The sequence below is a fragment of the Nelumbo nucifera genome, chromosome 3 (genome assembly GCF_055504915.1).
Source record: "Nelumbo nucifera cultivar China Antique chromosome 3, China Antique-T2T, whole genome shotgun sequence".
NCBI lineage: Eukaryota > Viridiplantae > Streptophyta > Magnoliopsida > Proteales > Nelumbonaceae > Nelumbo > Nelumbo nucifera.
In genome coordinates this window covers 69,911,701-70,055,879 of record NC_142651.1, presented here as the reverse complement: position 1 = coordinate 70,055,879, position 144,179 = coordinate 69,911,701, and the positions used below count along the sequence as shown (strand labels likewise).

At 40.5% G+C, this 144,179-nt stretch overlaps 1 protein-coding gene across 2 annotated transcripts; it reads right to left on the bottom strand.

The window, feature by feature from the left end:
- Nucleotides 1-27,182: 27,182 nt before the first annotated feature.
- PDR2 (phosphate deficiency response 2) lies at nucleotides 27,183-101,558 on the bottom strand. Of its 2 annotated transcripts, none has more exons than XM_010247394.3 (22): nucleotides 101,276-101,558; nucleotides 100,888-101,147; nucleotides 95,817-95,909; nucleotides 94,919-95,124; nucleotides 91,468-91,540; nucleotides 91,171-91,343; nucleotides 90,916-91,087; nucleotides 85,733-85,837; nucleotides 85,498-85,608; nucleotides 85,324-85,410; nucleotides 77,540-77,722; nucleotides 75,646-75,696; nucleotides 75,436-75,561; nucleotides 55,427-55,506; nucleotides 54,510-54,618; nucleotides 53,255-53,383; nucleotides 46,003-46,068; nucleotides 45,119-45,190; nucleotides 39,031-39,182; nucleotides 38,675-38,786; nucleotides 38,476-38,592; nucleotides 27,183-28,700 (listed from the first exon to the last, which is right to left on the bottom strand). In XM_010247394.3, exons 2-22 carry the CDS (start codon nucleotides 101,134-101,136, stop codon nucleotides 27,600-27,602), a joined length of 3,567 nt encoding a protein of 1,188 aa, XP_010245696.1. In that variant the 5' UTR covers nucleotides 101,137-101,147; nucleotides 101,276-101,558; the 3' UTR covers nucleotides 27,183-27,599. The 2 variants fall into 2 exon arrangements, with proteins under 2 accessions (XP_010245696.1, XP_010245697.1); XM_010247395.3 differs by having other exon boundaries at nucleotides 100,888-101,154; nucleotides 101,276-101,555.
- Nucleotides 101,559-144,179: the final 42,621 nt, after the last annotated feature.

Below are 144,179 nucleotides of genomic sequence, written 5' to 3'. Positions count from 1 at the left end.
AGTGCCAAAAAGCCAAGGAGGACTATGCCACCATTGCCTTCCACCAAGGCTTCAAGCTAGGTCGCCTCCTTGTCTCCTTGGTTTTCCTAGAGCTTAAAACGATGAAGGCCAAGAGCTCGGATGTTACAAAGGAGATGATCGAGCAGGCTAAGAGGGAGTTTGACTTTAAAGGGAAAGTTGAGGGCGACGACATCGAGGGTGAAGAGATGTAGTTTAACGAGGACAAGCTGTCGGCCGGCTAGGACTAATGATTTTGCCTCTTTTCTTAGACCTCCCATACATATGATGTATTTCGAGCCTCCATGCTCGTTTTTTTTTGCTTTTGTTGTTTTACCTTCTTTTTCTTTTTTTTTGTAGTAGTGATGTACTTTTTTCTTGTTTGCTAGGTAATGAAATTTTGCTTTTTCTGCTCAACGTGCTGAAGTGTCTTTCCTTTCTTGCACCTTTAATTTTTCTATGTTTGGAAAACGTTTCACAAATTTGGCTAAGTAAAAACAATGCTGAGGTGCTTGCACATCGACATGCCTATGAGAGGTCAACTTTAGGATTTGCGGGTCAATGTGCTTAGAGTGGATCAACATTCGCTTCTAATGAACTGAAGTGCATAAAGCGGGCCGGTTGGACCAAATCACGTGAGCAGGTAGTCGCATAGGTTAGAGCTCAGGATCGCTGAGCTGTTGCTTACAACACTCAATGAAAAATCCCAAGTTTTAAGTTAGGAGCTCGGAACTTCAAATATAATACCTTCTTAGGTTGTCGACATTCCATGTATGGGGGACCTGCCTCCCCTCGAGAGTTTCAAGCTCATAAGTCCTTGGTCCTAGTACCTTAGTCACCTTGTAGGGACCTTCCTAGTTAGGGTTGAGCTTTCCCGAGCTCGGATCAAGTACCATGACCTTGCTCAACATGAGGTTTCCAAGTCCGGAGCAACACCTTTTGACTTTGGCATTGTGGTATCGATTTACCCTTTGTTGGTAGGCGGTTGTTTGGATCTGAGACAAGTTGTGTACTTGTTCAATTAAGTCGAGGTTAGTCCTCAGCTCGTCGTCATTCTCCTTCTCATTGTACACCTCTAATCGTAAGGTCGACACCTCAATCTCGGTAGGGATAACAACCTTAGTTCCAAATGTCAAGTTGAACATTGTTTCACACATTGCCATTTTATTCATTGTTTGATACACCCATAAGACACTAGGGAGCTTGTCGACTCACAAACCCTTGGCTTGGGCTAACCAGACTTTTAGGGCTCGCAAGATGGCTCTATTCGTGACCTCGGCTAGTCGGCTTGCCCGCTCACCTAGGGGTGAGCGACCGACGTGAAGTGTTGTTTGATACCCAGTTTGACACACTAGTCTTGGAACTTGATATCTTTGAATTGCTTTCTATTGTTTGAATTGCTTTCTATTGTTTGAGATCAATACATGAGGCATCCTATATCAACAAACTATACATTTCTAAAAGTTATGTACGTTTCGGGATGTGATGGTCGCTAGTGGTTCAACCTCAACCCACTTAGTAAAATAATACATATCCATGACCAAAACCCTCCTCTACGTGGTTGCCAATGGGACAAGGATATCTATCTCCCATTGGGCAAAAGGCCATGGGTTGGTGAGGTACTGTAGGTCGGCGGCCGACTACTGGGGTATGTTGGCATGGCGCTAGCACTGATTACAATGTTGCATGAACTAGACTGTGTTGGCCTTCATTGTCGACCAGTATTATCCATGTCAGAGGGCCTTTTGAGCAAGCGCTTTGCCCCCCTCCCCCCCCACAAGTGTTCACCATAGAGTCCTTCATGGATCTCGTGGGGACATACTCGGCCTCGCAAGGTTGGAGACATCGCAAGTAAGGAAGGGTGAACGTCTTCTTGTACAACTATCAGCCAATTATGGCATAGTGAACTAAATTGTGTTCAATCCTCTAAGCTGCATTTCGATTCGAGGGCAACACCCCGTAGCATAGGTACTTGAAAAGCAAATCCATCCAGCTTGGTTCTATGACCTACATGAGAGCAACATCCTCTTCTGCCGCCTTCTCTATGCTAGGGCACGACATGTCTTCTATATAGACCATTCTCCTAGTGTTGTTCGTAGAGCCGACCAGCTTTAAAAGAACGTTGGCCTGGGCATTCTCGGACCTCAGTATTTGATGATTAGAAAAGGAGTCGAATGATCTAATTAGCTCATGCACTTTTTCCAAGTATTTAATCATCGTAGTCACAAAAATTCATAGTGTTCATTCACCTGGTTCACTGTGAGCTGGGAGTCACTGCATGCCTCTACGTTCCTTGCACCGACCTCCTTGGTTGGATGAGCCATCCACATGGTGGATCCATGGCTCTTTATCCTAGCGGGGGGGATGGTTTTGTGTTGGTAGATGCCTCTAAGGTGGATGTTGTCTCATCCATTGCCAAGTTTGGAAAGCTAAAGGTGCAATTTTTCACGAAGTTTGCCAAGACTTGTGCCTTGATCGCTAGGCTGGGCTCAAACCGGATGTCTTATTTGCTGAGTTCGCTGGCCCACTTTGTTAATCTTCTCGAGACCTTTGGCTTCTGCAACACTTGGTAAAGGGGTCTATAGGTGATATGATGAGTGCAAAGGTGGGCTTCTCTATGTCCGGGTATCTAGTCTTGGCTACATGTAAGACCTTGCTTATGTAGTAAACAGGTTGTTGCACTTTGTCTACGTTCTGGACTAGTACCAAGCTGACTACTTTGTTGCTCGCAGAGAGGTACAATTAGAGTTCGTGTTAGACAGTGTATGCCCTTAGCTCCAATCAGAATGACGCACATTATGACATTTAATGTAAATGAATAAAGTACATATTTGATTCATGTTATTATGGTTTGTTTCTGTGTAATACCCTTAAACTGGACACATATGAGACTCATGTTAGTTTAGAATCTTCATAGTTGTTGGATAGATCTGGGGAGATTTATCCTGCCAAGGCTGACATTGATGTGCCGCCAAGTTGGTTGGGGTGTCTTGTCTCAGCTGCCAGGGTGAGACCTAAGGTACATGCAGTGTGGGTTTTTCTTGAAACCCTGAACCAGACCAGAATTTCAGTATTGCCCTGGACCTTGGAGATAGATGGGCAAAACTGGAATGTTACACTTGACCCCTAGACTCGATTATGATACTACACTAGGTGTCGAATTGGGCTGTCTTTGATATGCCAATCAGTGAGATCCTTAGAGGGGGTCAAAACCTAGCTATGTTGGGATAGTCCGATAATTCATCCAAGTGGGTGATCATAGTGACAGGATCAGCCCCTTTGTCGAACAAAGTGAATGATCGGGGATGGACTCTCTCTGATGGAAACCAAAATTGACGGCAGTCGATTTCAACCGTTGAAATTTGTTTTGCAAAATATATTTATATAGAGATATACATATATATATATATATGTATATATATATTATGGTTTCAAAATGTTTGCAAAAGGTTTTAATTCCCGGGATCCAGGTGAGTAGAGAGTGCAACACTGTACCTTGCAGCCGAGGGAGAGGTCTTCTCTTGTCGGGCAGTGTTTGATCATTATGGGCTGAGATGTTAAGTGTAAGACCATTGAGGGTAATACCTGATGGGCTAATTTTGCATCTGCCCACAGTCCTTGGGTTTTTATAAGGTGGCTTGGCGTAGGGACCATTTAGTGTAAATGTTGGGCCCATTAAGAGCCCATGGTGATGGACTTAGGGGTTCACTGTCTCCTATAGTGAATTCAGCCAGGCCTTGTAACAAAGGTTGGGCTGAACCCATGTGGCTGATGTGTATATTAATGTTTGGGTCCCACGCCATACAAGGATATCCAACTGGGCAACAGTTTGGAGGGTAAGTGAGTAGATGGACTTAATGGGCCTAAAGCCCAATTCGAACTAGCTTAATGAGATTAATTAGAAGAGGCGGTTCTGGGATTTAGATCAGCAGATAAGATAAGGGGTTGTCCCTATCCACTCAGAGAGTCCAGATCCAAATAAAGAATTGGATAAGGAAACTCCTAATTTGATTGGGAAGGCTGATCTTTATCTGCAGATAAGATAAGAGATTATCCTAATTTCTTAAAGAGAGTCCAGATCCAAATAAAAGATTTGGATTAGGGAATTCCTAATGGGATTAGGAGATGCTCTCTTTAAAGGCTATAAATAGAGGAGCAGGGAGAACCTCCAATTTCACAATTCTCAGTTCAGATATTACAAAGAGAGAAGAACCTACAGTTCGACTGCTCCTATCTTCTGCTCTTTCCTACTCCTGCCGCTATACCAGTTTGATCTCCTCCTGTGGGAGCGATAAAGAAGTGTTCTTGATATTACCTTTTTGTAGAAAAGGTAATCAGAAGTTGTGCTCACTAGCCCTCCATCAGATCCTTGTTAAAGAATCAGGTTCTTGCTGAAGTGCCATCCTGCTGATTCTGCTTCATCCTACACTGTGTCATTTTCGGTGGAAGTAGTCTTTAGATCTTTCCTTGGACGTGAAAACCTTCATTGGATGTTATTGTTACTTCGTATCAGGTATAGCCCTCCACTCCCTTTTGGTTTCAGATCTGGTCTGGTTTAGGTTCAAGATTGATCCTTTAAAATGTAGTTTTTTAAAATAGGGAATGTGATTCCCACGTGGGAGAGAGAGAAATTTTTGAAATTTCGCCCAACCTTCCTGCAGGGTTCGGCCATCCATATGATGGATCTCTCATCCCTTTAGTTCGTCCCTAGGCTTTGGCCTTGTCAATAATGGTGGTGAGCTAAGGTACTGTTTGAGCTCGTTGAAAGCGAGCTGACACTCCTTGGTCCACTCAAAATCCTTAGCCTTTTTTATGGCTTGGAAAAATGGAACGCACCACCCTACCGATGTTGACATGAAACGACTGAGGGTAGTGATTTGGCCTGCTAGCCTTTGGACTCTTTTAAATTAACGATAGGAGAATTAGAATTTTTACTTTTTGCAACGATATCATCTACATAAACTTCTACTTTATTTCCAATTAAGTCTAAAGACAATTCTATTCACAAGACACTAGTAGGCCACCTCAACATTCTTTAGGTAAAAAGGCATGACCTTATAACAATACAACCCAGTTTTAGTTACAAAAGTTGTTTTCTCTTGGTCTACTAGATCCATCAGGATCTGATTGTAACCGGAATAGGCATCCATGAAGCTCAGCAGCTTGAACCTCGGTGTGACATCTACCAGTTTGCCTATCCTTAGGAGTGGGAAGCTATCTTTCAGGCAGGCTCGGTTTAGGTTGGTATAGTTGATGCACATACACCACTTCTTGTATGTCTTTTTGACGAGCACCACATTCGCTATCCAGCTCGGGTACTCTACTTCTCTAATGAAGTCGACACTAAGGATCTTCCCAACCTCCTCGTCAATGGTCATCCACTGCTCTGGGACAAAGTTCCTATCCTCTGCTTTATAGGTCTAACCAAGGGATCTACATTAAAGTCTATGATTAATAACAGAGGGGTCTATGTAGGGCATATTGACAACCTGATACGACCAAGCAAATACATCTATATTTGAACGTAAAAATCTTACCAGTTTAGAGCGTTGAGGTTCTTTGAGTCGAGATCTGATTTGGACCATTTTCTCGAGCTCAATGTTTGAGATCAACACCAGGATGACATTTTCCACTAGGCGAGCTCTGTCCTCGTTGGGAGCGATTCCAGGTTGATCGCTAGTGACTATTTTGTCTTGCCTATCAAGACCACTACGTAAAACTTCCAGGACTCTAACTGGTCCTTGTGCACTACCTCAATTCCGTTCTCAGTGGGGGTATTTTCATGGTTAAGTGGTCCGTGGATACCGTGGCTTGGAGTGCGTGCAAGATGGGGCAACCAATAATGGCATTGTAAGGTGATGGTGTATCAATGACCAAAGAATGTAATCCTATTCAATGCGGTCCCCGCTGTAACCGATAGGCTAATCCTTCCTAGAGGTCAGATGACCTCATGTTGAAACCGATTAGTGGTAAGTCAGTAGGGACAAGGTCCTTCCTCTGCAATTGCATATTCTCGAAGGCCTCCACAAAAAGAATATCCATTGAGCTGCTACTATCAATCAATATGCGCTTTACCTCATATTTGTGAATGATCAACTTAACCACGAGGGCGTCATCATAGGGGTAGTGTACCCCTCGCATATCATCTTTGGTAAAATAAATCACCGCCTTTGTTTTCGACCTCTTGGGGGGGTTCTCCTTGTCAGTGCTCAGGTCATGCATCGATGCCTTTCTAGCGAACGACCTACAACTTACTGTTATCGATCCACTGGTGATCATATTGATCACCCTAGTGAGTGGCTGTTCATTTTTCTAGTGCTAGTCTCCCAGTGGTTTGACAACTCAGTCTTCCTTCTTGATAAACTTATTCAGGTACCCTCACCAGATGAGCTACTCGATCTCGTCGATCAGGTTCTAGTAGTTCTCAGCGTCATGCTCCTTCTCTTTTTGGAAGTAGAAGTGTTGATCCTAGATTTTGAAGGCTGGATTTCCCTTTAGGAGAGGTGGCCAGTTCAGGTAGTTAGCCGACTTGATCTCCATCAAGATCTCTCCCCTCCTCGTGTTCAACAGAGTATAGTTCTTGTACTTTACAAGGGGAGTCCTGGAGCATCATGCCGATGACCTAGATCGACGGTTCGATGACCTATTGTTTCTCTGGCTGCGCTTCCTACTACTCTTTTCTTAATTGTCGTCACTCTTTTCTCTTTCTAGCTTCGACGAGCTCCTTGTATGAGTGAAGCGTCTCATTGACGTTCATATAATATTGGGCCCGCTTGAGGAACTTCGCCATGTCCTCTAGTGGGTTCTTCGCAAGTGACCTTTTTAGGAAGGGGTCTTGGACGTCGTGGATCACTACGATCATCTATAGTGTAGGGTCGAGGTTTTGGATTTGGGTGACGTTTGCTAGTGGTGAAGTGGGTTGTGAAGAGGTTGATGAATTGGTCCCAGGTTTGGTAGAGCCCGGGGCCAAGCCCAAGTACTACATCTGAGAAGCTTGGTGGAATGTTGTCGGGAAGGCAGGCTTGCCTCGTTTGGTTTGTGTAGCTAAATCATGACCTAGAAGAATTTGACATGGTCGATTGTGTCTGTCATTTGATCATAGATATCTAGGTTTGGGGCCTTAAAGTCCTTGGGTCGGGGCTCAAAAAGGATGTCGTCTGATAAGGGCAAAGCCTAGGTGAATTGGGGTGCGATTGAAGTATTTGACCAGCTGGCCTCTTGGTCTTTAGTCAGAATCGTTTGACAATCCTCCACTTTGGGACTGAGCTGGCTCTTAATAGGCTCACGCCTGGGGTGCCTCCTACGCTTGTTCCTCCTAGACCTCGATGCTGAAGCTTTGTTGTTTGACCTGACTGAGGTGGTCACCTTGCTAGTCTCCTTGTCAGGGACGTAAGTGGTGTCCCAGGCTTTAGAGGTTCAGGTCCTCGTGGGGTTCTTCGAGATGTCGAGAGGTCGACGCTTGTCCTCTGGTGGGGTCACTGACATGTTGACATTTTGGTTTGGATTCTAGTTCTAAAGCAGCGATTGTGTCTACAGCACCTGCGGCGGCACTGGCCCGAGAGCAACAAAGCGTTGTTCCCAGGACTGCATGCGCAAGTCCATGCTCTAGGCATACTGCATCAGCTCCTGGAACTGGCGATGGTTCACTCTGGTAGAAACCACTGAGGGCTCAACTCCCTGTGTTTTCCCCCTAGTAGAGGTTCCCTTCGTTTTGATTGTTCCTTAGGGGTGGTGAAGACATCTTGAAATTGTTAGACAATTTATGCCCTTAGGTCCAATCAGATTGATGTATTAATACATTTATCGTAAATGAGTAAATGTACATAATTGTTTCATGTTATGATTGGTGTGTTTCTATGTAATTACCCCTTAAACTGTACACTTATGAGACTCGTGTTAGTTTAGAATATTCTCAGCCATTGGATAGACTTGGGGAGTTTATCTTGCCAAGGCTGGCACTAATGTGCTACCAAAAAGGTTGGGGTAGCCTGTCTCAACTGGTAGGGTTAGACTTGAAGCACATGTAGTGTGTGTTTGTTTAAAACACTGAACCCAGACCAATTTTCCAGTTATGCTTTGGACCTTGGAGACTGGTGGGCAGAACTAGAAAGTTACACATAACCCCAAGATTCAATTATGGTACTGCACTGAGTGCCGGATCAGGCTCTCTTTGATATGCCAATCAGTAAGATGTTTTGGGAGTCAAAACCTGGGTATGTTGGGGCAGTCTGAGAATTCACTTGAGTGGGTGATCATAGTGACATGATCAACCCCTTTGTCGGACAAAGTGAATGATTGGGACTGCACTCTCATTGATGGAAATCAAAACTGCCGGTAGTCGATTTCAACCGTGCTTGAGATTTGTTTTGCAAAATATATTTATATGGTAATATATATTATGTTTTTAAGAAAAAGGTTTGCAAAAGGTTTTAATTCCTAGGACCCATCTGAGAAGAGAGTGCAACACTTGCAGCCAGGGGAGAGGTCCTTCCCTGTCGGGCAATGTTTGATCATTATGGGCTGAGAGATTGAGTGTAAGAGACCATTGAGGGCTGTTTACCTGATTGGCTATATCTTACTTAAGTCCATTGCCCTTGGGCCTTCATAGGATGGCTGGACTCAAAGATCATTTAATGTAAATGTTGGGCCCATTAAGAGCCCATACTGATGGTCTCAGGGGTTCAGTGTGCTGGATAGTGAATTCGGCTAGGCTTTTTCACAGAGACTGGGCCAAACCCATGTGGGCTTATGTAAGGTCATTGTTGGAGTACCACGCCATACAAAAATGAACCTAAATGGGCCAAAAACTACCTAGGGACGTGAGCCACTTGCTTAATGGGCCTAAAGCCCATGATTAATTGGATTAATCAGAGTGTCACATGATAGCTTAAGCAATCATGTGACTTGGGCGAATCTCGGTTTGGATATGGGTATGGAGCACCCATTAGGATAAGAAGATAAATCTTATCCACTTAGAGAGTTCAAATCCAAATAATGATTTGGATTAAGAACCTCCTAATTTTATTAGGAGTGGTGCTCCTTAAGGCTTATAAAAAGGGAGGAGGCGAATTGATCTAGATCATCTTTTGCTTTCATTTCTCCCTCTCCCGCTCTTGTCGCCCTAGAAACCCTAGTTCAATCACCATCTTGTGGCTGATCTTGATCAGTCTTGATCTCCGATTTTTGCAAAAAAACATCAGAATAATTTCATGCTCACCTCCCTTGTACGATCCAAGGTGTTGGATTGCAGTTTTGCTAAAAACTATGTTGCTGAACTGGCTTCATTCTAAGCTGCGCCATCTTCAGTGGAAGTTGGTTTTGGGATTCAGTTTGGGCATGAACTGCCACTTTGGGAGCTACATTTGTAAAATTCGTATCTGGTATACTTCTCATTTCCTTTGGTTACAGAATTGGTCCGGTTTCGGTGCAAGAACGATCCTTGAAAAAGGCAGTTTTTCTAAAATTGGGAATACGATTCCCGAAAGGTTGCAAGAAAATTTTTGAAATTTCGCTTGACTATCTAGCATGGTTCATCCATCCATATGATAGATCTCGCATTCCTTAAAAAATCTGAGAGAAAGTAGTGAGAGTCTGAACTGGCCTTTCGTTCAGGTTGCCATAGATGACAACAATTGTTGTAGCACGATCCCACCCTAAATCCCTGTTGGGGAACAACTCGGGCGATAGGATATTGAGGTCGGCAAATCAGATCTATGAAACAACAAATGATTAGTGTACCGAGGGTTTTGACCCGGGCTGAGCACTTCGAGCTTAAGTTAGCTTAGATGTGTGGGGTAGCTAAGAGAACAGAGAGCAAAGAAAGAGAGTGAGAGCAAGAGAGCTGGTTTCGTAATTAATCGCACGTGAAGGCGTGGAGGTGCCCTTTTATAGGCCTTGGGGTCCAAGAGCCGTGTTCGAGATATTTGGGAGTGATAGGCCTTATTGACCCGTGATCAGGGCACGTTCTACATGTATTGGCGATGATCCACATTCAATCCCTCCAAAGCATATGGGGATCAGGGTCATCCCTACTAGGTAGGCGACATGCCGCTGTTCGATTCAGAACCAATCGGCGTGCTAAGAGGATGACGACAACCTACCACATAGGTCGGTACCCCAGAGGTTGGTTAGTTACTCAAGTCGTTGGCTGCCCAGGTTGAGGAGGTCAAGTTGGCATATGAAGTCATTGACTTGTTCTCTTGAAGTCATATGCTCCGCTTTGTCATGGAGCGACCCGCTAGTCTTGTTTCGGTCAAGATGTAGGTCAAGCTAATCGGTTTAGGCCGTCTTGGCCGAGTGTGATCTGTGTGGCCCCGAGGTGTCATTAGACAGTTTGGATTCACCACGTGTCTCTTCATGATTGGTCAGCAAAATTACCCCCATCAATTTTTTGATAATATAATTTTAATAAACAATGACAATAAAATGGTAAATTTTTTATATGCTGATTAAACAACATTTTAACCAAAATTATCTTATATAATATCTATAAAATTTATCATTTTAGACAAAAGATAAAAAAAATACAGAAAACCCCTATATATTATAAACTATATAATCAGTTTGGAACAACAACCACCGCTCCTAGCCCAATTATTAATTAGTCAGAACACAAACTACAAAACTAAAACCAACATAATAATCAATAATCAATTAGCTTAGTTCGATTCTGTCCAGGGTTGTAATGGGTCGGTTTTATCTGACAGTCCAAACCTAACCGAACCCATTATATTGATTTTGGTTGTTATTTTGTCCCAATTAATAATTGCTCAGTTTTGATTCTTGCTTGTTTGGAACCTGCTATTTTGTCCCAGTTAATAATTGCTTAGTTCTGATTCTTGCTTGTTTCGAACCGACTTGAACCAATTATTTTGTTCTAGTTTTTTTTTGTATTTTTTATTATATTTTATGCTTAAAATGGTAAATTTGATAAACTATATATAAGATAATTTTGATTAAAAACACTTCATTTATTAATATAATAATTTATTATTGGGCAAAGACTTAAACCTCCCTTGAGTTTTCATATAAATACTGAAACCTCCACTCTCTTTACAAATGGACTAAAACCTCCCCTGTTAGTTGATGTCATTGGTGCGCAATCTGGCCGGTCCTATCTGTCAACGACCTTGCCTCTGATTGGAGCAACAGGGGGGGCCTAAAACGGAGAAGAAAGTGGGGAATCTCCGGGGAGGAACCCGACGAGATCACTCCGAAGCTCAAGTTAGTATTCTCTCAAAGGCAAGATAAAACCAGATGGCGCAAAGTTCACATACCTTGTCCTCGGGGGGTAGAGAGCCTTTTTATAACCACCTCGCGCACTCACTCCAAGGCCTCTGTCAGGTCGGGTATGATTATTTCTGTGCTTCTGCCAGTTCGGGTGTCATCACCTCTGCTGGGACAGAACCGCCACTGTTCCTTGTCGGAGTAGTCTCTGTAACTGGAGATGGCGGTGGCAGGTGGCCATTGGAATGTGGCTGTCAAGCGTTAGATCCCAAGTCAGTTAGGTGTGCCGCCCCTGGATACGGACTCCTTCGGTGTTAGGTACGGTTTGTTCAGTTCGGTGTCCCGGGGGCGAAGTGCTGGAGTGGTGTGCGAGGTGAAGTCTTGAGTTCGGATAGTGGTGTGGCCCGAACTACCGTGGGGCAGGCCAGTTCGGGTTGTTGCCCTTTGTGTTCGTAAGGCTCGGGGCCTAAGGGAGAGCTCGGGCTCCTTGCGGGGAGTTTGGACCACTGGTTCCTCCTTTCGGAGCTCGCGCCTTGGCGAGCTGTTATGCCGAACTGTTGCCTTTGCCACGTGTTGAGTGGTTACGAGGTCGGGCCAAATCTTCCTTCATCAATTGCTCCCCACTCCTCGTGCTAAGGGTCTTGCCCTGGCACGGGGAGTTCACGAGGTGGCGAGTGGATTTGTCTCGTACTTCGGCTTGGTTGACTGATAGTGCGAGGTGCATCGTCAGGATTTTTTGGGTTTCTCGAGCGCCCAAAAGACGGGAAACGCGCCGATCTGCCTACAAATGCTGAGAGGCGTGACAGCGCGTGCCTTATTTCAAAATTCAAAAAGCGCGCCCCTGGGAGACGTGACAGTGCGCACTTTATTTCAATATTCAAAAAAGCGCGCAGCTGGGAGATGCGACAGCGGCCGTCTTTTCAAATTTGAAAACGTGCTACTGCCGCCTTTAATGTGAGGAGACGTGTGGCCAGTCACGTCTTGGTCTCAGGAGACGTGCGGTCAGCGCGACTGCGGGCTGTCGGATTGGCTTTGATCTGAGCCGTTGATTCTTGGTTACTGTGGGTATAAATAGTGGGGGACCCTAGTTGCTTTTGTCACTTCTGCGCTTTGCTTCTTGAGCTCGCGTCCAAGCCTTTAGTTCGCCTTCAAGGTCTTTTGCTCGTGTTCAAGTTCCCGTAGTCCGTTCAAGCATTTTTCCGGGTGAGTACTTTCCTGGAATCCATCTTCTCTCCCCGATGTTTAGCTCGGATAGCTCAGATGGTTCTTCAATGGGGTCAGATGCAGGTTCTACGAACCGAGTTGCATCCCCTGATGGTCCTAGAGAACCGGAGGTAGAGCTCGAGGAAGAGTTCGAACTTGTAGGCCGAGTCGCCTCGGGTAGCTTGGCATCCACCTCTCGTTGAGGTCGGACGTTAGACAAGCTCGTTCCCTCGACCATGACGCCTAAGGGGTTCCTATCCCTTATTACCTATTACAACTTGCCTAGGGAGTACGCCTACTTCATACCTGTGGGTAGCTTTCCTTGGGAACACGGTCCTGAAGAGATTGTGATATTCCAGGAGCAGCTCGCTGTGGGGCTGCGACTGCCTTTCCATCCCCTCTTTGTCGAGGTCATGAACCACTTCGGCGTTACTGTCGGCCAACTTCACCCGAACTCCATTTGTAACTTGGTGGGGACAATCTCCCAATTTTGCGAACAAGGCTTTCCTTTAGACTTGGAGATCTTCTCTTCCATCCTAATGCTTAAGAAGCAATCCCCTTCCCGGGCGTAGGCGGGCGTATTACCTGTCTCCCCGCCCGGGTTTTAAGCTTTTACATGAACTTCCCAACAAGGTCCCGGCGTGGAAGCGGGACTACTTCGGGGTGCAAAGTGTATTGGGGTGGCCGTTTCAAACCGGGTCGGGAATGGCCGCCCCTGACTCCGGTGTTATGCTTGATAAAGAGACGGTGAAGGGCCTCCGACAATGGGCACGGCTTGGGCTAAAATGTCATCTTTATCTGTCGGAGGCCAAGCTCATTGAGGCCGGTTTGAGTTCGGGTAGGTTCCTTACTCAGGTTTGTCTTTTGTTTTGCTTTGTTCTTTCGCTTTTTCCTGATGCCGAACTCATTTTGCAGGTGTGATGGACTTAGAGAGGACTCGCGGTGGGCACTTGTTTCACGACATGAAGAGGAGGAAGTGGGTCGCCAAACGAACTCGTGCCGAGGTGCCCTGAGACGCGGAGCCCGAAGTACCAGACTACCCGTCTGTGGATCCGCCTAGGGAGCCCGAGATGGCCCCTCCAGTCCATGAGGCGGCAGGGGCTCCTTATACCGAAGCTACTTATACGGGGGCTCCTGCTTACTCTGAATCCGCTTACACGTGAGCTGGGCCCTCAGGCTCGGGGGCCCAAGGCGAGTTCAGGAGCGTGTTTTCACCGAACCACGCTCTGCAGAAGAGTAGGGAGGCCATCTATCCTGAGGAGGTCGCGGCATGGTCCAAGCTTCCTTTGAACCAGGTAGCTTGTCGTGCTGCCACTCATGCCATGGTGGTAAGTCAGATTTCTTGTCTGGCTCTTTGCTTTTATCCTTCTGTCGTTCCTTTGATCATTTGGTTCTTCCCCTTTTGAAGGTGAATTCTTCAATCCATGCCTTGGCGGCCCAGGTGGAAAGGAGCTCGAGGCATGCGCGAGCTGCCGAAGAGGCCTTCCGTGCTGCCGAGGCGGCTTCCCAAGCTTCTAAGGCGGCTGCTCGCGCTGCACAGGCCAAGCAGGCAAGGTCTCAGAGAGATGCTAAGGCCATGGGAGTTGTGGTGAAGCATATGGCGGACCTGAGGCTGGACTTGCAGCATCAGGTTGAATATCTTCAAGAGGATATCAAGGAGAGGACGCAGATTTTTTCCCAAGGCATTGAGGACGCCAAGAAAAAGGCTGTTGATGAGTACATCGCTTCGCCGTGCTCTGATGACCTGATGGTGGACTCGTACAGAAAGGGCTTTAAACTAAGCCGGTGGATGATCCGGAATACATACCCCGAGCTTGATATTAGTGCGATATCCACCTCGCGCATTACTCAGGAGATGGCCGACGCTGCTGATGGTGAGCCGGATTCCGAGGGCGAGGCAGGACCTTCGGGTGTTGTCGAAGTGCCTTCTGATGAAGAATAAGCACCTCCAGGCCTGTGAGCTCGATATGTATTATTATTATTTTTTTTTGTTCGAAATGTACACTCCCTTATTTTGGAATGGAATCTCTTTTGGTTAAGTGTTGGTTGTTTTTCTCACGAACTGACCGTATTTGCCGAACTGACCATATGCCTGATCTGTTTCTTGCCCGGGTTACTGCACACGCGCGACCTGTTTTGGTGTTAATACTTAGTCTCTGAGATGCTGATGTCCCTATTAGTTCGTTGTCACCACTTTGTTAGCTCGGCATCCTAGCCCTTAGGCTCTGATAGCGATTTTGTCCACTTCGCTTGGTGGTTATAGGTAGTATCGCCTTAAGTTGACGATGTTCCATGCTCGGGGTACTTGTTTGCCCTCTAAGTTTTTGAGCTCGTATGCCCCCCCGAGCGCTCTCTTTACTCTGTATGGCCCTTCCTAATTTGGTCCAAGTTTGCCCACACCGGGTTCGGGTACCATGATCTTACGGAGAACCAGGTCGCCGACGCGGAAGCTTCGCTTCTTTACTCTGGCATTGTAGTACCGAGCTACTTTTTGCTGGTAAGCTGCTGTCCGGATGTGCGCAAGGTCTCTTACCTCATCCAGTAGGTTGAGGTTGGTACGTAACTCGTCTCCATTTGTCTGATCGTCATATGCTTCTAGTCGCAGTGTAGGTATTTCGATCTCCGCCGGGATTACCACTTCAGTGCCATAGGTGAGGTTAAAGGGGGTCTCTCCCGTAGCGGTTTTTTCCATAGTTCGGTGAGCCCATAGAACACTTGGTAGCTCGTTCGCCCACAACCCTTTAACTCGGTCTAGTCGTGCTTTTAGTCCGCGGAGGATGGCTCTGTTCATTACTTCTGTCTGACCGTTTGCCTACGGGTGTGCGACCGATGTGAAGTTCTGACGAATTCCCATATCTTGGCACCATTCTTGGAACTTGATATCCTCAAACTGCTTGCCGTTGTCGGAGATCAGTACCCGAGGTAGACCAAAGCGACATACTATGTTCTTCCAAAATAAGTTCTGTATGTTTCAGGCTGTAACTGTTGCCAGAGGTTCAGCTTCTATCCACTTTGTAAAGTAATCTACCGCCGCCACCACTAAAAATTTCCTCCCACCTGTTGTTGGCGGGAATGGCCCCAGGAGGTCGATGCCCCATTGCGCAAAGGGCCATGGACTGGTGAGGTACTTGAGGTCGGCAGCAGGCTGATGGTGGATGTTGGCATGCTTCTGACACTTGTCGCATTTTCTGACGAGCTCGATGGCCTCTGCCTTCATCGTTGGCCAGTAGTATCCTTGTCGAAGTGCCTTTTGAGCGAGGGCTCTGCCTCCCAAGTGTCCGCCGCACAGACCTTCATGAGTGTCACAGAGCACGAGCTCGGCTTCGGTAGGTCGCAAGCAACGCAGGTAGGGCAGCGTGTAGGACCGTCGGTACAGCCGTTCGTCTATTATGATGTATTTGGCTGCCTGGTGCTGCACCCTCTTGGCTGCATTGCGGTCCGCAGAGAGGGTTCCATCTAGCAAGAAGCTCGCGAGTGGGTCGATCTAGCTCGGCTCTACTTCAAGGATGGAAGTCACCTCCTCTGCCCCACCGAGAATGCTAGACCGAGGTAAGTCCTCTATGTACACGGTTCTCATGGTGTTGTGACTCGTGCTGGCTAACCGGGATAGGGCGTCAGCCTCAGTGTTCTCTGACCTCGGTATTTGCCTGATGAAGTGTGACTGGAAGTTGAGTAGAGCCTCCTTTACTTTTGCCAAGTAGGCGATCATAGTCAGCTCGCGTGCTTTGTATTCGCCCGTAACTTGGTTGACTACAAGCTGGGAATCGCTACAGATAACTATGTGTTTTGTCCTTACTCTTTGCGCTATGTTCAGTCCGGCTATCAGTGCCTCGTACTCCGCCTCGTTGTTGGATGCCGCGAACTCAAAGCGTAGTGCGTATTCCAGTTTCGTGCCACCTGGGCCGCATAGTACTATTCCAGCCCCACTGCCCTGTTGGTTCGAGGAGCTATCTACGTGAAGGATCCAGGGCTCCTCATCCCAGTTCGCGTTTGTCCTAACTAGGAGAGATGCCACACTAGCTGCTACTTCACTGGGTTCAGACTCTGTTGGCTTGGGAGCTCCGTGCTCACCCGAACTGGGGATCTCGGGCTTGACCGGCCTGGGGACTTCGAGGCTGAACATGCATTCGGCGATAAAATCTGCTAAGGCTTGGGCCTTAATAGCAATTCGTGGCTTGTACTGGAGGTCGTACTCGCTGAGTTCGATGGCCCATTTCGTCAGTCGACCGGAAACCTCGGGCTTGAGTCAGACTTGCCTCAGAGGTTTGTCAGTCAAGACGATGACAGTGTGAGCCTGGAAGTATGGGCGGAGTTTCCGAGCTGCTATCACCAGTGCGTATGCTAGCTTTTCTATCTGCGGGTACCTTGTCTCTGCTCCCTGCAAAATTTTACTAACATAATAGATGGGTCATTGGACCCGATCTACTTTTATTAGTACCGAACTGACCACCTCGTCGCTTTCCGAGAGGTACAGTTCCAAGACCTCGCCCTCCTCAGGCCGGGCTAAGGTCAGCACACTAGCGAGGTAGTTTTTTAGCTCGTCGAACGCGAGTTGGCAGTCTCGGGTCCACTCGAACCCTTTTCCTTTGATTGCTTTGAAGAAAGGCAGGCAGCGGTCTGCTGATTTGGACATGAAGCGGCTCAGAGCGGCTATGCGGCCGTTTAGCCTTTGAACCTCTTTTACTTTTCGGGGTGGTCTCATATCTAGGATGGCCTTTATCTTGTCCAGGTTGGCCTCAATACCGCGCCGGTTGACAATGTACCCTAGGAACTTACCCGAGGTGACACCGAAGACACACTTGTTAGGGTTCAGTTTCATGCTAAATTGACGCAGAATTTGGAAGACAGAATCTAAGTCTTGTATTAATTCCTGTGAAAACTGCGTCTTGACGACCATGTCGTCTACATAACATTCTATTTTCGTGCCAATTAAGGGCCGAAACAGCCTATTTTCAAGTCTTTGGAAGGTCGCCCTAGCATTTTTTAATCCGAAGGGCATGACCATGTAGCAATACAGGCCGAACTCGGTTATGAAGCTGGTTTTTTCCTCATCGGATTGGTCCGTCCTGATTTGGTTGTAGCCCGAGTAGGCGTCCAAGAAGCTTAGCAACTCATGTCCCGAGGTCGCATCCACTAGGCGGTCAATTCTGGGGAGGGGGAAGCAATCTTTCGGGCAAGCTCGGTTTAGGTCGGTGTAGTCGACGCATATGCGCCACTTGCCGTTTGCCTTTTTCACCAGCACTGGGTTGGCTACCCAGCTCGGGTAATGAACTTCCCTTATGAAGTCTGCTGCGAGGAGCATTTCGACCTCCTCGTCGACCGCCCTCCAGCGCTCTGGGGCTAAGTTGCGTTTCTTCTGTCTAACGGGTCTGACTACAGGGTCAGTATTAAGTTTGTGAGTTATAAGGCTGGGGTCAATACCGGGCATGTCTGCCGCTGACCAGGCAAAAATATCTAAATTTTGAAGTAAAAAACTCTCCAGTTCAGATCGTAGTGGTTCCTTGACGGAAGCGCCGATCTGTAGCATGCGAGCTGGGTCTGTAGCCGAAGTCGGGATTGCGACCGTTTCCTTTGTGAGCGAAGCTCGTTCCTCGCCTTGCTCCGTAGGCCGCTCCAGTTCATGGTCATCAGCCGCCTTGGTTTTTCCCTTCAGGGCGGCAACATAACACTTGCGGAACTCAAGCTGGTCGCCCCGCGCTACCCCCACACCGAAGTCTGTAGGGAACTTCATTGCCAAATAATATGTGGAGACCACTGCCCGTAGGATATGCGTAATTGGCCGCCCTATTATGGCATTGTATGGAGAGGGGGTCGCGACCACCAGGAAATCGTGGTTGAGTCTGACTGCACAAGGCCATGTGCCGACTTCCACAGGAACTGTTATTTTTTCGAGGGGCCTGACTTCCTCTCCGCTAAAGCCCACCAAAGGAGTGTTTGCGGGCTTCATCTCGCTCTTCTGCAACTGTAGTTGGTCAAATGCTGACTTGAAGAGGATGTCCGCTGAGCTGCCCGAATCCACGAGTACGCGCCTGACCTCGAAGTCGCTGATCCTCAGTTTTATGACAAGCGTGTCATTGTGGGGGTAGTGGACCCCTCGCGCATCGTCTTCCGTGAAGAAGATCGGTTCTTCAGTCTTCGGTCTCTTTCAAGGGTTCTGTTCCTCTCGGGCTGCTTCGCAAACTAACGTCTGGGCCGCTGCCAAAGTACACCCTGCTACCACCGAACCTCCCACTATTACATGGATGGTTCCCCGAACTGGCCTCTCTTCCGGAGGAGGTCGCTGCAACGGTTCGGCTGGCCTGCTGCTGGATTCGGGGGCATCCTTTCCGTGCTCCCCTTGCCGACCTGCCTTATTGTTATTATTATTATCATGTTGTACAAAATTCCTCAAGTATCCGTGACGGATGAGTCCCTCTATCTTGTCCCGGAGATTATTACACTGTTCGGTACTATGACCATGGTCTCTATGGAAACTACAGTACAAATTTTTATTTCTCTCGTTTGGATTCCCCTTTAGGCGAGGTGGCCACTTTACGTATGGGACGTCTTTGATCGTCATCAAGATCTCGGTCCGCCTCGTGTTTAATGGTGTGTAATCCGTCCGAACTGCTAAGGGAGATCGAAACGGCTGGTTAGGCTTCGGCTCCCGGGCCGGGTTTTTTCTGTCGACTGGGTTGGAGGGCTCGCCTTTCCTCTTTCTTTTCTCGTTCCCGCTTTCGGTCTGTTGGTTGATTTCTTCCTCTGTTCTCATGAACTTATCCGCGAGCTTGAGAAATTCGGCCACGGTTGCGGGCTGGTTAGCTACCATGTGCCATTTGAACTCTTTGTGCGTTACTCCTCTCTTGGCCGCCGCGAGCTGCACCGCGGGTCTAATCGCGGTATCTGCAAGCACGCTTCACTGAACCGCTTGATGTAGCCCCGGATGGATTCTCCTTCTCTCTGGACTACTCCGAAGATGCTTTCCTTGGTTCTGGGGCACCACTTGCTGATGACAAAGTGTGCGGTGAAGACCTGCACGAACTGGGTCCAGCATCTTATCGACCCGGGGGCCAGGTTCCTGTACCAAGTGCGGGCTACCCCCTGAAGGTGGTGGTGAAGGCCACGCACATGCACGATTCAGTGGCCCTGGCGAGGTGCATTTGGGATTGGAAATCATCGACGTGGTCGTTGGGGTCGGAGGACCCATCATACTTGTCCAAAGATGGGAGCTTGAAGTCTCTGAGCATGGAGACTACCAGGAGTTCTAATGCGAGGGGGGAAGGAACTGAGAGAATTAGGGCAGCTTTTACCTCGTCCGAGCTCGTCTCTTCTTTACCTCTGAGTTCGGGCAGCACATGGGTGGCAGTTCGGCAACTTCGCCGGCGCCTTCGTTGCTGAGTGGGCCTGGTGCTGGCGCTGCTGGCCTCCGTGTTGCCGAGCTCGATGGGCCCGGGCTGTTGGTAGTCTGCCGCCAGGACGCTGAACTGATTCTCTGTCAGCGGGAGCTCAGACTTGGAGTGTCGGGATATTGACTTGGCGGGCGAGGTGCCCGACCCGCCGGCGAGCTGCGAGGCGGGGGTGATCTTTCTTTGCCCTCGGCCTGGGGATGAGGCCTGGCTCTTGTGGGGGTTCTGAGGTTGGGAGGCCTCTCCTCGGTGACGGCGTCCACCCTGAGGGGAGGGCTTAACCGGCTTTGGAGCAGGGTGCCGAGGTGGAAGCAGTGGTTGGTACAGAGGTAGTTGGGGGAACTGCTGCTGATAGTGATACTGGGAGATGTGGTGCAGTACTTGGTGCTGCTGGAGCTGATGTTGCTGGAATTGTTGCATTTGGGCTTGCATTGCTCGCATGCATTGCATCAGGTCGTCCAACTGGTTCTGGTTGGTCGCCAGGGGGACAGTAGTTGGTTCAGTAAAGGTTGTTTCGATAGGGAGAGGAAAGGGGATGCTCATGGCAGGAAGGTTTACGGGCGCCACTGCTTGTGGCGCATTCAAGCTAGGGATCCCATCCACCGGAAGGGGGATGGTGAACTGCCCGACGCACACCACGGGGACTTGAAGTTGTTCCCCAGTGGTGTTCATCTCCGTGCCATGCCCGGCATTGCTGGAAGAAGCCATGAGTGTTGGGGTTTTTGGAGAAAAGAGGTTATGAGAGTTTTAGAGGGAGGCTTTTAGAAGCGTATTCCCACAGACGGCGCCAATTGATGGTGCGCAATCCGGCCAGTCCTAGCTGTCAATGACCTTGCCTCTGATTGGAGCAACAGGGGGGCCTGAAACGGAGAAGAAAGTGGGGAATCTCTGGGGAGGAACCCGGCGAGATCACTTCGAAGCTCAAGTTAGTATTCTCTCAAAGGCAAGATAAAACCAAATGGCGCAAAGTTCACATACCTTGTCCTCGGGGGGTAGAGAGCCTTTTTATAACCACCTCGCGCACTCACTCTGAAGCCTTTGTTAGGTCGGGTATGATTACTTCTGTGCTTCTGCCAATTCGGGTGTCATCACCTCTGCTGGGATAGAACCGCCACTGCTCCTTGTCGGAGCCGTCTCTGTAACTGGAGATGGCGGTGGCAGGTGGCCGTTGGAATGCGGCTGTCAAGCGTCAGATCCCAAGTCAGTCAGGTGCGCCGCCCCTGGATACGGACTCTTTCGGTGTCAGGTACGGTTTGTTCAGTTCGGTGTCCCGGGGGCAAAGTGCTGGAGTGGTGTGCGAGGTGAAGTCTTGAGTTCAGACAGTGGTGTGGCCCGAACTGCCGTGGGGCAAGCCAGTTCGGGTTGTTGCCCTTTGTGTTCGTAAGGCTCGGGGCCTAAGGGAGAGCTCGGGCTCCTTACTGGGAGTTCGGGCTCCTTGCAGGGAATTCGGACCACTGGTTCCTCCTTTCGGAGCTCGCGCCTTGGCGAGCTGTTGTGCCGAACTGTTACCTTTGCCACGTGTTGAGTGGTTACGAGGTCGGGCCAAATCTTCCTTCATCAGTTAGTAATTTGTTAATATTTGCTTACATGTGATATTATTTTTTTTTTCAAATCCCATTTTTTTAATATTTCCAATGGATGTTGAAACCGTTGCAAGATTTGATGATGTAAATACGATTCAATCTGTAGAACCTTGCAAAATTAGAATTTGGGTGTTTTACAAAAGGATCTTTAAACTTATAAAGATTAACTTGCAAAATCCAATATTACAGTCGTTTTTATTAACCTTATATTATAGAACAATCATGTTTTAAATTATTATAGATGATAGTATAATCGGGTCATTAATAAATAAGTATCATTTTCCCAATCATTAATCGGGACTAATACAGTCTGTCCCAAAGCAGACCCGACCCATTAACAGCCTACTTCTGTCGGATAGATCTAACCAGCTCTATGAACCAAGCCTTTTTCTGGTTTGTCATTTTCTGATCCCCAAACTTGAATTAGACTGCTTTTTTCTATTGTATTTTTTTTACTTATTATTTAAGCTGACATAATGGAATTGAATAGACCAAGTAATCCAGCTGATCTGTCCAGATGATATTGACATTCCCTCTTGACCAGGTCGGCCTCTTCTGTTGGCTTCAAAACATTAATTAACAGATAGAATTTCTCGAAGTGGTGATGTGAAAGCAACCACAAGGACGTCAACCAAATGAGGACATTTTCAGTTGAGGTAGATGAGTTTAGGTTCCTTCCTCTCTCTCTCTCTCTCTAGTAGCTATCTTAGTTAATTAAGCGCTTTATTCTTCATTAAGTTGATGAACCATTTAAACAAACACTATATTAAATGCTTGGTTTTAGTTGAACTCTGGCTTTACAATTCTTTTCATTAATGCAATAATAGCTACCAAATGGGGCCTTGTCCTGCTTATCGGTCATCCATCCAGAGGAATTTCCAAACTAATTAATAAAGTGCAAGTGGGTCTGCAATTTCTTGTGGCCTCCATGATCTATCTATATCCTCATGATATGATGAGCATATGACTAAGTCAAGATCTTATTCTTTTGTTTAAGTACAACATTCTGAGGTTCCCCTTTAAGTATTAATTAGAATCGGTAGATTATTTTATTAATTGAAATAAATTCTAGATTGTTGTAACATATGTAAGCTACTCTTGCATCAAAATAAGAAAACTTTGTACCAAATTGTTACTCGTTTGTTTTAGAGATTATTGTAATCATTTTGCTAGGTTTTGACTTTTGATTCATAATTGATCTTCTTCTCTCTGAAAAAGGTTTTCTTCTAAGGCTTAATTAATTAGTTGGAAATCTTTTTTCCAATAATTTTCTTCTTATTAACCAAGGTAGAAGCTATTTGCCACCTCATTCCCACCTCTTGTTGACATGTTTTTAAATATGGTACCAATTCAATGTTTAGAATAGAAACTTAAAATTGATATTTGATAAGAACTCCGGCTGGTTTAGGTGAAGTTTATAAGGTCAACCTTAGCCCTATTTAATGTGTTAATTTCTCAACAATGACCAATTTGGGGTGATCTATTGAATGGAATGAAAATCATTAGTATGATGGCCGAACCAGTTAGGGTTTACGGTCGAATTTCAAAAATTTTAGTCTGAACTTGAGAACCGGATTCTTTGAATTTGGAGAATCAAATTCTCCTAGGATCGATCTGGTATTGGATCGAATCAAATTTGATTCACAAAATAAGTATGAGCATACTTGATATGGAGTTGACAAATTGCAACTTCCACAGTGGTGGTTCATGCCCAATACTTAGAACCAAATCGGCCTCCCAATTGATGATAGTGCAATTGATGTTGGAGATCAATCGTGTAACAAGTCTTTAGCATATTTACTTCTCCAACAAGATTGGATTTGTGCAGTTGCAAAACCACTTCAGTTCTGATGTGTTACACTAGAAAACACAACAAAAACAATGACAGAACAAAGGTTCTGAAAGCTGGTTAAAATTAAGGTTTATGGGAAGCAAGAGAGAAGAGAAAGATGCAAGACTAGTATTGGTCGAATTCTTGCTCTTATATTTTTAAATAGATCTCAATCCTAATGTAATTAGGACATATCCAAACTGATTTGGGTAAGTCTCTAATTACATTATATAACATGGAGATCCATACCCATAATCAATACATTGCACATTAAAACTCATATGACTAGTCTAACTAGTCTTACTTGTTAATAAGCCAAGGCCCATTACTTTAAGTGGTTCACTAACATAACTGCTGCAAGCCTTATTGGGCTTAAAAGATGTATGGCATGGGACTCACAAAGGTCTTATATTAGTCCATATGGGTTCAACTCATGTTAGGAATCACATGGGTTGAATTTACTAAACAAAATCAGTGAACTCCTAAGCTAATCGAATTGGGCTCAGTATGGGCCCAACACTTAAGTTTAAGTGATCATTGATTTCAACCACTCTATAGGAACCCAAGGATACGGGATTGATATAAGATAAATCCATCAAGTTTCAGCCTTGTAATGGTCTTTTGCTCTTAACATCTCAAACCTAAATGATCAAAACACTACTAACAAGGAAGGACCACTTCCCTTGTTGCTACACTCTCTATTTAGATGGATCATGAGATTAAAACCTTTTGCAAATCTTTTTCATAAAATACATCTTGCAAAGAGATTTCAGAAGCAGTTGAAATCCACTAATGATAGTTTAAAGTTTTCACCAGAGAGAATGTTTACCCTGATATTCACTTTGTCTGACAAATGAATTGATCCTATTACAATGATCACCCACTCAAGTAATGTTCTGAACTTTTCCAACATACATGGGTATTTGACCTTTAAAAGGATCTCACTAGTTGGTTAGAGAATTAGATTGGTCATAGAACCAAAGAAGGAAGAGGTTTACGGGCCAGAAGTTCAATCGGAGTTAAATCAAAGGCCAAACCATGATGATGTGGCATATATGTATATATATTATGAGTTATATAAATACCATATATAATATATTTTACAACGTTTAATAATTAAATATGGTGCATTGATGGCAAATTCCTTAAATTTTAAAGCAAATGATCAAGTCTATTAATTTACACTTTCTTCAAAATATGTGTGTAATAAAGTATATTATGGGTTATATAAATACCATATATAATATATTTTACAACGTTTAATAATTAAATATGGTGGATTGATGGCAAATTCCTTAATTTTTAAAGCAAATGATCAAGTCTATTAATTTACACTTTCTTCAAAATATGTGTAATAAAGTAATATATACAATAAAGAGTTATTAAATAGCACAAGAGTTGGATTAGTGGTAATTAAGCAATATATGAAAATAAAAGGTCATGGGTTCAAGTCTTATCACATTCATTTTAGAATTTTAATTACTTAGTGACTTAAGCAGTTTCATGAAATCGATACCGGTTCATTGGGGGCATCCACAAGCACATGGGGGATCTACCTTGCAATGAGGGTCACGATGGTGTGAAATAAGATACTAAAACATTTGAGGTAAGCATTATGTCAATTAATAGCTTGATGGTCATAAGTCCCCACAAACCCTTTCAATGGTTGAAAACTACTTTAGAATAGTAAACACAAACCATTTGTGCTTGTGATGGGCTAAATGCACCACCCACAACCAGTCAGAACTATAGTGGACGACGCAGGGCTGTTCTCTGTGATGGGTTGCGATGACTTGCTTTGTCACAATAGCCAAGCCATCCAGACATACCTTAAAAGATCTTAGTTCCCAGAACATGACCAAACTTTATCATGGCAGCCAAGCCACCCAGACACATCAACACCTTAAAAGCTCGTGGAGGGATGTATCCAAGATGTACCACATAAGAATCCTAAGGGAAGGGGAAATCTTAGTCCCAGAATATTGCCTTTGAACACATGACAAAACCCCAACGGAGTTTACCCAATGAAGACTAAAGAATCGTGATACTCTTTCCTAATGAGAAAAGTCCTTATTTGGACGTTTCTCATTATATCTTGGGGATCTCCTCTATAAAAAGGAGAGACTCGAGGGCCTATGCATGAGACTTGTCTCCAGATTCCCAGTTTCCTAACTTCCCAAGATCCCCTGCTTCTTCCTCCTCTGCCAATTCCCTTTTTTCATACAATCCCCTCTCAACTCTACTGCCACTGATCCTTTGTCATCTTTGTCTTTCAAGGAGACCGCCCTTTGTTACCTCACTACCCTACTTACATTAGAATCTCTACTTCTCCCTTGATTATGAAGATGGTTTCTAAAAGGACCAACCTCTCCCCAATCCCCGAAGAGCAACCTACTAATAACGAGGGGCATACCCAGAACATGAACCTTGAAGAATCGGTTCTCCAGGAATCGTGTGACTGTGCGAATATTGAATTCCTCTCTCACAAGGTCTATGACTTCGAGGATCGATTCGGCCGCATAGAATGGATGTAGGTTGAGATGAGGGATACCCTTTAATTGTTCTTGTAGCACATGACCGCGCCAAAGAAGTCTCCCTTCACCCTAACCGGTCCATTCACTCAGCCCTCTGTCCATCCCGAGGCCCTACACCCAAACTGTATAATCTTCAAGCACAGGAAATTATCGGTTCGGCCCTACACCGGCAAGCATCATAACTAGAATACAACAACTTCTTGTTCCCTCTAACCCTACTCTGGTAATTATAACCGGGGAACAGAGCACCACTCATCTCGAAGCGCCTATCAACCTCCTAGAACTGTGAGAATATGTCCAAAATCTCATAGAGGCTAGCCAAAACAAGGCCCATATGGTCTTCCTCCTGTAAAATGATTAGTTTCTTAGGGGGAACTCACTACTAAGTTCCTGTCCAAGTGGATCACCTTAGAGTGGAGACTCACTATGGCCGACCTCCACAATATCGAGCAGCATCTAGGAGAGGATCTCTTGGCTTATGTGATGAGGTTTCAGAAACTCATGCACATCATGTCCGACGAGCACACCATGGAAAAAGGCTTTGTTTAGAAATTAATCAACTATGCCGCTACCCTGAAAGGACCGCAAGGACCACCACTGCACCAAGGTCTTAGTAACCCAGACCCAACTTGCCATTTCAACAATCACAACAGGAGTTCTACACAGTTGATTGAAAGTAGTGCTCTAGTCGAGGGACTAGCCACACCCCTTATGCTAGGCCCAACAACCAAGGACGGTGTGACAACGAACCTCCACCCCTACCACTTCCATTCAGATGCAACAAGAATGAAGTAATTTTGATCACAAATAAGTTAGTCGAAGATCGATTGATTAGCCTATCTCCTCCACCTCCCAATGTCAACCCGGAGAAAGATCGACACAGCCTCGAGTCTCCCCTATTCAAAAACTGTGGTGAGGAGGTCGCTACGGTTTTGTGTCAAATTGCGCTGGGACCCCAATCTCTGTGCATGTCTCCTATTTATTGAATTTAACCCACTCCGCTCCAACTAGTCAGAACAACTCAACTCATAATGGACATATAGATCTCAATGTTTGTAATCAAACTTCTCGTTGCAATCACTATTTTCTCAGCATTAATTACGATATAAGAGTTTTATCTTCCTTTCTTTTTTTCTTTTTTTTTCCCGATAGAAAAGAGATAAATTCCAGTAACAATTATTATATTCTTCACCTCGTCCTTTTGGAAGACGTTGGAAATACCTTTATGCTGTTGTAGTGGCATATATAAAGTAGTCAGATTTTAAAACACTATTTATTTTTGTCAATTTAATCATATGGCAGAGGCGGGTTAATAGAATACAGTCCACGTATGACATCAGATTTGAGATAAGATTCAGATCCAAAGATTTGGGTGCCAAACTATTTTTAGAATGATCCTCCAACAATCAAGGCTTCTGCGATCTTTTTAAGACATGGGTCTTTCTGACTTCTTGTCTTTTATTGCCAAATGGAGACAAGCCACATTTTGGATGGACTTAAAAAGGTAGAAAAGCCTGAAAGACCAAACCTGAAATCTTGAACAGGCACCCATTAATAGGTAGACACTTTTACTGTTAGCAGTACTTGATGCCCCCTGAATGTACAGTTCTATGCTCGGTCACAATTACTTGAACAACCTCTGAGACTCAACAAAAAAACAATGCAATAGATTTCTTACCAGAAAAAAGAAAAAAAATATTGATAATAAAAAGACGGCCCTGAACTTCAGCTATCAACTTGATTATCGTTGGCAAACCAAAACTGCAGCTGCCACTAACAACAGCTGTCATCATGTACCTTCATCATCGTTTCTGATAGCGGACTACTCTTGATTTTTAAATCACAGATTCTTCCGTTGGCTGGCTATTGCCTGTTGCCGCCTTCTCCAGGTTGGCATTCGTCCAGGGAAAGCCCACCTCAAGAATCTCTCCCATATATAACAGCTTGAGAACATAAGAAAAGCCCAAACCATAAGCTTTCCTCTTAGTGCCACTGGCAACGGTACCAGCTTCAGCCAGTCATTCAAGTCCCTGAATAGATCCGATGTAATGATTGTGAAAAACCCGACAGCAGCTAAAAGGGCGTACAAGAATGGCTTATTCTCTCTAATGCTTTGGTTGAATGGATGGCCCATGTAGTTTACAGCGAAGGTAGCCACCTGGATCATCATGTTCACCATGTATGACACAGTATTGACCAAGTTAGGGTGGAAATCGGAGTCTGGCTCAATACATTCCTCTGGCATGTACTTGCCAGCCTCATTGACAGAAGATATCAAGAAAAGGAGGTGGATTGCAAACTGTCCCAGGAGAGAGAGAAAGACATATGCACAAAAGATGTTTGGATGGGGCCTTGCAGAAGACAGGGTTGTGAGGGGTCGGGCATGGGAAATAAAGAGGAAAAAAGCAGCAGTGAAGATGCCACTTATTGTCGCTTGGACATCACCAAGCTTGACACCATCGAGATACATAACACTAAGGACATAAGCTGTTGCAAGGCAGTTAAGGCCAAGAATCTTGAACATCTGCAGAGTGGTTACCAGGGTGCTCCTGCCCTGCCGAATTATGTCCAACGTTGGGGAAACAGATGCATGTTTTGCAGTGAAGGGCGATGCCATAGATGCATCACCAAGCTTGACAATGGGTGCAGCACGACCATCACCCTCCTCATTCATCTCATCCATCAACTTCTTTAGTCTCTGCTGATGTCTTTCTGCAGCTGTCAGATGGCGCTTATTTCCCAAGGAACCATTTGATTCTAATCGGTTGACCAACCTTCCATCTTCATTCATACTAAGGGCACCACCTGAGTTTTGTGAATTACCTGGCTTCAATTTCTTGGGCTTGACTGACTTTGCTTGTGATTTGGATGTTTGTGAGGAATCGGAGTCTCCAGGTTGAGCCGGCAGAACTGCATTCAGCAAAGCAACTCCTACATGGGCCTGAGAAAAGAAACATTTTTCATCATTAAGTTTTCCGATTCAGGGATCAGGAATAGAAAGGAAAAAAAAAAGAACTAGAATAATTTCTGGTTCATGTCATGTTATGTAAAGCACAAGACCAATAAAAATCTACTTGATATCCAAAGAAGCAGAGTATTAAGGCAGCCACACAGTAATAAAAGCAGTTTATTGTGATCTTCACATATCATGCTCCAAACAAGAAGGTTTCATTTAGGCTATCAAAAACAAAACTTATCAACTTTTCTGAAACAAGTTTTTGAGCCAGTTGCAAGCCAATTGCCTTAACTGAAAAACTGCTCGTGTCATGCCTATTACTAGATATAGAGAAAATGCGATGAACCTAGGATCTACAACCTAGTGCCTCTATCTTTATACTGGAGATTGCCAACATGGTAGTTGTCCAGAGTTCTCTAGGACAAAGCTCACTACTGGTCATTTACATCTTTTATAGTGGATAAATAGTTCCAGCATGAACCCTACAGGCAACTAGGGTGAATAATTGCAGGACGGGTTAGAGAATGCTCAGGTTATCTCCTGGATTCTGGGCTCTGTAATTGTTCATGTTGCTATTCCAATGAGAGGACAGAGGATTGCACATGACATGCTTGAATACCTTGGAAAGGTTTATTAGCAGTTGAATATATCCTTGCAATATCAGACTGAGCTGGACATCTTTTCTTCTCAGGGTGAGAAAAGAATACAAGAATACTACACTGGCTTTGTGAATTTTTGGATTAAATATGAACTGGTTCATTTGGGGGGAGCTATCTTCTAACTGTTGTGTGGAAGCAATGAAGAGTCACTTTGATAAGAGCAAAGTTATGCACTTCTTGATGCATCTCTGATTTGATTATGAGATAAAGTTGTCTGAAACCGATGAGAAGAGAGGAGAAAAGGAAGAATGGAGAGAAAAAGGGGTGCAGAAAATCAGTCGTCTGCTGCCCTATGTGCTATTTATATTACTAGTCTTATAATAAAAGAGGTACAATGATAGGAATACCCGTCACTAGTTCAAACACTGTTTTTCTCAACCAATTTCATGCATGTGGCAGCATCTTTTTGGCTCTCCCACTCAATAGTTTCAAGATGATCAATAATGATTTCAAGGTCGAGAAATAAACTGACACAGGTTTCTCCCCCTGTTTAAGATTATTCACCTCATTTTTTAGTTCATAGGCTCTAGCAACATTAAGGGGCTGAGAATAGGTTTCTTTCATATTGTCCCGAATCGCTTTAATTGTATTTGCCCATAGATAGTTTCTATTGATATAAGGCTGCATGGAATTGCATAACCAAGTCATAACCAGATTATTTTCTTGGACCCATTTAGCAAGAGAAGGATCCTCTTGAGCTGGTTTCTTGGGCCCATCATGGCCAATTGGGCCCATTCCAAATAGTTTGTTCCATCAAACTTGACTGTAGTAATCTGCAATGAATTGTTGTCAATAGCATTTCCAGCTCCTACAAGTCCTCCATACAATTTAGATTCAAATCCAGTAATTTCCTTGCTGAAATGTTCAGTGGAGAGTCACAGAATCGAAGAAACAACACCGTTCAACTTCCTTTTCAAAAAAAGGCCACTCCAAGTGCTGTCCAACAGCACCCAGAATAAAAGGAAGTTCAAAGACCTCTCCACGAACCCAAGAGAAGCTGAAGTGAAAAACTATCAACATCTCAGCCCAGAAACACAGTCCACAAAAAACCCTAAACTCAGCCCATGAGAAGTCAGAAATCTGACAGCCGATCCTCCGAGAGGATTCCAAAAGACTTCAGATGCCTGTCAATCCAAAAACAAAAATGAAAACTACCCATAAAGAACCGGGCGCCACTCTCAATCTCTGATTTAGGCCCAAAATCAGAAACTGACTAGTTTTCTCTGATTCTTCTTGGTCACCGGGCAGATCTCCAAGATTTCTGAACCTTGGGCACCTCCTACAATCTCCAATGACCTCCAAGAATCAGGCGATTCAAGCTGAAACTTCCAGCCCTAGAAAACTCTCATGTAGTCGGCTGGACTACACCTACATGAGAGCCCTAATCAGTCTAAGACCTGCTCTAGAAACAAGTTGTCTAAAACTGATGAGGTTCAAACCTGTTTAGCAAGAAGAAATCAGAAAAAAAAAAGAGGAAAAAACAGAGATGGAAAAGAAGAGAAGAGAGGAGAAAAGAAAAGAGAGAAAAAGGGGTGCAGAAAAATGAGTCTTCTACCACTCCAGGTGCTATTTATATTACTTAAAATAAAAGAGGTAGAATGCCAGAAATACCCGTCACTGGTAACAACAGTAAAACACATTCTAACAGCAATATAATCAGTAAAAAAAATCAAGAAATAATGAAAAAGAGGGACAGCAAGCTGGTCAATATACTTGGTGAGTTATTAAGAGAGGAAACTCGACTCCTTACTCAGTCCTCTCTTGATAAAAAGAAAGAACATGTCATAGATGCAATTCTTCTTGCTACCAAACAAAAGGGGAAGGACTTCTTGAAGGTACAATGTTATGAATGCTAAGATTTTGGGCATGTTTCATCTCATTGTAAGAAGAAGAATTTTTTGCACCTATTGCAAGCAAGAAAGACATTATTGTTGAATGTCTGACTAGGCCACCTAAGAAAGGACAACATAAGGCTTTTCAAGTCTCAGCTGAATCGTCTGATACTCCCAAGACTGATTCTTAGGGTTATCTAACATAAGGCTATTTCTTCCAACTTTGTTTTGGGGCTTTGGACAGTCTCTTAAGCCTTACACCTCAGATAAGCACATTGTTACTAGCATAGTGAAATTCTTACCATTTATGGTTGTGATGATTTAGTTTTGTCTACTCCTCTCCTACTTCCTAGGTCTTTTTTTGTGTCTAACTTACCACGAATTTAATCACTGTGGGACAAGTTGTTGATGATGGTAACAATGTTCTATTTTCTTACGATGCCTGTTTTATCCAAGACCAAAGCATTGGGGATTTGAGGGGGAAGGGGCATAGACTTGGAAGGCTGTTTGATCTAGAATTTGAGGATAAGAGTTCTTCATCGGTTTCTTGTTTGTTTTCTACTACTTCCAATGTTTCTTCTACTTGCAATAATGTGTGGCACTTATATGTTTGGTCATCTCAGTGATTTAAAAGGCATGCCTATGCGCACAGACTAGGCACATTTTAGGGTAGGCACCTCGCACAGGTCCTAGGCGCAGCACTTTCAAAAGGCGCACGCACACCTGGTGTGCCAGATGCGCCTTGGCCCAGGTGTGCACCTTTTGAAAATTGCACAATTTTTTTGTTTTTTTTTTTTAACCTGGCAGCTGGGCCGGGGGCGGAGCCCCCGGACCCTTGACCACGCCCCTCGAGGCAAGTCCAAACTCCAAACAACATGTTCATTAATTCTTAAAAGACAATTAAAATTATAAAATCATTATTTTTTGTATGAGAATTAAGAATTTAAGACCCTAATATGGAATTGTTTAAACTTGCCTCGAAGGGTGTGGCACAAAGGCGACTCATAGAATCAGGAATGTAATATGTTTTACATCACATTAGCCACTTGGAAGTAATGCAATTGACAAAAAAAAGAGATTGTGGGCTTTACATGCTTGAAAATGTTTTATATGTTTGATTTTTTTTTTAATTTTCATTTAAATATGCTTTGCATGTTACGTCATTCATCATGGCATTTCCCATCCTCTTGACCAGTATGGATTTCCCTCTAGTCATAGCTCATTTTCTACTATTTTATCCTCTACAAACATTCCTCAGTCTTACCACCAGGTCACAACTGTTAAGCATTTGAAAAATATCATGGATTTAGAAACTTAGGTCTTTCTATAAAGAATAACACTTGGGATCTTGTCTCCCCTCCTCCATATGCTTCCATTATAGGTAGTCGTTGTGTCTATTCTATGAAACTTATATCGGATGGTACTCTGGATAGATAAAGCTCGCTTGGTTGCTCAAAGTTACAAGCAAGAATACAACATTGATAACAATGAGACTTTCGCCCCTGTTGCTAAGACGATAACTGTTGGTCTACTTCTGGCTATCACTATAGTTAAACAATGGACGATTCATTATATGGATGCTAAAAATTCCATTCTCCATGGGCATTTACAGGAAACAGTGTACATGAGACCTCCTATATACTATGGCATTTACAGGAAACAAGCTTGGTTTGAATGTTTCCATACAGTTGTGTTGTATCATGGATTTTAGCACAATATTTCAGATTACTCTCTCTTCACTCTCAAGCAGGCACAAGGATTGACAGTGGACGATTTGGATGGTATTGATAACTTGAAGCTTCTTCTCAACACTTCTTTTGCTCTATGTTGATGACATTCTCATCTCAGGCCAGTTTCTAGGTCTTGAAATTCAGCGATATCCTCAAGGATATTTTATTAATCAACAGAAGTATGCGTCAGACTTGGTATAAATGGCTTGCTTATCTGATTGCAAACAATTTGAGACTCCTCTTGAACTCAACCTTAAATTAAGTAAAGACGAGAGTGAGTTGCTTCCGAATGCTATGTTGTATAGGCAGCTTGTGGATATTGATCACTCATCTTCCATTCCTCTCTTTGCCGATAGCATGAATGCCATCAAGATTGCATCCAACTCTATCTTCCATGAGCATACAAAACACATTAGGTTGACTTCTATTTCATTAGTGATCTTATTTTGCTGGTCACATCTCTCTCCCACATGTCAATTTTGATTTGCAGCACACTGATTTCTTCACCAAAGCCATGACTAGGGCCAGACATAATTTTGTTATGGACAAACTGATGCTTGTTCCCCTACATCAATTTGAGGGGGATATAGAGAAGAGGGTAGTTTTGCCATTTTATCACTTCTTATATGTATATTATTGGGCATGTACCAGTGTTTTAAAAGCGCAAGGTGCAAAAATACGAAAAAATGATAAAAACAAAAAAAATGTCAGAAAATTCAAAAACTGCCAAAAAAATCAAGAAATGCAAAAAAAAAAACATAATATTAATAAAAATATAAACTTAAGTTTTAAAATAATTGTTTTAAAAAAATATTAAACTCTGCAACCCTAGCCTCAATCCCTTCCAGCCTCACCACCATATTTACACTACAAGCTGCCTTTGTGCCACGACCCTCAAGGCAAGCCCAAACAAGTCTATGTTAGGGTCTTAAATTCTATGTTTTCACACAAAAATAATGATTTTATAATTTTAACTGCTTTTTAAGAAGATATTTTATTAGGATGAATAAATGAACATTAGCAAATAGGGGGTTCTTGGAATTAAGAATTTAAGACCCTAACATAGACTTGTTTGGGCTTACCTCAAGGGGCGTGGAACGGGGGTCCAAGGGCAGAGCCCTCGGCCCAGCCGCTAGGTTCAAAAGAACAAAAAAGCATGGAACTTTCAAAAGGTGCATGCCTGGACTGAGGCACAAGGTGCATCAGGTGCACACCTAGGCTCACTAGGCGAGTGCCTTTTGAAAGGGCTACACCTAGGACCTAGGCGAGGCACATACACTAAAATGCACCTCACCTAGGCGCTTTTTAAATCACTGGCATGTACTCTATAGTTTTGAGTTGTACAGTTTTGTACTTATCTCTTTTATAAGGACAATTTTTTCAGTTTACTATTATTAACAAGACCAATTGAACAATCTCTCTTCTTTGATGCTTCATCTCTTTTTCTCTTTCTCTTGCCTAAATTGATAGTGACTCCATTACAAGTTGAGGACTTTGACCAAGAGGAGGATGAATGTATCATTAATGACACTTGTAAAATTGGAAGGTCAATAGACTTGGATAATTGTAAGTAAAAGGTGGAGGTGAGCAAAATTTTGGTTCGGCATTTTATTGGGGGAATTTGCCAAGGAAGCTTTTATGAAAGTGGAGAAGTTTAGCCTGCAATCAAAGGATAAAGAGAAGAATGATTTGATTCCTGTTGCGTGAAGTGTTGAGGCAAACAATATAGGTGGTAATGAAGATTCGAGTTCTAAAGATTTAGGAAAGGATAACACACAAGAAAGAATTGAAGGCAGACCAGTTTTTTGAAAGAACATAGTGTTAGAGTTAGAAAGGACAAATAACAATTGAAAAGGAGGTCTATTTTGGATTGGACTGAACAAGAAGGGAAAGAAGACAAAGAAGCTTGTTATAAGAAATAGAGAGGTTCATGGCATAAATCCCAAGGAAGCAGCTTATTTGAAAGGGCTTGTGCATGTGGGATAGTAAAGGATTAGTTGGTAGAAAGCTTTTATAAGGCATTTTTTGGGGTTTATTTACAACTTTGTTTCTGTTGGGAGTGTTTTTTGGTCAAGGATGGGTTGATTTTCATGGACGTTCATTGGGTGGTAGTTTCCTTTTGGAAAACGGGAAGGCCTAATGGGTTGTTTTGGCATTGGTCTTAAAGAAATTACTTTTCTAATATTTTCTTTTTTATTGATCTTAAAGAAAAAAAGGGAGAGAGATGTCCTTGACCCATATAGAGGGGAAAAATAGAGAAGCATTGACCTTTCCTAGAGAGTAAAGAAAGGAGTCTACCTTAGTAAGGAGGAACAACATCTCTGTTCATATAGAGTCGTGAAGAAAAGAATATGTTATTCACTCCACCAGCCTTATTCACAATTCATCTAAATCCCAAGGAAAGATTAAGAGTTCAGAAGCAATACTGAAATTCAACCTAAATTTTGACCAACAAAGCGGTATGCCTTAAAGTTCCTTTTACTTAAGTTGCAATCTCTTTTAAAATTACTTTTTAAAAGATATTACAACAGTCGACAAGGCATCACCCGAAAATCCTAAAATAAACCAGCCTACCCCAACTTTCAGACAAGCCCTCAAACAAATCAAAACCAATAAGCTCAAAATGCTACCACATACAAGAGCCAAATCAAATCCAGAACCTCTACCTAAAACTTAACTCCCATCTTTCCAAAACCAAACAGCTAGACACCCAACCAAATTCCTTCCCAACTGCAGATCCCCCACCCTTCTTTCAAGACCTTCATCACTAGGAATCAGAACCTCTCTTTTTCTCTACATAGTTCTTCTTGCCTTCTTGACCGTTTTATTTATACTACAATCTCCAAATAGGTCACCCCTTAATCTAGCAAAAACCTTTGAAACTGTCACATTTTGGATGTTATTCTGGTACTTAAATCTATTCACCTGTCAAGCCCTCTTCTTTCTCCACTTCATATGCAGAACCACGGGCCTCAGAAATTGGAAAATCCTTCTCCTCAATAAAACTCCATTCATCACATCTACAACTTCCTTTTAAGGCATACCTTGCAAATTCTTCTCTATCTAAGAAAAATAGTCCCAACATTTCAATCTCATGTGTTTTGTCCATCAGAATCTCGCCTTCCACTTCCTCACATTCTTTCTCAAGAGGTTTTGTTCTGTGGGCTCTTTTTCTTTGGCAAATCTTCGTTTCCTTAGACCCAAGCTAATTCATTTCCACCCTATCATTCACCTCTTCATAAACCCCCTCGTTTCCTACATCTTCTCAGACCAATCCTTCCCCTCATCTTTGCCATATCCCTTAAATTTATCACCCCTTCTTCCCTCTTCTTTCCTTCCAAACTCTCCAAGTTTATTACAATTCCATCTGCAACAATCTCCCCTTTCTTTTTCCTACTATCCTCCACAACCAGTTGCCGGTCGTTGCCAACACCAGGTGATTGATCCCCATCCAACTCCTTTTCCGCAATCTCCTTAGATCCAGTACCCTCCTCTTCTTGAACACTGATTCAAACAACTCCAGTAATGTTATTCTCCAAGTTCATCTTCCAGACAAACATTAAAATAGAAAATGATGGACCAACATCATCGTTCATCAGTTTCCCAATCTTTTTCAAAGTTTGCACTCGATCCACGTAATCACTTATACAATCACGTGGACCACCTTCCCCCAATCAACCAAGCTCCTGCCTTGGTTCAACCCCCTGGTTTTTACTCCCTTCATCTGGTTCATCCGTATTAATTATCCGCTACAACTTTTCTTCTTGTGGACCCTACCTTTTATGTGAAAAAACACCCTTTTTTACACTCTGTGGAAGTCTTAAAACCTGTCCCTCCATCTCTGTTTAAATGGCATAAATTGTTTTTCTTTTCCAATGGAAACTCACCATCTTCACTCGTTCAAAACGTTTTACCTTCCTTGACCTCGACCCTCAACAATCTACCTTTCTGCAATCTCTCTCAATGTGTTCCCCTTTCCTCCAAGACTCCATCGTTTTCTACCTTGGAGCAACACTTCCATAAGACCGCTTCAACATCCAATAGAATGCAAACCTTGAACCAAAGACCATCTACAATGTAGTTCCAAGATCGAGGAACATCATCGGGTTTTATTCCTGCAATCAAAACTCTCACAACATGGAAATCTTGAAGATTAAAGGAAACCAGAACTCCCCCCAATATCTGTAATTCTGTACCAATCTCTCAAAAACGATTCCATTCCAAAGGTTGACAGGAAGCCCCACCAGATGTAGAACAAAGCTTCCAACAAATAAAAAAAAACTTCCGGTTGCAGGACATATGCCATGCTTCCAACATCACCAAAACCCTCTATCATCTCTATTGTAGATAATTTGAGATTATCTTTTCGAAGAACCACGACTGCCTTCCACCAAGCATCTTTCTCGATTTCAATCATCAACTTCTGGTTTCGCCCAAGCATCTTCCTCCCCCGCTATTTTAATTTTCGCAATCTTTTATCTGCAAATTCTCCTTCACTAGTTTAAGTTCCCCTGTTTTTTTTCCATCTGCTATCAACTTCCAACAAGAACAACTTCTACCTTCTGGGAAGCATATCGCAGAATAAGTGTTATTTTCTTCCTCAGTGGAGGCCTTCCAGTTGGTCTGTCTCTCCGAATGAAAGGCTCCTTCTATAAATCCTTTGAACCTGAGGATTAAGTTCCTTTCAACGGTACTGTTGCCCTCAAGATTTCAATAATTTTGAGAACTGGTCCTCTTCTTGTTATCGTTTCCTCCAACACAGATGATCTGGCCTCAGTTTGATTCTTTCTCCTCCATCAAGCTGCCTGCATGAACCTTTCACAAGAATCTTCCGTGCACTCTTTAAAAATTACATCATGTTAGTTCTGAAATAGAACAGGAATCATGTAGTTGACCCCATACAGTTGGGATAAGGCTTAAATGATATCTTGTTAGGTCGGTTTCTTCATCATCATAATCCAAGCTTTGTCCCGACCATGTGGGGCTACAAGAATCCTGTTTTGTCATTCCATTCTCTTCGATCCATGTTCTTTCCAGTATACCCCAAGATCTCTTAGCTCCTTCAACATGTAACAGATCACTTCTTAAGGGTGCCATACATCTACACATGACCAAACCATCTTAGTCTTTCATTTTATCACCTACTGGAACTACTCTAGGTAATTTTGAATGACAAATTCTGACTCTGTCCTTTGTAGTTTTTCCTCTTGTCCATTTCAATATTTGCATTTTATCACCTACTTTGTCTACTAATTTTCCAAAAATAGTTTTAAAAGTCTATTTGTTCCAGTTTTCAAAAGAACCTCTAAAAACTGGGAGTCTATTTTCCAACTTAAATAAATGGATGTTTGCAGTTATCAAGTGTCATTAAGAAAACAGAATTTTCTACAAAAAAAATGGATATTCATAACAAAACCTTAAAATGATGAAGCAGAGAAAACCTATGAACCCATATATACATCCAAGTCATAATCTAAGATGTAGGTTGTCCTGGTTTATGTGTGTGTATGTGCGTGTGTGTGATAGAGAGAGAGAGGACCTGCTTCAGAGCACCGACATCATTTGTTCCATCTCCACACATCAGTGTTGTCCTTCCCACTGTCTTAAAGGTGGTCATAATAAGTTCCTTCTGATCGGGAGCAACCCTCGCAAAAACCTGAATTGATCATTGAGCTATCTTTAATTAAAACAAAAAAAATAACAAGTTCAAGTTTGAAATAGAAAATATGGACTACAACCTTTATATAAGGAAAGACTTTAAGAACGGCAGAAGTCTTCTGTAACATTTCAAAGCAGTCTCCTCCAATACATAGATCATAGGACTCAGACAAAGTATTCACTTCTTCCTGACTGAAATCAAAATCATCTTAGGTAAAATACAGTGGGAAAAATCCTAGAGCAAATTCGCATTTCTATCAGTCCATCTCCACAAAAGAAATTTAATAAAAAGGCAGGAATGTTGAGGTTGAAGAAGTAGTGTACAATGCAAAGCATGAATCAGAAGAAATAAGGCATAGATATAAACAAAACTGAAAAAAAAAAAACCAAAAACTCTACTAAAAAGACTTGTCAAAGAAAACAATTAGAACTTTACCCATAACTAATGCTCTCAATTTCATCTGGTGAAATCCATTCGAAACCTTCACCACATCTTGCTGGAATTAGAATCAATGCAGGCTTTGAAATAATATGAACTTGACCAGCAACATGGCAAGCTGTTAAAGCTTGATCACCAGTAATCATTACCTGATATTAAGGATCCATGTCAGTTAAAACATTTAAGAAATTAAAAATTTATTTATTTAATTAGTGTGATATCTGGAAGCAATAGCAGAAAAGACACATGCAAAAGATAATAACAACCAACAAAAAAAAAGAACCAACTTCTCTTCACAAAGGATTCAACTATAGGTTATCTTACTGACAATCTGCCTGGTATCAATCAAATGCTCTAATCAGAAGCACTCTTCACATCCTCACCCTTGTTCTCTATTCCTATTAGCGGTTTTGGTTGTCAATGTTTTGTCTAAAATGTCTCCTTTTTCTAGTAAGTTGGATCCTCAGTCTAATTCCATATAAATGTTATGATCCTATGTCCAAAAAATGTATATCTCCATGGACATAAAATGTTTTGCAATCGTGTTTCTTCCCTACCTAACCTTTTGGTTTCTGAGAAATAATGGGATGAGAAAGGATAATTTGTTTTCTCATTTTGGCATCAATAGAATCAAGGTATCCAGCTAAATTTTCTCAACAATGAAACACCGAAAACAAAATTGTCCATCCCCACAACACGAACATAACATTTTAGGAGATGATATGGAATAGTAATGGCCTAAACTTGCCATGTGGTATTGATTATCATGGCTGATGCAACAAAATTAAAAAAAAAAAGTCACGAAAAAAAATATCATGGCCGATCAGACCTATTAACAACTCAAATATACAAATACAAAACACAAATTATAAAAACTCTTATTGTTATCTATTCTCAGCGTTGGGACCACAAAATATATGATAGATAGCCGATCAAAATACAAAATCCAATCGTTGATATCTATCTATTCAGAAACATTAGTTTTAGCAATAATAAAATATACAAATACAAAATCCAATCAGACCTGTTAACATCTCAATAACTCTTCTTTGTTATCTATTCTTAGCTTTGAGACCACAATATACATGATAGATAGCTGAACAAAAACTCTCATGTCCATGGTTTTAAAACCATCGTTGACCCAGATGGTCAAACAGCCCGGAAACCGGCCAGAGTACTGATTCTGCTTTATTGCTGAACCTTCATTTTGCCAAACACCACTGAATTGATCAGCGAACTGTTGACCCAAACGGTCTGACCACTGAACCATTAGATATGGACAACGGTTTGTGGTTTAATAGGACTTATTTAAAACTTTCAAAAATAAAATAACAAAAAAAAGAGGGAAAAGAGATGATTCTAAGAGATCTCAAATCTCTAAGATCTGAGAGAGATATCAGACTCAGATATACGAGAGAGAGATCCGAGAATCTGAGATCTCAGATTCAGAGATCTGTGAGAGAGAAATCCAAGACTACTGTCATTGTCACCATTGCCATCACCACTACAGGACACCATTGTAGTTCATTTTCACTGTCACCGCTGCAGGTCACCCTCACCTCTGCCAACAGAGCCACCTTCTCATAATACGAATCCATCTTACCCTATTATTACAATTCAAGAGTAGGATGAGATATAATTGTGTTTTAACTATTGAAACGTTTGAACTATTTGACCCAGAAATAAGAGAGGAAATCATCAAAAATATATGATAGATAGCTAATCATAACAGGGGGAGGTTAGAACAACATCATTTGATTTTGTAAGCAACAACCAAAACATGTATTAGGAATAAACATATAGCTGGTCACTGAAAAAATCAAAGAAACTAAATCTGAGGTAAAATCAGACATATCTTCCATGTATAACAAAAATACTCAAGTATTTTTCAAGATTATAGATTCATTTTCAGTCCTACCTACAGAAAAATCAAACAAGCTTGAAACTGTGAGATCTATGTTTCAAGAAATAGATCTGCAAAAACAATGCCCAAATATGCTGGTTTCAATGGCATCCAAGGCTGGCGGCCTAGAAGCAATGGAAGGAATATGATCATCTTCTCTAAGGTACAATGTTACGAGTTCAAGGAATATGGTCATGTTGTCTCACATTGCCAAAAGAAGAACACTTCTACCTATTGCAAGCAACATAGGCATATAATATTTGAATGCCCCACTCGGCCATCTAAGGCAAACACTTCAGTCTATAAGAAAAATCAGTACAGAGCTTGTTAGACAACCATGAACAATTTGGATTGTGGTACAATTTCTTCCCCTCATGCACCTTCAGTCAAAGGTGAGTCTTCTAGAGTTATTACTGATGAAAAGTTGTGGCAACAGATGCCTCCAGCCATCTCTTCTGCTTTCTCTACTATTGGCCTGCCTAGTGAGTAGCCTTTATTTTTCTTCTCCTAGTCATCTTTGGGTAATTGACTTTGGTGTCTCCCATCATTCGACGGGGGCATATTCTAGTTAGTATCTTAAACCTAAATCCTTGAATAAACATATCATTACAGCCAATAGTGAAAAACTTGAGATTCTTGGTTATAATGGCATGACTTTGCATACCTCTTCTTCACAATTTCATCTTCCTAAAATGCTTCTTATCCCAAAACTTTCTACTAATTTAATTTCTGTTGGTAAGTTCGTAGAGGATGGCAACATTTTATCCTTTTTCTCATGATGGATGTTTGATTCACCAACTTCTTCATGCTTACTTTCTACTACCACTAGTACTGAACTTGTCTACGACAATAATGAGTCGTGGCATCTTTAACACAAACACTTTGGCTACCCTGATGTTACGAAACTTGAATTTTTATTTCTTCTACATCTACTTTTGCTCATATTAATAAATCTTGCATTTCGTGTGGTTTGACTAAAGGTCATGTTTTACTCTTTCCATCTACTATAGCGCATTCTTCTATTCCTATTAAATTGATACACAGTGATATTCAGTTGTCTCCTATACCTGGATATATCTTTTAAGACAGAAGTCAGAAGTTTTCTATACTTTTAAACTGTTTAAGGCTCTTGTTAAAAATCAGTTTGATGCCACTATTGGTGTTTTTCACACAAACACAGGAGGGAAAAATTCGATGGAGACTTTCAGACCGACATGAGGGAGTAGGGAAATCAATCACAAAGATCATGCCTTAAGACCCCAAAACAAAATGGGTTGGCGGGGTGGAAGAATGGACAAATATTGAGTGTGGTGAGAACCTTGTTGCAAGACTCCCATGCACCTACTTCCTTTTGGGCAAAGGCAGCCAACATTGTTGTATACCTCATTAATTTGCTTCCCTCTTCTATTCTCCGTAAGATCTCCATTCCAATGCTTATTTCATCGTTCCACAAATTTCTCTTTGCTTCATGTTTTCAGCAATGTTTTAAAACGTGGAGGCGTGATGCGAGGCGTTCCACTACCTAGAGGAGTGAGGCGTAAGCCTCCCAAACACAAGGAGGCGGGTTAGGAGGAGGAAGGGGAGGAGGATGAAGAGGAAGGGGGGATCTCACTTTTTCTTTATATTTAATAAAAATCTTTTATATTAAGAAGAATAAAGATGCATAACATCGAAAAGGGGGTGGGGGGGTCTTGGGGGTGAAGCCCCCCAACCGAAGGGAGCAGGGGGCAAACCACTTTCTTTCCCCTTATCTTTTATTCCCTTCCCTTTCCTTTTCTTTCCTTTTTTATTTTTTTCTTCTCTTTCTTTTTCTTTCCCTTCCCTTCCCTTTCTTTTCCTTTCCTTTCTTTTTTTTTTTCTTTCTTCTTTTTTTTTTGTCTTTTTATATAAGATGTGCATGAGGCGCATGAGGCGTACGCCTCTAGCAAGCCTCACCTGAGGCATACGCCTCAGAGGTATCAGCACCTCTGGCATACGCCTCAGGGCGTTTTGGGAGCGCCTGTGCCTCTAGGAGTATGCCTCCCACGCCTTTTAAAACACTGGTTTTCAGTTGTGCGTACTTTGTTCATCTTCTGCCTCATGAATGCACGAAGCTCACTCCTCAATTGGTTTTGTGTGTTTTCATGGGATATAATTACGATCATAAGGGGTTTCTTTGCTATGAGCATCGAACTAGGAGGATTCAAATTTTCTAGAAATGTTCTCTTCCTTGAGAATCTTTCTTTTTTTGCTCACATTGTTAAACTCCCTGCTCCTTCTATTTCTATTCTACATTCATTTGAATATACAGGTACTATGAACTCCAACTCTACCCTCTTAGAATCTCTTCGCTAGTATGAACGGAAGCAAAATCTGCCCCCTTCTCACCAGCTCATGGCTCCCATCTTTCTCTAGATGTTGTAAGTACTACTTTAGACCCTTCTCCTTCTGCACCTATTCATCCTCTTCCATGATGTCCTCTTGTATCTCTAGGTCCCTTGACCATTATGGTTTTTCACCAACCATAGCTCCTTTATTGTCCTGACATCTACAAATATTCCAAAGACTCATTAGTAGGCTATGGCAGCTCCACACTCGAAAATGATACTTTGGATCCTGTTCATGCACCCTTAGATGCCTCAATCATTGGTAGTAGATAAGTATATTCTGTCAAACTAAAGTTAGATGGTGGCCTTGATAGATATAAGGCTAGCTTAGTCGCAAAAGGATACAAAGCAGAAGTATGGGATTGATTATGAGGATACCATTGCACCAGTTGCAAAGATGACTACAATCCAATTGGTTTTGGATATCCCAACAATTAAACAATGGGACATCAATCAAATGAATGTCGAGAATGCTTTCCTTCATGGTTACCTCAAAGAAAAAGTGTTTACGAAACCCCCTCCTAGATGTTGTAAAGATCCAACTATGGTGTGTTGCCTCAAGAAATCTATTTGTGGACTCTTAACAAGCACCTCAGGCTTGGTTTGAAAGATTTTGTTCTGTCATTACAAATAATGGGTTCATAAGATCCCTTCTTACTATTCTCCCTTCAGCCTAAAGCAGGCTCAAGGAATCACTCTTCTTTTGAGTCAATCATTCAAGATGAAAGATCTTGGTCCTCTGACCTAACTTCTAGGACTAGAAATGATTTGTTCCCCTCAAGGGTATTTCGTAAACCAGCAAAAGTAAGCTAATGGATTGGTTCGCCTAGCTAGACACATTGGTCATAAGCAGTTGGATACTCCTCTTGAAGTGAAACTCAAATTATCTAAGGATTATGGTGAATTACTTCATGATGCTGAATTGATGACAGATGCCAGCCTAAAACAAGGATCAACTACTGCATGGAATTGCTAGGGCAGAAAATGCAACTAGAAAAATAATGGATTTGATGAAAGATGCCAGCCTAAAACAGGGATACCTGACATCATTGTATACAAACCACTTTGTATTAATATTTAATCTAACAAAGTGAACAGTTACCATGAAATGACTTAGTTACATGTAGTAACACCACTCCTCTACTAAGAAGAGAGTCAAAAAGAGAGGCAAAGAAAGGGTGAAGATAAATGCGTGCTTAATATAAGTGTGTGTGAGAGACTAGAGAGGATAATTTGCATTTGACAAAACAGTGGCATGGCTATATATTGGGGTTATATAACACAGTGCAATTCTTTTGATGATGTAGAGAGATTGGGCCAAATGGGCCTTGCTTTAGTTCAGCTGTTTATTTTTTATTTCTGCTGTAATGGGCTGTCTTTATGGGCCCTTAACACATTAATTCTTATGTTTATTGGGTCAGCTGCCTAACCAGGAGCACCTATGTACTTTTTCCTTTAAATAAATCCAGCACATATATAAAGAGACCAAGGGAGTGAGAGAGGGACGTTTTTTCTTCTTCTCTTATCTTGCTCTTTTCTTCCAACTTCTTTCTCTTGAACACTCTCTCTCTTCTTATTTTTCTTGTTATACAAGTAGGAAATTCTTGGACTGGTTTTGTCTGAAGATGTCTACATGCAGTTTTATCTTCTATGAACTGCAATTTGAATATCTCCAGGATGGAACAATGGCCTGATCATCCAGACAACATTAGAATCAAGTCCTAATTCAGTGGTCCTCGGCATTTCATCACAACATTAAGTTTAATAGGATAATATTTCAATCATGAGAAACTAGACTCCAAGATGTGTAACTTACCAAGTCATGCGAAGATCCTTTTAGCTCAGATAAAATAGAAGCTGAATCTCTGCGAATAGGACAATTAAAAACCTGAAGAATAAAAATACGCAATTATTGACAAAAAACATATAAGCCAACAAACCTCGATACATTGAATTTATACTAAAAGGAGAATAAAAGCATATATCCATGTTTTAAAATGCAGAGGTGTGACGCAAGGAATTCCACTGCCTAGAGGTGTAGTTCAGAATGTAAGAGGTGTAAGCCTCCCGAACAAAAGGAAACCTACTTAAGAGGAGGGGGGATGAGGAGGAAGGAGGAGGGAAAAGAGGAAGGAAGATCTCATTTTTCTTTATTTTCAATAAAAATCTTTTATATTAAGATTGTTCGCTCGCCTCCGCTTCGACAAGACCCCCCTATAACACAAAAAAAAAAAAAAAAAAAATTGAGCTGCATCAAAAAGGGGGCTGGGGAGTTTGGGGGGCGAAGCCCCACCAGCCGAAGGGGTCCGGGGGCTTAGTCCCCAGTCCACTTCCTTTCCCCTTATCTTTTCTTTCCTTCCCTTTCCTTTCCTTTCCTTTTTTTTTTCTTTTTTCTTTGTTTTTTCTATCTTTTTACATGAGGTGTGCAGGAGGCGCATGAGTTATATGCCTCTAGCATGTCTCATGAAAAAAGCGTATGAGGCGTACGCCTCTTGCACCTGAGGCATACGCCTCAGAGGTGTCAGTGCCTCTAGCATATGCCTCAATGCATTTTGGGGGCACCCCACCTGGAGGTGCGCCTCCAGGCATATGCCTCCCACACCTTTTAAAACACTGGCATATATACATGTTCTCTAAGTAATGGAAGTGATATATCTGAGATAATTACTGTGAAGGCCCCAAAAAATAAAGGATAATTACCGCAAAGCCAGCAAAAGTAAGGCCACTCTCCACTAAGTCTCTATCCAAGCTTCTAGCTTCAGAAACCTGTCAAGTAATGAAAATTGGGATGAAAAAAATGCAGAGACAGAGACATACAGGCCCATGATAGTTAATGAAACTATAAAAGAGAGGTTAACAATTGAATATGATGTTTCCAGATTAATCTAACAAGCACAAAAATCAGAACAGAAAAGCTCCCAGAAATAATAAAATTAATATTAGGTATGCCAATGGGGCAGGTAACATATCTCCACTAACATCAGGTTGCTTACACTAGCCAGTTCCAAGCCTGGATAAATGAGCATTCTGTACTCAATCTGAAAACAAGCATAAAAAACTTAAGCTAATCTAATTTGAATATGAATTTTGGATCATTTTGTGCAATTCTGGGAAGTGACAAATGAGCAAGGGTTCCCTACTAGGATCATCTCCATAAAACTGCAACACCACCTAATTGTATCAACAAGTGAGCAAAACCTACTGCACCTTTATGGGCAAGCATAGGTGAAGACATTAGTCAAAGAGATGAATATGCATTGAGAAATAAGGAACCTCAAGACTTTAAATAGTAAGAGCATGAAACTACTAGATACAATGAAAAGAAGAAAAATTGATATATAATCTTTACAATTTAGAGACTGAATATTTCAGTCTTGTATACTTTCTTTCCATTTTCAGCTTTTTGGAGCACCTTTTTATACTGTAACATATGTACACTGTATAATGGTCTTTTCTCAGCCTTATATGGAAAACATATATAAGATATCTCTCTTTGGGTGTGTGGACCATAGAACATGCCCTTTCATATTCTGCTTCTCTCTGGTTCAAACTGAGTTGACATGGTATCAGAGCAGGTCTTTCAAATCTGTCTTTGATTGAGACCTGATTCTTGAGTTTGTAAGAGAGATTGAAGAACTTTTGGATCGACTTACCTACATCAGTTTAGGATCTTTCTGATGGTCCTCTTGATCAGCACAAGTTTTCACTTCTTTTCTGGAAAATTGCATTCAACCCTAAGGTTTCACTTCGTTCTCTTGATTGACAGCATCAATCAGCTTGAAAATTTAGACCAGAAGTCACCCAGGACAGATCTTTTCAATCATATTTTTTTTATTGTTTATATTGGATTTGAGGGGTGTTCTCCTCACTTCTTTGTTCAACAGTCCTGTGAACTTGCCTTTTTAGGAATGCCACCTGTCATCACCTTTGATCTGACTGTTTTCTTGTTTATACCTGTTTGGTAGAGCGGCTGCCTCGTTCTCTCGTATTTCTTTGGATTAACTTGAATCTATCTGCTGAAATGGCTTTGGAGAACAGAGACATTTTGCCTGTGAAGTTCGACGGAACTAATAACTATGCATTCTGAAAGTAGCATTTTCAGTTCCTTGTTGAAGGGAATGGTCTTTGGGGGTATGTTGATGGCACAACCGAGAAACCTGATGAATCTGATTTAAGGGCCTGAAACAATGGAAGATTGATTGACAATGACAAAGTTGTATCTTGGCCTCTTGGTTCCACCGGCATTGTTATTCCTATAAGAAACTTCCGGAATGCCCTAAGAAGAAGCATAAAGATTTCCAGGGCTCCTACAAAAGAGAAAATGCAACTGCTGGTATCTTCAACCATTTCCTCTATGTTTTCGGCCATAGGCCTCTCTAGTGAGTAATCCTATTATTGTTCTTCCCCCTAGTCACCTATGGATCATTGACTCCAGTGCCTCTAACCATATGATAGGGGCATATGCTGGTCAGTCTTTTAAACCCTAGTCCTTAAATAAACATATTGTTACTGGTAATGGAGAAAAATTGGATATTATTGGCTGTAAACTTCTACTAACTTACAACAAACTTGACTTCTGTTGGCCAATTGGTTGAAGATGGCAACATTGTACCGTTTACTCCTAATGGGTGTTGGATACAGGACTGGCAAACTGAGATGGTGAAGGGGCATAGACTAGGCCCATTATTTGCTTTGGAATCTGAAAAGACATCAGTGTCATCATCTACATCTTATTTTCTTGCTACTACCCCTAGTTCTGAAGCTGTTTGCAGAAATAATTTGTGGCATTTTGGCATAAGCGGTGCCTTGGTCATCTCTACACATATAAACTAGAGCCTTTATTTCATAATGGATGTTTGCCTTCTAAAACTACTTCTTTTGCTAATGTTAATAAAGCTTGCATTTCTTAATACTTGAGTAAGAGTCATGTTCTTCCTTTTGCTTCCTGTGTTGAACATGCATTCGTTCCCTTTAAACTGGTATGTAGTGATGTATGGTCGTCTCCTGTAATTTCAAGATTAGGATACAGGTATTTTCTTACATTTATTGATGATTGCACACACTATACCTGGATATGTTTTATGAGAAATATATCTGATGTTTTTCCCACTTTTAAATCCTTATTGGCAGAGATCAAAAATCAATTTGATGCTAGTATTGGCATCCTAGACTCAGACTCGGGGGCTGAATACTTTGATGGAGACTTTAAAACCTTCTTGAGAGACAATGGAATTCAGTCACAAAGATCTTGTCCTGGCACTCCACAACAAAATGACGTGGCAGACATAGTTTTCAAGGCGCCAAGGCGAGGCTAGGCAACAGGCGGGCGCCTAGGCGATGGATTTTTTTCAAGTAAAAACATGTATCCTAGGGTAGTTCCCTAGGTTCCATAATCACATTTTCTTAATAAATATCCATAATTTTCCTAAGAAAAGTATAAACTTGATGTTGAAGTAGAAAATCAACATATTCCAACATATTCATGAGAAGAAAAAGAGAAAAAAATTCAAAAAATATAGGGGCTGAACCCCTATTTCTGTTATAGGAAAAGAAGAAAAGAAAAGGTGGAAGAAGAAGAAATTAGTATATAAAAACACATAATTAGTAAAGAAAAAGAAGAAAATGTGTTGATTGAACAACATTTTATGTTCTTTCTTACTTAATGGTTCAGGTTTTGAAGTCTTTGAGGGTTCAGTACAGCATTTAGCAATGTTTGTGCTGATTAAACCCTAACAAATAAGAAAATAACAAAAAGAAATTAGTATAAACACACAAAATGAGCATTTTAGTTTAAAATTTTCAATTTTATAATTATAACCTCAAAAAATTAAGAATACAAAAGTTTGTTATAACACACTATAGAAAACTGCTTGGTGATTAGGCAAAGCAAGACTCCAATGGCGCCTTGTCGCCTAGGCATTGCCTTGACAACTATGGTGGCAGAGCACAAGAACAGACACTTTATTCCATTGCTCACCTTACTTCTTTGTCCATGTTTTTGGTTGTGTGTGCTTTGTGCACCTCCCACCTAACGAGTGCACAAAAACTCACTCCACAGTGCACAAAACTCCCACCTGTTCATAAGGGTTTTCTCTGTTATGACACCCACTCCTCTTGAGATGAATTTGAAGCTCTCCAAGGATGATAGGGAAATTCTAGTTGATGCTACTCTTTATCAACAGCTTGTAGGTAGTCTTATCTACCTTACCATGATGCGCCCAGATATTTCCTATGTCACAGAAGCTAGTAAATTTGTTTCATCCCTCGGCAACCTCATATGACTGCAGTTCTCCATATTATCAGATATGTTCGTGGAACTCTGTCACATGGTCTATTCTCTCCAGCATCCATATCTCGTAGCCTATCGTTCTATGCAAATGCTGATTGGACAGGATGGGGAGACAATAGATGCTCTACTACTGTGTAATACCCTTAAACTGGACATTTATGAGACTCATGTTAGTTTAGAATCTTCACAGCCGTTGGATAGATCTGGGGAGATTTATCTTGCCAAGGCTTACACTGATGTGCCACCAAGTTGGTTGGGGTGGCTTGTCTCAATTGCCAGGGTGAGACCTGAGGTACATGTAGTGTGGGTTTTCTTGAAACCCTAAACTGGACCAAATTCCAATATTGCCCTAGACCTTGAAGATAGATGGGCAAAACTGGAATGTTACACCTGACCCCTGGACTCGATTATAATACTGCACTAGGTGTTAGATTGGGCTGTCTTTGATATGCCAATCAGTGAGATCCTTAGAGAGGGTCGAAACCTGGGTATGTTGGGGCAGTCCGAGAATTGAGTAGGTGATCATAGTGACAAGATCAACCCCTTTGTCGGACAAAGTGAATGATCGGGGAATGCACTCTCTCTGATGGAAACCTAAACTGCCGACATTTGATTTCAAATTGTTGAGATTTGTTTTTGCAAAATATATTTATATAGAGATATACATATATATTATGGTTTCGCAAAATGTTTGCAAAAATGATTTAATTCTCGGGATCCATGTGAGTAGAGAGAGCAACACTGTACCTTGCAGCCGAGGGAGAGGTCCTCTCTTGTCAAGCAGTGTATGATCATTAAAGGCTGAGAGGCTAAGTGTAAGACTATTTAGGGATAATAAACCTGATGGGCTAACCTCACATCTGCCCACAGTCCTTGGGCCTTCATAAGATGACTCAACCCAAGGACCATTTAGTGTAAATGTTGGGCCCATTAAGAGACCATACTGATGGACTCAGGGGTTCACTGTACTCAGCAGTGAATTCGGCCAAGCCTTGTAACAGAGGCTAGGCTGAACCCATGTGGCTTATGTGGAGATCAAAGACAGGGTCCCACGCCATACAAAGAGAGCCAAGCTAGCCAACATTAAAGGAAGTGAGCCTGAAAGCTTAATGGGCCTAAAGCCCATTTCGAACTAGGTTAATTGGATTAATTAAATAAGGGGCGAATCTGGGCATGGATCAACAAATAAGGATAAGAGGATAACTCTTATTCACTTAAAGTCCAGATCCAAATAAAGATTTGGATTAGGAGACTTCTAATTGGATTAGGAGAAGTTGATCCTGATCTGCAGATAAGATAAGGGATAAGCCTTATCACTTAAAGAGTCCAGATCCAAATAAAGATTTGGATCAAGAAACTCCTAATCAGATTAGGAGATCAACTCTTTAAGGTCTATATAAAGGAGGAGGGTGAACTGGAATAAGACACACTGTTTGACTGACCTTTTGGCATTCAATTCTCTCTCTCTGTTCTTGCCGCCCTACCCTGTTCGATCTCCACCTCTTAGAGTGATCAAGATTGGATCTTGATATTGTTTCTTGGTGGAAGAAACAATCTTGAAGCTGTGCTCACATCCCTACACAATTCTTGCTGAAGAATCCACTTGCTGATCATGCCTCACCCAAAGTTGTGCCATCTTCAGTGGAGGAAGGATTTGGTACCCTCTTTGGGCGTGAACACTTACGTTGGGAGGAGCTTTTTGCATGGATTCCATATCAAGTATTCCTCTCCCTAATCTTGGTTTCAAATTTTGTCCGATTTGTTTCAAGAATGAACCTTGAAAAATGCAGTTTTTCTAAATTAGGGAATAGGATTCCCAGATGGGAGAAAGAAATTTTTGAAATTTCGCCCAGCCACCCTGCATGGTTCGACCATCCATATGATGGATCTCCCATCCCTTCATATTCATGGTGAGTTGGTTCCACTAAGCGCATTTAGTAAAATTTCCAGCAAAGTAGGACATGTTTCCAAGACTTGGCTCTCCATAGTTCCCTCATCATCCATTTGTAGTAAATAGGCTTGTTGAGCTTTACATTTATGGCCAGGCCCAAATTTCTCAGTGCAGTTATAGGAGAGGCCTTGTTCCCGATGATTCGCATTTCAGTCCAAGAGAGTTTCTTGAAGGGCAGCAACGCTTGGGAAAGTGCGCTGAAGTCTTGGATCTGTGATATTATTGACCTAGACTATACCGGCTCAATCTTGGGAGGGTTTTTTATTGGAGGACCAAACCATCCTATTTTCCTCAATTGATTTATCTTCTCCTCCTATATCTCTACAAGTCTGATGGCAGCCATAATAGAGGAGGGTTGCATGCTTTTCATCTCGATTCTAATGTCGTCACGAAGGCCGCCGAGGAAGCATCCAAGCAGGAATGTTTCTAGCCAACTGTGTACTTGGTTTGCTAGTTTTTCAAATTCTTGTTGGTATTTCTGGAAAGTAATCCAAATGTAGTGCTTGGGCAGGGCTTCGTCATGATTCTCAAACCCTGTTGGACCAAATCGCACACACAGAACTTTGGTGGAGTCTGCCCACGAGACCTGATGCTTGAACCATTGAAACCAGGTTACAGCCTCGCCTTCCAAGTGGAATGAAGCAACTAGGACGCACTGGTGGCTTGGGTCTCATGAAATTCAAAGTACCACTCGGCCTTAAAAATCTAGGAAATTGGATTGTCCCCAGCGTATCTAGGAAAATTGAGTTTTCCAAATCAAATAATGGGTTGTTTGTGTTCTCGACCGGTGATTTCCTGATCTCCTTCCAAGTTGTTGTCTATGGTGCTTCTTCCTATCTGAGCTAATATAGCATTCAGGGACTCTTTGATGTTTTGGAGATCGTTGGTAACTTTGTGCAGGCCAATTTCCATATGATCAAACCTGTCTTCCATGGTATTTGACCGAGTGCGTGGCATTAGCTCCGATACCAAATGTTGGGCTTCTGCCCAACTCAGACACTACTTTGAGAAAGTGTCATCTCCTGAAATCAATAGAGAGAGAGAGAGGGAGCAGAAAATGAATCGAACTCAAGGTAAGCCTCTTATTCCTCAGCTAACTTATTTAGTTTTGTACACGGACAGCTGTAGTGGTTCAAGAATCAAGATCAAGACCCACTTAGTTAGTTTGCTGTTCAACAGATTTAAACCCACGTTTTTCCTTTCTTGTGTAGACCATCTGAATAATGAGTTTGCTCTGTTTTTTGGTTTCTAGCAAAGCCACAATACATCAAATCAGGCCTGGAGCATGATCCATGTTGGAACTTACTATATTTTCAATTTCTTATGAATTGAATTGACTACAAGAAATCCAAATAACAATGAATATTGCATATAAACATGCATTACATTACTAATTTCATAATACTATTACTTTCAATCATAACCAATAAAATATATCACTTTTAAACTGAATCATCAACACTCTATCATCATCATCATCATCTAATTCCCATCCAACACTATGGGGTCAGCTACATGAATGCATATAATCACTCTATGTTTTACTTTCTGACTGCTTTTTGCATAACAAAAGAAAAGGGGAAGGCTTCACAAAGAAATAATTGATCCAGTAATACATTCTGCAGAAATAAGTGATCCATTACAAAGAAAAAAGGAAAAAGGGAAAATATCCAGCAGCTTGAAACATGATTTACAACATAAAAGAGTTTTACCGTCATTTCAGCAAGACGCTTGTATGCAAGGGCCAAAACTCGAGACCCTTGACGTGTATATTTCTTGTATGTCTGGACATACGTGAAAGGCAAATCAATCAGCCGATCCTGAATGGTTTCTGGTGCACCCTGAAACAATAGAAACATCTTGAAAACAAATAGAGTTTGCTCCAGTATAAGAAGAGTTGATGACATTATTTTCCATTTAAAAATGACCACTATATCATTCCTCCTATTTCCAACAGAAAACGAAATCCTACTAAAATGCAGTAAAAACACATATAAAGAATATAAATTAGACTGGGCTTTCGTCTAACCAGTCAACAACATAAGATTTTTCAGACTTTTATTTGAATTAAGTATGTCACAATTACAAGGAAGTGTAGTGTTAGGAGTATTTTGTAGATATCTGTAATGTATTGCTGATTTTCAACTCCCCCCAATCTTTAAGCAACAAATGCACATGTTCTTCTAGCCAAGAATACTCATTTTTACCAAGTATCCCTGTTCAATCTGATTCTAACAAATCCTTCATGGGACAATGGATAATGCATCTTTAGATTGTGAAGGTCAATTGTGCAAGAGCTATTTCTTGTGGATTACATATTTTCTGCCCAATTTGGAGTAAAAATTCTAAGCTTGAAAGAATGGCCCATGGAAACAATTAACCCTCTGCATGACCATAGAAGCTTAATAGAATATATTAGTTTTTATTGCTGTAAACTTGGAAGTCATGAACAAATAGACCAGCATAAATTTCAAGTATCAATGATTTTTGTCCATGTTCTTCCTTGTTTTAACAGTCATAATCAGTTTTTAGAAAACCAGACCCGACAAGCTGGTTGGACAGGTTAACCAACCAGTATAACTGGAGAACCAATCCCGGTTTTATAAAACTGTTCTGGTCACTAAATGAATGGAAATTTAAAAATGTTAATGGCAAGATTTGAACCAATGAACCTTCCTTTATTTGTATTTTTTGTTACAATTAATCCATTTATTTATTTTCGTTCATATATGCCTCAAACATATTTTAAAGAAAATGTGAGTTGAGAGGCTTGAACCCTCCCTGATCATTTGCTTTAAAAGGTAAAGAAGTAACAATCTATTTATCCACCACATTCTTCTTTTCAATGTTCAACCTCTAATTTGAACATTGATCATAATACTAGATGGTAATTGGCACATCTTTATATCTAAATACCTCTGTTAACAATGCACAGCCTGCACATGAAATTAAAATTAACCAACAAACCTTCACAAAAGCAAAAAATTCCTCCTGAACACGAACAACCACCGCCATTCTCTTTAAGTGAGATGCAAAATGATATCTATGTACAATCTGCACAGCATGGCCACCTCCCCTACAAATGCAAAGCAGATAAAAAATGTTATGGAGAGAAATAGTTGACGAATACAAAGGCAGAGGTCTCATATGCCCTTTTTCCCTTGTTTCTATAACATTTTCATTATCTATAGCAGCACTAGTAGTGGTAGTAGAAAAAGTAGCAAGTTAAGTGACCAGGTAGTTCACATAAACCTAATTGACAGAGCCCCTTCTTTTCTTTTTCTTTTGATTTTTTTATGTTCTTTTACTTAGATTTTTTTGTCTTAAAAATGAAAATTTGAAGAGGAAAACCATCAACCTGGACACCAAAGATTCAATTGCAACAATGCAGTCAAGATATAGAAGATCAAACCAAGTCACAGCTAGGAACCCATGGCATTTCAAATCTCTATGACTCAGAAGAGCCTTCAAAATTTCCAATCACTGTTATGCACAGATAGATGCAGGGAAAATCTTAAATTTATTTCTGATACAAGATGGAGTTTCTTAAGTTAAATAATTGGGTAAATTTGGAATTAATTACACTGCTTTCCAATCATGCCATGGTTGTTGAACTGAAAACGATAACAAATACAACTAACATATAGGAAATATATATATACACACACACACACACAGTAAGAAAATAGACCAACTATAGAAACTACATATGGTAGGCACAAAATATAAATGGCAATTAATATAGCCCCAAAACCTTTCTAATGTGTACTGGAGCATGCACTTACCACCATAACCATATACCATCATGCTAAATTGCTAATACAATTCAAATGTACCAACTACAGAACTACTGATCAAGGAAGGAAATTAATAATACAGCTTACCTCTTAGGCATCAACTTCTCATCAGAAGTATAAATCCAATCTATAGCTTTAAGTGCAGCCTTTTCAAGAGGATCGCCAACCTATAATTCAACAGTGGATTTTGAGAAAATTATAGAATTCTAAATTAGGAAACTATGACATGATTCTTTTCCATATTCAACCATATCTAGTGGATTTTCCATATTCTTCTCCACAAAAAAAAAAAAAAACAATTTGGCTCTTAGGGTTAAGCAATCAAGAATACTCTCAGTCAGGATCTACCTTGAGGTGCAACAAAACAATACTATCTTATAATACTATGCTTCAGTTTTTCTTGGCAATCAGTTTAGCACATTGATAGGTCAGCTTTCCTTTACAATTTTACAAATCAGGTACATAACTGTAGAAAATAAAATAAAAATGTTTATTTTTAGATAGTAGAGTGGCATCCAAATCAATAGCATTGGACTGGTTTCAATGTTGATCAACTAATTACTGCCTATCCCACTCAAGGAACAAGGACAAGGGTGGGATTCATAGGATTAAGACTTGGGATTTGGAGAAAGCTTAGGTTTACTCCTAGGGTATAGCCATCAATCTTACAGGAAATTTGGGGCTTGTGAACCCAGAGCTCCAACTAAATTAGGAGATGGTGATATTTTCGGGTGCTGAATCAGTTTCACATGATAGTAGCATGTTTTATCCTATGAATGAAAGAATGAACCTAATATAATTCATAATTAATAAAATTGAAAGATCAGCAGAGAGATTAAGAATAAGGAAAGGAAAGATGACAATGAATGAAAGAATAAGAAGTTGGTGCTTCTCAGACATGTTCTTTCAAGCTTGCCTATCCGCCTTCTTGCCGCCACCAATGTTCCCAAAGGTGTCATTAGACGGATTGAAGCCATTACGGCTAATTTTCTTTGGTCAGGTTCTAATCTGGAGGGTAAGCATCATTGGATCATTTGGAGTGAGATTTTCCACCCCCTAATTGAAGGCGGCTCCATATTCGAAGCCTAGAAGCTTCAAATTGCTTCAGATTAAAATCTCTTTGGCGCTGCTTCACTCAACCGTCTCTTTGGGCCTCCTTTTTTCATGCCAAATATTTCCAGAACAACCATGTCCACCTAGCAAAGCTGCCTGTTCGAAGTTCCTGTACTGGTAGAGCTTCTTAATGTGGTTGAAGACCATGATTCAGTTGATATCTCTCTCCAGATTTGTGATGTGCTTAATACTGATGGCAGTTGGGATCTTAGTAGGGTAGACGACTGTCTATCTATAGAGCTCATTAACGAAATCCAATCTAGTGGAACTCGGACTTCTAATCAAGATAGGTTTGTTTGGTTGCAGAATTCAGATGGTGCTTTTACCACAGCTTGGGAATTTATAAGAGGAAGGAATCCCTCCATGGATGTTTTTCGGTGGATTTGGAACAATAAGGTTCCTTTGAAAATAACTTACTTCTGCTGGAAGCTCTATAAACGTAAGGTTGCAGTTGATGCTTAAATTCAACAAATTGGAATTCCTTTGCTGTCAAAATGTTCTTGCTGTAAGTCTCTCTCAATTAATCTCTTGACCACCTTTTCTATTCATGGTGCTTCAGCAAGAAAGGTTTAGACTTTCTTCAGTATAACCTTGGGGTAGAAATCTTTGATTCCGATTCTATTAACTCAAGGCTGCTACTTGCCCACTTATCATAATATCATTTGCAGGGAAATTTGGAAAGAATGGAATAGAAGAAGTCAAGAAGATGGGATGGGAAATTTTCTTGCTCTGAATTTGTTATTTACCAAGTTAAAAAGTGGCTTCCAGAGATTTTCAGACCCTAAGTTGTATATCTATCATCCGGACTTCTTGTGTATATCTATGATCCAGACCCTAAGTTGTAAAAATTTTCAGAGGGGTAAGGTTTTTATGCCCCCACCCCCCTCATAGGTTCTTTTTTTGGAATTAATAAACCAACCCTCCACTGGGAGTAAATTTTTGGGTTTAAAAAAAATTAATGATAAGGAAACAAAGAATATGATGCCTATTTATATGGACAAAACAAATTTAAATGGGAATACTGCCCCTGCTGACAATATAAGAATAAAAAAATAACAGCAGATAATGAAGAGGAAATCATTAACATAATTAGGGTGGATACACCTCAAGTGGGTTTAAAAGAAAATATTGGGGAAACTTAGAAGGATTAATCCAAGAAAATTCAAATTGCAAAGTTATTCTAGGGGAAATCTTCACCAAACAACATAGATGAGTGATGGTAGAAGTGTGCATTACAAATGGAGGAGAAATAAAGAAGAAAATAGACAACCAATAATTAGGTGGCAATAACTAAAACAAAAACTAGCATATTTTAAAGGCAAGCTAATAGAAGAAGGAAAATGGAATTTTGATGGGAAGACTAATCCTATGTGACAACAAATGGCTAATTACATAAAGAAAGTAGCAATGGGCATTTTACTATTACTTGGTGTAATGCTAAAATCTTAAGCTGTCAAGCGTGACAACATGGATTCGAGTCTAAGAGCAGCCACTTTGTGGTGAAATTATAAACTATGCACTAAAGAGGAAGAAAATGGAATTTATAAACTAGCAAAGATAAGAGATAGTAAAGATAGAGATTTAAACCATTTTAAGTACGCTAAATTGGAAGATCAAAGAATCTTGGTAAAAGATGGGACAATCAAGGAAAGATGGAAAAAGTATTTTGAAAAATCAGTAAACGAAGAACATTTAGAGGGTGCTAACACTAACAGTGTTAAAAATAACATGTACCATCATAGAATTAGAATTACTTTAGTGAAGCATGTGCCAAATAAAATGAAGGAAAAGGCATTGAGACTTGTAGGAACGTAATAAAGTGTGGAACGGTATGAGAGAGTTAGGTTTATTATGGATGACTAAACTATTTACTAAGATAATGAAGGAAAAGATGCTCAATGAATGGAGAAATAGCACTATGGTTCCTATATTTAAAAACAAATTTAATACATAATGTCCTAATGACTACTACAGGATTAAACTCATGAGCTATACTGTGAAACATTGGGAGAAAATAATTGACCAAATGTTATAACATCAGCAAATCTCAGAGAACAAATTTCAATTTATGCTAGGGGCAACAATGGAAGCAGTCTTATGAGATGATTTGTAGAAATTTTAAGAGAAATGAAGAGAGATCTTCATATGATGGATGTTCAAAACAAAAGGAGTGCCAATTAGGTATGTGGACCTAATCAAGGTTATGTGTGAGAGTGTAAAAATCAATGTTAGAACACTTGTATGAGAGACAGACATTAAATACATTTACAATAGGTCTTCACAATGGTTCAGCCATGGTGTTGTTGTTTGTTGATGACATTGTTTAATTGGTGAAGCTAATCTTGGATTAAATGTAAATATAGTTTTATGGACTAATATCTTTTATTGGAGGCCAATATATAACTTAATAGGGGTGAAAATCAAGGTACACTTATTGAAGTTAAATATATAACTTAATTTGACCTTTTTTGGCAAGGTTTAGAATGTTGGTGTCCATGGAAATGACGGTCATCAAAATCTAGGACAAACAACCAAAATGTCAAAAATGTTGAATAGAAATGTTGTAAAAAGTATAGACATAGTGAAAAATATTGTGAAATATGTGAAGAGATGCAATGATATTGTGTAAAGTGATAAAATAAGCATTGATATACCCTTGTAGACAATTATCTTATAACAAACCATCACACAAAGTGAAGAAGTAAACTTCAAGAGTTCGCAGTTAACACCCAAAACAGCATTATTTTTTTTGTTAAGAATTATAATTTGCAATCATTATATTATTAAAATTTCTTTTAATTTTTATTTTAGACATTCTATGTCAATTTTTTTGGTAATCCTATTTACTATTTTATGGAGTATGGAGTATGGACAAGTTTACCTATTTATAATTGAAAATAAAATAATATCTTATCAATAATTTAGGGTCTGTTTGGTTCACAGTCAGAATCAAAATCTGAATGGTCTATTACTTGTATGGTTCAGACAGGAATCAGAATCAGAATTGAAATCATCTGGAATAGGATCTATTCCCAAGGGGGGGAAGGGAATGGCCTTTCTCTCAAATGAGGGAATAAATTCCACAAGAAATGGGAATAGGATTCTGATTCTACCCAACCACACAGTTGGAATCAACATGTACCATTTCAATTCTGATCCAGACCCCTATTCCCATGAACCAAATAGGCCCTTAATATCTCATTTGTATGAAATAAAACTTCATGTATGCATCTCATTTTATTCTAGTAAAAGACTAGTTTATTCCTTAATATTCTTTGTTTATTTGTATCTTAAGTATTATGTTTAAACTAAGAATTGTCCTGTTTACAAGTTTATCATTTTTTGCTTAAATTCAATTGTAATTTGTTATAAATTTTAATTTTATACTAAAATAACAGAATTAAATTACATAAATTTAAATTGAAAACAAGAATTAAAGCATATAAACCATTAAATATAATTTTATTATTCTGAAAAAATATAAACATTTAATAATTTTATTATGCAAAAAATATTTTATTTATAAAATTAGTTTTACTCTAAAAAGCAATTAATGTAATTCTTTGTTTTTATTTTTGTTATTTCTTTTTATGGATATTTTATCTCAAATATTACGTTTAAATTACTGCTTTCTTGTTATTTGTTCATTTTTTTTCATTTTCTTTTGTAATGATGGTCTATAAAATTTTTGTAGAACTTCATGTATTAATGCATGAGCTCATAGTTTTCAAGGCGCCAATGGGAGGCTAGGCGACAGGGGGGCTAGGCAGGCGCCTAGGCGTTGCATAGGCAATGGATTTTTTTAAGTGAAAAATACATATCCAAGGTAGTTCCCTAGGTTCCATAACCATCTTTCCTTAATAACTATCCATAATTTTCATAAGAAAATTATAAACTTCATGTTTATGTCTAGAAAATCAACATATTTATGAGAAGAAAACTAAGAAAGAAAAGAAATTTCAATAAATATGGGGACTGAACCCCTATTTTTGTTATAGGAAAAGACGAAAAGAAATGGTGGAAGATGTGGAGAAAGAAATGTGTTGATTAGACAAAACTTTAAGGTTTTCCCTTATTGGTTCAAATTCAGAAGTCTTTGAGGGTTCATTACAGCAGTTAGCAATGTTTGTGTTGATTAAACCCTAACAAATAAGAAAATAATAAAAAGAAATTAGTTTATAAACACAAAAAATGAATATTTTTTTTTAATAAGACAGTATACAAAACTACTAGGCGACTGGGCGAGGCGAGCCTCCAAGGGCGCCTTGTCGCCTAGGCGTCGTGACTAGACCTATTCATGGGTCGGGCTCGGGCCGGGCTTTTTTGACAAATCCTGAGCCCGGCCTGAAACACAGTCGAGCTTGCTGTTTTGGGCCCGAGGTCAGGCCCGCGGGCCTAATTACATGTCCAAGCCCGACCAGGATGTGGGTCGGGCCGTCAGGCTACCCGACCCATGAACAAGTCTAGTCGTGACAACTCTGCATGAGCTTTTATTATAAATTATTAAGGATTCTATTTTAATGTTTTATTCTGACAATCTCCAATATTACCATAGAACTTCAAGTACAGTAACATGTTTATAGATCTTCTAGGCTTTCATACACCATCATGTATGGTAGCTGGGCTTGCAGCTACCATAAACGAAAGTTAAACATGAAGACGAAGCTTCCAGCAATGCCCATAAATGAAAAAAAAAAAAAAAAAAAACAAAGAGAAAGAGAAGTTGCAGCTACCATAAACGAAAGTTAAACATGAAGACGAAGCTTCCAGCAATGCCCATAAATGAAAAAAAAAAAAAAAAAAACAAAGAGAAAGAGAAGTTGCAGCTACCAAGATGTAGCTACTATTCTTGTGTAACAAGCAGGATTAAATAGTGTCACTGCTGTACTTTTCACCAAGCAGTCCGTAAAACACTAGAGGCAGAGTTCTAGCAATATCGAAACCACTAGGGTCTAAACTGAGATCCTCTGGTTTTTGTGTAAACCAGAGAAGAGGAGCAGGAGAAAGAACTAAACTGCCTTTATTAATTCCAAAAGAAACTGCCATAAAATATGTTCTACCTGTCTTAAAATAAACCTTATTGTACTTAGATTTGAAAAATAACTCTAAGTTGAACTAACAGTGATGCTTTACGGCTGGTATCGCCTCTTTGAGAAAGCACTTTAGCCATCTTGGAGTGGTCCTATTGTTTAAAGAATTGACTTCTGGCCAGCTTAGGGTCTGATGGAGATTGGATGGGCTGCATTTTATTATTTTGGGGTAGCAAGGAATGACGCTTTGCATCACTCACCCCCCCCCCCCCCGAAAAGAACTCCTCCATGAGGTTCAGTGTGTTATGCTCACCGTAACAGAGTGAGAAAGATGCTGCACATTGAAAGTATCGGTAATTAGTAAGATTAGCCAACTCAACAAGATCTGCTGCATATTTATGTTGGTTAACAAAGTAACCACGAGAGTTAAGAGTCACTTTGAAGCCCAAAAAGTAAGTCAAATAACCCAAGTCCTTCATCTTAAAAGACTCACTCAAGAGATTCTTCAAATTAATAATCCCTGCCTAATCATTCCATGTGATGATAATATCAACATATGGTAGAAGCACTGCCAACTTCCATAATGAAAGTGAATCTCTCAAACCAAGTTCTGCTTAAGACCATATAAGGATCACTTGAGACGACAAACAAGTTAGGGGTTGCCACAATACTCGGGACAGGGCTCCATATACAAAATTTCCTACCACTCCCCATGAAAAAAGGCATTCTTCACATTTATCCTATGAATCTCTCATTGTTTAACTACAGAAATAGCACGGAGTAATAAAAAAGCAGTCATCTTTGCCACCAGAGCAAATATTTCATCAAAATCTATTCCATACTCGCATTATCCAACCTTGCCAAATAAACCCATTGGCTATACCAATGATAAAAGCATTAGGAGGCATGACAAGCTCCCAAGAGTCATTTTTTAGAAGAACCTAAAGTTCTGTGTCCAAGGCATTTTCTTAATGAGGGATGGCTGCAATTTGCTGGTGAGACTTGGGAATATTTTTAGAAGACAACACAGCAGAAAAGTAAATCTGGTTTAAAAGAAAACAATAGTAGCCAAGAGGTCAAGATACTCTAACACTGTGTTTGGTTTGAAGGAAAATGTAGGGAAACCTTTACAAAACTTGTATAGGTTACCCTACATTTCCCTTCCTTTCCCTACTTTTTCCTTCAAACCAAACACAGCCCAAGGGAATAACATAAGGTAAGAGAAAAAGATGCAGTAGACATAGATGGAGGTATAAAGGAACTTAAAGGAGTCAATAAATTAGGATAACCACAGTCTAGTGATGAAGAAGAGGCTTAGGTGCTAAAGCAAGCAGTCACTTATGTAAGAAGGTCAAAAAAGGCTTCAAAATAGATGTAGATGCTTCTGAAGAATCTAAATAGTCAAAGCTATATAACAACTAAAGAAGGAACAGATAACATAGCAATATGTTTTTACTGATAAAAAAAAATAACATAACAATATGTTCAAAGAAAGAGATATTCTCAAGAAAGATAACATTGCAAGAATAGACAAATGCAACGAAATTTAGGATCATAACAAAGAAAAACCCTTGTGATCAAGAATATAGCCCACAAAAGAACACAAAGAAGCTTGAACAATTAGCTTAGTGTGTTCTTGTTGAGGAAGGACAAAAAAGACAACCAAATACATGAAGTATTGAAAAGTGTAAATGACAACTGAAAAGAGCTTGAAAAGGAGAAGAATTATCCAAAATTGATGAGGAAAGTAGGTTTATAAAGTAAAAAACAATGGTGTCCACCTCCACCCAAAACCAAAAGGTACAAGAAAATCTTGCAAAAGGGCTCTCACAACACTCAAGATATGCTTATTCTTTCATTCTACCATTCCATTTTGTTGTTGAGTACTAAGAGAAGATTTTTTTGATTGAAGGCCTTATTGCTTAAGTAGTTTTGGAAGTCTTCATCAAAATATTCTCAATCTGAATCAGAGCATGGGATGCATATATTGGTTTTGAAATGAGTAGAAACCCGAGCAAGAAAAAGTTGAAAGGTTGAAAAAACTCCTGGGTTCTTGTAGAGAAAGTAAATCCAAGTGAAGTGGCGACAAACATCAATAAAACTCTCAAAGTATTTGTAACCCAATCTAGAGACAACTAAAGACAACCAAATATCACTATACATTAACTAAAATGGTATAGTTGCATGCTCATTACAAGAAGGAAATAGTAAAACATGGCTCTTAGGCGAGCAACATGTAATGCAAGCTTTATTAGTATCTTTAAAAAAAATGAAGATGACAATTACCAAAACAAACAACTATGCCTATTAGAGGAGTTGGGTTTAAGAGACTGACCAACAAAAGCCCTTGTCAGATGATTTGAGGCACCAGAGTCGATAATGAAAGATGATTAGGTGAAGAACAAAGAACCAAAATCACGAGATTTACTGAACAAGCCAATAGTTTAGAAAATAAAAGAAAAAGCCAAGAACATAAGCTGACAAATCTTCTTTATCATGACACCTGAAGTAACCACCTTCACCAACAATGAAGCAATAGTGGATGAGCCATATGAACCCTCTATAAGAGTTTGATATACCTTATGTGAGCCCTCCTTTTGACTGCACCCACCCCTCTTGGGGCTCGCTAGGACAGTCTATAATGATATGCCCTTACTACTTGTAGTAAGTTTAGGGATTCTTCTTCTTACAATGTAAAACTACATGCCTGAATTCCTTGCATTCCTAACACTATACCCAAGAAAAACCTTTCTTGCCCTTGGATCTAGTTACATGAGAAACAACATCAAAATTAGAATTCCTCTTCCCATCAAATGTAGTTTGAGTAACCAACCTGGTTTCATCTCTCAAAAGCTTTCCCAAGAAAAGTATCCAGGTCTAGTAGAGTCTCCATATTGAGTGTATTAGACCTAACAAATTCATACATCAGCCTAAAATGCATTAGAAAATACATAATCTTTCTTTTATCAAAATGTATCATCATAAACAACACACAACGAGCTGAAAGATCATCTCCCATGTCCACTAATTCATATTCAGTCCATAAGTCAAATCTTCCCCTCCTTGATGATATGAGAATATATCAACTTCTATTTCGCACTATCGCAAAGTATTAAATTGTTGGTAAACCTTCTGAGGAAACTAATACGACTCATAAGCAGTCCTATACTCACACACAAGGTTTAAAATTTCAACACGATATGCCTGATAATGGGTGTATCATATCGTATCTTTGAAGCTTTGATACAGGGTACAGTGGGAAATAGGTGGTATCATCTTTGTTCCACCATATCGTACCCAAGCATCAAAATTTCGACACATATTAGGCCATATCAGTCAATACGTATCGTATCAGGAGGCCACTGATATGCCTCTACAGGGGGTGTTTCAGGGTGTGACCTGGTTCAGTGGTTAGACGGGCCTTAAACCAATCCCTCTAAACCAGATTAAAAAATCTAAAAAATATAAAAGCGAGCAAAGATACGGACTGATACGCCCCAACCGGTGTATCAGCCTGAATCAATATTTTGAACCTTAGTCATACCCGTATTGTTGGCATATTGAGCAAACTGATCAATACACTACGAAAAAGATACAGATATTAAATTAAAAAAAAAAAAAAAAAGAAAATCCAAATTAAGAATTCTTTCAACCAGATGGTGACTCTAGGCATGAAACCCTAGGCGATCTTAATCTTCTCCAATGACATCCTCTGCAGGTTATCAACCTCCTCTCTCAAAGCTGTCTTTTTCTTCCGCTCTCTCTCATCTCTCTCCTCTTACAAAACCATCTGTGGATGTTCCTATGGTTCTGCCTAGTCTGAAACAAGGTGAACCAGCAATCTTCTTCCCTGATGAAGTTCTAGAAAAGTCTTTTTTTTTATCAATAACTGGAATTCATTAGATTAAAAGAATTTAGTTACAGCGCTCCAAAGAGAGATAAACAGGCTTAGCTCTCTCCGGGAAGATAACAAAGAAGAAAAATTTACAGAACAGCCGAAAACATTTGATCCCTTTCCACCCCCTGCTTTGCTGTTCTCTTGACCCACTGAAACTTGATTTCCATTCCTCTAGTTAGCCACTTTATCTCCCTCCTCTCATTAGCATATTTCCAAAGTCCACTACCTTCCTGTAACCAACTTAAGACCAGCTTTCCCCTTCAACGACTAACTTTTGTATATTCAGTTCCTTAGACTTCCTTATACCCTCCAGTACTGCATAGACCTCAACTTTGAGAGAGTCTCCAAACCCAATGGAACCTGAATACAAAGCGAGCACCTTCCGATCCTCATCTCTGAAAACCCCTCCTACACCTGATGGACCTGGATTTCCTTCACTACTTCCATCGAAGTTTAGCTTTATAAGTCCACTTCCTGGTGGTGACCACACAGGACAAACTAAAGAACGAGCAGGAGCAGAATTCAGCCAGCTATTCAGCAACATTTCCGTAGAAATATCAACAAACAGGTCCAAGGATTTCAGCCAATGTACCACCCTCATTGTTACTACTTCAATAAGGCATTCTTTACTTCTTTCAATTTCAGAGAAAATTCTGGTGTTCCTTTCCTCCCAAAGAGTCCAACAAACAGCAGCCCTCACACATCTCCACATTATCCTTCCCCTTTTGTTTGGCCAACCAAAGAAGAGGGGCTAAACAAACTTTGAATGTTTGGCGGTGGGGTCCACCTGCAACCAAAAGAGGAAAGAAACCATTGCCAAAGATCAGTAGCAAAGGGGCAAGAAACTAATAAGTGGTACGAGCTTTCACCATTAGCCTTGCAAAGAATGCACCAATTCGGAGACAAGCACCAAGAAGGCCCCTTTTTTTGGAGTACGTCACATGTATTACATCCTCCGAGGAAGGCTTCCCAATAAAAGGCTCCAATCCTTGGAGGAATCAGCTCACCCCAAACATCCTTAACTGGAAAGTTTTGTGCAAATGGACTGGATGAAGGCAGTAGGAACTTGAAGAAAGAGGCACAAGAGATGGTTCTAGAGGGAGTTAGGGTCCACGGTCTCTTATCCCTCTCAAAGGGGTCCAACACCACCCGGTCTAAGATCTGAACCAGATTCATGGCATTTTCAAGCTATACATCCACTTTCCCGATTTAAAAGCAAGGTTGTGTCCGTTTTTTAGTTCCTTCTCAGTCTAATTTTGGGTTTGATTGGGATCTGGGGCTTAGAAGAGGCTTAAGGGATACAAGGAAGGGAATTGGTCTTTCAAAGGTATCTCACCCACCCAAATGTGCTCCCAAAACTTTACCTGATTCACAGAGCAGAGATCATATCTGATGTGCTGCAAAAAGGAAGGAAGAATGGCATGTATAAATTTCCAAGGAGAGGCACCAACAGACCTTGCCAAAGTCCCAGTGTCCCAGCCATCATCCACTTGACCATGAATACTTAGAATTACCCTTGTCCACAGTTTATCCCTCTCACCCCCCAACCTCCACAGCCATTTCCCCAACAAGGCTTCATTTTTCCTCCGAATGTTACCTAAACCTAACCCTCCGTCATCTCTACTCCTAGAGACTAGTTCCCAATTCACCCTGTGATCCTTCCTCCCCACGTTCCCACAAGAAGTCTCATTAACTTCTCCAAAATCCTACTTATCTTCACTGGGATCCTAAAAACTGATTAGTAATACACATGCAAACTAGCTAGTGTAGACTTGATCAAAGTAATTCTACCACCCAGAGATAAATAGTTCTTCTTCCAAGAGGCTAGCTTCTTAGCAAATCTATCAATTACAAGGCTCCAAAAGCTCTCTTTCCTCAGGTTATCCCCTAAGGGCATCCCCAAATAGTTTAGCGGCCATTGAGACACTGTACAACCCAAAGCTTCAGCCCTCTCCAATATAGCTCTTTCTTCCATATTGATCCCCACCACACAGCTCTTATCAAAGTTCACCTTCATATTTGACATTTGTTCGAACACTTGAATCACCAACTTCAAGTTTTTGGCCCATCTCACTTCCTCCCCCTCACAAAATAGAATTGTATCATCAGCAAACTGTAAGTGGGTGATAGGAATGTTGTCTTGTCCAACTCTCCATCCCCTCACAAGACTTCTTGAATTTGCTTTCTCAATTAGCCTCCCCAACAATTCAGCGATCAAGGTGAAAAGAAATGGAGAGAGGGGGTCCCCTTGTCTAATTCCCCTAATAGCCAGGAAGTAATCAACTACCTTTCCATTTACCAAGATGGAGTAATAACAAGTCTCTATACAACCCAGGATCCATTTACACCATTTCTCCCCAAAACCAAAGAGATCCAACACTTGCATCAAAAAAGATCAATCAACCGTATCATAAGCCTTCTCTAAATCCAACTTGCACACAATCCCTTTCCTCCTTGTTCTCCGCATATCCTCCACACACTCATTGGCAATTAGAATTTGATCCACAGTCTGCATATTTCCAACAAAAGCCCCTTGATTCTGTGAGATTAGCTTCGGAAGCACCTCTCTAATTCTTCTAGACAAGACCTTCGCAATGATTTTATACAAGCTATTAACCAAACTAATGGGTCTAAAGTCTCTTGGATGACTTGCTCCCACTTTCTTTGGGACCAAAGCAATAAAAGTTGAGTTCAGTCCCGGATTTATTACTCCCCTCTAGAAAAATTCAAAAAACACTTTAAAGATATCCTCCTTTAATATCTCCCAATAGTCTTGGTAAAAAGCCATGGTAAAGCCATTCCGTCCTGGTGCTTTAGCTCAATCCATTGAAAAAACCGCTTCCCTTATTTCCTCAAACTCAAAATTTCTTTCAAGCCACATCTTCTTCTCCTCGAACAATTTTGGCCAATCTAACCCTTCCACAAAGATTCTCTAGTTTAAAGGCCTTCTATATAAAAACTTAAAATGCTCCACAAAGGCCCTAGCAATCTCATCTTGTTGAGATACTGACACCCCATCTATCTCCAATTTAGAAATCAGATTTTTCCTTCTTCTACCATTGGCCATTGCATGAAAAAAATTTGGTGTTTCTATCACCTTCTTTCACCCACTTATGTCTAGACTTTTGCCTCCAGCTGACTTCCTCTTTGAATAGGATGTCTTCTAGTTGCTTCCTGAGCTTCCATCTTTCTTGTTTGTCTCTCACTTCAAAATTGCCTCCCCTTTCTTTGGCATCAAACTCCTCAATCTGATTGATCACTTCATGATTTCTCTCTTCAATACTTCCAAATTGTAGAATATTCCACTCCTTAATCTTCCTTTTTAATTCCTTCAACTTCCAATGAAATTTCATCCCCTCCCAAATAGCACTTGGGTTAGTGTCATTCCACCAACTCAATAAACCCAGGGTGAGATAGCCACATGTTCTCAAATTTGAAAGGAGTGGGCCCCTCTAGTACCGAGATCCTCTCTCATTAAGGTAATAGGCCAATGATCTGATGTTACCCTAGACAATGCTCTCTCTATAACTAGTTGGACCATACACATTAGTTGATACCCACTCAAATCCATCTACCATGTGTCTTAACTTGATAGAAACAGTAAACTTCCCAATCGGCTTCTCCACTCCCTCAAAAACATCTTCTTTCCACATTGTCACTAAGCCTCCTAACCTTCCCCACAAAGGACAAAAAGCCCAATTGATGCCCCTTACTTGCCACACCGATCTAGCCCATCTCCTGTCAAACTCCATCAGCTTAGGGTCCTGAATCAGCACCAAATCTAGATCCTCTCTTCTTATTACTTCTTTTATTAAAGACCTTTTCCTAACCCCCTAACATTCCAATTGAGAATCTTCATCACCACTTTCTAAAAAAACCCTTACCTGTCCTCTTTTCAATTGGTCCCTCTTCTTCTACCCTTTCTCTCACTGAACTCCTTATCTTCTTCTACATCTCGCCTTAGCCTTTCTGACCCACTCAACTTCCTCTTCCTTGGTTTTCTCTCTACCTTTCCTTTCCTCAAAAAATACCTCCAACTCATTTGGATCCTTTATTTTACAGCCCATTTGCTCAACAAATTGTGCAACTGAATCCTCCTTATCAGTTTCATTTGGTCCTCCTCCCTCCTCTTCCTCATTACTCACCTCTTTCTCTACCTCCCATGTCTACACGTTTCCAACTACTCTCCCATCCTCTAGAATCTTACCCCAACTTCTTGTTTCAACTTCTCTCCTTTTCATTTTTTCCAGAAAAGTTTCTACCAGCTTCCAAATTTTCTCTCCCAGCTCCTCTTCTTCCTGTGAAACTATTTTCCTTCCTTTATTCACCCCTTCAATAGGATGTGGAAGTGGCAATATGGTTGGCTAGGAGTCTAGGACAAAGGCAAAAGACAAGGAGTTAGTACCAAAATGGAAAGTCACAGCCATACCTTGGGTGGAAGCCAGGATAGGATCGGTGGAAGAGAAGGGTTTCCCTCTCAGCTAAGAGACCAGGACTCTGGGTAAACCGAATTCCACAGTGGGAACTACAGGTTGGAAAGCTCTTCCTGCCAAAGAATACTCTTTCGGCGAATTCCTAAGGCTTTGTAGCTTGTCTCTAAGTTGGTCCTCAAAGACTGGTTGGTAGTGACCATCTCCTACCAGCTCACCAAAATCTTGCTCTTTGTCCATCACTTGGTTAGGTTGTTCCCCATTTGATTCCATAATAACACCCCTACTGAGCAAACCACTCTCAGTAGTTTTTAACTTCTCCAATTCCTTAGATAGCATCAAATCAAGGGTTGTATCTGGCCCTCTTTGTCCTTTATCAAGCACAAACGTGGTATCAGTCACTTCGTTTTCAAGGTCTGCTACTGTATTTAGAATGACTCCCTCACCCGAAAGAGGTGAACCAAGCCCAGCTCTTGAAGTCACTGTAAACTTCTCGTAGTCCCCTTTGACATCACCACCTCCTATCGAGTCCTCTTCTAAGAACAGAAGTTCTGTATTGAAGCTTTCCTCTTCCCACATGTTCACTTTTACTTGCAGATTTAAGCTGGCCAGACTTTCTGTATCACTCCCATCTGAGTTTTCACTGATCTCTTCATCGGACCACCCTTCTTCCCCAAGTTGGGGCAGACTTCTCTTCACAGATCTGGGATTCTGCCTACGGCCTATCCGATGAAACCCTGTTTAAAACCTTAGCCAGCACCCATTGCAGCGAGCTATTTCTGGCTGAAGCTGCTCCAGAATTGCAGCACCCAACAGAACAGCTCGATGAAGAAGGTGATGGACCATTCTTCTTGACTATAGAGTCTCCCAACTGTTCAACCATGTGACCTTTTAAAGAGTCACATGACTTACTTAAGTCTAAGCCATTCACTTGGGCCACTATAATTCCCAACTGTTCAACCATGTGACCTTTTAAAGAGTCACGTGACTTAAGTCTAAGCTACTCACTCGGGCCACTTTATTTCCCAATTATTCAACCATGTGACTTTTTAAAGAGTCACATGACTTACTTAAGTCTAAACCACTTACTTGGGCCAATTTACCATTCGACCCACTTGATAAGTCTTGGGCAGTGGGCTTTTTCATATGCCCATCTTTGGACACCTGTAAGCCCTCTTTACTAGACACATTCTGGTTTAGGCCTACAACTGGCCCAACTGCTTTGGACTTTACCTGGGCCAACCCCTCCCCTATTTTAAATCCTGTTTGGTTGGCGCCTGAAACCACCTGTGCATAGGTCCAGCTACCTGTCATCTTGTTGCCTTCAACTACACGCTTAAGAAAGCCCTCCTATTCCTCTGTCTTTTGGTCTCCCCAGATCTTTAGCTTCCATTTTGGTGCAAGGTCCATTTACATTTGAATCCACCAATCCTCTAGTGCCACACAGAGCTTCTTCCTCAACTTTCTCATCTCCCTATCTGCGTGCCTCTCTCCAAAGCCGAGCTTCAATGGCTGATACTAGCCAAACTGAGACAACCTTCCCTTCCACCCTCAGCTCCACTTTCCGCGGTATCTCCTCTGGTTTTACTGCACTTAGACTGATAGCTGCAAAGTGGAAATCTCCCCAGTAAGCACCATCAAGGGTCGCACCACACAAATTTGCAACCGATACGGAAATTTCTTGCCTCCACAGGTGAAAAGGCAGGCCCAACAGTCTCACTAGAACCCCATCTTCTACAAAGATGTCTCTCAAGTTTGATCCTGGTCACCAGCTTGAGATTGTGAAATTTCCAATATTGGACTAGATGTTTAAGGCCATGACTTCCACTCTATCTTCAAGCAAATCCAGCACTGCCTTACATTTCTCAAAGGTTGTTAAAATGAAGGTTTTCTTCAACTTCAGCCTTACTATTAACAGATCTGCAACTGCCTTCCAATTCTTTACCCAGGAGCTAGCTACAATTATAAGTTTCTTTTCCCAATCTTCTTTCTCTAGATTCACTCTTATTCCTTGTCTCCTTGCACTATTCGCCACTACAAGAAACTCCTGCTTGTCCATCTTATCTTGACTTGTATAAGAGTTATCTGTTTCTCTCTCTGTTTTTCCCTCCTTTGTTGTACCTCCTTGTTTTCCTATCTTCCATTTCAGTATTTCTCCCAAAGCCCCACTTATCTCCTTCCATCCAAGACTCTGCCTTCCCTCTGGGAAGCAGACAATCTGCTTCTTTCCCTTACCAAAGTACTCTGCTAGTGATATGAAAGACCCTTTAGAGTTTACCTTGCTTTCTATCACATATTTTCTTCCATCTTCAGAGAGATATTGTTTGCAGTTGGTTTGCTTGCCCTTGTAACTTGCTTGCTCCACAAGCTCCTTGACCCATTGAATCACTTCTAACCCTGCTAGCATCACCATCCCTTTCTTAGCTTCCCTAATCTTCAAACCCTGCAACCCTTTCAGCCTCATCTCTTCGAGCAGAAATGACTTTGCTTCTACCTTAAAAACTTTTTTCCAAAGATCTACAACCTGGAACCTCATTTTCTTTCCCTTGTCTATAGTCTTATGAAGTTCTCAAATGGGCACTGGTTGGAAAGTGTATGCATGGCCATCCTCCTCTGCCTGAGATCAAAGATTTTCTTTACAAAACATTTTGCCTACAGAATGAGGTATGGGCTACTACCCTAGTTAAATTTTTATGTGGAGAACTTGCCTCGTTCAATAGCCATGGTGGTACGTCCTATTATCAACTTCAATCAGACCACTGGTACTCTCTCAAGAACTTCTACAGCTAGGGTTTGCATCAACTTGATTTATTGAAGTAGCACCCTTCTAGGGTTTGGATTTGCTCCAAATGTTAAGGTTTTTAGTAGGAAATAGTCTACAAAAACTTTCCTTCTTACTGTAACAACTGCTACAAAATCGGCCACTCTTTTGAAACCTCAAAGATAAATAATACTAGTGGAGAACTGGCAGAGCAATATGTTCCAATTACCAAACCTTCTGGTGGAGATGATTCCTCCTCTGGCAAAAAAGAAAATGATGGTGTTTCACTTGAAGTTGCTGAAACTGAAAATGAAAAGCAGAAAGAATCAAACAACAGTCTGGGTGATCATCAAACCATCATGGTCGACACAGATATTTATAATCCAAGCATAGTTAATATAGCTTCCCCGGTCACAGACACAGTTGTTCAACTCTGTGAAGCCATGCATCCCAGTTTCCAAATATGACATCACCGTGAGACTGGAAAAAGCTGACACTTTTAGTGGCATGTCTGACAGACTCACTCAATCTGAACCTAGGAAAGGCGATCATCTGCTTCTCTCGCAAAATCTGAAAGGTTTCCATGACAGAATTGGTGACAAGGTGTTAGCCATGAAAAAACTATCAGATCATGAAGGGTCAAACGCTCCCCGAGATGGCTGTCAAAATTGGGGACATAACTTCGGTTCCAGATCTTGTACCTGCAGACATTCAAGAGTCTCAACCAACTGAGGTAAGAATAGTTGATGAATCTGCTTTTCAACAAGTCAAGCAGAAAGGAAGGAAAAAAAAAGGACTATAGCGTTCCCCCATTTGAGAAAAGGGTAACTAGATCCCAAGCGAGTCAAGGTGTGTCCTTCTCTTCTCTTGAATGATGAATACTTTATTTTGGAATACTAGGGGTCTGGGTAACAGCCTCACTATTCATCATTGAAATAAAAGAAAAAAAAAAACTGAAGAACTTATAATAATGTGGGACTGTTACCTCTGGTCAAACCTAAGGTTCCCACATCTAAAATGTCTTCCCTCATGCAGAGAATGAACTTTGGAGGTTTTCTAGTAAATAGTGAAGATGATTTCCGGGTGGTAGTGATGTGGCACCGTCAATTTTAGTTGCTTCTATTTTTACTACTGATTCAATTATTTGTTGCTTAGTAGAGATTCCGGGTTTAGACCCCTTTGTGCTTTTGTTGTCCATGATAGATGTTCTGTGCAGGAACGTCAACAGTTGTGGATGACTCTTAGTGATGCGTTGAATAATAACACCTTGCCTTTCCTTCTCCTGTGAAATTTCAATGCTATCCTGGATCCTTCTAAAAAACTTGGGGGTATCAGTCCTAATTTGGAGTCAATGAGAAATTTCCAGGATTTTATTTTCTCAGTCGGTTTGCATGACCTTGGCTTTGAGGGCAATACTTTTACTTGGTGCAATGGGAGAGAAGATCAAGCTCATTTATGGGCTCAACTAGGTCATGGTTTGGAAAACAAAACTTGGCTCTCCAATTTTCTCTCTTTTCCGGTCAATCACTTGAACAGTTTATATTCAGACAACTGCCCTCTTTGCAAAGTTCTAGATGATTCTGAAGCAGGCCCTTCCATGTTCAGATTTCAGCAGATGTGGCTGAATCGTGATTCCTTTCTTCCTACTGTAACTATGAATTGGAGCTTACCTGCTCCGGGTTCTCCTCTTCGAAGGCTTGTCTTCATGTTGAAACGGTTGAAAGGCTGTCTCAGATCCTGGAACAAAAATGTCCTTGGTGATCTCTTTCAAAATATCAAATTTGCAGGAGATATGTTCTCAGAAAGGACGTGTTTCATGCTAAAAATAATACATTTGAAAGTCTCACCAGCCTTAAAGAAGCTAAGCAAAATCTGCATCACTGGCTTCTACAAGAAGAAATCTATTGGAAGCAGAAATCAAGAGTGAAATGGCTTACAGAGGGAGACTGCAACACAAAATTTTTCCATGCCACTGTGAAAGCTAATCAGCATACTTCTTTGATGAAGGAGATTTTTCTACAGGATGGTTCTTCTATCACAAACCAGAATCAAATTATTTCAGAGGGCATTCATTATTTTGAAAATATTCTTTCGGCTGAACAATTCCATATCTTAGACGTCCTGCTGGATATTATTCCTTACTATATTACTGAAGCTGATAATATGCAGTTAACTCTCCCTCCTACAGTGGAGGAAATTAAAACTGCAGTTTTTTTCTCTCTTCCACACCCGGACCGGACAGGTGCTCGGAGATTAGATTGTAAAAGTTAGGACACCATCACTTACTATTAAGTGGCGTGCCACTCTTTCCTTAATCACTAACATCATGTTATAATTGTCTCTCTGAAAAGGGAAAATTTATTAAAGGTGTACCATGTACGTGGAAAGCCTAGTAGAATACCACTTTATCTTAAAGAGTAGGGGTAGAATTTGCAGAAATGCACATAACATACAATGACAATATTGGCCCTACCAACAATATAAGAATAAAAAACATAACGGCAGCTATTAGAAACTTAGATGTTGCAAAATAAAATACATAAACAGCACATAACAAATAGGAAACATCATCAACTCAACAAGTGAGAAACCTAGAACTTCAATAAAAAGAATCATCCTAGGTGCATTGAACAATAAGTCAACATAAAGAGCTCTTTTACAACACTACAACCCATTGACACTCTTAAGAAGCAGAAACAAATATTTCTAGTTCAGAGAAATCAACCACATTAGTAAAACAGATTGCCACTATATAGATTCTTCCCCTGTTTTCAGCATCACCCACTAACCCTAAGGACAAGAAAAATATAAAAGAAAAATGAAAGAGAAAAGAAATAATTACATATCTCAGATTTCATACTAACCAGCTTGTTGTCCACAAACACCAAAGCATGACAAGAAGCAAGAATTTCTAATGTGTGAATAGGCACTTTAGCCATATCTGACTGTAAATCCAGACTGTCAGATAAGCCTACCACTCCACGGAACTCCTGAAAAAGATTTGTCAGAATCAAATCAAAATAAGGGCAGCAACCAACAACCAAGCATAAAAGCCAATTCGCCTACTCCCATACCATGTCATCTGAAGTAAGAGTTCCTGTCTTGTCAAAACAGCAAATGTCAACCTGCAGAGATAAGGAAGTTACAATATAAGAGTAATGAATTGTGTGTAGATTTTTGTTATGCAAATGTGAAAATGTTGTACAGCAGAGCTACAATGAAGTTCGAACCAGAAAAGAAAGAGAGGAGAAAAGAGAGAAGAGAGAACGGAGAAAACTGCCAATCTGTTATAGAAAAGGATTAGACTCCATAATCCTCTCTAAGCAGTCAGCCCACCCTTATATTAATAATAAAAAGATGCTGAATTACAGGTACGCCCCTGTTTATCATAAATAGAGGACAGGAGTGTCTAAAACATAAAATAAAAAGACTTCTCTATCCTCCTGCCCAATACACCCAGAAAGATCATTCTTTTAACAGTAAACAATCTCTCTTTCCCTGTATTACGCCTTTTTTAGTATCAAACATTCTATATCCATCTAAAAGCAGAAAACAAGTCAGACTTGAGCAGTAAATCAGATGACCTATAAAGAAGATTTAGAAAATTAAAAAAAAAAAATAGATGATTGTTGTATTGATCAAAAAAAAGATAGGTGATTCTTGAGATGTCATACTAGTACAATTTATTGGCTATGTTTAGAGGTGGCAATTTTTCACCCAACCCGCCCATTTACTTGGCAGGTTGGAAATGGGTTGATCACCCATTGGGTAAATTTAAATGGGTTGGATCGGGTTGGGTTGTGGATAGCCATTAAGTTAACCACTAAAGATACAAGTATTAATTCCTTAGCCTTTTTTTTAATTCTCTTCATTTGAATGAAATAACTTATAATTAATGCATTAATTTTCTATTAGTTTTGTCTAAATTGACATAAACAAAAAAAAAAATTAGTTTTGTCTCGAATCAACACACTTCACCCAAATCGACATAAATCCAAATCTTGACCCGAGTTCGGACCAGCTCAACTTGGTCTAAATATGAACAGACCTGATCACCTCGGTTCGGTTTGTTTGGGTCAGTCAGCCCAGTCCGAGCCCAACCCAGGGGTAGGCCTGTTCGGATCAACCCAAATCCAAAGCAAGGCAAGACGAGATGGTTCAGTCCGGACCCTGGTCCAATTAAGCCCAAAATCTGCCCTACTTGCTTTGACACAGGTTGAACTGTCTGGTCCAACTCATATCTATACAACCCAACCCGAATCCGGACGGGTCCGATTTACTTCCATTGACCCGTTTCGGGCCAATCGATTTGGTCCCAAACCCATGCACAAACCTGATAATGGGCTGGTCCAAGTCAATCTACCATTGACTGAACAGATCTAGTTTGGTCCGACCAGACTAATATGAATCCAAACGGTTCAACCACTTGATGTGATTAGCTCGAAAACAATCCAGTTAGATAGTTCAAGTTGGTCTAACTAGTTTGAACATAAGTGGTTTGGTCAAACACAAAACCCAAACATAGTCAAATGGCTTCGCCGCTTGTGTAAAAATAACATGCATGTAATGTGACTTGAACCTTCACCACTTGTGCAAATAACAACTACTATTACCACCAAGCTATGATCAACTTATTTGTCAAGTGGGAGTAAGTTCTTTGTTTTAAGTACATAAATATAAGTTTAATGGGTTTGGGCGGGTTGGATTGGGTCAAAGCGGGTTTGGGTTGAACCCAACCCATTTAATTTTATATAGCTAGGTCAGTAATGGGTTGCCGGGTTAGATGGGTTGGTTGAAGCTTTAGCCCAAACCAAACCCAACCCAACCCAACCCAACCCACCCAATTGCCACCGCTAGCTATGTTGCATCTTAATTGTGGAACAACAATAATATTGAATAAGCAATTTGAGACTATGTGCAGAAGTTATTACAAAATAAGAAGAAAAATTTTAAGTTAAAACTACCAACCTTCCCAGCAAAGGGAATTCGAAATGGTTCTGTGCAGAATATCCCACGTCGTGCTAATGCAATTAGGGATGTATTAACAGCTATTGATAGCTCCATTGGCAGCTCTGGGGGGATCACTGAAGTAATAATCAGAGAACAACTCAAGAAAAGCTTGTATTTGCTCCTCGTTGGATCTTCTAATCCCTGCATCATATATATCCATGTTATATAGATAAGAAAAAGTGGGTACAAGGAAAAAAGAAAATAAGAAGACAAAAGAAAAAAGGACTTATTTTGTGCAACTTCTAGAGATAGAATAGCAGAGAGAAAGTGGAGAGTAAAAGAAAAGAAATGGGAGAAGAATAGCATACGTACATACATGTATAAGGCAACCACACACCTTGTCAGACATATAAATAATAACAACTAAAAAGACAAAACATCAATATCAAATAAATAAACACAAACAGAATACAAGTATCTCACCCTCAAGCTGAGCATAGATACATATCATATGCAGTTTACTTACCTAAACGGCTAAACTATTATCCAACTTAAACTTTATGACCCCTGACTCCATATTAGTTGTAACAAATGGAAGTCAAACTTCCTCCAAAGATCATGTGTTACTAAAGAAAGTGTCAATCAACCTTGTTAGAAGTGTTGGTACTGTTAATTATATAGGCAGCAAGGTATTATTCACATTTTATATTTTTTAACCTCAGGAGGGTGTTAGACAGTTTTTGTATGCCCTTAGCTTCAATCAGAATGATGTACATTATGAGTTTATTGTAAATGAATAAAGTACATATTTGATTCATGCTCCTTTGGTGTGTTTCTGTGTAATACCTTTAAACTGGACACTTAATGAGACTCGTGTTAGTTTAGAATGTTCACAGCCAGTGGGTCGGTCTGGGGAGACCTATCCTGATAAGGCTGACACTGATGTGCCACCAAGTCGGTTGGGGTGGCCTGTCTCAGCCACCAGGGTGAGACCCAAGGCACATGCAATGTAGGATTAATTGAATCTTTGAACCGGACCAGATTTCCAGTATTGCCATGGACCTTGGAGATTAATGGGCAAAACTAGAAAGTTACACCCGACCCCTAGACTCGATTATGATACTGCACTAGGTGTCGGATTGGGTTGTCTTTGATGTACCAATTAGCGAGATCCTTAGCGGGGGTCAAAACCTAGGTATGTTGGGACAGTCTGAGAATTCATCTGAGTGGGTGTTCATAGTGACAGGATCAGCCCCTTTGTCGGACAAAGGTAATGATCGGGGATGCACTCTCTTTGATGGAAACCAAGACTGCCGGCAGCCGATTTCAATCGTTGAGATTTGTTTTGCAAAATATATTTTATATGAGATGTAAAAGTATATATATTATGGTTTCCAAAATGTTTGCAAAAGGTTTTAATCCCGGGATCCATATAAGAAGAGAGTGCAACACTGTTCCTTGAAGCCTAGGGAGAGGTCCTCTCTTGTCGGGCAGTGTTTGATCATTATGGGCTGAGAGGTTAAGTGTAAGACCATTAAGGGTAATACCTGATGGGCTAATCTTGCTTCTGCCCACAGTCCCTGGGTGTAACAAGGTGGCTTGGCCCAGGAACCATTTAGGGTAAGTGTTGAGCCCATAGAGCCCATGCGATGGGTTTCAGGGGGTGCACTGTCTATAACAGTGTATTCGGCCAGGCCTTGTAACAAAGGCTGGGCCAAACCCATGTGGCTGATGTGTAGATCAATGTTTGGGTCCCACGCCATACAAGGAAGCCCAACTGGGCAGCAGTTAGGAAGGCTAAGTAAGCACATAACCTTAATGGGCCTAAAGCCCATTTCGAACTGGGCTGATTTGATCAGTTAAATAAGGGGCGAATTCTGGGATTAGATAGGCAGATAGGATAGGATCTTAACCCTATCCACTTAGAGAGTCCAGATCTGAATGTGATTCAGATCTGGAAACCTCCTAATGAGATTAGGAGAAGGCTGATCCAATCTGCAGATAAGATAAGGGTTTACACTTATTACTTAAAGGGATGTCTGATCCAAATATGATTTGGATCAGCAACTCCTAATGGGATTGGGAGTTGATCCCTTTAAGGTTACAAAAGAAGGAGGGGGCGGCAGCCTTTAGAAGACACATATTCACATCCTTTTCAGAGCTGAAATCACAGAAGGAAGAATTAAGCAACCTTGCGAAACTCTTTCTTGCCGCCTCCTTCCTGTTGCCGCCTCACCTGCCAGTTCGATCTCCAGTTCAATGGGAGAAATCAAGATTCGATCTTGACATCAGTTCCTTGTGAAGGGACTGATAGGAAGTTGTGCTCACGTGCCATCCTGCTACTTCTTGCGAAGGATTAGGTTCTTGGAGAGAACACTGCTGATTCTGCTCCATCCTACACTGCGCCATCTTCAGTGGGAACGGTCTTTGGATCCTTCCTTGGGCGTGAACACCTTCGTTGGGAGATATTTTTTCTCCGCATCAGGTATAATCCTCTCCAACTGCTTTTGTTCAGATCTGGTTCGATTTATAGTTCAAGATTAATCCTTGAAAAATATGATTTTTCTAAAATAGGGAATGCGATTCCCAGTTGAAGGGAGAGAAATTTTTGAAATTCGCCCACCTTATTCCGCAAGATTTGGGCGTCCATACGATGGATCTCTCATCCCATCAGAGGGCACTTCTGTCATTGTATAATATTTACATAATATACACTTGATAGGCTGGTGAGGAAGATTAGGTTTTTCTCCCCATCACCACTCTTTGTTTCCTTGGTTACTTAAATGGTATCAGAACATTGTCGGTGACATTGGATCAGCTTCGATTCTCTTTGTTTTTCCCATTCTTCTTTGCATATAATACTGCAGCAAGGTTGTGAGAAGATTCTGACTGAAACGAAATACACATGTATATCTTTGTCCATTTGTGGTGAGTATCTTGTGGTGGGTTTTTGATACCCCCAGAGGCCTACACACCCTCTGGCGAGGGATCAGGCCACTGTAGTTTCCCAGTGCTGGAATTCCGATGGGACGGAGATGACACAATAAAAGAGAGGTTGCTGAAGGGATTTCAGATCTAGAATCTGAGATCTGAGAGAATCTCTCAATCAAGAAAGGAAGCTCACACAGGCTAGGAGTATGTACATGTTGTGAATCCACTCGAGGAACCCCTATGTAGATTTCCTTAGAGGTTTCTTTTTCTGGATAGTTTCCTTTTGGGTCTGTGACAAAGTTGTTCGATTTGCGCCACTTGGATTAGTTGTGGTCTTGCCATGTGTTTATGCAGTTACATCAGTACTTAGGCCCCCACCCTTTCCTGACGTACATTGAGGGCATGGTGCAGCCAAGCTCTGGTTGGGTTTCAAAAAGTTGTGAGATCGCAAAGTTAGTTTGAGTATCTCACGATTGAACTTCTGATCTCACAGTATTTGTGATTCAGAGAGCGAGCAAGGCTACGATAAGGCAATTGGTGATCTCACAAATGAGCTTGCTATCTCATGGGTTGCATCAGGATCTGAGTTGCTACAGCCCTTCCTAGGTCCTTAAGGAGAACACAGTGAGACACTGAGACGCGATGGAGTTAAGTGTCAATTTACGTATATGCAATGGGCGTAGTGGAACACTGCTTTATCAAAAGGCTACCCCAGTAGTATGATGCAACCAGTGGTTCTCATCACATCCTAACCTATGAACTGCAATAGGTTGTGTTCATGTTACGGCACAATTGTCCCATCACAAAGCTATCAATGTGATGCCTAATCACACAGTCTTACACCAAGTATATTAGGGAAAAGAAGCCTGAAACAATCTCTGCAAGATATATTGAGCGGAAGCAAAAAAAAAAAGCCCAAATTATGACCTAGTTATGGAACAGCATGAAACAAAGAATTAGTGTGAACTTTATGTTCCTAGATACAACCAAGGATATAATAGATCATGCTAAGAGGTTATATTTTGGACAGAAAAACATATCAAGGATTTTTAAGTTGTAAAAAAAACTTTTATCTCCAAGGTGATAAAACTGTTGAGGAGTATTTCTGTACACTCCAAAATTTGAGAAAGGAGTGAACACATATAGCCTTTATCTATAGACTTGAAAGTCCAGCAGCAATACCAGGAGCATTGGGATGTTGCCAAATTTTTACCTGGGTGGCAATACGAGTATGAGCCAGTTAGAGCTCAAATTCTAGAGAGTAGTGATATTCCTAACCTCTCAGAGGTGTTTTCTAGTGTTAGGAGAGTTTCTAGCCAAGGAGCAAGTAAAGGAGAGGGCAGGGAAGAAGTGGAAATGTGACGGATGGTCGATGGTGGTTGTGGGACCAAAGGTGGACGTTGTGGTATACAGATAGCTGGTGTGGGTCATTGTGACTGTGATAGTGGTGGTAGAGATGTTGGAAGACTTCATGGTAGAGGTGGCACTGGATGTGGGGTCCCATATATGTGCACTTACTGTGGACTTGAAGGATATATGGTTAATTTTTGCTTTGATTTGCATGGACCCCCAAGATGGGCTAACCATGCATTATTTTCCAACCAATAAACAAATGGACACTATAGGAGGTAAAAAGCCGATGTCAATTACTCAAGAAGAGTATGATGAACTACATTAATTGTCTACTTCCAGTAACACAGCTACTCTTGCAAAAGCAAGTATAGCTTGTCTAGCTCCTAGTTCTAAAACCAATACCTGAGTCATATATTTTGGACTTCAGATCACATGACTGGGAAGTCTTTACATCTTTGTCTTCCCCTTCACATTTCCAGACCGTTACCCTATCCAATGGCACCACCTCCTTGATATCAATACTAACGATGTTTCTCTTGGTTCCAATCTTAATTTGCCTTCAATTTTGTATGTATATAAAGCTCCTTTTAGCATCATGTCTGCAAATAAACTCACTAAATCCATAACTGCTTTGTCTCATTCTATCCTTATTGTGTCTCTCAAGATCTTAAGACCAGGAGGATGATTGGTGGAGGGCATGAGACAGGAGGGATTATACTACCTACATGTTGGTGGTTTCAGGAAGGCTTTACATTCCTCATACACCTCACCAGTGGCTTTGCCATTTGGGTTATCAGTCTCTTACAGTGTTGAAGTATCCAGTCCCGTCATTGCGTTCACTTACTCAATTGGATTATGAGTTGTGTCAATTAAGCAAATATCATAGAGTTTATTTTATTCCTATAGTCAATAATAGAGTTAGTAGTCCTTCTGGTCTTGTTTATTCAGATGTTTGGGGACTATGTTGTGTCACATCTTGTAATGAATATAAGTACTTTGTAAACTCTACTGATAATTATTCAAGGATAACTTGGATTTATTTAATGAAAGATTGTTCTAAGTTCTTTTCTATTTTTCAATCATTTATGCTGAAATTACAAATTAGTTTGGCATATTTATTTAAGAATTTCAGACCTGATAATCCCTTGAATATTTTCAAGGGTTTCAAGCTTATTTTGGCAATCATGGGATAATTCACCAATCTTAATGTTCACACACACCACAACAAAATGTTGTGGCAGACATGTCCAGGAGCCCTTTAAGTAGCGCAGCACCCTAATCCTGGGTCCTAGCTAATGGTCAATTTTAGGACTCTGCATGAACTGACTCAAAATTCTCACATTAAATGATAAATTGGGCCTTGTGATAATTTGCTAATTCAGCTTACCCACCAACCTATGATATCTACCTGGATCACTTAAAGGCTCCCATTTATTTGCCTTCGGCTTCACATAGGGTCCCTATTGGCTTTGCACCCAACATCATGTTCTCCTCCATTAAATCAAGAATATATATACCCCATATTCAGCATCTTCTTCTATGCGCTCCTTAATTTTTTTTCCAGTTATGTAACACCAGAACCTCAGACTATAATAAGTAACTTAGCTGAAATGGACCACTCTATAAAGTTGTACTCATCAAGCTTCACACTCATAATTTGTAGGTTGTGTATGTTAGGATTCTCCAAATTGATGGCATTCCCAATAGATTTTTTGTATTAAGAAGACACCCTCTCATGAAACCGAAGATATCTCCACTTCCTAATCACAAGAATTACTCAACCAATTGAAATAACAAGGGATGTATAATGCTGTAATCTGGAAACTGAGGCTGTAACCTTCACTAACTGCTTCCAACCTCCAGAAAATACTCTCTCAAGAGTTGTTATCTTCAACTGGCAGCAATAAACCCACAAACTAGGGTTTTTTCTAGAGTTCATGTATGTTCTCTTGCTTCTAGATCTGATCGAGATCAGATCTCCTTAGTGGGCAAATGGTACTCACTGCAACTGAAGTCTAGTAGGGCATAGACAGCTGCTGAGGTCCTCCCTTTTTAACAGGTCCTACACCCAAAGGATAAAACCCTAGGTGTAAATCCTTAAGGTACGATAGATAGGTTTAGGAAGGAGAAATCGGCAAAGTGAAGAGAGAGAGAGAGAGAAGCAAAATAGGTGATGAGAGAAAGAAAGAAAAGAATTGGACAAGAAAGGTCCCTTTTTAATGCTCTGAAAGAGAATAAGAAAAGAATATAAAACTGGAAGAATGGGCTGCAGAATGAGAATGATCTATCCGGCCCTAACAATTGTATTTAGGGGTGCTCACGGTTCAGTTACCATGGGCCAATATTTGAAACCAAACTGAATCAATCAATGAGCCAGTTGATCGGTTAACGAGATGATCAGTCCAGTTTCTTCAGTTTTTTGGTTTACTTTATTTATGTACATATAATATTATTAACAAGTTACAAACTGAACATTCTCAGTGTCCATGGAAGATGAAACATTGAACAATAGGAGGCTTCAGGAGAGAAATCTGAATACCGAAGGTTCAAGTCAAGAAAAGACAGATTGCTGAAGACTCACCGGAGAGGAAGAACCAAGTGTGCAAAGGTCCTCACTGCAGTCACTGGCCCACCGCAATTGGAAGAGAGTAGCGTCAAAAAAAATGTCTTTCTTCCTTGGCCAGTTGGCCTGTTGATTCCTTGATGGCTCTCAGGCTCTGCGCTTCTGGGGGTTACCGTGGTAGATGAAAGAATAACGAGGGTCAATGGTGGTTGAGCAGAGGGGAGAGACATGAGGCTCAGGGCCTAAGCCTGAGGGTCTTCTTTATGTCTTTTCATAAAAAGATTAAAAAAAAATAAAGAAAAAGACAGGACAAGACATATTTCAAAGAATAGTTTTTCATTCAAAAGATTTAAAAATATATTAAAAAAGGCATAGAAAAGAGAGCCAAATTGGTCTTGCTTCAAAATTGATTTCAAATAAGTAAAATACGTAAAAGAGACGGAGAAAAGAGCTCCTTACTTCATTTGACAATTTGATTTTTACTTCATAGAGACTACTCCTAGGCATCAAAACACCCATAACTAATCTACATAAATCTTCAAAAACTAGATGATTCAAGTTTCATAAATCAGACCTTTCAAAACTCATGTAGTCTGCTGATCATAGAACTACATAAGTTTCACTTCAATGAACAATAGAAACTCCATGCTGTAGCATCAACTTGTCTTTGTGTAATGAATAAGGGCATGGATAACAGAGCATATAGAGATAGATTACAGTGTAAGAAAAGACAAACAAGAGAGAAAGAATAATATAGATGGGCGTGGAGCCCAATCTCAACAATACATGAAATGACAAGGATACATACACCTAGCCAACCATCATAAGAAACACACCAATAACAAGTAAATAAAAAACATAAGTAAAGAATGCAATATCTCAACAGAAAACAAAAATTAAAGGCCCACTACATGGGCATTAAAAACATCACAAACTAAGTGAATTCCATTATTACCTTCTTAAGTACATAACCAGCAGCAATGATAGCAAACACAACCAAGAATAAAATGAACAACCCACTTTCCCAGCTGTTGGCAGTAACCTGAAATACATAGAAGATCAAAAAAAGAATAGGAAAGCAACCATGGGAAATCATCAATAAATGCACCAGTGGCCAATTCTCTTTTACCCTCTCAGTGGAAAATAAAATCGTCCTCATCAGTTTTCCTTGACTTGTTTCAAACCCAGTTCGTAAGACAACAGCCAAGCATCCACCATTAGGTGTTTTCAAATGAAAAGACTGATAGCAGTGGAGATACAGATAGGTAAGCATTTGTAATTCAGATAACCAAATTCACATGGTAGTGATGATGGTGGTCATAGTGATAGCAATTATAACAAAAACAATAATAAACATGGTATACCTTATCTGGAGTATGCTGCAATATCTTTGTTCCACCAAACAAAACATGGCCTTTATCCCTCTTAATGGATAATTCCTCATCAATTCCTCTACCTGCAACTGAAACCTGAAGAAACAAACCAAAAAAAATTATGTTTTGCATCCCAGACATGAATCAAATAGCAAAACCTTTTCCTTATCAATGAATTAGACATCTTTGGCCAATATTAATTTGCAGAGAAGAGCTATGAGGAAGAGGCCCGGCTCCATTTAGATTCAAAAATATGTGGTTGTGTCACCCGGGATTTGTAGAGAAAGTTGAGTAGTGGACAATGAGTAATCTAGGAGTTAACTGGGAGGGTATGAAATTTCATCGAAAACTGAAGGAGCTAAAAATCAAAATAAAAGATTGGAATATTCATCAGTTTGGTAGATTAGAAGAAAGAAAGCAAGGGTTGATGAACCAAATTGAGGCTTTGGATACCAAGGAAGGTGAGGGCAATTTTGAGGAAAATGATATGGCTGAGAGGTGGTCACTAAGGAAGCAGTTGGAGGATACTCTTTGTAAAGAAGAAATTAGTTTGAGACAAAAGGCAAGACACTTGTGGGTAAATGAGATAGGAACACACAATTCTTTCATGCGGTGGCAAGGGGAAAGAGGTCAAGAAATTTTATCTCCAAGCTAAAGGTGAACAAGGAAAAAATTACACAACATAATGAAATAGCCAAGGCCTTTGTTCAACATTTTAATTCTATCACTAGAAGGCCCCTGAATGAGAGGCTAAGATTTTATAGGTTGGTGGGGACAAGGTTTTCTGAGTAGGAAGGAGATTTGATTTGAATGAAATAAAGGGAGCAACATTTTCTTTGGATAGAGAAAAAGCACTAGGGCCAGATGGGTTCACAATGGCCTTCCAATAGGATTACTGGGAAATATTGAAGGTTGATTTTCAAAAGGTCTTCAATGTTTTTTTCGGGGAGGAGTGATCAACTATGGGCTGAAACTCCACCTACATTGATCTAATCCCTAAGAAGCCAGATGCAAATCATCCCCGTGAGTTTAGACCCATCAATTTAATGAATAGTCTCTTTAAGATAATTGCTAAGGTGCTTTCTAGGAGGATCAGAATAGTTCCTTCTATAATCTCTCCTAACCAAGGGGAATTTGTAGGGAATAGGAAAATCATTGATCAGATTCTTATTGCCAATGAAAATGCTGAGGATTTGAAATGAAATGGAAAAAAGGGTGAAGTGTGCAACCTTAATCTGGAAAAGACATATGACTTGGTGGATTGGTCCTTTATGTTGGAGGTGTTGAGGAATTTTGGGTTTGGAAAAAAGTGGTGTACATGGATTAAGGGTTGCCTCAAGACTTGCCGCTATTCAATTTTGATGAATGGAATAGTAGTTGATCACTTTCTTGCCCTTGAGGAATCAGACAAGGTGATGCCCTCTCCCCTTTCATGTTTGCCCTTGTTGTAGAGGTGCTTGGAAAGCTAATTTATAGAGCTGATTCAAGACATTTGGTAAGAGGCTGGGAGTTGGTAGGGACAGGGTCTCAATCACACACTTGAGTTTTCAAATGACACCATTTTGTTTTGTGAAACAGATGATCTGAGATGGGTAAGAAATTTGAAGTTGTAACTCTTTGAGAGGGCATCAAATTTGAAAAACAATTTTAACAAAAGCTATGGGGTGGGGTGAATATGAATGAAAGGGAACTACAGGATTGTGCTTCTATATTGGGCTATGAAGTCTCTCAATGGCCAATGAATTATTTAGAGCTTCCCTTGGGAGACTGTTGAGACACAAATAAAGGGAATACAAGTGTACAAGAAAAGGCCACGCCAGCCTTTAAAGAATGTAACTAACAGCCAACCACTAGAACAAACTAACTAACAAACTGGACAAGTGGAGAGGCAGGTAATAACAGAATTGTAACAGCAGTATATAAATAAGGAAAGGAAGCTAGGAGGGGATTTATCGATTTGGGAATACAATCCCTCTCTCTCTCTCTCTCATTCAGGAGGCATGCTCCCTCGAAAGAGTCCCTAAGTTAGGCAGTACCTAACAATTTGGTATCAGAGCCAAGATGCCAAGCACAAGGTCATCCGCAATGCAGAACAGAGTCGACAACATGGAAGGAGAAATGCAAAGAATATCGGCTAACGTCAAAGAAATCAAAGAAAGCTTCGCATCCTTGCTTAAACCGGAGCCCAGATCAGGAGTAGGAATCACAGGCAAGGACGCCAACTCTGGTTCAGGCCCCGGCTCAGCCAAGAGGTTAACCTGGGCTAAGATGCAAGCTCGACGGGAAAAGGGCCTTTGTTATGCATGTGGAGACAAATTCGGGCCAGGCCATCGCTGCAAGATCCCTTAAGTTTTCTTCCTTCAACCTGAAACCGAATATGTCAAGCAATCAACAGACATTGAAGAGCCAATGGACAACCAAGAATGGGGGCAATGGACGAAGGAATACCCGGAAGTAGCCCTGCAAGCCTTGACCGGTCTTGCTTCTTCTCAAACTATGAGAGTAACCGAATTGGTACAAGGGCGCCATGTGTCGGTTCTGATAGACAGTGGAAGCACTCTCAATTTCATTACCCAAACATTGGTCAGACAACTAGGGATTCCGATCCAACCATGTACAGACTTTTAGGTGCACGTAGCTAATGGGAGCAACCTGGTGTGCGACAGTACGTGCACAGAATTAAAGATGAAGATACAAGGACATGAGTTCGAGGTAGATCTGCACCCCTTGGAAATCAGTGGAGCAGATGTAGTTCTCGGAGTCCAATGGTTAAGGCAACTAGGGCCAGTGATATGTGATTGGGCCCGCCTCACCATGGATTTTCAAGTGAGCAGCTCACAGGTGCATATTCAAGGGCAATTGTCCAAGGGTCCAGGACCCATTAGTCTCACCTCCCTAAGGAAATAGGCAGCTGACCCAGCCCACATCATATTAATGCAGATAGACTCCCATAGAAACGGCCCCATTCTAGCCCAAGGAAGCAGATCCGAAGAAGGTCGCACACAACTACAGTAGCTACTTCAGAAGTTCTCAATGATCTTCCAAGAACCTAAGGAACAGATTTCAGGTGGATACACAAAGGGAATCACATCGAACCAGAGGCATTGGTGATATGGTCAGGTCTCCCAATTGAGGATGCAACTTGGGAACCTTACTTGGATTTACAGAATAGATTTCCACATCTTGACCTTGAGGGCAAGGTTGCTTTCAAGGGAGGAGGGACTGTTGAGACACAAATAAAGGGAATACAAGTGTACAAGAAAAGGCCACGCCAGCCTTTAAAGAATGTAACTAACAGCCAACCACTAGAACAAACTAACAAACTGAACAAGTGGAGAGCGGGTATAACAGAATTGTAATAGCAGTATATAAATAAGGAAAGGAAGCTAGGAGGGGATTTATCGATTTGGAAATACAATCTCTCTTTCTCTCTCTCTCTCATTCAAGAGGCAGGCTCCCTCGAAAGAGTCCCTGAGTTAGGCAGTAACTAACAGAGACAACCCTAGAAACAATAGCTTTTGGAACCATGTCAGTGACAGATTCACTAAGAGATTAGTCACTTGGAAGAAAAATTATTTTTGGGAGAGAGAGTCACTTTGATCATGTCAACTATGGAAAATCTGCCTCTGTACTTCCTATATGTTTTCAAAGTCCCAATGGGTGTAAGCAAAAGGTTAGAAAAAATTTATAAAAGATTTCTTGTGGGAACCTAGGGAGGAGAAGAAGGATCATAGGGTTAGTTAGAAAATAGTCTGCAAGAGTAGAAGTGGTGGTGGTGGTGGTTTAGGCTTAGAGAATCTTCAGAAGAGAAATTTGGCTCTCCTAGGGAAGTGGTTGTGAGCAAAAGCAATCCTTAGCATTCATGGGTTGTTCGCTGAGGGCTGGAATACTGGAATGCTGGAGTGCTAGCTCGGGCTACAAATGCTTCTGCTTGGAGGTCAATACATGCCATCCTACCTCTCTTCTCACCTTTCATCAGGTACAACGTACAATTTGTGCTCAAGGGGCCTTGTTATGTTTTGGGAACAAATTTGAGTGGGTGAGTTACCATTAAAAGTCCAATTTCCCTCCTTGTTTTCTATTTCATGTTTTAAGGATGAGCATGTATCTCTCTTAGTTCCTTCTAATTCAGTCTTAGGGTTTGACTAGGATTTGGATTCTAGGTGGGGTCTTAGAGATTTAGAAATGAACATTGTTTTGGATTTGCTCCACCTCCTTACAAGGGGTTTTCTTGGACCCTCTAAAAATCTTGGGTTGCCTTTTCCTATAAAAAGAAGTGTGGGGAAAGTCATTTCCGCCAAGAATAGGGGATTTTTGTAGGGAAGTTTTTGTTGGGAAGATTAATACATGTGATTACTTGAAATGAAAAGAACCTCTTGGTGTTTGTCCCCTAACTGGTACGTTCTTTGTATGGCTAATGGTGAGACCTGGTGCGACTTATTAATCTCCTACCCCTTGTTCTTTCTATTTGTAATTGGTTTGTTTCTTTTTCGGTTGTAGGTGTACTCTTTCCCAGACGTACAAGGCTTGTTTGTTTCCTCGGCTATCAATAGTGTTTTAAAAGCACAGGGCACAAAAAAAGCACAAGGGCCACTTGCGCCTGAGGAAACAGCCTCTTGGATTTCAATGCTTTGACCCTTACCTACAAGTTTTAATTTAGCTTTAGCTGAAAAAGGGCAGGATGATCACTAATGAGAACCTGTAACATCTCATACCACTTGAATCCGGTCAAGATATGTTGGTGAATAAGTACTCAGAATTAAACCCGGATAGAAACTCAAATACCCTAATGTACTCCACCAGCATTCTATGATTTGCAACATCTCTAGGACTTTCCCCACTCTATTGGCACCTACTCCAACTAGAGTAAATAGAAAAAGAGAACCACTTTAGGGTCAAAAAGTCCAACAACCAGGCTAAGCAGGGTTTCAAGACACTGATTACAAGTCTTAGCCCATTTTAGGGTCTATTGGTAGTTATTTAAATTCATCATGGACCTCTGAGCAAGTAACAGTTGATAACAACTACCATGCAAAACGATCAAAGTAAGAAGAAAGAGATGATCACCCTCCATAGCAATAAAAAACAAAGACCTTACACCCTAATCCTAACTTGAAACAAGTAGTGAAAAATAATACGCAAGAAATATCAGAGTAAATAGATAAGAGAACCACCTTCCACTGAGGAGTAGACTCGCCTGTGAGAATAGCTTCATTAGCAATTGCACTTCCGGCCAATATAAGCATGTCTGCTGGAACAGACTTATCTTCTCCATTTGGACCAGAGGACCGGCCAATGGAGACAACATCCCCAGGAAGAAGATCCGTCCCAGGGATTTCCATCCACCTGAAAATAAAAACCTTCAGCACAAAATTGTTGCATACTTGATTGAAAAGGAAACAGACTTATTTGCAATTTCAATAATATACCTCCCACAACGATGTACCATTAGTGTCTGGCTGTCCACTCTTACACGTCTAAGCTCAGTTAGTGTTTTCAACCGACTTTTAGCCATCGTTGACTCAAACACAAATAGCATGACAAGGGTGAAGAGACTATAGTACCAATACTCATCCAAGCACCAGAGACCAACACAGAAAACCTAAAGTTTAAACCACCATTTCACAAATTAAAAGAAGAAGAAAAAGAAAAAGAACCAATGAAAGAAGAAATGCAGCATAAAACTACAGATCTGAGAAGGGAATAACTTTCTAACAAAGACAAACCTGGAAAACGAAAAATGGCTCCATGCAATGCTCTTTCATCAACTTCTGGAATGTGGGTTGTGGGTATTCAAATCTGCAAAACCAACAAGGTTCCATCAAGCAACAAAACAACATCATTGAGGTAATTGTAGAAAGCCAATGGGCTTACAATGGTAATTATTTAAGAGGGATTTTTTGTCATTGTACTTGTACAGTCACATTATGAAAGTTATTAATCTGGGTAGAAAAACCCTAGGCTTTGTTTTATGTTCCAATTTCTTTTTTTTTTTTTGAAGGATAAAAGGAAATTTCATTAGAACTGAAAAAAAAAAGCAGTACATCTCAGAAAAATGGTTGTCTAGTTGACAAACCAACTACTGAACAAAATTACACCTGTAAAAGACATAAAAATTACAGGGGTTCAACTCTAGAGCACACCAGAAATTCTCTATCAGATCTGACTTGTTCACTTGGTCAAACTCTGGAAGACTGAAAACCCAGGCCGCAATTGAGTTGCACACCCCTGCTAACAAGTATTTGGCATTCTTTGCCTTGTCTTCAAAGATCCTTCTATTTCTCTCTTTCCAGATGAAGCAACATACAGCAAAAGGAATACAGCTCCAAAGAATTTTCGCTTTTTTGCTTCCTCTGATTTTCGGCCAATTAGAAAATAACTCAGCTGGAACCAAAGGGTGAAAAGACATTCACTCCAAACAGAAAGGAGAAAAACTTCCACATGAAGTTTGCCATACTGCAAGAGAAGAATAAATGGACGACTGTCTCTTCCACTTGATTACACATAAAACAGTAATTTGCTAACTGCAAGCCTCTGGATTTCAAGTGATCATAGGTTAAAATACTGTCGTGTGCCACCAGCCAAGAAAAGGCTTCCAGCCTTGGGGGTACTGGGTTATCCCACACTCCTTTTACCTGATCTGAATTCCTGCCATCTCTCAGTAAGATCTTGTAGAAGGATTTTACTGAGAACCTTCCTTCTCTGCACTCTTTTCACCATAAGCCATCTGCTATACCTCTAGGGATGTTTGTCTCTTCTAACTTCTCCAATAGCAGAATGCATTCTTCCACTTCTTGATCCAACAAAGGTCTTCTGAACTTTGGGTTCCAAATCACTCGATCCCTCTCCACTCATGGCACTGCTCGATAGATACTTGATGATCTGTCAACTTGTAAAGTCTAGAACACACCTCACACAATTTTCCCACCCCAAATCACTCATTTCCCAAAACCTTACCTTAATTCCTTCCCCCACTTTAAACTTCACTAAACCTCTGAACTCTTCGTTAAAACTCATTATTCCCTTCCACACACTTACCCCATAGGAACTTCTTACCTCCCTTGATTCCCCACCCAAACCTCACAACTCCATATTTTCCTACCACCACCCTCGTCCATAATGCTTCCCTCTCTCCTTGCCCAAATCTCCACAGCCATTTCCCTAAGAGTGCTTTTCTTAATTAATTTCACCCTCCTTTACTCTACAAACCTTTTTCCCATTTGACCAAATCAATTGTTTTAATAAGGAGAGATAGTATGTTGGTATGCAAGACAGAACACTCTTTATGAGTGTGATTCTCCCACCCAAGGATAAGTACTTGGCTTTCCATCTATCTAGCCTCCTCTCCACCCTTTCTATTAAAGGTATCCAAATACTGCTAGCTGTTGTTTCTGCTCCCACCAGTAGTCCAAGATAAGTAAAAGGTAGCTCACCTACCTCACATTCCAGCACCTCTACATATTGCCCCACTTCCTCCACACTTAGGTTCCCGACTCCTATCAGTAAACTTTTTTCTAGATTCACCTTCAGACCCGTCAACATCTCAAAGTTGGCTAAAATAGCCCTAAGACTCGGCACTTTATTTGCTGATGCATCTAGGAACGTTAGTGTATCATCAACATATTGTATGTGAGTGATACACAGGCCTTCAATTTCAATTTTGAAGCCTTCTAAAACAAACTCATGGAAACGCTTTACAAGTTTCAGCACTTCAGCATGAGAATTCATAAAACAAATCTAGGTATAATGAGAGAAAATATCAATAAACAAAATAAAGTATTTATAGAACTTGACTCCTACACTCCTCACTGCTAACCAAGGCATAAGCTTGAGAATAGGTCACCTCATAAGCAGGAAAAATGAGACGAGGGCGGAGCTCTGTCAACTGGTAGGTTGCGCCTTAAGGGCTCATTTTGGGTTGAGATTCAAAAGGATTCTTCTCAAGGAGGGAGGAGTGCTCCGTCTTCTCAAGCTGTTGTAACGCTAGAAGAGGGGAAGGAGAAAGAGGTCATAGGTATAGGAGAAATAGTGGTGGAAGGGGTGAAGGAGGAAGGGAATGTTAAAGAAAGAGAGAATGTTAAGGCACTCTGTGAAAGATTTGCAGAGAGAAATTCATCAAAAAAAAAGGTTTGCAGAGAGAAGCTCGGGAGATAGCTCTGGTCTTAAGGGTGATAAAAGAGATGGAGAGTGCAGTTGTGGGAAGACTAGGATTTGATTTGGGTAGGAAAAGGAAGTTCGTGAATCCTGGTAGTTATGTGGGGGAGGAGGCAGTGTTTTAAAAGGTGCGCTTGGCGCATAGGCGAGGCGCATTTTGGGGTATGCGCCTCGCCCAGGTCCTAAGCGCACCCCTTTCAAAAGGTGCACGCCTGGTGCACCTAGGCGTGCACCTGATGCGCCTTGTGCCTCAGCCCAAACGTACACCTTTTTAAAATTTTGCAATTTTTGCTTTTCTTTTTTTTAGTCTAACGGCTGGGCCGGAGGCTCCGCCCCCAGACCATGCCCCTCGAGAACCCCCATTTCCTAATGTTGTTCATTCATTCATTGCAATAAAATATCTTCTTAAAAGGCAATGAAAGTTATAAAATCATTATTTTTTGTGAGAAATAAGAATTTAAGACCCTAACATAGACTTATCTGGGCTTGCCTTGAGGGACGTGGTACAAAAGCAACTCATAGAATCAAGAATGCAATATGTTTTACATCACATTAGCTACTTGAAGCAATGCAATTAAGCAAAAAAAGAGATTGTGGATTTTACATGCTTGAAAATGCTTTATATGTTTGCTTTTATTTTTAAATTTTCATTTGAATACGCTTTACATGTTATGTTTATGTATTTTAATTTTAGATAATATGTTTTTTAAAACTTAAGTTTATATTTTTTATTTGTTTTTTTGCATTTTTAAAATTTTTTGGCTTTTTTTGTATTTTCTTTTTTTATTTTTTAGCTTTTTTTTTGTAATTTTGCGCCTTGCTTAAAAGGGTGCACACCTCGCCTTGCGCCTTGCACCTCAGGTGCAAGTTGGCCCTTGCGCTTTTAAAACACTGGGAGGAGGGGAAGAAAATATATACATGGTTCACAATGAGAAATAATGAGTTCAATGATTGTTTGTCTCATGTAATAATTAGTTCAGTGATTCAAGTGATACATGGTTCACAATGAGAAATAATACTTACGCATTCCGGCCCCACTTCTTGGTGGCAGCAACAACTTTAGCTTCTGAACCATGGCCTGTATTTCTGAGATAGTATCCAAATGTTTCTTTTGTAGGGTAAGGGAGCTTGCAAAAAGTCTTCTCCTCATTTGAAAAGATGAACCGTTGCTTTCTGAAATCAAAATATATTTCTTCTGCATCCACCAGAGATGGTACTGGTGCTACAAGCTGTATAAATGCAGAATAGTTTATTCAGCGGGTCATAAAACAACTAATATGGTACATTTATTAAAGAAAATTTGAACTAAAAATAATAGGTTGCTTGTGAGTTTTAAACATTAAAAAGAAACAAAGGACTAAAATACTCCAGATTCTTGAAAAAAGGAATGGATTAATGAGAAGTTGATTAAAAAGGATTAGACATCTGATAGGTCTTGGAATAAGACAACTACTTTTGGGAGAACAAAAATAGGAAAATCCAGGAGAAAGAAACAGTCAATCAATTGCAGAAACAAAATCCAACATTTACAAAAAATTGCATGGATTAAGATCCAAAAAAATCTTGAGCAGCATCTGATGAAACAAATTAGAAGATAGGATTTTCTAATGAAGCCGGATTCAGATATGGCTGAATCCAATACAAATACAACCCAATTACAGCTGTATATAGGCAATGTTGCTCTTTTAAAAAAAAAATAATTAGCAACATGGCCTATAAGAAATATAATGAATTATTTGTATATGAGACACAGTTGGATAAAAGGAAAAAATTCAAATCCTTCCAATACATTGTGTGAACCATGAAGCTTTAATTCCCTCAGGACAAGGAAAATTCCAATTCTTGTTTATGTTACTCCTACAATGATCCTTGGAAATATATGAAGCAAGATAATGGAATCAAAATGAAAATGGTAACTTACAGATCCACGAAAATGAAGTGGAACAACTTCCTTAGAACCAGAAAATCTTGCAGGAATTACTTTGCATGCATCTGCACAATGAATATCTCTAACCTGCAAAACCAAAACAAGCATTAACCAAACATCACAAAGTCATGGCTGGAAGTTGGTCAAAAGTTTTACATGCATGATATCAAAAGACAACAAACGACCAAAGAATAGCCTATTGTTCCGCTTGGTGAAAATATAAGTGATCTGCTAGGATGCTTACCAACTCCAAAGCCAAACAATCAGCTTTTTTTATAAATGAAAGTAGTTTGATTAAATCAAATAACGAAAATAAATCAGCCTAGGAGGAGGCACGAGATGTTACCCCCCTAGGACTGGACCATATACACCAAAACTGCCCAAGACTGGGACACAATTATAAAGTAGCCCAAAATAGATCTCCCCTTGACACCCCTTGCTTGGCCAGAGAATCAGCCATTGCATTTGCTGATCTTCTGACCCACTGAAACCTGACAGTCATATTCCTTGTCAACCATTTAACTTCTTTAACAAATCCCTGTAGCCCCAACAAGCTGTTGCTGGGCAAATTAGCCAGCCTACTACTACTACCTTGGAATCCCCTTCTACTAGCAGATTGGTCACTCCAATTTGACTAGCCATCTGTATACCTTGTACCGCTGCTAGTAGCTCTGCCCTTACTGAATCACCTTCACCCACTGGTCCTGAAAATAGAGACAACATATTGCTGCCTTTGTCTCTCAAAATCCCACCAATTCCCGATGGCCCTGGGTTACCTTGGCAACTTCCATCAAAATTCAATTTTACCACACCATCCGGTGGGGGAATCCATTCAGCTTGTGATTTGATCTTGGTGGAGACTGTAGCAGACACTGCAGCCCAATTTCTCCTTAAGTCATCAAAGGAGTAATCTGCCAACAAGTGTGAAGAATTTAACCATGAGATAGTCCTTGTCAATATGCATTCCTTGATTTCAGCAAGACTTCTTTCCTATTCTTGAAATATTCTAGCATTTCTCTCCTCCCATATAGTCCACAACATAGCAGCTCTGATACATTTCCACATTAGCTTCCCTCTTTTTGTCAATCTCCCAAACGCAGCTAGAGTGAACAAAAACTTTACTTAAGAGGGCAAATTCCACCTGCACCCAAATAATGAAACAACCCAGTTCCAAATATTGGTAGCAAAGGAGCATGATATCAGCAAATGGTTACAGTCCTCACCCTTCACTTTACACAGAGAGCACCAATTAGGGAACAAACACATAAAAGGTTTCTTCTTTTGCATGTTTTCCACAGTATTTATCTTACAATGATAGGCTTCCCAATAGAACATTGCTATTTTGGGGGGAATTGGTTTTGACCATACCTCTTTAACGGGGAAGACCTGAGAGGAGGGGTTGGAGCAAAGGGCTTTAAAGAAAGAAGCACAAGTGAAAGAGCCAACTGGGTTTAGGGACCAGACTCTTTTATCCGAGTTAGGGGGGTCCAAACACACCGAATCTAGAAGTAACAACAGCTCTGAAACGCAAAGAGATTCTTCATCCCTTAACCCTCTTCAAAACCCAAAATCCCAATTTAAGGCCAAAGGGAAAACTGGGGGGGGAAGGAACCAAGAAATGAGTTTCTTTTTAAAGAGGGAGATGGAATAGAGAGAAGGGAAACGGTCTTTTAGGGGTTGAGAGCTCACCCAAGTATCTTCCCAAAAAATAATGGAGTTTCCAGAGCAAGCATCGTACCTTACAAAACTGAGGAACTTAGGGAGAATACGAGAGATAGCCTTCCAAGGTGTTGTGAGCAAAGCCCTTCGAGATACTCCCACATCCCAACCTGATTCGAAACAGCCATGGATACTTTTTAGTACTTCATGCCACAACCTCTCCCTCTCCAGGGGCCACCTCCAAAGCCACTTACCTAAAAGAGCCTCATTCTTGCTCACCACGTTCCCTAATCCTAGGCCTCCTTCTTCCTTACTCCAACACGCTACCTCCCACCTAATCAAGTGATCTTTTTTTCTCTTCACCAGGTCCCATAAGAAATCCCTCATTAGTTTTTCCAACCTCTTTGCCTCCCTTTTAGGAATTCTAAAGACTGACAAGAAGTATAAAGGCAAGTTGGCTAAAGTTGCTTTAACAAAGTAACTCTAACCCCCGTTGGAAATATAGTTTCTCTTCCAAGCTGCCAATCTTTTTTCGAATTTTTTCACCACCGGGTTCCAGAACCTACTTTCCTTTGGATTTGCACCTAATGAAAGTCCTAGGTAGGATAGAGGCCACTGAGAGCAGGTGCATTCTAGCAAGGCTGCTATAGACTCCAACTCCTCTCTGTTCAAGTGAACTCCCACAACACAACTCTCTTCTCAAAATTTACCTTTAAATTTGATGCCCTCTCAAAGTGAATTATTAAATCCTTCAGATTCCTTACCTCCATCAAATCACAACCTTCACAAAAGATTATTATGTCATCTACAAATTGGAGATGGGTTACTAAAACTCTATCTCTACCTATTCTCCACCCTCTTAGAGATCTGGCTCTATCCGCTTCTGAGAGAAGTCTACTAAAAGCATTGGCGACTAAAGTGAAAAGGAACGGTGACATAGGATCACCTTGTCTCAGACCCCTACTAGCTGGGAAAAATTCATTAACTACCCCGTTGACTAGGATGGAATAATGGCAGTTGCACAGGCAACCATTTATCCCCAAACCCACACTTCCTTAGAACAAGTAGTAAAAACTCCCAATCCACCAAGTCATAGGCCTTTTCAAGATCAAGTTTGCAAACAAAACCTTGACGCCCTAATCTCCTTATCTCCTCCACACATTCATTTGCTATTAGAATCTGATCTACAATTTATCTCCCCTGAACAAAAGCTCCTTGCGCTTGGCTGATAAGACAAGGAAGCACCTTTTTTATCCTCAAAGATAAGACCTTAGCCACAATCTTGTAAACACTAGTCACCAAACTAATAGGTCTAAAATCCATTGGATGCTTGGCCTCTTTCTTCTTGGGAATTAAGGCTAAAAAAGTAGCATTAATTCCATGACTCATCACTGGATTATCCTCAATTTCCTTAAAGACCTTAATTAAATCTTCTTTGACTACGTCCTAATAGTCTTGGAAGAAAGCCATTGTAATCCCATTTGGCCCTGGTGCTTTTGACCTGTCCATTGAAAAAAACGGCTTTTCTGATTTCTTCCTCCCCAAAATTCCTTTCTAGCTAGCTTCTACTCTCTTCTAGAAGCCTCTGCCAGATAACGCTTTCCAACTCCATACTAGGTCTTAAGGGTCTCCTCAAGATGGATTTGACGTGGTCAACAAAACAATTGGCTATCCTCTCTTGGGTATCAAAGACTATTCCATCCACTTCCAATTTGGACACTAGGTTTTTCCTTCTCCTTCCATTGGCTAGGTTATGAAAGAATTTAGTGTTCCCATCTCCTTCCTTAATCCATTTACATCCAGACTTCTGCCTCCAAGAAATTTCTTCTCTCAAAACAACTTCATCTAACTCTCTTTTTTAGTTCCCATCCCCGATCTCTCTCTTGAGGGCTTATGGTTCATTGGGATTCCTTCGCATCTAGTTCCTCTATTTGGGTCATCAGAGAGGATTTCATTTCTTCTATTCTCCCAAAATGCTCCCTATTCCACTCCTTCACATGTGCTCTCAATCTTTTAAGTCTTTTGTGAAATCTTACCCCTTTCCACTTCACCCCCCTTAGGTCTTCTCTCCACTATTCCTCAACCTTCTTCACGAAGTCCGGGTGAGTCAACCACATGTTCTCAAACCTAAAAGGTTGGGGTCCTTGCCTAAAAGGTTCCTGTCCTAGGCAAATGGGGCAGTGGTCAGAAGTGGCTCTCGGTAGAGACCTAGTTATCAAGTCCGTCCACTTATTTTCCTAGCTTTCATTGAAAATGAATCTATCTAATTTGAAGCAGGTTGGTGTCTCCTGAAAGTTGGGCCAAGTATAGAGGGCTTGCAGCATTGGGAGTTCTTTTAATTCATAGTTATTAATAAAATCATTGAATATCCGCATGTTGGTTGTAATCAGCATATGTTGTCCTCATGTATAAATACATAGTTTCATTTATCCATCTCTTACACAGATGTGTGTACATATACCAATCCAAAAAACAAATATGTATGCATTGGCATTTACATGGTGGGGGTATTCTAACAGGTCTAATTAGATTTCTTGATGGTGTCTCCCTTCAGCAACATGGAGGGATGACACAGCTAATCCAAACAGTCCATAAATAAGGGCATCCTCTTGACTAACCTTGTTTACTCTATCCCCGACCATGTTGGACCTTTTCCTAAATGATGCTGGAAAGGTTGCTAGGCTGAAAGTTGCCACTTGAATGGATGGTATGGTAAAACAAATAGATCAACTTAGCTATCACAGATACACATGGAAAACTTTAAGTCATCCAAGTCTTTGCCTAAAGACCACCTATCCCCCCACACAAGGATGAAGCATGAAGCATTGCCTTCCCTAACTATTTTTACATGGCAACTTCCTGATATCAGACACCCAAATAGGTCACTGGGTGGGGTACCCCTTTAAGAAAGTAAGACCACAAACTCTTGTTTGTGGTTCAATGCCCTTTCAATTACACTCAACTTCGAATATGAAAAGAAAGAAATGTAGGGACGGAAAATAAAGTAGCAGGCTTAGGCATGAACAGCATTGATGCCCAAAACCATATGATTAAGAAACTATCACATCAAAAGAAATTATTAATCCGGTAACTGCAGATAGATCAAATAGCATAAGGAAAAATAAATCACTGAAATCTAAAGAAATGAAAAAGGGGGTTTTATTGTTCACTCCACCTCAGAATTCATAATACAATCACAGTACAATCGTACAGTTAGGGTCAATATCATGGGGGAAAGATGCCAAATTCACGGGGATGGTGTTTATAGGGGGAGCTGGGCATAAATAAAAATTTGACCTATTCTGAGGTGGACTGAACTGTAAAAATCCCTAAAAACAGATAAATATATATATACAAACGAGATAAAAGTTTTCTATCAGGATTCAGGACTTATATCCATAAGTACCTTGCTGTACTGGACAAAACACTTGAAGTCCACTGACCAAGCCGTGAAAAGCAGAACCAGAACGTGAAGAGCAACCAGACCACCAAAAACTATCAGAGCGTCAACCAAGTCTATGCTAGGCACAATGGTAATAAGCCAAATAGCATAAAGGATGGCAAACGGCCAGACGTCCAATCGCCATGACCAGCGTCTCTTCTTCAGCAAGTCGACTGCTTCCACTACTTTCCCATCAACAAGAAACCTCGACATTTCCCTCTACCCTGTGAACTAAAATTAAATTGAGTATAGCAGAAAACTTGCTTCAAGGGCCCCTTTTTTGCTAACAAGTTAAAACATGGCAAAAAATAATTAACAGAGATAAGATGGGAGAAGAGGAACGAGAAAAAACCTGAGCCTGAGGTATCAACTTCGTCTATGGTGACGACTGGTCAGGAATGGCGATGTGAGAAGATTGGTGAGCAAAGCGATGAAAATAGAGCCTCAATTGCGAGAAACAGTGGTGTTCAATCCTGCTATAATGGTGGAACTGGGAAAAAAATAGCTAACCCTAATGTCCCCAACAGCTTCAATGGAAACTGGCGGAATAGAGAACAGACGAAAGAGTCAGAGAGAAAAGCCTTCGTCGACCCTCCACTCGACCCAGACCATTTACGATCCAAACGGTACTCTCGATCCAATCCACCCATTAGTCACTTTATATACATCAACCGACCCGTTATTGCAATGGGTGGATATAGTCGGGTTTTAATGGGTTTGGGTCAAAATCGTCAGTCCCATCACCCATGTTAAATCTTAGGGTAAAATACAAAAGCCTCCCCTGAAATTTCTGACAATCATAAAAACTTCCTTAAACTTTTGAAAAACTCAACAAGAATTTTCCTTCCATCACTGACTTGGACATAAAACGTTAACTGATACATAATTTTTTTAAATACCAATTTTACCCTTTTTGTTACTGACCATGAAAAACATCACTGACCACCCATGTGGCAATGGCATTGGTGACATCGCTTTTGTCAAGATCAAGGCAGATCTCTGCGTTATTCCTTCTCCTTGGCCATGTCAAACTTAGACCTAAATATGTTTCTTCCTTGTCGAACCAACCGGAAAACCCAACCACTTCCTTGTCGGCTTGTCCAAGCCCAAAAGGAAAAAAGCTTGCCTGCCATCTCTCCGCCATTATAAACGCTGTCAATGACCACAAGCTTCCTCCTGAACTCCGTTGTCAAGAGAACAAATCTACATCCTCATTTCCTCTACCACGTCAACACTACCCTGTTTCTCTTTGCATTTGTTTTATTCTCTTGGGTTGAGTAAACACAGGAACCAATGTCTCACCCAATGGCTAATTAGTTGAATCCGTACTCATCCATACTTTATTACAATAATGCCAAGGAATGAAAGAAATATGTGGAACACGGACTTCGCATGTTCCTCTGTATGCATCTACCTAAGGTCATGCCCGCCATAAATGGTTTCTTCTCTTCTACACACTAAATAGACTAAAGCAGTAAAGCACAAGAACAATTTGATAGTTTATATGAATCAATTTGTGTTTTTATTGACTTAAAAGTAATGGCCCTGTATTATTATTGTTTTTTCAACTCTAAAAGATAATGGAGTAAGGAAGACGCTAAAACTGCAACTATGGCTTCGAAGTCCAAACCATATCATTCTTTCCTAGCCACTATCTCAATTCCTTTGAACACTAAAGAGAATTTTGAATGTTTATACAACACCTAGGTAAGCAATTTCCTAGGGTCCAAACAGTTTATACAACTACATCATATTCATTGTTTGGTGAGTATTGGCCTCTCTGTTCCTTATACAAGTTTTAGATTTGAAGTCCAGAGTAAAGATAATGCTTTTGTTATAACTTTTCCATGTGATCTCTAACAAGAGATAGAGAGTCATTTTCTAGTTTGTCAAGTCACCATTTTACTAAGGATATACACCATATCTTGTCTATTTTTTGGGTTCTTTGCTCATAAAATCTCCTTTGCACAGCAAACTAGTCAAATTAGCCATTGGGTTTAGTATTGATTACAATGACTAACTGATCAGCTCCCATTAACTTTATCAATTATCATCAAAGCCCTATAATCGCCTTGTAGCGGTTAGCCCTGAAGAAAGCACATGCTAACAGATTAAATGGAGATGATGCCAAATGGATTGAAGATTCTGAAATTCTGAAAGTGCAGATGCATGACATCAATGATAAAGGTATTCCAAAATACCTTTTGGATGGCAAATGTTTGGGCTTAAATGGGAGAAATAATTCATTCTAATGAAAATAAATGAATTCAGCTGAGGATCCCCTCTTTCATTAGAATGAGAGTGGTTTAATGGACATGGTTGTAGCTAGCTCGTGTTTAATCATTGGCGAAAAATGAGGGAATTGGGAGGTGTTGCTCAAGGCAAATATGGTATTTTATGACTTCTTTAAATGACATCTTAGGGGTAATTTTGTAAATGTATATGTTTTCCATTTAGGTCAATGACGGAAATGAGATTTTTGTTGAGTTTCTCAAAAGTTTAGGGGGTATTTATTATAATGAAACTATAGGGGAGGTTTTTATGATTGTCAAAAACTTTAGGGGGGGTTTTTGTATTTTACCCTAAATCTTATATTAATTAACTATATTAAAAAATATGTGATAAGTACAATTATTTTTATTAATGTAGAAATAAAATAGAAAAGTAGGAGGCATAGCAAAGCTGGTTGGTTGGTAAGGTCTTCTACCGTAGGAGACCTTTGGGTTGGGGGATGGGCTACCCCTAATGTGTAGCCCTTCAAATGAAATTAAAATAATATATAAATAAAATACAATCTTAAAAACAACCCAAAAAGGTATTTATTTTCCTATTTGGTGGCAAGTTAACAATTTAACATTTTAATAAATGATAATCAAAATTTTAAAATGTGAAAATATATGACTGTGAAAAAAATACAAAAATAATCGTAGAAAATATTTGGACACATAACTAATATTATATATTTATCATATTAAACCAAAATAAGTGTAATAAATAAGAATACTTTTATAAATATAAAAAATTGTATAAATTTTTAAAAACATATTATTTACCATCATAATCACTACCATAAAAAATTGCCACATGTAAAGCACGTACATATTTTACTAGTATTTGAAATGCATTATAGTTGGACTTCTTGGGATGGTGAAGAAAAAGGGCTCTATTATTTGAAAAGGTATTGTTCCTTGTGGATGGACCCTCCAAGTTATCACATCCAAATCCTATTAGAAAAATGAAAATATTGACAAGTGAAGAAAAACAATTGTTCTATTCTTGAAGATGTATTTTAAAGGAGACAATAGGTCATCTATTAGAGAATGATTATGTAAGTACATGTAATTATTATGATGAGGATGTCAAAGGAAAATCACATGGAGAAATTCCAACCCATACACCTTTGTAATGGCACAAAGACACTTTATCAAAATGATAAAAGGCTCACACACTTGTGATGAAGACAAAGAGCCATCTAAGACTTCTAATGGGCATTAAATGTCCTATAAGACTTATGATGAGAACAAAAAACCACAAAAAACTTGTGATAAGCATAAAATGACATTGTCAATCTAAGAAAAACCCAATACACTATTACGCCTTACGATGAACACGAAATGGTAGCCCACATTGTAATGAACGGTGAACAAACCCCAAGACAAGCAAGCAAAGCCCACCTACATGTGATTGATATTCCTTCTGGTAATAGCAAGCTACAATGAGGCACCTTGAAGGCGATCAAAGTGACACTGGTTGTTCGCCTTCCTAACCATTACATCCATCACACTTCTACATTCAAAGAAATGTATAATCCATGCATCCACAGGCATCTTACTGTGGGCTGATGTGGCATCTACCTTGGTCTTGAACTTCTCCACCTCCTTCACTAGTTCCCCATATATGCTAGAGAGTTCATGGGGATAGACTCCATGTATTGAAGATGATGGGCTGAAATGGCCCAACTAGGGGAAGTGCCAACAAAGTAGTGACATCTTCAACCATTACCCCAAACTCGCTAAAGGCACTAACAAAGGTATGGGTCCGACAGCACCAATGAGCCAAGAGTGGTTCCATGGAATCCACACCATTGCACCCAACCAGGTGTATGAAACAATCAACCAGTCTAAGAAGACTAGTGTTGTGTAAAATTTTGTAATACAATGGGTTTTCTAGTATGTATAGTGCCTATGAAGTGAAACTAGGGGAGCCCTTCATGATTTTGGTCTTTAGCTCTAGACACCTGTATGCCATGCTCCATTTTTGTCGATCGTAAGAGCAGAGGAGCTCGTTGCCCTCCATGGCATCATCGTAAGTGTCATCCTTGCCCAAAGATGTAATTGGTGAGTAACTTCATTGTATCAACTTCCCTTACGAAATCGATAAATGGGAAGTGTAGGTACATAGTGGTCGCTCAGACCATTAGAATACGGAGGATACCGAATTGGTATTCCATGACCCCTACGATAGGCTCACAATTCACCAGCTACTTGCGATGAGCTTACAATTCATCGGACGACTGCGATGAATGCATAACTCATCGCACAATTGAGACAAACTCATACTTAAGACGAATCGCGATGAACTTTGGTTAAAGAGAACCCGCGATAGACCTTAGATACGTGTGTTACTGCGATAAACCTCGAATATGTGAAGTTCTGCGATGAAATTCGGATACGCACATTCCTGTAATGATCCCGAGATCATTACAGAACCGCGGGATCACTATGAACTGGAAATAAATATAGGCTACACGTGCAACTTCAAGTTATGCGCGTGATAAGGCTCCACGTGGGTCAAATAAAAGTGTGCCTACTAATAAATGATGTCACTAATGCCACATTGGTTAAATGGACCATGAAAGGAAGTAGCACACATGAATTATGAGAATCCTCATATGAAAGGAAAATCAGTCCTCTGAGGGATCTCATAAGACACATGGTGAAACCCTACCAGTGTTCCTTAATAACCGACAACAAATCCAATATTCCCTTTCCTATGGGGAATCAAACACTTTTGACTCATTCCTTTCGGAACCTGAGGATCTCTCCTTATAAATGAGAGACCATCCCATAACAAATTCATTCATTCGATCACTCCCTCACTCATTCGTCCTTATCACCTTACCATTTACCCTAGCCTTCAACCCTACTTCCTGCCTCGGGTCTTCATTCGTCTTTCGAGGAGACCACCCTCACGTAGCCTAGCCACCACATTTACATTAGAATCTCTGGTTGATATCATGGAGGACGGCCGCTCGTAGGATCAATCTCTCACCCATTCTTGAAGAACATGATAACATCCCAAAAAATACCCATCCAGAGATAGGGAACCAGTATGAGACAAAAGCAACCGACCAAGTCGACATCGAAATCCTGTTGAACAAGGTTTATGAATTTGAAGCTCGGTTCAACCGCATCGAGCAGATGCAATACGAAATGAGGGCTGCCCTATAAATTCTTCTCCAACAATCTACCCAAACCGAACAATCCCCCTTTACCCCGGCCGCCGCTCCCGCATCCATCCCTACCAGCCATATGCCTCCAACCTTAATCCCCCATGCCGGAACAGCCTGCCAAGGTTAATCCAATACCCGTGCAAGCTAGCCAGCCCACCATAGGGCAGTTCAGAATCCCTCCCTAGGTAGACCCAGTGATAGAAGTCCTTCTTAGCCAGGACAAACTGAAAGAGTACATTTAGGGGCTTGTGGTGGAATGTCGGAACCAAGTTCAAACTTCGGTCGTTTTGCAAATGCCCTACTCTGATCGGATCTTGTATAAGCCTTACCCCATTGGCTACACTCCTCCTAGTAGTGGCCATAGTATCACAAACAGAAAAGAAGCCCACAAGAGCACGTAAGTAAGTTTAAGGATGCCTTAGGATCCTTTGCTCTCTATGGGGATATGAAGGTTCGCGAGTTCTCTAAGTCCTTGACGGGGCCAGCATACATGTAGTTCGTCAACCTCACCGTAGGGAGCATTGGTTCATGGGCCAAGTGGCCAAGAAATTCCTGTCGAAGTGGTTCAACCTAGAGAAAAAGCTGGTGATGGCTGACCTATGCAAGATGGACTAGCGTGCAGGGGAAGATCTCTTAACCTACGTCACGAGGTTTCAAAAGTTGACCCATTCCGTCTTCGACGAGCATGCCATGGAGAAGAGCTTTGTCGAATAGTGCGTACAGGGGATGTAGTCTACCTACAAGATAGGCATCGAGAATGTGGAGATTGATATATTTAGTCAATTGTGGAGGTGCGTAGAGAGAACAACGTGCACAGTAAAAAATACTTCAGCCCAGTCTACACTAGTTTTAGGGCAATATGGAAGGGACGAAGCTTATGCGATTGACCGGAAGCCCCATAACAATGGAGGGCTCAAAAAGGGGCCCTATTATCGTAACAACCCACAAGGTAAGAGAAGTAATTTGTCGATCCCTCCTCGTTTTCCTTGCACGAAGGAGGAGGTAGTTATGATCATGAATAAGTTGGTTGAAGACAGAGTGATCAACTTGCCACCACCACCACCGAGAGTTGACCTAGAAAAGGAAAGGCGTGGAGGAAGATGGTACAACTTCCACCAGTTGCCACATCAGGATTTGATGGACTGCTTTTCCCTGAGGAGGTTATTTGTACAAAAGGTAAAATTAGATGACTTTGTAAAAAGGAACCCAGCACAGGTAGAAATAGACCCCCTCCCAGCCCACACTCAGGGAGGAAGTATTAATGTAGTTGGAGCACCAGGCCAGTATCAACCTGACATGCTAATAGAAAGGTTTGAACAGAGTCCGGAGCTCCAACAATATTTTAGTAGGCAAGGAGCTAGTGCCTCAATGAGAAGATTGGCCATCAGAGCGTTGGCAGAAACGTTAAGAAGACCACTAGAGCCACACCGTTCTTACCAGACCAGCATAGATTTCATGTAGGATGACATGTTAGCCACGGACGCCCACCACAAACCGGCCTTTGTACATCACAGCGAAGGTGGGTGGATTTGAGACGAGAAGGTCTATGGATGACCCAGGGAGCTCTATTAACCTAATACTCGTTCACACTTAAAGCTGATGAAAACATACAAAAGGAGACGGTTAAAGGTTTGCCCATGGAAGTGACAGATTTCAACGGTAACACATCTATCACAGAGGGATCTATCGAGCTACAAGTCACAATCGGACCATTCTCCATCATGCAGGAGTTCCAAGTCATCTTAGGGAGGACCGCTTATCATATTTTGTTGGGACGACCGCTAATACATGGTCTGGCCCTGGTGCCGTTAATGTACCACCAGTGCATAAAGGCCAAACACAAGGGATGTGTGATAAGGATTCTGGCAACCAAAGTGCCTTTTAACAAGTCAGAGACTCACTTGCAAGACGCAATCTATTATATAGAGCTAGCCGACGAAGGAGAAACAAGAATAGCCAAAGTGGAAGGACTGTAACTGTTGAACCTTACACAGAGCGAACTTTCAGTGAGGCCAAAAGGGAAGAAGAGGACCAGGTGTGTGCGAATGACCAGCGATGACGAAAAGAGCTATTACACCATCATCACAAACTATGAGCACGACGAACCATCAACGACCAAGAAGGCCATCCCTGAGGTATGATTTTACGATTTATCGCAAGCTATAACTCATCCTCTAACATTTGCATTGTGTTGTTAGAATAGAACATGACCTTATCGCAAGTTGTGATTGTTAATTACCAAGAAGCCTTGTCAATATATATATATATATAATTGTTGCCATATGAATGTATCATCTTCAAAGCATGAGCTTTGAATAAAACAATTATGACCATGTTTGTAAATAATATTCCAAGTAGAACTATTTCACTGGACCATTTTCACAAAAGGACATCACAATGGTCTCATCACAGAAAGACACACCGCAACCTAAACAAGAACCATGAGCATTAAAGGTACAATTCTAGAATACGTTAAGCACATAAATAATAATCAAATTAGAAATATTAAGACCCTACTCATGATAATAGGGGCAAAAAGGAGAAAAATACTATGATGAGGTTCAACACCTCCCAAATGTATGCAAGATTCCATCAATGCAGTGGAAGAACCACTTGAGGAGATCAACATGGCCGCATAAGGGACAGAAAAGAGGCCATTGTACATATTGACTAAATTAGGACCAAAGGACAGAGAAAACTTGGTCGCACTGTTGAAAGGTAAAAAACCTTTCCTTATAGCAAAACATTAGGACTTGTTTAAAGAAAAACAGACTAATTTGTGTGCATTTCCACAAAATTCCAAGACATCTTTGCTTGGTCGTACGAGCAGATGCCAGGATTAGACTTTGCCCTTGTTAGACACTCTCTATGTATAGGCCCGAAGTTCAAGACTGTAAAGCAACCTCAGAGGATTTTCAAGCCAAAAGTAGCCTTGAAAATTAAGGAAGAGGTCGAATGACTTCTAAAAGTAGGGTTCATTAAACCTATAGTGCACCCGTAGTGACTAGCCAACATAGTCACGATCAAGAAGAAGAACGAGCAACTTAGGTTAGTATTTAAAGTATAACTGCCTAGTTAAGCTCTTAGAATAGTATTGTGAACTAACTCCCTTCACCCTTGCCAAACATGGAGATCCTGATAGATTCAGTAGCGGGGAATCAACTCTTCCCTTCCTGGATGCATACAACGGGTATAATCAGATCTTCATGGACCCTGCAGATGCACACCATATGACCTTTAGAACACATATTGGAAACTTCTACTACAAAATGATGCCTTTTGACCTAAAGAATGTTGGGGCCACATATTAGAGAGCAATGATGAGTGTTTTCCATGACATGATGCACAAGGAAATTGAATATTATGTGGACGACATAGTAGTCAAAGCGAAAAAGCAAGAAGATCACCCTGAGGTTTTGAGAAAAGTGTTCAGCCGGTGTAGAGCTTTCGACCTGAGGCTTAACCGGAATCCATCCGCAGTACAATCTGGAAAGTTTCTAGGGTACAAAGTAGACCAAATAGGAATTCATCTGGATGAAGACAATGTAAAAGAAGTTCTAGGTTTACCACCACCAAGTAATGAGTCATAATTGAAAACCTTCATAGGAAAATTTTTGTTCCTTAGGAGGTTCATTCCTGGCCTTGCGCATGCGGCGATGCCGCTGATGAAGTTCACCAAGAAGTCTGTGAAGTTTAAATGGATGACAGAGCACCAAAAGGAGTTTGAACAGTTGAAAGGTACCCTAGCTAAGGTCCCGACAATGTCACTACCTAAAAACGGTCAGGAGTTTAAGGTGTATATCGCATTAAACTCTGAAACCGTAGGATGTTTGTTGACCCAAGATAATGTCAAAGGTGTTGCGTGATAACTCTGCATTTTGATACTTTAAGGGCACCAATTCAGGGGTATTTTCGACCTTAGAGTAGTTAAATTGTGTCATTTTCTCAGTTAATTTCAATGTTGTTTCTGTGCAAATTTTGTGCAAAACTAGGAAGTTTTCATTGCTGAAATGTAGATTTTGGGATGCTGGTGTGAAGTCCAACTGAGAGAGGGGGTGTTTTTGTGAAAAACTGAAAGTAAGAGGGCGCTTCCTACCTGCTAAACCCAGTTTGGTGCCCCTCTTACTGTATTAGCACGCTCCCCATGCCTTAGCAAACCTTAGGGCGCCTTTTAACCCATTATTTTCACTCTTAACAAACCCTAGACGCCCCTAATTGCTAAATCCTCACCTTCCATCCCTTCTAGTCTCCACCATCCATTCTAGGGCACTCTCTTTTTAGCATTCTAACCCGAGGAGCCACCTAACTTCTATTCTTCACCATTCAGCCTTTAGCCATTAAATCTCAGCCTTACATAATATTGGGTGCCTTCTCCTTTTCTTCTCAGCCTTGGGATCACCCTAGAACCATCCTAACCCTTTATTCTAAACCTAGGGCACCTGTATTTTTACAAAAACCTAGCTGCTACCCCCCCCTTTCTCTCTAATCCCAGTTTTATCCACCCTTCTCTATAAAAAGGACCCCAAAGGCCCTGAAGAAGGGGTTGGTCAATTCACCTAGGTAAGAAGGAAGGATGATATTGAGAAGTTCACGGGTAGAGGAAAAGGAGGATGCCTAGGCAAGAGGAGGGGTTCCTACTTGCCGTTCGCCAACACCACTACACCTGTATTTTTACAAAAACCTAGCTGCTACCCCCCCCTTCCATTTCTTTCTTTCTGCAATTTATTTTCATTTCGTTTGATCTTCGTTTTCTTTTCTGCAGATCTGGAATTGGGCCAGGTAAGACGGAAGGCCTAACTCGGGAAGTTCGAGTGTCGAAGGAGAGATCCGGAGACTGATACCTCTGATTGGTTTCCCAGACATTTTTATTTCGTTCTTGTTATTTATTTGTCTTTGTTATTTATTTATTCTTATGCAGTTGTTATTCTTAGTACTGTTCGAATGTGATGTTAATGAATTCCATTTTTGATTAATTAATTTTTTATTTCTGCAACTCTCACTTGCGTTCTCTTCTCCCGGATCTATGTACTTAATTATTTTTCCCTTGCTTCCCTGTGGATATGACCCATTCTCATCACTTTACTACATTAGTAGTTGTTTGAAAATCATAATAAAATTATAAATGTTTAAACTGGTGTTCCGAAGTGTTTAACGACACTCTTCCAGACACACCATTGAGTGCCCGATTTATTATGCTAGTAGGACCCTGAAGCCAACCAAAAATAACTATTCCCATATGGAGCAGCAGTGCTTAGCCTTGGTGTTTGTCGCGTAGAAGTTCAGACACTACATCTTAGGTCAAAAGTTGAAGCTAATTGCGCAAAGCAATCCCATCAGGTTTTTCATAGACAGACCTCCCCTCTTTGGAAGATTGGTCAAGTGGATGATGCAGCTCAGCGAATACACAATTGAGTATACCCAACCCAGGCCATCAAGTGTTAGGTTGTGGCAGATCTCTTAGCTGCCTTCCCCACCGACGATAGCTTCCCAATTTCTGAAGAAGTCCTTAGAGATTTGCCCATTATCGTAGTGGTCGAGGACGGAGAGTGGACACTAACCTTTAATGGGAGTAGCACTAGCACTTCAGAAGCTGAAGTTACATTGACTTTGCTCGCTGGTAACACCTCAACCTACTCATTTAAATTGCAACTCCCTTGCTCCCACAACATATTAGAGTACGAGGCCCTGGTACTAGGGCTGACCATAACAAGAGATTCTGGATCTAAAAGAGTCAAAGTGGTGTGGGATTCAAAGCTAGTGATCGGACAGATGGACAGTAGCACCACAGTCAAAGAATTAATAATTCTGCCATATAGGACCCTGATCCTGAGACTAACCAGCGACTTGGAGGTCATGTATGCTGTTAGATAGTGTATGCCCTTAATTCCAATAAGTTTGCTGTACATTATGACATTTATTGTAAATGAATAAAGTACATATTTGATTCATGTTATATTGGTGTGTTTCTGTGTAATACCCTTAAACTAGACACTTACGAGACTCGTGTTAGTTTAGAATCTTCACAGCTGTTGAATAGATCTGAGGAGATTTATCCTATCAAGGCTGACACTGATGTGCTGCCAAGTTGGTTGGGGTGGCTTGTCTCAGTTGCCAAGATGAGACCTGAGGTACATGCAGCGTGTGTTTGCTTGAAACCCTGAACCAGACCAAATTCCAGTATTGCCCTGGACCTTGGAGATAGATGGGCAAAACTGGAATGTTACACCTAACCCTAGACTCGATTATGGTATTGCACTAGATGTCGGGTTGGGCTGTCTTTGACATGCCAATCAATGAGATCCTTAAAGGAGGTCAAAACCTAGGTATTTTGGGGCAGTTCGAGAATTCACCTAAGTGGGTGATCATAGTGACAGGATCAACCCCTTTGTCGGACAAAGTGAATGATCGGCTAATGGGCTAATCTCACATCTGCCCATAGTCCTTGGGCCTTTATAAGATGGTTGGACCCAATGACCATTTAGTGTAAATGTTGGGCTCATTAAGAGCTCATACTGCTGGACTTAGGGGTTCACTGTATTTAGCAGTGAATTCGGCTAGGCCTTGTAACAGAGGGTAGGTTGAACCCATGTGGCTGATGTGGAGATAAATGATAGGGTCCCATACCATACAAAGAGAGCCAAGCTAGCCAACCTTAAAAGGAAGTGAGATTGAAAGCTTAATGGGCCTAAAGCCCATTTCGAACTGGGTTAATTGGATTAATTGATTAGGGGGAGAATCTGGGTATGGATCACCAGATAAGGATAAGATGATAACTTTTATCCACTTAAAGAGTCCAAATCCAAATAGAGATTTGGATCAGGAAACACCTAATTTGATTAGGAGTAGCTGATCTTGATATGCAAATAAGATAAGGGATTATCCTTATCACTCAAATAGTTCAGATCCAAATAAAGATTTGAATCAAGTAACTCCCAATCAGATTAGGAGATTGATTCTTTTCTGCTTGATTATTTTCTGCTTCCAGTTCTTTCTCTTTGCTCTTGCCGCCCTACCTTCTTCGATCTCCACCTCTTGGAGTGATCAAGATTCAATCTTGATAATGTTTCTTGGTAGAATAAACACTTCTGAAGCTGTGCTCCCTACCCCATTCGATTCTTGCTGAAGAATCTAAGGTTCTTGGTGAAGAACCACTTGCTGATCTTGCCTCATTCTAATCTGTGTTATCTTCAGTGGAGAGAGGATTTGGTACTCCCTTTGGGCGTGAACACCTACGTTGGGAGGAGCTTTTTGCATAGATTCTGTATCAGGTATTCCTCTTCTTAATCTTGGTTTCAAATTTGGTCAGGTTTGTTTTAAAAATGAACCTTGAAAAATGCATTTTTTCTAAATCAAGGAATAGGATTCCCGGATGGGAGAATGAAATATTTGAAATTTCGCCTAGCCACCCTGCATAGTTCGGCCATCCATATGATGGATCTCCCATCCCTTCAGTATGAACACCAGAATAGGGCCAAGAATAGATACACTAATGCACTAGCCACCTTGGGGTCGAAAATCCAACCCAGTAAGGACCTAATTAACATCACCATACAGACACATTGTGAACCTTCAACTGATAGACTGGGATACTGAGTGGAAAAGAAGGATAAAATCGCAATGGATGACTGGGGACATAGCATAATATAAAATCTGAGCAACCTGATGGTGGCAATGCATGACAGAAAGATAGTCTTAAGGTTTCAACTAGTGAATGGTGTACTATACCGTCGGCTAGATGATGTGGTTAGAACGAGGTGCTTAGGGCCTAAAGAAGCGGAAGTGGTGCTGGATGAGACTCACAAAACTTACTACGGGGATGTAATGGGCACATTAAACAGAAGGCTACAGAGTTTGGGGTACTACGGGCTTGCGATGAAGTCAGACGCAACCACGGTGCAAGGTGAGTGTGAGAAGTGTATTCCAGAAGCCGATGGGGGTGAGTGCCTCACGGTAGGTGAGGCAGATTAGAAAAACCTGTACATAGACTGATTAGACAATAAAGTCATACCGGTCGACCCAATGATGAGAAGAAAACTTCTAGAGAGAGCCAAGAGATTTTACCTTTAGGACAGAGTATTATACTGGAAGCCCCACACTAGGAAACCTCTGCAATGCTTAGCTGGCAAGGAAATAAGTTCATCGCAAGCATTTGATGAGTTGTGAACTCATCGCAAGCATCCATGTGGTATCAATTCAGTATCCTTTGTAATTTGATGGTTTGAACGATCATTATGTACCTACATTAGCCCCCCTGCTTATCGGTAAGTGGAATCTTATTGATAAGCATATTGCCATTAGGTTTGCGTTGGGTCTGGCGGCCATTCTTACTCTGATTGGATCTTTTGCAGATGAGGGAAAAATCATTTGGATCTGTTGTTAGCTCCCTACTTGTTGACAAGCCGTGAACCAATCAACAAGCAATCGTTTGTTTGGCATGTTGGAAACATCAGATGGAAATTGAGTGGCGTTTTGGTTTGGCTTTTCATCCATTCTATGATTCAGCCCCCCTGTCTTTTGACAATTTACTTTCTGTCAGTAGGCAATTTTGTGTTTGGTTTGTTAGCAAAGTTCTCAACCCCCTACCTAATGGCAAGAAGTAAATTAACAAAAGGCAAGAGAGGACCATCAAAGTATCGTCGTTCATTCCCCCTGTGTACAACGAGGTTGTTTCTATCGCGAATACACAATGTTTGTTGCCAACGTGACCTTTCGCTTGGTGGAGTTTCACATTCAATAACTGTTGAAGGGATAGAAAGGTGTTATGCACCAATGACTTGGTTGTCATCATTAAAACTTTTTCCTAACCATCGTATCTCCATAAATGTGATCTGTTCGCGCTCGTGGCTTGGATAAGAGATGTAACATTTAAAGTGGCAGTTGGTGACGTGGTGCCTCCTTTTAAATTAATGCATCATTTTGTCCCATCCTTCTGAGGGTATAGTCATAAATTTATGTTCCTTGCTTATCCGTTAAGCATTGGTTGAGAGGCTGTAATCATGTTTGTTTGTCTTCCCCGGCGTTGTTTGGCATTCCCAACATGAGGGTTTTATAAAAGGGCGATACGCCCGCTTTCAATATCTTCTGTGTTCTCTTGCTATTTTCGGTCGATTTACGCTCTCTGTTTCATCTTTGCCTTTCCTACAACTGTTCTCAGTCTATTTCTTTTTTATCCTCTTACTTGTTCTTTGTTTGTCGATCCTGGCTCCTCGTCAGAATAAAATAGAATGCCCGTTCATGGAATTCATTAGAGTCGTTGATACAACGGAGATACTATCTGAGTGAGAGGCGGCCAGGGTGCCAACGGTGGTAAGGGTTTCTAGCCTCCAATGCCATAGGAAGAGGTGAGGGTGGGGGTTTTGATGCCGTTGATGGTAGCGAATTGATGTGTCTTTATAGGCACTTAAAGTGGTCGGTATCATTCATGTGCCAGGAACCAAGGACCAATACCTCAAAGTCCTCAGTTAGCTATTCAGGTTGGGCAAAATACATTTTGGAAAATCTGATGTATTGTTGTAGGTACATAGTGCCGCACAATCCTTCAAAGTACAGAAGATACCAAATCGATACCATATGGACGCTCGCGATGAGTTCGTAACTCATTGGTCACCTACGATGAATGCACTTTTATGATGAACTCATACTCAACATGAGCCAAAATAGACTTTAGTTGATGAAAACCTGAGATGCATTTTATGTGCACACACTTCTGCGATGAACCTTGGACGTGTGTAACCTTGCGATAAACCTTAGGTATGTGCGGTTTGCGATGAACTTCAGAGATGCACGACCTTGTGATGAACACGAGGTCATTACAGAACAGTGGGTTGTTGTGAACTGGAATTAAATATTGACCGCACGTGGAACTTTACGTTATGCACATGATAAGCGCCATGTAGGTTTGTAAAAGAAAGTACCCATTGTATGATGTTGTCACCAGTGCCACATCGGTTAAGTAGGATGCGAAAGGAAGTAGTACGTTTGGATTATGAGAATCCTCGGGTGAAAGGAAAGTCAACCCTAGTAGTGCTCCTTAGGTTGTGTTTGGATGCAATGTAAAACCCGGTTCGATGTATTTTTACATTCCGGTCCAATTTTGTGACTGTTTGGATGGAATGTAAAAATACATCGAAAGTCAGTGTAAAAGTGATTTTTGATTTTTTTTACTTTGATTATCGATGTATTTTATACATTGATTTTTTTGATGTAAAACTCCACCGAAGTATGGTGTAAAACTCCATCAGAATTTTTTTATGCAGCGAACGACTCTTCGTCTCCTCTGATCCTCTCTCTCTCATTGCACGTCGAACACTTCCGATGATCTTTCGCTTGCATCCTCATTGCCGTTGAGATTCTGCTGGTCACTCCCTCCCTCTCTCTCTCGCTCTTTCTCTTCTTTTCTCACCGTCTGTTCTCTTTTTCTCACAGATCGAAGTTGCATATCTGAACGACTGCTTGTTTTAGATTTGGAGATAACCCAGAATAGATCGAAGTTGCAGGCACTTAAGGCAAAGGGGCCACAGAAAAAGGCATCTAAGGGAGATGAGGAGGCTGGACGGTTGCTCGAGGTGAGAGAAGGGGAAGGTGCAGTTAGGAAGGCTGATTCACAGGCCTGATTCTATACTTGATTCAGATAAAAGTTTTATATCTAAGAAGTAAGCATAGGAAAGAAAGGACCGGAAATGGGTTGTCTTACATGGATTTCGAGGTAGGTTTCCCATTTGGGTATGTTTTTTGTTTTTTTTTTTGTTTTTAGATATTCGTTTTTTGTGTTACTTCATGGTGGTTAATACTGAGGGATCGAGTTCTCTGTCTGTTTTCTACTTTGCCAATTCTTGTATTTGAGTAAAGAAAGAATCTCAAAGCTCTTCTGTTCTCTTTCTTCTTCTTCTTCTTCTTTTTCTTAATTTGTTAAGCACATGTAGGAACTTGTTCTTCTCCACTTGGAGAATATTTAAATGCTTATTTATTAATATGTGTTTCCCCTTATTTGAATAGAATTAGCTTAGTACCCTGTAAAATGTGTTTTCTTTTTCATATTCCACAAATATATGAGATAATGTGCTGTATGTGGTTATTGTTTTTGAATGTGAAGTATTGTTTGCCCATATAAATGATCCAAAGGTTTTCTTTGGATGGAAAATAAATGGCGAAAGTTTGAGATGTGGAAAGTGAGTTTTAGAAGGGTACTACATTAATGGACAACGCTCTCAAAAAGACAAAGTAGTACAAAACTAACTGGTTAATATGATGGAAATATAGGATTCTCCACTACACTAGGCATAACATCAGCTTTGGCATTACTTGGATTATCTCTATTTAACCTTGGTGGTACAACTCCATTAAGTTGCTTAATTCCTGGACACCCATCATCAAGTACATTGTACTATTTGATGCTTTATCATCTTTTTTCCGCCATGAAAATGATAGATGCTATAACATCATTTCTTTATTGATCCATAATCAGTTTGCAAATTGTAGCCAAACAAGGTCAATAAGGGTTTGATATCTTGAGGTTTGCACAAAGAGAATATGGAGATAAGCCCAATTTTTATCAAAGGATGTGTAAGTTGCATTAGGTTTTGTTTTCTTCTTAACATCTTTGATTGCTCAATACGATAGTGTTTTGTTGCTATGGATCAAATAGTGTGTGTTTTTATGTGTGTATGTGTGGTGGTGGGGGTACATAGCAAGTTTGATGCATATACAAAATCATGTGTACCTTTTCTTATTACTTTAATCCAATGAAAGCCCATTTTTGAGTTTTCTATTTGTAACTAGTTAATACTTTAATCCAATAAAAGAAACATAGCAGGTATTCATATGCCAGGAATTTTGAAAAATTATAATCCCCTGTTCTGGAAATTGGCTTCTATGCTGCTTCTAGGCTTTCTACATACATTCCAGTGAAGAATAAGGCCTCAAAATAGTTACATTCAAAAACTTGACCCAAGCACCCCTTTTCACTAGAGATGTCAATTATGTTGGGTCTGCCTGATAGAATCCCAACTGATTATATTAGTTATGGTTCTGAGTTTTGTGGCCTAATTATAATTGAGTCAGGACTAGTTTTTGTTGTTCTGATCTTATTATATAATTAATGATATATAAGGATCTCATGTTTTGTTTTTTTTTGTAATTTTTGTTATATTTTATATCCAAACCCGTAAATTTAATAGACAATATATAATATATATATATATATATATATATATATATATATATTCTTTTTGTTTAAAACATTTGTTTATAAACATATAAACAACTTTCTGTTTAATATCATTTTTCTTATAGTTATGTTATCAAAAATGAAGTCCCAAGTTGTTATATAATAGGTAATTATAGATGTCAAGTATAATTATTAAATATCCCAATTAATAATTCGTTCAGTCCTAGGTCTTTTTGATTGAATTGATCAATAATCAGTTCAAGACCAATCTAGCCTCTCTTAAACCAGACCCAACCCATTTAGGAACTACTTTTCACCCACTTTACCATGTGTCACAAACAATCAATTGTTGTTTGACACCTTGTCTTTGAACCTATGCAGACATAAATTTTTGTGAAAATTTAGTGATTTTTATGTGGAATTTCAGTGTATTTTTGTGTAACTTTAGTTCATTTTTCTGTAGAATTTCAATGAACATTTCTGTGAATTTTTATGTGGAATTTCAGTGGATTTTTGTGGAACTATAGTTCATTTTTTCTATAGAATTTTAGTGAACATTTCTATGAATTTTTATGTGGAATTTCAATGGATTTTTGTAGAACTTTAGTTCATTTTTCTGTAGAATTTTAGTGAATATTTATGTGAAATTTCAGAGAATATTTCTATGAAATTTCAGTGAAATTTTATTTGAAAATTTAGTGATTTTTTGATGAATTTGGGTTCATTTTTCTGTTGAATTTCAATGAAGTGGTGACAGTGGTAGTATTCCCAAGGTTCAAAGTATTGACACGTATAAGCCCGTACCGGCTGATACGTATCATGTTGGTGGCTTCTTGATACTCCCCTATAGGGGTTGTATTGGGTCAACCACTAGTTCAAAGGGTAGCTGGGCCTTAAACCAGCCCCTCTGAACCAATTTTGAAAAAAAAATGAAATATAAAAAAAGCACCGACACCGGTGTACCAGCCCGTGTTGATATTTAGAATCTTGAGTATTCCTGGGCTCTGATGCGGTCAACCAGATGGGTCTAGGAGAAATCAGGGTAGGCCTTGTTGAAGTGAGAGAAAGAATTTGAGAAAGAAGGGAGAGACTCATGATTGGTAAATTGGGTGTTGTGGAAAAGAGAGGAAGTGGTGATGGTGGCAAAGCTGTATCGAAAAGCAGCTACGGTGTAGAAGGGCTTAGAATCGGGCTTAAGGGTGACTGTGTAGTATTATGTGAAATTCAGATCTAGGGACTGGGCACCAACCTCAGAGGCAGGTTTGTGAGCCATCTCTAAAATGCACAATCCACAATCAAAATGTAACGGTCCAGAAATGTTATAGGCATATGTTAAGATGTTAAATGATACAATCCATAATCAAACAGTCATTTTTTTTATTAGTATAAGTTTCCAAATGGTAGAAAAAGTACATTGAATGTTTTACATATTCGTGCCAAACGCAAAAAGCGTAAATTAGACATGCAAAAACAAACCAGTTTGTATTTTTCAAACTAGTGGAATGTTAATTTACACCATTCAATTTTGTATTTACCCCCTTTCCAAATGTAGACTTAATGACCGACAACGAATCTAATATTCTCTTTCCCAATAGAAATTGAGCACTTTTGGCTCATTCCTTTCGGGACCTCGGATCTCTCCCTAGAAATGATGATACTCCTTATAACGAAAGCTATTCATTCGACCATTGATCCTCTCAATCATTAGATTCTTTTCTCATCCTATCTAACTGTCTCTTCACTTCCTCTTGCCTTAACCCTCCGGTTGATTCCCTATTTTTGGTCTTCCTTTGTCTTTAAAGGAGACCATTCTCACATAGCCTAACCACACCTCACCTACATTAGAATCTCTGGTTCCTTCATTGATCATAGAGGATGGCTGTACATAGAATCAACCTTTTGTCGATCCTTAAAGAACACAACACCATCCCGGAAGATGCCAACCCAGAGGTTGGAAACTAGTATGAGACGTTGACGGCCGACTAGGTCGATATTGAAATCCTCTCGAATAAGGTGTACGAATTCGAGACTCGATTCAAGGCTTGGTTTGATAGAACCGAGCAGATGCAGAGTGAAATGAGGGCCTCTCTACAGATCCTCCTCCAATAGGCAGCCCGTACTGAACAATCTCCCTTCACCCTAGTCGCCGCTCCAACAACCATCCCTGCCAGGCATCACGCCTCCAACTCTAACCCCACCATGCCTAACCAGCCCATCAGAGCTAATCTAGTGCCCACACAAGTGAGGCAGCCCACCTTTGGACAGTCTTGAATCCTTCCCCAAGCGGACCTGGTAACAGAAGTCTCGCTCAACCGGGATGAGCTAAGAGAATATGTTCAAGGGCTGGTAGTGGAAAGCCATAACCAGGCCCAAGCTTTAGTCATTTTACAAAAACCCTACTCCAACCGAATCTTCTTCAAACCTTAACTCGCTGGCTACACTCCTCCCTAATAGTGGCCATAGTACGACGGGTAGAAGGGAAGCCCGCAAGAGTGCGTAAGTAAGTTTGGGGGCGCCCTAGGATCCTTCACTCTCAATGGAGATCTTAAGGCCCACGAGTTCTCCAAGTCCTTGACAAGGTCGACGTACACCTGGTTCTTCAACTTTACTACCGAAAGCATCGACTCGTGGGCTTAATTGGCCAAGAGATTCCTATCAAAGTGGTTCACCTTGGAGAGGAAGCTAACGATGGTCGACTTGTAGAACACGAAGTAGTGCGCAGGGGAAGATCTCCTAGCATATGTAATGCGGTTTCAAAAGTTGACTCACACCGTCTTCGACGAGCACACCATGGAAAAGAGCTTTGTTGAATAGTATGTACAGGGGACGCAACCTGCCTATAGAATAGGCAATGAGAACGTTGAAGTGGACACATTCAGTTAGCTATAGAGGTGCGAGGAGAGAATGATGCGCACGGTCAAGAACACTTTAGCCCAATCCACGCGATACTGGGGTAGTATGGAAGGAATGAAGCATACATCGTCGATTGGAAACCCCGTAATAACTTTGGGCCCAAGTAGGGGCCTTATTACTGAAACAACCCCTAGAGTAAGAAAAATAATTTGCCGATCCCTCCTCCGTTCCCTTGCACCAAGGAGGAGGTGATAATAATCATGAACAAGTTGATCGAGGATAGGGTGATCAATTTGCCACCACCACCACCGGGAGTGGACCCGAAGAAAGATTGGCACAGGGGAAGATGGTGCAACTTTCACCAGTCGCCTTATTATGAGCTAATGGATTATTGATTGTTTTTGAAAGGGATGGTAGAATCCATCGTATGGACGACAAAACTGTTGTGGAATGGGTAGGCGAATTTCAAAAATTTTCTACCTACCTTTCAACTGGGAATCACATTCCCTGTTTTAGAATCAAGATTCAAGGATCCTACTTGAACCAGAACCGAACCAGATCTGAACAAAAAGAGAAGGAAGTGATTATACCTGATCCAGAGAAATAATGACTCCCAAAGTTGGTGTTCAAGCCCAAAGAAGACACCAAGATCCGCTCCTGCTGAAGATGAGACAACAACTGTGGAATAGAACCAGTAGAGTGCTTCCTACACACTGAATCCTTCACAAGAATCCTTTGGAAGCAATGAGCACCAAATTGAATCAGCATTTCAGCAAAGATTGATATCAAGAACTCTTTCTTGATCTTTCTTTGATAGAGAAATCGAACTACAGTAGGTGGTGGCGGCTGCAGAAGGAAAAGGCTAGAGAAGAAGATGACGAACTGCTTTTTCCTTCTCTAGGGTTTCTGAGATCCTATCTCAAAACTGCAGAGTCTTCTGTGAGAATCCCTAGGGTTTGAATTCTTGTAATTCGAATAGGGTTTCCTCCAGTTGCTTAATGATTAAGAAAACATCCTAAAAATATCAGGAGTTGCCCTTATCCAAATCTGTATATGGATTAGAACTCTTCTTAATCTTATCTGCAAATTAGATAAGCTTTTGGGCTCATCCTAATCTCAGATCCACCCCTTGTTAAAGACTGATCAAATCAGCCCAGTTCGAAATGGGATTTAGGCCCAATAAGAATCAAGTGCTCAAAGGTCTTCCAAACTGCTGCCTAGTTGGGCTTCTTTGTATGGCGTGGGACCCAAGCATTGATCTACACACCAACCACATGGGTTCGGCCCAGCCTCTGTTACAAGGCCTAGCTGAATTCATTGGAAAGCCCAGTGAACCCTCCGAGCCCATCACATGAACCCTATGGGCCCAACACTTACATTAAGTGGTCCCTGGGCCAAGCCATCTTATAAAAACCCAGGGACTGTGGGCAGGTGCAATATTAGCCCATTAGGTATTATCCTAAATGGACTTACACTTAACCTCTCAGCCCATAATGATCAAGCACTGCCCGACAAAAGAGGACCTCTCCCTCGGCTGCAAGAAATAGTGCTGCACTCTCTACTCACATGGATCCCGGGAATTAAAACCATTTGCAAATATTTCAAAACCATACTTAGGTATATATCATATATAAATTTTGCAAAACAAAATTCCAATGATTGAAATCAACTACCGGCAGTTTGGTTTCCATCAGAGAGAGTGCATCCCCGATCATTACCTTTGTCCGACAAAGGGGCTGATCCCATCACTATGATCACCCACTCAGATGAATTCTCAGACTGTCCAAACATACCCAGGTTTTGACCCCCGCTAAGGATCTCACTGATTGGCATATCAAAGATAGCCCAATCCGACACCTAATGTAGTATCATAATCGGGTCTAGGGGTCAGGTGTAACTTTCCATTTGTAGAATTCAAATGGACATATGAGCATTAGAAGGATTTCAAACAGTTGATAAATCTACTCTCATCAGTGAAGAAGCAAGAAAATCACCCCGATGTGTTAAGAAAAGTGTTCAATTGGTCCAGAGCTTTTAAGTTGAGGCTTAACCCCTTAAAATGCGCATTCGGAGTACAGTCTGGGAAATTTTTAGGATATAGAGTGGACCAAACAGGAATTCACCCAGATGAGGATAAAGTGAAGGCAATCTTAGATCTCCCACCTCCAAGTAATGAGTCATAGTTGAAGACATTCCTAAGAAAGGTTTCGTACCTTAGGAGGTTCATCCCTGGCCTTACACATGCGGCAATGCTGCTGATGAATTTAACTAAAAAGTTTGTAGAATTCGAATGGACAGAAGAGCATTAGAAGGATTTCGAACAGTTGATAAATACCTTATCCAGGGTCCCAACCATGTCACCACCCAAAAATAGTTGAGAATTTACGGTATACATTGCATCGAACTTAGAGGCAATAAGAAGTTTTCTAGCACAAGATGATGATGGAGTCGAATATCCGATATACTACACCAGTAGAACCCTTAAGCCAGTCAAAAAGAACTATTTCCATATGGAACAACAGTGTCTAGCGTTGGTATTTGTTGTGCAGAAATTTAGGCACTACATCTTAGGTCAAAGTTAGACCTGTTCATGGACCGGGCTGGGCTGGGCTTTTACTCTACATAAACAGGATTTTGTTAGGCCCGAGCCCAAGCCTGGCCTGACCAACGGGCCTACAACTTGGGCCCGAGCCCGACCCTCATAAAAACCCCGAAGCCCGACCTAACAAAAAGGTGGCTTTTCCCCTTTTATTAAAGATTACATTGTGCTTTCTTTTACATTTTAAAGCACACGTTCAATCATTCACCAATCACCATTCACCACCTCCAAAGCAACCGTTTTACATTCTTAAATCATAAAATCTATTCAAACGGACATAATCCATTTTAATTCCTACAAAGAATCCATTTTAATTCCATTTTTTCTTACAATCATGTGAATCAACAACCTTCTTTAAGGTTGTTTAATATGTTTCATATTGTTTGGTTGTTTCTATACAACCAAGGTAAATCTGAAAATAGAACACATGAGACAAGGAAAATTTGAAAATAAAACACATGAGACAAATTCATATAGCATATTACACTGGAACTAAATTCATATAACTTCATGTGCCTCCAAAATCATAAAAAAAATCTAAATAAGACAAGAAAAATCCATAGAACATGTTCTCCATTCATTCTTGAATTCACCAACAAGATGAAATATTACAACTCTCAAATTCCAAACCATCGTAAAAAAGAAAATAAAAGACCACTTCATTGCCTATATCATACAAAACATGTTTTAGCCATCTCCATTTTTTCTTGAATTCACCAACAAGATTGAACATTCCAACTTCCAAGTTCCAAGCCATCTTACAAAAGAAAATAAGAGACAAATTCATTACCCATATCACATATGTAATTTGTTATCATGTCAAATGACAAATAAATAACGAAAATATATGTTATTATAATACTTAAAACATATCATCAAGTTCAACATCTTCATTATCATCATCACTACTATTTAAATCTTCATCATTTTCTAACAAACTTGAAGATCTTGAAGGAGCCCCTAACAAGCTTGATCCTCCTGCACACAATTGGAAAAACTATTAGAATAAATTCAAGGAAGTATTGAATCATATATTTTAATAAACAATAAATAAAAAAATTACCTAATACAAAGCCTTGTGCACGGAGCCAATGTTCAAGGCAAACCAAAGCTTGAATTGTCTTGGATTTAAGTGAACTTTTACAAGGATCGATCACCTTCTTTCCAATGCTAAATGCAGATTCAGATGGAACTGTGGAAATAGGAATAGCCAAAATATCTCGAGCCATTGATGCCAACTCAGGATACCTAAGTGAACTTTTACTCCAATACTCGAAAAGATCAACATCTGCTTTGATATCAAGGTTTTGTTCCTCCAAGTAAAGGTTCAACTGATTTTTTTCACTTTGAATGTTTCTTTTTGATCTAAAAAATTGCTCATAATCCTTAAATCCACCACCATCATCATTTCTCTCGCTCATGTCAAATTGGCTAGAAGATAAAAAAAAGGAGGTCGAGGAAAAATTTTTGTTTATATTCATCAAACAAATCTTGGAGAGTTCTAATTATAACATTAACAAGCTCTTCGGCTTCTTTACCATAAAGTTTATTAAAACAATACTCCACTAACCTAATCTTGCAATGAGGATCCAACATAGCAGCACAAGACAAAATCATACTATATTCAGCCCATTATTTATCAAAGTTCTATTTCATATTTCTAACCATATCAGTCATAAAATTATGAGATTCCTTACTCATTGCCATTAAATGTCTGCGAATCATCCACACTCCCTTGACGTAAATGTTTTAAGTAGGGTACTTAGTGGCAGAAAGCATGCAAGTAACATCATAAAAAACCATTAAGAATTTATGTAGCTTATCTACTTTTCCCCATTCTTCTTCCAAAAGCATAAACATTTTGAAAGTATTATCCCTTTGCCTCCAATGGTGTAAGATTTACTTATAATAAATGGCATGTTCAAGCATCAAATAAGTTGAATTCCATTTTACACACATGTCTAATCTCAATCTTATAGTTGTGTCTAAGTGAATTTTTTCAACAAGTTCATAAAACCTATGCTTCCGAGTAGCTATTTTATATTTTTCACACAATTATGAATCTTAGAAACAACATCATCAACAATGTTCAAACCAATTTACACAATAAGATTCAAAATATGGCTATAACAATAAACTTTGAAAAAATACCACCTTACACCAAAGATTTATGTATTGAAGATTTCAATTTCAAAGAGTTAGCCATCACATCATTGTAACTATCATTATCTAATGTGATGCTAAAAATTTTCTTATCAATACTCCATTCACTTAAGCACTTGGCCACCTCATCTGCTAAAGATAGTCTATCAAAAGGAGGTGTCAAAGCTTTAAAGTGAATATTTTTTTTTGTAACTTCCAATTTTTGTCAATATAATGAGCAGTTATACACATGAATTCATTATCGGTGTGCTCAAATCTCCAATTATCAGAAGTTAAACAAATTCGACAAAGTGTATTAGATAAATCACTTTTCACACCCTCTCTCTCTTTCACATAGGTAGACATGATATATCTTTTAGCAGTATGCCTTCTCACATTTTTAAATTTAGGATTTATAGACTGAATAAAGAATCTAAAACCGGGTTTTTCAACATTAGTAAAAGGGTGTTTTCCACATACAAGAAAAATTGATAATGCCCTATGAGACTCTTGTGAAGGAAGGGGAATTCCTCATATGAATGGCCGAACCATGCTAGATGGTTGAGCGAAATTTCAATTTTTTTCACCCTTCCAAGAATCGTATTCCCAGTTTTAGAAAAACTGTTTTTTCTAGGATCGTTCTTGCACAAAAACTGGACCAGATTTGAAACCGACAGAAAAGGGAGACATATACTTGTTACGGAATCCACAAGTGTAGCTCCCAAAGGGTTTATCAAAACTAACTTCCACTAAAGATGGCACAGTTTGAATTGAAGTTGGTTCAACAACACAATTTTCAATAGAACTGCGATCCAACACCTTGGATCGAACAAGGGAGGTGAGCACGAATTTTCTCTATGTTTTTCTTGCAAAAATCAGAGAGGGAATTGATCAATATTAGTCCAAGAAGTGGAAGTCGAGTTAGGGTTTTTTGGGTGACAAGAACAGAGAAAAATTACGGATATCAAGGTGATCTGGAGTAGATCGAACTCTCCATTCTTAAACCTTAAGGATCACCACTCCTAGTCGAATTAGGAGGTTCCTTATCCAAATATTTATTTGGATTTGGACTCTTTAAGTGGACAAGACTTATCCTCTTATCCTAATGGCTGATCCAGACCCAAATCCAAACCCATATTCACCCAAGTCACATGGCTGCTTAAGCTGTCATGTGACTACTTGATTGATCCAATTAATCTTGGGCTGTAGGCCCATTAAGAAAGTGGCTCACGTTCCTAGGTAGTTGCTGGCCCATTTGGTTCTCTTTGTATGGCGTGGAACTCCAACATTGACCCTACATAAGCCCATATGGGTTCGACCTAGCCTCTGTGAAAAGGCCTGGCCGAATTCACTGTTAAGCATAGTGAACCCCTGAGTCCATCAGTATGGGTTCTTAATAGGCCCAACATTTACATTAAATGATCATTGAGTCCAGCCATCCTATGAAGGCCCAAAGACAATGGACTTAAGTAGTATATAGCCCATCAGGTAAACAACTCTAAATGGTCTCTTACACTTAACCTCTCAGCCCATAATGATCAAACACTGCTCGACAGGGAAGGACGTCTCCCCTGACTGCATGGTGTGGTATTGCACCCTCTACTCTGATGGGTCCTGGGAATTAAAACTTTTTGCAAACCTTTTTCTTAAAACATAATATATATGTATGTATATATATAAATATATTTTGCAAAACAAATCTAAAACAAGCTTGAAATCGACTGCCAACAGTTTTGGTGTCCATTAGAGAGAGTGTAGTCTCGATTCACTTTGTCTGACAAAGGTGCTGATCCTATCACTATGATCACCTACTCGAGTGAATTCTCAGACTGCCCCAACATACCAAGGTTTTGACCTAGAAAGGATCTTATTGATTGGCATATCAAAGACAACCCAATCCGACACCTAGTGTGTTACCACAATCGAGTTTAGGAGTTATGTATAACTTTCCAGTTTTACCCACCAGTCTCCAAGGTCTAGGGCATAACTAGAAATTGGTTTGGGTTCAGTGTTTCAGACAAACACACATTGCATGTGCTTCGGGTTCAACCCTGGCAGCTGAGACAAGCTGCCCCAACCTTCTTGGCAGCACATCAGTGTTAGCCTTGGCAGGATAAAATTCCGCTATTCTATCCAATGACTGAGAACATTCTAAACTAACACGAGTCTCACAAGTGTCCAGTTTAAGGGTAATTACACAGAAACATATCAATTATAATTTGAAACAATTATGTACTTTTATTCATTTACAATAAATGCATCAGTACATCAATCTGATTGGAGCTAAGGGCATACACTATCTAACAACTCCCACTTGCACTTAAGTCTAATCTGGTACAAGCATGAGTCCCATATTGTCCACGTGTTTCTCAAACACTTTTTGTGTCATTAGCTTAGTCAGTGGGTCTTCCACATTCTCCGCTGATACTGCCTTCTGAATCTGGACGCCCTTTATACTAACAATCTCTTATAAATCCAGTGTTGTCACACAAAAGTGGAATGGGTGATATGGTAGGATTCTAAATCCAAAATGAACAACTTCATCCATTAGACAGCCTCACTTATGGCAATGTACTCATTCTGGGCCATGGAATCTGCTATGGACCCTTGTTTGTTGTTTTTCTAGCTAACAACACAGGACCCCATCGTAAAGATGTAACTAGATGTAGACTTTCTATCATTTGGGTCTGATTGGAAGTCGACATTAGTATACCTGACGATCTGTAGTAAGCTTCCATCGAAGACAAGACAAAACTCTTTTGTCCTCCGAAGGTATTTGAGTATTTTTTTCATGGCAGTTCAATGCTCCTGTCCTGTGTTAGATTGGTATCTACTTACTACACTCACAGCCTGAGCAATGTCTGACCAAGTGCACAATATGGAATACATTATGCTCCCTATGGCAGAGGCATCGAGAACCTCTCTCGTGCCCTCAATCTCCTCAAAAGTCTTGGGAGGAATACCCTTGGAGAAAGTGACTTCGTGTCTGAAAGGGACAAATACCTTCTTGGAGTTCTCAATGTTGTATCTATTGACTATCTTGTCAATGTAAGTAGATTGTGATAATCCTATTATCCTCTTCGATCTATCTCTATAGAGTCAAAGTTCCAAGATGTAGGAAACTTCTCCAAGATCTTTCATGGAGAATTATTAAGAAAGGCTTACCTTCACTATAGTCAACATTCCTTCATCATTCTCAATGAGCAGGATGTCATCTATACAGAACAAGGAACGTAACCTTATCTCCCACTGATTTCCTGTAAAGACAGGGCTCATCCAGATTCTACTCAAAGTCAAACTGTTTGACCGTAGAGTCAAATCGAATGTTCCAACTTTTTGAATCTTGCTTAAGTCCATAAATGGATCTGTTAAGTTTGCACACCATGTGTTCCTGATTAGATGCAATAAAGCCTTGTGGCTGCTGCATATAGATATCTTCAGTAAGATCTCCATTCATGAATGCGGTTTTGACATCCATATTTCAAATCTCATAATCATAGTGTGGTGCTACATTTAGCAGGATCCATATGGATTTAAGCATGGCCACTAGTGAAAAGGTTTTCTCATAGTTGACTCCCTCTTTTTGAGTGTACCATTTCACTACAAGACGAGTTTTATATGTCTCAACCTTTCCATCAGGACCCTTGTTCTTCTTATAGATCCATTTGCAACCAATTGCTTTCACCCCAGGGGTGGATTTACGAGAGTCTAGACTCCGTTGCTTTTCATTGAATCCATCTCTACTTTCATGGCATCTACCCACTTCAAGGAATCTATGTCTGACATAGCTTCCGCATAAGTCATGGGATCTTCCTCACCGATCGTGGCTTCCATCAAGTAATTTTCTTGATCATAGATGTAATGAATTGGAGGTCTAGATACACGAGTAGATTTTCTAAGTTGGGTATTATCTAGAACTTGTTGGACATCTCCCACTACTCCTGAGCTCTCCTCATCAAGAACAATTTCCAGACGATGATCGTTCAAGATGTAATCTTCTTCCAAGAAGTAGGCATTTCGACTAAAAAACACTTTTTATTCTCTTGGATCATATAAGAGGTATCCTATAGAGCCTTTGGGGTAGCCTACAAAAAGGCAAAAATTAGTCTTGGATTGCCATTTGTTAGCACTTGTTCTTTTAACATGTGTTGGACAACCCCAAATCTTCAAGTGTCTTACACTTGGTTTTTTACCAGTCGATAGCTCTTGGAACCCGGTTCAACACGTATATAGCAGTCTCCAATGTGTGTCCCCAAAAGGATATAGATAGTTTTGAATGGACGAGAAGTGATAAGACCATATCTAATAGAGTCCGGTTTCTCCTCTTTGTAGCAGGAGGAGACAACTATGATACAATCCCATTGTCCTTAAAGTAGTCCCTGAATTTATCGGAAAGATATTTACTTCCTCGATCTAATCGAAGGGTTTTGACGTGTCTCCCTAATTGTTTTTCGACTTCTTGTCTAAACTCCTTGAACTTTTCAAAGGATTCAGACTATGTCTCATTAGGTACATTTAATCATACCGAGAATAATCATTGGTGAAAGTGATGAAATAAGAGTGCTAGTTTCATGTCTGAACATTCATGGAACCACATACATCAGTATGTATTAGGTCAAGTGTGCCCCGTAGACCATTTAGGCTTTCCCGGAAATGGCCATTTCGTTATCTTACCCTGAAGGCAAGGCTTACAAGTCAAAAGATCTTCTATAGTTAGAAAATCCAAAGGACCATCATTTACTAATTTTGTGATAAGATCTATGTTGATATGGCCGAGTCATTAATGCCATAGGCACGTGGGATTAACTGTATCATGTGTTCTTTTCTTGGGGATTATTTCCGGTGTAGATTCGGTTATGTTCATTTCAGAGAAGGACGGAAGACATAGATTCAGTTACACGATTTTGAAATTGAAATCAAATTTATTTTAAGGAACAACACATAAAGACAATCTTTAAGCGTTACAATGCCTTTTCTAAAATTTAAATCTACAATACCTATAGCTATAGTTGCAACTATTGCAGAAGTTCCTAAGTAAAGAATGACCTCGTCGTCATTCAACATTCTGCTTTCTTTGAAACCCTATAATGTATTACATGCATGAGTAGAAGCCCCAGAGTCAATACAACAAGATGCAGAAGTGACCAATATATTAGTCTCGATGACAAGAGATTCAAAATTACCTTCTTTGTACTTGGTTTCCAGATTCTGAGGACAATTCCTCTTCCAGTGTCCGATCTGTTTGCAGAAGTGACACTCATAAGATGATTTGTCTTTCTTCTGCCTTGCAACTTACCTGCTTTGTTTTGAGTCATCTTCTTGCCCTTCCTCTTTCTTTTGCCCGATTTTCCACCTTCAACAAGCATGGCTACCGACTTATCATTCTTAATCAGTTCTTCAGCCCTCTATAATATATTGCTGAGTTCCTGAAAGCTAACTTTTAGCTTGTTCATGTCATAGTTCATGACCAACCAATGGAAGGAGGGAGGCCGGGAGTTTAGGATGAAATCAGTCTTTGTGTCATCGGTGAGCTGGGATCCAAGTTCCTCTAGTTCGTTATTGTACCCCATCATCTGCATGACGTTGTCATGAACTGGCTAGCTCTCAATCATCCTCTTGGTCATCAACAGTTTGAGGACCTTCTGACGGGTGATAATTTTGTATTTTGATGCCTTAGGGGCATCTTTTTAGGGGTATTTTAGACCTTAGACTGACTAATCTGTACCATTTTCCCATTAAATTCAATGTTGTGACCTTTGAGGGTCCTTGTGAAAATTTCGAGTAAAAACTCAGAAATTTATAGAGTTTTCTATGGATTTTGGGAAGCTGGTGAGAATTCCAACTGAGAGAGGGGGTGTTTCTGTGAAAAATTGAGCACAGGAGGGCACCTCCTATCTGCTAAACCCAGAAAAGTGCCATTTCTACTGTATTAGCATACTCCCCTCTCCTTAGCAAACCCTAGGGCGCCTCCCCACTCATTCTTTTCATCTCTAACAAACCCTACCCGTCCCTAACTACTAAATCTTCACCTTCCACTCCTCCCTAGCATCTAATCTCTACCATCCAAGCCTTATTAACCTCTTATACCCTTAGATCTTCACCTTGAAATCTCCACCCTACATTCTAGGGCACCACCTAACTCTTAATCTCCACCATTCAATCCTAGGAGCTTAAATCCCAATCCTCCATAACTATTGGCGCCCTCTCCTGTTCACTCTAGCTATAGGATTCCTCTAGTTTAACCCTAACCTTCAATTCCTAAACCCTAGGGGCACCCATTTTTTGCATAAACCCACTAGCCACCCCTCTCTTTTTTCTCTAATCCCAGTTTTGTCCACCCTTCTCTATAAAAAGGACCCCAAGGGGCCTAGAGATGGGGTTGGTCAATTCACCCAGTTTACAAGGCTAAGGTTTCTTGAGGAGTTCAACGGTTATAGAAGGGAAGGATGCCTTGATCTTGTTACCAGGGGTTGCTACAAGTAGTCCAGCCAATCTACAACTACCGCCACTAGATTTGATCAGCCATCCCTTTCGTTTTTTTTTATTTTATTTTATGTTATTTTTATTCTGGCAATCTTTTAGATTTAATTTCTGTTTATTTGTGTGTTTTACACATATGAATTTGTCTGGTTCAAGGTTAAGGTGTCTCAACGGGTTCGAGGGTTGAACGGAGGGAGAAAGCGTGTATTTCGTCTTCTCGGACAACTACCGCCACTGGATCCGTATTTTGGATCATTTTTATTTGTTTATTTGTTGATTTCAGAGTTCTTTAATTTCTGAATTTTAATTATTGCCATGTTCAATTCAGTATATTTAATTTCAGCATTAATAAATTTTATGTTCTTATTTTCTGCAAATTGTAAATATATTTTTCCTTTTATTTGTTTGGAACAAAAATAATAATTTTTGTTCTTGCTTCCCTATGGGTTCGACCCATTCCTCACCACGTACTACGTTGTTTAAGGTTACGTGAGGATTGGAAAAATTTACAAATCTCTAAATTGGTGCCAAGGGTGTTTGTCGATGCATCCCGGGTGCACCAAGTCTTTGGCACCATTGCCAAGGAAGCAATTGATTGAAAATTTTGATTTCTTTGTTTCGGATCCGTTTACATTAATTTTTTTTTTATTTTGTGAGTTTTCTAATCTTTGGAAATAAAACTCTCATAATTCTTCTTTGTTTTCACAGGACGTAGGAGCCGAAGGCGGGGTGCCGGAACATTGTCGAACTACGTACAAAAGAAAAAGAAAAATATTGGGTAGCGATTCAGGTGTGGTCATCCCAACTTATTTCTGATTTTTCTTTTTATTTTCGAATTTATCTTGGTAGATTAGTGTTTTCGAATCTTTGGTTATTTGGTTTTTTATTTCTTTAATGATTTGGCTATATTTTTTTAGGATTATTTTTTTTTCTTTTGTTTCATCTTTAGATCTAATTAATTATTTAATTTAGTAATTAATTTTTAATTAGGAAATTATTCAAAATTTTGAATTTGAGTTTAAATTTCAAAATTTGAATTCACAATTTGAATTTGAATTTAAATTTCAAAATATAAATTTCAAATTTCGAATGAAAGAAAAATTAATATTTTAAAAGTTTTTGCATTTGCATTCCAACATTTAGGGTTTGATATGTTCTAGAGCATGCATCATATAGGATTATTTAGCTTTTGAAATCATCTTGTTAGTTAATTTGTTAGGGTTTTTAACTTTTTTATTTGCTCTCTTTGCATAATTAATTTGTTTCATTATTTTATTGCTGAACTGCATATTGGAGATAACTGTTCATGCATTGTAATTAGTTGCATTTATTTTGTTTATTGTGTTTTTCGTCAATCCATTTAAGGGCAATCCAATTTAAATAAGAGAAGGTGGGGATTTCATCCCCCCTTCCTTGGCCCAAAAACCACAACCCTTTCACGTGCGGTTCACTCGAAACCTTAATTTAAAATTTGGATAGGAAGATCCTTTTGGAGGCCCCACACATTTGGTTCAAAAGTGTGCTGAATTTTAGTGAAGGTTGTAATTACTTTCCATAACCGGCGATTGGTGTCTAAGGAAAGAGGTTAACTGGCTAAGCCGAAGCGGGTTTTGTGGTTACTTAATTAGGTCTTTTCGAGAGCAAGGGGAGCACCCCACATCCCCACTTCTTACCTGGCTAACTAAAGGAAGTGGTGTAATTCCAAGTGAACCCAAGAGGATTCACATTGGTTGAACCACTAGTTTAGAAAACCTTAGTTTAGCCCCTAGGTCGTGTGTTTTACTTGTTTGTGCTTAATAAAAAAAATTAAACAAAATAAAATGAATTCAATGGCAAGGGTTTGTGGAATGAGAAACTACTTTCAACCAAAGTCACAGATAGATTGGAACCACGTGTCTCAACAACGGGATAAGATTAATGGGATGACCCAAAGACTTGATCAAGTCCTTGCATTTCGTCAACAAATTGACCCATACCCAACCTTATCATCCTACCCAACATGTTCCATCTGTGCAAGCCCGGCCCATCATGTTAGCCAGTGCCCTGCAGCGGGCCCATGTCAATCAGTCATTCCAGAGCAAGTACATGCAGCTAACATATTTTTCCAACCCAATGCTAACCCATTCTTTTGCCCATATAACCCTGGGTTGGAAAATTAGCCCAACTTCGCTTATTGGGCCCAAGCCCAAGAAACCACTATGCCAGATGTGCACTCTCAATGGTCTGAAGCCCAGACTCGCTGTGAGTATAATGATTACGCTGGGACTCAACCGGCTCTGCAACATCAACCTAACACACAATCCCAGTAGTAGCATCCATCTAACTCCATGGCCCAGCAATTTTGGAGGTCACAAGTGTAGAGCCAATTCCAATAGACTTACCCTAGGAACTAGCCGGTCCAACCTTATCAGGTTTACCCACAACCTCCTCAAACTAGTACAGTTGATGAAAAATTTATGCAACTTCAACAGCTGAATCTAACTCAACAGTAGTCCATCGCTAGATTAGAGAGCCAAATAGGACAGCTAGTTGAAGCAAATGCGAGGAGAGAAGTAGGACAACTATCGGGTCAACCGGTTTCAAATCCTAGAAATCAGCCATTGGGTTTTCCTCTATAGAAGGTTCAACCACCTCCTAAGAACCCTTAGTTTGAAAATTCCAAAGCTATTACGACATTAAGGAGTGGGAGGATTTTAAAGGAACTGTATGAGAAAAAGAAATTTGAAAACATTAGAGAAGAAGAAAAGGAGCAAGAAGACCATAAGTTCGGGGGGGGGGGGAGAAAAAGGGAAGGAAAATTTAGAAGGAAAACCTACAGTGAACCGACTTGCAGTTCCCTTTCCAATAGCACTCACGACTGAAGGGATGAGGAATCCATTAGATGGATGGCCGAACCCTGTAGGAAGGTTGGGCAAAATTTCAAAAATTTATCTCTCTCCCATCTGGGAAGCACATTCCCTTTTTTAGAAAACTGCATTTTCAAGGATCATTCTTGAAAAAAAATCGGACCAGATCTGAAACCAAAGGGAGGAGAGGGATATACCAGATACAGATTAGTAGTAACTCCCAACGAAAGTGTTCACGCTCAAGGAGAAAACCAAAACCCGCTTCCATTGAAGATGACACAGCGCGTAGTGAAGCAAAATCAGCAGGATGACTCTTCAGCAAGAACCGAATTCTTTAGCAAGAATGGAGTAAAGGGTTGGTGAGCACGACTTCAGATTGTTTCTTCAGCCAAGAAACAATATCAAGAACTCTTGTTGATCAGTTCCATAGGTGAAGATCGAACTGGGTAGGGATAGCAAGAAACAATATCAAGAACTCTTTGGATCAGCCTCATAATCTAATTAGGAGGGAGTTTCTTGATCCAAATCTGATATTTGGATCTGGACTCTTAAATGGATAGCACTTATCTTGTCCTTTTCAGCGAATCCTAATTAGATTATAAATCAGTTCTTTCCTTCTTTTAATTAATCATTTTAAGCCTAGTTCGAATTGGGCTTTAGGCCCATTAAGCCTATATGCTCACTTACACCTTTAACTTGCTGCCTAGTTGGCTCTCCATGTATAGCATGGGACCCTTACATCGATCTACACATCAACCACATTGGTTTAGTCCAGCCTTTGTTACAAGGCCTAGCCGAATTCACTGTAGGAGACAGTGAACCCCTGAGTCCATCACCATGGGCTCTTAATGGGCCCAACATTTACACTAAATGGTTCTTGGGTCCAACCACCTTATGAAAACCCATGAACTGTGGGCAGATGCAAGATTATCCCATCAGGTATTACCCTCAATGGTCTTACACTTAACCTCTCAAACCATAATGATCAAACACTACCCGACAAGAGAGGACCTCTCCCTCAGCTGCAAGGAACAGTGCTGCACTCTCTACTCACATGGATCCCGGGAATTAAAACCTTTTGCAAACATTTTGAAACCATAATATATATATATATATATGTATATCTCTATATAATTATATTTTGCAAAAACAAATTTCAACGTTTGAAATCAACTGCCTGAAGTTTAGGTTACCATCAGAGAGAGTTCATCCCCAATCATTCACTTTGTCTGACAAAGGGGATGAACCCGTCACTATGATCACCCACTCAGATGAATTCTCGGACTGTCCCAACATATTTAGGTTTTGACCCCCTCTAAGGGTCTCACTGATTGACATATACTGGAGTACCATAATCGAGTCTAGGGGTCAGGTGTAACATTCCAGTTTTGCCCATCTGTTTTTGAGGTCTAGGGCAATACTAGAATTTCAGTCTGGTTTAGGGTTTCAAGAAAACCCACACTGCATGCACCTCACGTCTCACCCCGGAAGCCGAGACAAGTCACCACAACCAACTTGGCGGCACATGAGTGTCAGCCTTGGCATGATAAATATTCCTAGGTCTATCCAACGACTGTGAAGATTCTAAACTAACACGAGTCTCATAAGTGTCTAGTTTAAGGGTATTCAAAGAAACATACCAACACACATGAATCAATTATGTACTTTTATTCTTTTAAAATAATTGTCATCAAGTACATCAATCTGACTGAAACTAAGGGCATACACTATCTAACAACAACCAGGCAATTGCGAAAGACGAAAGAGATTCACAACGAGGAGATCAGGGAGTTATTCAAGCATGTCCATATTAACATCCCTCTCCTCGACGTGATACAACATGTCCTGTCCTATGCCAAGTTCTTGAAAGAGCTGTGTACTCAAAAGAGGGAGCCACGATCGGCCCCACAAAAAGTGATGCTCTCGGCAAATATTAGTTCGGTTCTCCTAAACCAACTCCCTTGGAAAATGAAAGACCCTGGTGCCCTTCTAATAAGTTGTGTCATCTCTGGAATCACTTTCGATCGGGCCCTATTGGATCTTTGGGCTAGTGTAAATCTTATCCCCTCTATTATTTATGAAAGGTTCAGGATTGGCGAGTTAAAACCTACCCTGGTAATTCTACAACTTGCTGATCGGTTAGTCAAGACTCGTCAAGGTGTTATTGAAGATGTCATTGTCAGAGTAGAGGATTGTTACTTTCTAGTAGATTTTATCGTCCTAGACATGACCCCAACCGAGGAACTGAACCATAACCCGATAATCATAGGAAATCCATTTCAAGCAACTGCCAATGCAAACATGAACTGTAAATCGGGGGAAATGGACATTTCATTTGGAGAGCAGAAAGTTCGATTAAATGCATTTAGTGCCACTAAATATCCAAACCTAGGGGAAGATGAGTTCAAGGTAAATGTAGTGGATGACCTTGTAGATGCACTATCTACCCTTTGGTTATCCCAATCTGAGCCCTGTCTGTGTAAAGAAGAAAGCAAGTCTGGAAGTGTAGTTGTGAGAAGTGAGTGAGTGCATCTGACTGAAGATGTTAAACTTAGCGCTGGTTGGGAGGCAACCCAACGAAGTTTTATTTTAGTTGCCTTGTTAGAATTTGTCTTTTCTTTTGAATAAGTTTCAGAATTTAGTTGGCAAATCTTGAACCCCTGTTGAACCTTACCTCTTGATTGTTCCCTTTGGCCCAAGTCCCTTTTGCATCATTCTAGTCATGCCATTGGGGACAAGGACATTTAAATTGGGGGGTGGGGAAAGAGAGATAATTTTGAAAAATTGAGAGAAAAATTAAAAAAAAATGAGAAGCTAGGCCTTTAAATATGTAGAATTAAAGTTTCACTGAAAAAGTTAAAATTTTTTCCATTAAAAGAAATTCCTGAACAGAAAAAGTTTAGGAAACTGATAAAAGAATATTGAATTTTGTAAAGATTGGTAGCAAGTGACAAGAGTTAATTTGGTCTTGTTTGAATGTTGTCGAAACCGTTTAGAAATAGAAAATACTCCCAAGTTTGCCCCTGTAAAGATAAGAATAGAAAGATTGAGAAAACAGACGATAAATTCTACAAATTAATAGAGATAGTGGACTATTTCGAATAGTGCTGGATTTTACATACAAAAAAAGAAAGAGAATAAAAGGTCAATGGACATCATAGACTTAGTAACTGGGTCTCTTCACCTAAGTTAAGTGTTGAGATTCGAGTCAAATGGGAAAGGAATGCTAAAGACACTTACCTAACACTTAGTAATCGGGTCTCTTCCCCTAAGTCAAGTGTCAAGATTCACGTTAAACGGTGGAAGGTAGCAATAAAAATGTGTGCATATCAAGTTCAGGGGTAGAAATCTACTGTCAGAAATGATAAGAAGAATACCCGCCTAATTTTAAAAATCAATCTCAGCTTATCGAGACAATCTGCAAATGGAAGGGTATATAAGATTTTTGAGCCATGTTTCTGTAATGTTCAAAGCAGGACGATTTTACCCCTTAAACCCAATATTGATCTATACAAAGTTTGAGAATTCTGGAATTAGGATAGTTGGCTAATTTTGTTAGGGATGATCTTGCAATGGGAATGATCTCTTTACTTAGTGTAATTTTAAGGCTGCATTGCTGAGGGACTAGCAATGGTTAAGTTGGGGGGTGTGATAACTCTGTATTTTGATGCCTTAAAGGCATCATTTTAGGGGTATTTTAGACCTTAGTCTGACTAATATATAGACTTTTTCCGGTTAAATTCAATGTTATGACATCTGAGGGTCCTTTTGCAAATTCTGGGTAAAAACTGGGAAATTTGTAGAGTTTTCTACAGATTTTGGGAAGCTGGTGAGAATTCCAGCTGAAAGAGGAGGTGTTTCTGTGAAAACCTAAGCCCAGGAGGGCACCTCCTATCTACTAAACCCAGAAAGACGCCCCTCCTTCTGTTTTAGCATACTCTCATCTCCTTAGCAAACCCTAGGGCGCCTCCCTACTCAACCTTTTCACCTCTAACAAACTCTAGCCGCCCCTAACTGCTAAATCTTCACCTTCCACTCCTCCCTAACATCTAATCTCAACCATCTAAGCCTCAACAACCTCTCATACCCTTAGATCTTCACCTTGCAATCTCCACTCTCCATTCTAGGGTGCCACCTAACTCTTAATATCTATCGTTCAATCGTAGTAGGTCAAATCCCAACACTCTATACTTATAGATGTTAGACAGTGTATGCCCCTAGCTCCAATCAGAATGATGTACATTATGACATTTATTGTAAATGAATAAAGTACATATCTGATTCATGTTATTGTGGTGTGTTTCTGTGTAATACCCTTAAACTGGACACTTATGAGACTCGTGTTAGTTTAGAATGTTTATAGCCATTGGATAAGTCAGGGAGATTTATCCTAGTAAGGCTGACACTGATGTGCCGTCAAGTGTTGGGGTGGCCTGTCTCCGTTGCCAGGGTAGGACCCAAGGTACATGCAGTGTAAGTTTACTTGAAACCTTGAACCGGACTAGATTTCCAGTATTGCCCTGGGCCTTGGAGATTGATGGGCAAAACTGGAAAGTTACACCTGACCCCTAGACTCAATTATGATACAGCACTAGGTGTCGGATTGAGCTATCTTTGATATGCCAATCAGTGAGATCCTTAGAGGGGGTCAAAACCTAGGTATGTTGGGACAGTCCGAGAATTCATCTGAGTGGGTGATCATAGTGACAGGATCAGCCCATTTGTCGGACAAAGGTAATGATCGGGGATGCACTCTCTCTGATGGAAACCAAGACTGCCGGCAGCCAATTTCAATCGTTGAAATTTGTTTTACAAAATATATTTATATACGGATATACATATATATATATATTATGGTTTCAAAATGTTTGCAAAAGGTTTTAATTCCCGGGATCCATGTGAGTTGAGAGTGCAACACTGTTCCTTGTAGCCGAAGGAGAGGTCCTCTCTTGTCGGGTAGTGTTTGATCATTATGGGCTGAGAGGTTAAGTGTAAGACCATTGAGGGTTATACCTGATGGGCTAATCTTGCATCTGCCTACAGTCCCTGGGCTTTTATAAGGTGGCTTGGCCCAAGGACCACTTAGTGTAAGTGTTGGGCCCATTAGGAGCCCATGTGATGGGCTTCAAGGGGTTCACTGTCCATAATAGTGTATTCGGCCAGGCCTTGTAATAGAGGCTAGGCTGAACCCATGTGGCTGATGTGTAGATCAATGTTTGGGTCGCACGCCATACAAAGAAGCCCAACTGGGCAGCAGTTTGGAAGGCCACTGAGCACATAAGACTTATTGGGCCTAAAGCCCATTTCGAACTAGTTTAGTTTGACTATTTAAAGAGGGGCGGATCTGGGATTTGGATCACAGATAGGATAGGGTCTTACCCTATCCACTTAGAGAGTCTAGATCCAAATATAGATTTGGATCTGGAAACTCGTAATAAGATTAGGAGGGCTGATCTAATCTGCAGATAAGATATGGGTCTATCCTTATCTCTTAAAGAGAGTCTAGATTCAAATAAGGATTTGAATAAGGAAACTCCTAATGGGATTAGGAGCTAATCTCTTTAAGGCTATAAAAGGAGGAGGGGGCAGACCATTCTATATCCAACTCCACTAGAGATATCAGATCTCAGATCACACAAAGAGAAGACAGCAACAGTGTGACTGCGCCATCTCCTCCCTGTTCTCTCCTCCAGTTGCCGCCATAGCCAGTTCGATCTCCATTGTTGTAGGAGCGATCAAGAAGCTTTCTTGATATCAGTTTTTGGAGAAAAACTGATTGGGAGTCGTGCTCACCTACCCTCCAGCGAATTCTTGGTGAAGGATTTGGTTCTTTGGAAGAACACTGTTGATTTTACTCCATCCTGCACTGTGTCATCTTCAGTGGGAGCAGTCTTTGGATCATTCCTTGGGCGTGAAAACGTCCATTGGAAGATATTATTTCTTCGTATCAGGTATCTCCCTCTCCTACTGTTTTGTTTCAGATTTGGTTCGGTTCTTGGTTCAAGATTGATCATTGAAAAATGCAGTTTTTCTAAAAATAGGGAATGTGATTCCCAAATGGGAAAGAGAGAAATTTTTGAAATTTCGCCCAACCAACCTACAGGGTTTGGTCATCCATATAATGGATTTCTCATCCCTTCAGTGGTATCAGAGCCATGGTTCAAATCTTGAACCGAAATAGAGTAGATCTGAACCTGCGCAAATGGGCAGATGGTGTTCTACCCGATTTGTGCAGATTAAGGTTTTTTCTGGGAAATCGGTTCCCAGTTACAGAGCGAATGATCTGAAATTAATTTTTATAAATCTGGAATATATTTATAATTGTTCTTTCTTATTTTCTCGATTTATGAGCTGTTCGTACAAAGGAGATCAAAATTTTTAATGGCACAGTAAATCTGCGATTTCGCAGTTCTATTCATTATGGTCTGTAATTAATTTTTTTTTAATTTTTAGACTGAATGTATTGGTATTCGATCTGATGTAATATTAATAGAAAATTAGGGTTTTTTAATTTTATTTTATTCTAGATCGAAGTTTAATGCGTCGGAGAAGAAGATTTCACAGATGGGAAAATCCCTATATGCGATTTGCAGTTGTTGAAGCTATAAACTGTGATCTAACATTTGTTTTGCAGGTTGAGATGTGCGAACGACCCTGTTACTGATTCTTGCTTATTCTTTAATCAGTAAATTTAATTTCAAATCGTTTCTTGAATTAATTATTTAATTAAAAATCAAACCTAGACCCATTCGGACCAGATTGGTCTAAACTAGTTGGACCGAATCTGTGGTTCGATGGAGGCTGATGTCAGCCCTAATTTCCCACTTTTGGGTCAAGGGATTGATGGTTAATTATGAGATTTAATTCGGCCCACACTTGTAAGGCCCGGTTTTAAAGAGTTAAAACTGCTAAAGCCCACTAATTGCGGAAAAGCTATATGGGCCGAACTGCTTAACCCTATTCGGCCCATATACCTAGATAATATTAATTAGTGATATTATGGATTAAATTGGGCTTTAATAATGGGCTTTACAGATATTAATTGATTGGATCAATTCTATCCTTGCATGTGATGTATGGATGTGTGATGTGCAACGTTCATGGGCCATAAGCACTTGGCCCATGCAAATACGATAGTGGCTCTTGTGCACACCATGGCTGCACATCATTGCCATTGTGTCCCTATGGGTCATTGGATGACCTCCCTCAGTGGTGGGCCCTACACCCCTGAAAAACATTCGTGCGGAATCCTACCCGTTTAGGGCCCACCAGAAATCTGGCTTTATTAAAGTCAGTGGGAGCCACTTTGGTTTGACCTAAATTAAACTAGGGCGTAACTTTTGTTCTCTCCTGAAATATGAGTGCATGTGATAGGGAGATTCATATGATGAACTCTCTAAAGGCCTTCCATCATTAGCATGAAGATGGGTCATTCAGTAATGAGGAAACGCACCATAAAATTGGGCTATCCATTTGCTGTTGGATTCGTCGGAATGTTTCATAAGATGATAGGGGCATCATAAACCGATGTGGGAGGGGCTTACCAGAAAATGGAACTCTCTCATGGTGCCTTAGCGTTCACGAATATGATGGGTGAGCACTCACTGGACATAAAGGTTTAACCTAAAATGGCAATGAACCTTGTCTGACAGAGGCCAAAGGGAAAGCTCATACGGTGAGTGGATATGATCATTCACAGAAAGGTGGTGGGGTTATGTAGCTGAAACAGTTGGCTCCTTGCACCCTATGTGATTTCCCACATTTCCAGAGACATAAGTCGCTGTCTCCGTCACTGAGATAGGAGGGAAATCTCAGAGAAGAATAAATGAGAATGGAACATAGATTAAAAGACATATCTATGTAGATAACATGAATCAAATTAGGTTGTGGACTAATGTTTGCCTTTTATCAGAAATGGCAAACAGACAATTTGCAAAGCTTTTGGACGACAATAAGCTTAAGGGCCCAAACTATGCCAATTGGTATCGTAACCTAATGCTGGTCTTGACCTCTGAAAATTGGATAAGGTGGCTAAGAATCTTGCCCTGGAGCGTCCGAGAGATAGGGCTTCTGAGGCCCGGAGAAGGGACTATCAAGAATGGGTGGAGAAAAACTCCCTCGCCTAGTGCCATATCATTGCCTCCTTGGACAATCCGATATTGAGGCAATTTGATCAGATCGAACTTACCAAGGACATATTCGATAGTTTAAAGACAATGTACGAAGAGCAGAATTGTTCTACTCACCAAAAGGTCTTGAAAGAGTTCATGACCGCGCAAATGTCCAAGGGCCAGCAAGTTCATGACCATTGTCTTTGGATGATGGGCTACATCGATGAGCTTAAGGCACTTGTATCCGGGTTGGATCATGTGACCCAGATAGACGCCATTCTCAACTCTTTGCCTTCATCCTTCAATCCGTTCATCATGAACTATAACATGAATAAGCTGAATGTCAGCGTTCAGGAACTCAACAATATGTTGCAGAGGGCAGAAGAACTGATCAAGAAGGATGAGCCCCTAGCCATGCTTGTCAAAGTTGGCAAGAAGGGCAAGAAAAGGAGGGCAAAGAGAAAGCCCCGGAAGAAGGACACCAAACCCAAGAACACAGAGGAAAGAGAAGGCATCAGATGCTTGTCGTTTTTGTAAGCAAATCGGCCACTGAAAGAGGAACTGTCCTCAATACCTGGAATCCAAGAAAGGTAATTTCGAATCCTAT

Excerpts from the sequence above, each read along its gene's own strand:
- PDR2 (XM_010247394.3), bottom strand. The coding sequence starts at position 101,136 with ATGTCGAGGTTTCTTGTTGATGGGAAAGTAGTGGAAGCAGTCGACTTG. Across the intron at positions 91,088-91,170 it reads ATGGTACATCGTTGTGGGAG|GTGGATGGAAATCCCTGGGA; the intron begins GTATATTATTGA and ends TTTTATTTTCAG. Across the intron at positions 85,411-85,497 it reads TTTTATTTTCCACTGAGAGG|GTTACTGCCAACAGCTGGGA; the intron begins GTAAAAGAGAAT and ends TATGTATTTCAG.